This window comes from Eschrichtius robustus, chromosome 7, assembly GCF_028021215.1.
Source record: "Eschrichtius robustus isolate mEscRob2 chromosome 7, mEscRob2.pri, whole genome shotgun sequence".
NCBI lineage: Eukaryota > Metazoa > Chordata > Mammalia > Artiodactyla > Eschrichtiidae > Eschrichtius > Eschrichtius robustus.
This window is the reverse complement of record NC_090830.1, coordinates 111,366,824-111,500,824: the sequence shown is the minus strand read 5'-3', so window position 1 is coordinate 111,500,824 and position 134,001 is coordinate 111,366,824. Positions and strand designations below refer to the sequence as shown.

The following is a 134,001-nucleotide window of genomic DNA, read 5'->3' as shown; positions in this document are numbered from 1 at the left end:
ACTAAGTGTTCCATCCTCTTCCCTTCCACTGTCCTTGAGGCTTTATTATTGTGTGACATCATCACCATTCTGACGTCACTATATTAGTACACTGTTACTGAGTTAACATGATTACACTGTAAGTTTGTCGTTTCATTGCTTGGTTGCATGGTTTTTACAGTCATTTCAGCCCTACGGTGTCCCTGATTACAGGGTTACCGCATTACCACAATATAGTCCCATTTGTTAACCAGTAAATCGACCCATCATTTCCTGGTTGATATTAGTAAATTATTGTATGGTTATCTTGTTTCTGGATTACACCATTACAGCCCTACCCTATCACTTATACCTGGTGACACATCTTTACTGCATTATATTATTGTAGAACCACTTTGTTTCAGTATTATACTATTACTTTGCCACAAAATTACACTGGCTCATCCAAACTAAAATACAAATTTGGAGGATAGGAGAGTGGGAGCAGGAAAGTATATCTCCCAATTCTACATCCCAAAGCCGATTCGCTCCCTATAATTCTGTCTATTGGACATGATGCACACGTATGTTGCTCAGACGTGTACACTCAGCATACAAAGTCATGCTCATTGTTTCTAGTCCCAAGGTGGTCTCTCTTCTTACCTCTGCTGATAGCCCAATCAGCCACCCAGCTTCTTGGAAGCAGTCATCTTTGCCCTATCCCTCTTCCTCACCTTCAGATCCAACTGGCAGCCAGGTCCAGATATGCCATCCCAGTGAGGCTGTCATTAGACCTTCTTGGGCTGCTTGATGGAGCCCACTCAGTCCACCTCATCCCCCTCTGTCCCTCATGGGAGACTTCTCCATCACAAACCTTCCTTCCATAGGTCAGTCTCTCTCCCTCATTTCTCATAACTGCACCAGCCTCCTAAAGTTCTCCTTGCCTTAACCTTTCCCTTCAACCACTCTGTCTGGCATCCAGAATTACCTTTGCAAACAAAACTTTGCATCTGGCCATCTTAAGAAGCAACCAGTAACCCCCTTCCTCATCAAGGGCAGGAGAAAGGCCAAACTTAGCCTGGCATTCATTGCCCTTCACAAACTGGTCTTGCTTTCCTTCATCCTTTTCATCCAATCAGTATCCTCGTCCTGTCAGTTCAAACTTAGGTAAATATATCAAAATCAGTTTTGGAAAGTTCGCTTTCCAACCATTTCTCCCTCTCCTCCACTGATCAGCCCCATGTTTCGCATGCACCCAACTCGCTGCACAGAGCATGCTTCTTCCAGATCCTGGGCTTTGCTCTTCTAGCAAGTCCTTCAGGTCATTCTCTCTACCATTCTAACCTCCAACTGTCTGCAGCCTCATCTGAACCCACCCAGCACAGCTGGTTTAAGTCAGTCTGATGGGCTTACAGGTTGACTGAGTGTTCTCTGAGGGTTTCTTATCTTCCCAGCCACCCCAGCATGCCTTGGGCTGCCAGGAGAGATCTGACTCTGGGGCTCTTGGCCTTTAGACAAGACAAGATTAGGCCTTTTTCATTCATTTATTTATTCACCAAGTATTTTCTGGTATCCATTAAGTGCCAGACTCGAAGGATAAAGACACGGACTCCATTCTTGTGAAACTTAACGTTTGGTGGAAAGAGAGACAATGCACAAGTAGGGTGACATGTTGATGAATGGGGAAGTTTGGGAGCTGTAAAAGCACCTCATGGGTTCAGGGAAGGCTTCCTGAAGGGAGTGACATTTAATCTGAAATCTCAAGGATGAATAGGAGTTAGTCAAGTGAGTGGTGGGGGTGGCAGGGTAGAATTTTTCAGGCTGCGAGAAGAACAGCGTGTGAAAAGGCAAGAGGGGAAGCTCAGTGGGACTGGAGCAGAGAGAGCAGGGGAAGCGTGCTGGAGGCAAGGCTGGGCTAGTGGCAGCGTTCGGGGCTTTGTGGCTTGTGAATCAGGAGTTTGGACTTGACCCCCTGCAGGCCCATGGGGGTCCATCAAAGAGTGTTAAACTGGAAGTTAGTGTGTATGTGTATGAGTGTGGTGGGGTACATCAGGACATTATCTGCATTTTAAAAGATAACATTAGCTACAAGAAAGAGCCTAAATCAGGAGAGCAGGCAGAGTTGCTGATGGTGGTGAGGGGGAGCTAGAAGCAGGTGGCCCAGATTTGCTATGTTTCCGGGAGGTTGAACTGACAGGACTTGGATTCTGATTGGCTGAGTGGGATGAAGGAGAAGGAGGGGTCAAGGACGACTTGTAGGATTCTGACTTAAGTAGTTGAGTGGGAAATGGTGCCAGTCCCTCAGATTAGGATCAACGGTTGGACAATCATACCTTGGACTCTGCACAAAGAGTCACCCAAGATGGTTGAGGGTAATGATGGGGGGCACAGGGAGTTATGGGGCCTAACACAGTCAAGGGGCCAAAGAAGCCTTCCTGATTAAGACAGCTGATGGCAAGGCCTTGACTAAATGCGGCTGAGGGTCTAAGACATGAGGTTGGGCCTAGGGTTGGGATCTGGGGGCACCTGGAAGCTGAGGGAGCAGGACGCCTGGAGACTTGAAAGTGGATGTAGAGTGGCCAAGTCCTAGGTGACTCTAGCCTTGGTTGGTGACAGACGGCTGGGCTGGGCTGGGCTGCCCTCTCCTCCTCCGATAATTAATCCTGCACGGGGGCCGCGGGCGATGACAGGGCTGTCTAGCGTGCACTTAAGCATTAAATGACCAATTTCTGTCAGACTAACTTCCCCAGCCTCCCCGTCCCCTCCTCTGCCGCCCACCCCCCGCCTGCACCCCCTCCCTCTGCTCCCTGCACTGAGTTTTTCAGCAACTGATGGCTCCTGGTTCATTTCTGTGGAATTAATTGGTCCCTGAATGAATTCTGTTGACAGGGCAATTTATCATGTGTTTGGGCTGACAGTGCGGGTGTCGGGGGGTAGGGGGGTGGAGAGATGAATGGGGGGGCTGAGATGAAGGGGAGGAGGGGGTCTGGGTTGGGGTGAGTATTGACCATAGATAGGGACCTGAGAAGTGCCAGCCCAAGGGTTTGGGGTGCCATAGAGCACCCCCAATCATGGCTGCATGCTTTGATACACATCTTTGATCCCACAAGTTTGAGAGAAAACACTAAATTGGAGAGGACCCTCCAAACTTTGTCTGACTTCTTCCCGATCCTTCAATCATCTCAAATAGGGTATCTTCATTGGGGGAATTCAGCACCACCCTACATTAACCTTCTGAAGGCTGGAATGGGGCCTGGGGCTCTGGGAGAGAATAAGGGAGTGTGTGTGTGTGTGTGTGTGTGTGTGTGTGTGTGTACGTATGCATGTGTGTGCATGCTCGTGCACTCAAGGAGCAAAGGGACTGATTAGTCTGGGGGGTAAGGGGGCTGGTCCCCAGGGAGTTGGGCGCTCAGCCGGCCTGGCTAACAGGGGCCTAAGGGACTGGCTAATTAGGGTATTGGAATGGTTTGGGCAGGCAGGGGTGTTGGGAGGAGGCAGGAAATGTAGTTGGCCCCAAATAGCTGCTTCCTTTGTCTCCCTCCCATAGTCCCCTACCCTGCACCCTCAATGGTCCCCACCATTCTCCTAGAGATCTCTGGGCAGATACGGGGAAGAGAGAGCAAAAGGAAGTACTGACTCCCAGGTGGGAGAGATGGCAACAAATTAATAAATCCATGCCTCCTTTTCTAGCTTAAAAAGTCCCCCGTCCCCTTCCCCATCTGAATGTGTCCACCCCACTTCCACAGAGCTTTCTTGAACTTCTCCTGGCCACAGAGATTGCCAGGTCACCTACAATATACAACTGCAGAAGCTTAGAATGTCAAAGTGGGAAGGCATCCTAGAGGCTGGTTTTACACTCAAGGAAACTGAGGCATGGATAGAGGGAGGGGCTTGTTGAAGGTCACACAGTGATCTTGTGAGCCAACTTCTGGGTCCCCTCTGCTTTCGGCTTGGAGATGCCTCCATACACACATGCTTTTTGCTCTGCTTCTAGGTTGCATCTGGGGGCTGAGAATTCCTTAGGGAGGGGGTGGCTCTTCTACAGGCCTCTTCTACCAGGAAATTGAGGCTGAGCCTGGGCACTGGGGGATGGACAGTCACAAAGATCAGACCGTGGAAATGGGCCCAAGGTGCTGCTGGGGTTCAATCAGGTAGGGAAGCCACATGGAGGAGGGGGATGGGAGAGGGGAGAGCAGTGTAATCTCGGGCCCTGAACCCTGAGTCCTGAGAGATGGAGCCAGCCAGGGCAAGGGGAGCCCTGGCTCAAGGCAGGGGTCTACCACCCATGTGTGCTCTCCCTGCTGCAGCCTGGCAACGTGCTCCTTCTGCTCTCACAGACCACCTTCTAAATCTCCCAGAAAGATTCTTCCAAAACTTTTTTTTTTTTTTTAAATTTTATTTATTTATTTATTTATGGCTGTGTTGGGTCTTCGTTTCTGTGCGAGGGCTCTCTCCAGTTGCGGCAAGCGGGGGCCACTCTTCATCGCGGTGCGCGGGCCTCTCACTGTCGCGGCCTCTCTTGTTGCGGAGCACAGGCTCCAGACGCGCAGGCTCAGTAATTGTGGCTCACGGGGCCCAGCCGCTCCGCGGCATGTGGGATCTTCCCAAACAAGGGCTCGAACCTGTGTCCCCTGCATTGGCAGGCGGACTCTCAACCACTGCGCCACCAGGGAAGCCCCTTCCAAAACTCTTTACCCTCCACAAGGCAGGGCCCAGCCCTGCTCCCCCTACTCTCAGCAGATAGCAACTGTGTCTCCTGCACTCTCTCTGAGCAGCAATAGGAGCTCCTAACCCCTCATGATCTGCCTCTCTCCGCAGAATTCTCGGTTCCTCCCCACCCCTCACCCCTATGCCTCCACCCCATTCTTTCAGGCCTCTTTCCATAAGCCCCTCAGTCCATCTCTGAACAGCCCCTCTTCCCCCCCCCCTCAGTCTCCACCCTCTGCTCAGCCCGCAGGCCCGGGCACATAGCCCTTAGCCTGAAAGGACCCTCCCTTGAGCTCACTGACTGCGGCATCTCCTGACCCTTCTTGTGTTCCCTTCCCTTCCAAACTTTTCTAAAGAACTGTTTACACTCTGCCTCCAACTACTTCCCCAGTTCTCAGCCACCCCTCCCCCGGCAGCTCTCCCTCCACCTTCAGAAAGCACTAGCTTTCTGGTCACCGGGTGGCCCCTATTCACCACATCCAATGGTCTTTCCCTCAGTCATGCAACAAAAAAAGCAAAATCTAGCTTAATCATCAAACAATCATGCTTATATGTGTCAAGGAGCTGGTTGTCTCTTTACTTTCTTTTTAATTTAAACTTTTTTAAACTCAAAACTACATTAAGAAAAGTGTACTCACAGAAATCTCACCCTTACCTAGTCCCCATCCACACTGTTCCCTGTTCAGAGAAAACCATTTTTTATTAGATTATTAATCTTTTCAATGTTTATGTATATATAAGCAAATGTGTTAAAATCCTTATTTTCCCTCTTTCTCACACAATGTGTCCACTGTTCTGTACTTTTCTTCTTTTACTTAAAATTCTAACCTTGTTGTGTCTCTAAGTCAGTGTCCTCCCTGAGCTAATCCTTAGCATGGACCCCATCATCTCTTGCCTGGACCATTGTAGTGGGCTCGTACAGGTCTCCCCATACCCACTGTCTCTCTTCGCATCCCACTCCTCACATTACGGACAGAGAGCTCCTCCAGAAATGCTGGTCTATTACGCCACTCTCTCTTGGTCAAAAACTTTCCATGTCTCTCCTTGCCTACAGAAAAAAATTCAAAGTTCTTAACAGGGCATCCATGCCCCCCAGAACTGTTTAAGTCAGAACTTTTGGGTTACAATTGGTAGACACCCAACACATTTGCTTAAGTGAAAAAAAAGGAGAAGGTACTGGCTTACGACCCTGGAAGTCCCAAAGTGGCCTTGCTTTAGGCCTAGCTGTCTCCAGAGGCTCGAATGATACCGCCAGAGCTCTCCTTCTGTCTCCCTCTCCGCTCTGCATGTCCCTGCTTGACTCTGAATGTGACTGCACTGAGCTCTCAGGCAGAGACTCTCCACATGGTGGGGAGCTGTCCCTGGGGGGTCCAAAGCCCTCATCGTTGCAGCTCACAAGCCAAAGGAAGAAGAGACCCTCTCTCTTCAGTCCCCAATAAAAAGCCTTCTAAGAGGACTCTTCCTAGCTTGAAATCTATGTGCTTTGAACCGGGATATGGGGTCCCCATTGGCCAGACATAGGTCTCAGGCCCACATCTATGGTCAGGAGCTGATGGGGCGTTCTGATTGACAGTCCCATGAGAACTACACAGGATGGGGGAGGGACAGTTTCAAGTGGAAGGGGTGTGCAGAGATCTTAAGGAAGTGGGGGAGCCAGTCATGGGGCTGCTAGGGGGAAAAGGCACATCAAGAGCAAATGTCTTGGGCATCCCTGGTGGTGCAGTTGTTAAGAATCCGCCTGCCAATGGAGGGGACGCGTGTTTGAGCCCTGGTCCAGGAAGATCCTACATGCTGTGGAGCAGCTAAGCCCGTGCGCCACGACTATTGAGCCCGCGCACCACAGCTACTGAAGCCCACGTGCCTAGAGCCCATGCTGCGCAACAAGAGAAGCCACTGCAATGAGAAGTCCGTGCACCACAATGAAGAGTAGCCCCTGCTCGCCACAAGTAGAGAAAGCCCGTGCACAGCAATGAAGACCCAACGCAGCCAAAAATAAATAAATAAAATAAATTTATTAAAAAAATAAAAATATTGGATGCTCTTTCTTTTTTCTTTTTAAAGACACCAATTGTACTTGAACATTTGTTACTTTTTTTAAAAAATTAATTAATTAATTAATTAATTTTTGGCTGTATTGGGTCTTTGTTTCTGTGCGAGGGCTTTCTCTAGTTGTGGCAAGCGGGGGCCACTCTTCATCGCAGTGCGCGGCCTCTCACTATCACGGCCTCTCTTGTTGCGGAGCACAGGCTCCAGACACGCAGGCTCAGTAGTTGTGGCTCACGGGCCTAGTTGCTCCGCAGCATGTGGGATCTTCCCAGACCAGGGCTCGAACCCGTGTCCCCTGCATTAGCAGGCAGATTCTCAACCACTGCGCCACCAGGGAAGCCCCCTGGATGGTCTTTCTTAAAAAAAAAAAAAAAAGAGCAAATGTCTTGGGACTTCCCTGGTGGTGCAGTGGTTAAGACTCTGCGCTCCCAATGCAAGGGGTCCGGGTTCAATCCCTGGTCAGGGAACTAGATCCCATATGCGTGCTGCAACTAAGAGTTCACATGCCACAACTAAGGAGCTGGCGCAACCAAATAAGTTAAAAAAAAAAAAAAAAAACCTCAAAAAAAAAAAGAGCAAATGTCTTGAGAATTCCTTGGTGGTCCAGTGGTTGGGACTCCGCGCTTCCACTGCAGGGGGCACGGGTTTGATCCCTGGTCAGGGAACTAAGATCCCGCATGCCACATGGTGCAGCCAAAAAAAAAAAAAGGCAAATGTCTTGATGTCTTGAGAAGGCTCATGCTTGGTGTAGGCAAAGCGTGGCACAGAGGGCAACAGGCTCAGAGCACAGTGAGCTGGGGGTGGTTGTAGGGGTGGAGGTGGGGCGACAGGGTGGACACAGAACATACAGGACCTTATAGATCAGTTTTAGGATTCTGACTTTGACTCTGAGGGAGAAGGGGAGCCTGTGGGGGGCTCTAAGCAGAGGAGCATGCTCTGCTTTAAGTTTTGGAGGATCACTCTGCTGATGGGGAGAGAGTAGGCTGGGGTAGGTGGGGCAAAGATGGAAACAGGAAGGCCAATTAGAACTTTTTTTGCAAATCGAGGTGAAGGATTATACTGGCTTGAACTAGGATGGTAGAGTGCAGATCATCAGAAGTGGTCAAATTCTGGATCTTTTAAAGGTAGAACTGTCTGGTTTTGCTGGTGGATCAGATATGTGATGGGAGAGACAGGAGGAGTCAGGGAAGATTTGGGGTTTTGGCTTGAGTGACTGGTAGAATGGAGTTGTCCTTGACTGAGATGAAGAAGACTGGGGAATCCCCTCAGGGCCTCCATTGGGCTTTGACTTTCATGGTAAATGGCCTCTTTCTCTCTGTACTTCCTAGCTCTGTGTCCTGAGAGAGGGGGGACTAATTGGCTTAGCTTGGATTTGTGCATGAGTCCAATTCTAGTAACAGAGTTATTGGTGGATACATGGGCAGGAAGGGATGTGAGCGGGGCAGCTTCCTTAAAGTAGCTGTCAAGTGATGGACACCATTTGGACATTTCTAGTGTCTTGGCTCTCAACTACCTTTAAGCTTCATCTCCTGTCACCTCTCTCAACCCCCTCTGTCCTTCCCCAGGCAGCTGATACTCCAGCCACGTTTTGTCTGGTATAATTCCATGCCTCCATGTCTTTGCTCCTGCTGTTCCCTCAACCCAGGACAGTTTCTAACTGTCATACTTGGTGAACCTCAGCTGGGAACTCTATGGGAGTAAGGTGGGGGGACAGGGCTAGCAGAGTCAGAATTAGGTGAGTTCTGAGGAAAAACGAAGCTGGAGAATAGGCCCCGTTTGTGTTTGGGGTGGGTAAATGGGACTGCAGTTAGAACAGGCAACTGGTCAAAGATTGTAGAACATGTTTTGGGGGCCCTCAGGCTGATTCCAAGCAGAAATCAGCACCCCAGGAGTGACACAGCATGAAAGCCGGGCAGTGGTGGTTACTGTTGACAGCGGATCCTGCTGTCCAATTTGGTATGAAGGAGACCAGAAATAGAACAGAAGGTAAGAAGTTCTGGTGGGACCCCGGTAAGAGGCCCTGGCTCCCAATCTGATGAATTGAGCAGGCCAGGGCTCCCATTCTGGGGGCACCTGGAGGCAAAGCCAGGCAGTGGGGGCCAGATAGCCTGCTCCACGTGATGAGCGCAGCATTGACTGGGCCAACCCAGTGCCCTGACAACCTCCAGGAATTCACTCGCTGGGCACCAGGCAATAATCAAGAGTTCTGCCATGCTGGATTTTCATGGGTTCTGAGCAGGCTCTCTGAAGTGGGGTGCACATCTTCCAAGGGGAGCAAGATTATTTATGCATGAGAAGAGAACACTGGAATTTCTATGTATTCCAATCTCATCCGTTTTCTATTTTATGTCTTATAAGATTCATAATATGTTAGTCTAGTAGTACATTTATGGAATTTGTAAACAAGTAAATATACTTATATTGCAAGTACACATTGACTTCTTTTTACTGATAGGGTGTATGATCAAAGAAGTTTGAAGACCACTCTTCTAAGAGACTGGTGATTAAAAGGAGCAGCACTGGGCGGGATGGAAGGTGGGACTGTCATTTGCTAAGATGGGAACAGGGAGGAGACACAAGTGGGGAGGGAGAAGGAAGGGGATGGACTTGATTAGGGGCTTGCTGATTTGTTGGGGGTCCCTCAGTGTCATGATGTGGGTACGCTGGGCAAATAGGCTTGGGGAAAGACAGGCCTGTTGGAATCATGGTGGAAAGGAGGTGCCTGGGAGACACTGCCCGCAGCCAGTGGGAAAGGTTACTCTTAGGTCTGCCTCTAGGCTCTGCTTGCAGCTGCCCAGCCACCCCTGGCAGCTCAGAACTTCAAGAGGCTTTCAAGTGGGAGGAGACAGAGATGGAAGCTGAGCTGGGAAGGTTTCCCAGGGGCAGAGAAGGAAAGTATCCAAGGGCGGAGAACAGGTGGAGGCCGTGGCCTTTGTGGGAGGGCTGGAACTGGGAGGTTGCTGAAGGGACGGAGAGCAAACCCCTTCCAAGTATCTCAGAAGCAGCCGGGACAATCCTGGACAATCACTCTACTTCTCCCCCAAACAGGAACAGAGAGACCCAGGGACAGACACTCATCCTTCACTGGACACCCGGGCACAAGAACAGTAAGGGTGCCTGAAAAAACCGACAGTTCTCCCACTTCCCCACCCCCAGACTCACACAGGGACATGTAGACCCACGCAGACCAACAGAAATGGGAGCCGGCGACCGACCAACCGACCCACAATATAGGTGCCTGTGCGCCCTCAAGGTACACCCAGACCGCACCAATCCCAGCGGCTGCTCGCCCAGGCCGGGACTCCGCCAGAAACAGGGAGTGCGCGAGGTCGCTTGAGCCCTCTGGTTCTTCTCCGGTCTCTGCGGGGCTGGACGCTGTCCCCGCCCGGAAATAAATGAGCAGCGAGGAAACTGGTTGCAATCGTCTGTGGTATCTGTGCGGCCTGGGGGATAAAAATTGAGGCGCGGAGGAAGGAGACAGGACAGCAGACAACCCCCCACCCATGCGGAGAGGGCCTCCGACGTCGCGTTCTGAGAGCCTGCACCCTAAGTTTGGGTGTGGGTGGAGAGGTAGGGCGACCAAATCACTCACTCGAAGGTAGTCTCAAGTTTTGCGAAGCGAAAACTCGCCCCGAAGGCGGGGTGGGGGGGCAGGCAGACTCGTCTGGGCCATTGCCGGCTTTCGGTTGCCGATGAGAGGGTCCGCAAAGGGGTGGGAGGAGGGTCCCAGCAAAGGGGTGGGAGGAGGGTCCCAGCAAAGGGGTGGCAGGGGGGTCGCAATGGAAGTGCCCTTGGAAGGATTATTGAGGGTTTATTTGAGATCGACCAGTGTGAGGGAAGGCCTGTCCCAGAGGCAGGTAGAGACAAACCTGGAGCCATGGGGAGTGACATACAAAATTTTTTATTATTATTATTTATTATTATTATTTATTTGTCATGTGCAAAAAAAAAAAAAAAAAAGGAAAAGAATCAAAACGAACCGACGCGCTGAAAGTGGCCAAGTAGACCAGAGCCATCGGGGGATCTTTCAAGGGTTCGGCTGGGTCCTGGGTCTGGGTCCCCTGTCGCACCAGCCCCACAGGGACTGGAATGGGACGGGCCTCGGAGTTTGAACCTCGGCTCCCTCGCTGCCCGGCTCGGGCCACTGGAGCCTGGCTGGGCACCGGCAGTTCCCTTAACTATTCTCTTCTCTCGTTTTCCTTTTCAAATAAAAAGGCTCGAAGGGGAGAGAGATCTGGGCGAGGACTCCAAGCCTTTTCGGATTTGTTCAAGGATTTTTATTTATTTATTATTTTTTCACTTTTATTGACTTTGTTTCTGTTATTTCGAGTCGTCACGATCCACGGGTGAGGAGACATGCAGGGCGCATCGCCGCTACCGAGAGAGCAACTATGGGGCAGGGCGGCCCGGCCGCCGGCGCCCCAGGGTGCGCGGGGCACGGCCGCGAGGGGCGAGCCTGGGGGCTGGAGCTGCCACCACTGATCTAGTCTCAGGGGGCAAGGCAGCCAGGGCAGGGCTGGGGAAAGAGGCCAAGGGAGAGAGAGAGACAAGAGAGACGAAGACTGAGAGAGACAGAGACAGGGAGAGAGAAGCAGAGAAGAGAGATGGAGAGGGGAGAGATGCAGAGGAGAGAGATGAGGAGAGAGCGAAAACAGGGAATTACAGAGAAATAGCCAACAAAACGGAGGCGAGAGGAGTCCACAGGACCATGTTCGTCATTTTGCATAGAGATTTCTTTTCTTTCGTAATTTTTTGTAACAGAAAAAAAAAAAGCCCCCCTCCCCCAGGACGTGCTGTGCTTTAGTGGGCGTGTAGCTGTGTCCCCCCCTCCCCCCCAGCGAGCGGCGACTCTCACAGCACAGACAAGGGGGCGTATCTACAGGCAGGACGGGCGGGCAACTGGGACTCTACCCGGCGGGACGGGGCAGGGCGGGGCGGACGGGGCGGGGTTATATACACAGGGGTTCGCCTTCACACGACACACACCGTCTTTCTACAAAGCAGCAGCCTGTTGGGTTTTTGTTTTCGTTTTCCTCTTTTGCAAAGATCATCATATTAAATAAATGTAGACTTTTTGCGGCCCTGTTCATTTTCTGCCAGAGGAGGAGGCTGGAGGTGGGTGGGAGGGGGTGGAGTGGGCAGCCCCCCACCTTCCACCCCGCGCAGCTCACACGCCAGCTCAGACCCTGCTCCCACCACCTGCAGATTGAGAGTCTGTGTCGGGGGAGTGGGGGAGCATCAAGCAACCGCTCGGGGAAGACCAGTGCCGCGGCCTGCGGAAACTGGTCCTGAGGCAGGCACGGAAGAGCCTCCGGCGGGACATCGAGTTAGGGAGGAGAGATGCAGAGCGTCGTGGGCTGGGAAAAGGACGGGCAGGAGGGGGAAGTGCGAGGTCGGCAGATGGAAGAGACGCTGAGGTAGGGGCAAGGCGGGGCTGAGAGTCTGGTCACTAGTAGGAGATGCCTGGGCCCTGGGGAACTGGGCAGTTCAGGTGGAGTAGGGGAGAGCCAAGAGTCGGGCTCCGTGGGTGCCGGCTGCTGGGGCCTGCGTGCCTTGGGTCACAACCTTGGAAACACCTGACAACCCCGCCCCCCCCGCCCCTGTCCCTAGAGCCCGGCCCTCACACCCCCATTCCATTCCACCTTCTGGGCAGGGCACAGGTGGGGCCAGTCCGGTTGGCGCCGGGGTGCGGACTCCTTCCCGAGGGCTTGGCAGGAGGCTCTTCCCCCTTCTGCAGAACATCGTTTTGTTCTTAATTTCCTTTGCCCAGCGAAGCCTCCCGGCGCCGGAGCGTCCGAGGCGGGCTGCTCCGGGGCTGGGCCGCGCTGCAGTCCGCGCTGATTGTGTGTCACAGAAACGTGTCCCCCGCGCAGCGGCGGGCCCGGCCAGAGTCCGGCGGTGTGGCTGGTCGGCTCCCGGGTCGGCTCGGGCGAGGCGGCGATGAGCTGGGTCGGGCCCTCCTCGCGACGCCGCGCAGTCCAGGCAGGCGGGGAGGGGCGGCGGGCGGGATTGGGGGCGGCGGGCCCGGGCCTGAGGGTCCCGCCCGCGGCTCCACCCGTCCTGTCCGGCCTTCGACGGGGTGAAGTGAAGGACTGTAGGGGTCCTGGGATGGGGTGGGTCTGGGGCGGTGGCCGGGAGGCTTCTTGTCGCGTCGATCCTCCCTCCCTCCGGGGTGGGCGGTCAGACGGGGACGATGTGGAGGCCAAAGCTGTCGGCCTGAAGCTTGATGTGGTCCCCGCGGTAACTAGTGGCGGTCATAGGCAGCGGCAGCAGCGGCAGGGGCGGAGCCCCGGGGGGCGGCACTATAATAATAAGGGGAACCTGGAAGTTAACACAGGAGAAGAATGGGCTGGGTGAGAGGACAAACAGGAGAACAAAAAAGGAAAGAAAAGCAAAGCAAAGACCTCCCCGGGCTGGGGTCTAGCAGGATCCGGGCAGGGAGGCATTGGCTGGGCTGCGGGGCTGGTTGCCCCCAGGAGAGCTGCGTTCACCGGGTGGGAGAGGAACCCGATCGGTGACCGCCGCCGCCCGACTGTGGACCTTCAGGGGGCCCGAGGGTGGGGGCGGCGCAGAGCCTTCCAGCGACGGGGAAGGGAGCGGAGGAGAGAGTTAGGAAGGGGTGGGAGGCGCGGGCGTCCTCTAGGGATCCCGGGGCCTCAGTGCTACGCTAACAAGCCTGCCCGGCTGGGCACCCAAAGGGCGGGTCGCGGGGAGTCGGACCCGCGTCCGGAAGCAGCACTGCCGAGCTGGCCGGCGGGCGGACGGAAGCGCTGAGCCGCCGGCCAGCCAGGTGGCGTACTCACTTAGTAAGGCGGGGTTGCTGAATCTCCAAGCCTCGTTGTAGGCCGTGTACTGGGGATGGCTGTACGGGTTGCCGGAGAACTCGCTCCCTGCGGGAGGGCGAGGGAGTGGGGATCAGACACGCGCAACGCCAGGGCGGACCCGACGTGCACGGCCAGCGGCCTCCCCCGGCTCGAGGTTCAGGTGCAGCGAGCCAGGGTAATGCCCACTGCGGGCAGACGGCAGGGTGGAAGCGGAACAATCCACCTGGTCCAAATGGGGGGAGCCCATGGGGTGTGTGTGTGTGTGTGCGCGCAAAAGCACCGACCCGCCTCGCACACCGGCGTGGAGGTAACTGCGGGGCGGTGCCAGCCTGGGGCTCCCCCCGCGGAGGCGCTCCGGGCCACCCAGGAAGGGATTGTTCCGGGTCCAGGAGCGCCTACGCCGCTGCGTTGGGGGCCAGGGCCTCTCTAGTGGAAACTCTGGTTCTAGGAGCCACAGCCCCACAGGGTGGAAGCGGGGGAGGGTGGCGAAGACAGGCCCTCGGGACACTTTGTCCCAGAAAGGCCTGAGAATGGCATCTCAGCATGGTGCCAGCACAAGGGTTGGGGGCTCTGTTGGGAAACATCCCCCTCCCTCCTTTCCCTCTAGAGATTTGATAGGTGGGCCACGCAGCAGGGGAAGGAGGCGGCGGGAGGCAGGTGGACTGCCCGCCGGTTTTCAAGCGGTGAGCCGAGGGCCCTGTGGCCTGGGAGCCGTCGGAAGCTGCTTCCCTCCCTTCGCGGGAGAAAGGCCAGGCCTCCGGGTTTCCCCCTCGCCCTTTCTCCTGTGTGATGACCCCAGACTGTTTACAGTGATCCCTAACCGCGGGTTAAGTAGAGGAGAAGGGACCCCTCTCGGAGAGGGAGCTGGGGTGGGGGTGGGGGATGCAGCCACTGGAAAGCCTGTTTATTGACGAGGAGGGAAAGCATGCGTGCAGCAGGATAATGAGCTTCTGAGCTCAACTGTGACCAAGAGGAACTGAGCTATCTCCTTCCCCATCGCTAATGAAACAAGTGTAATTTCCTCATCAGCACTAGATTCTGTTTAACGACTCCCCCCTTGCCACCATGAGCTCTCTGAGGCTCCCCTCATCCCCATCCCCTTGCAGACTCCCCCCTCCCTCACCCCCGCCTCTCTAAGACCTCCTCCAGCCTCCACCTGCTCACTGCTGGAACCTTCCCTGAAGAATCTCCTGGTACCTAACACTTCCATTCGCCCTACCCCAAATCTGGGCAGGGATACCCTCACCCACACCAGCAGCTCTCCTTACCCAGTTCCTCCAACTCCCTTCAGCCCCTATTCTACAACACCCAGCAGCAATCTCCCTCTTGGCCAGCCCCCTACATCCACCTCTGCTTACCCAGGGCTGTCCCTGAATGAACGGTCCAGGAATGGGGCCAGTCACCCTACTCTATCCTCCCCCCCCCATGAGAGCTGAGCTTCAGGGAAGGGGCACACGGAGGGCAGCCAGCAGGACAGGAAGCAGGCCCAGTGAGTCTCATCCTCTTTAAGACAAGAGTTTTTCTGGTGCTTCTGTGAATAGGAACTTCAACTCTCTTTGGCTTCAAGCCCAGCTCCCAATCTGGGGTGAGGGGTTGGGGAGAGCACAACCTCCAGCTGCAGTCACCAGACCCCAAATATGGCCTCTGTCTCTCTGATCCACACAGCCCACACCCAGCTCCTCTCAGATGGGGACGGGTCAGAGCCCCCAGGAGCAATGAGGGCCCAGGGCTCCTCTCAGGAGATGTGGAGGTGCTCCAGCTTGTCTCTCTCTGAAGCCAGTCTCTCTGGTTCCTGCCACAGTCTGTCTTCTGTTCCTCTTTCCTTAGGGAATAACTCCCTTCTCTCCCTGGGGGGAGGGGGGGGTCGGCTCTCGACACTGGTCTTCCCTGTGGGTTGGTGTGGACCAGGGTGGCTTTGTCTGAGTGACAGACATGCCCCTGGAAATGGTTCTTGGCTCCAAGTTTCCATGGAAACCAGGGCAGACCCTTCCAAGCAGTGTCAGCTGGCTGGGGGTAGGCGGGGGCACTGAGTGTGGAGCTGAGGCTGCGTGCTCCCGGGCACAGGCTGGGGTGGGTGGGCACTGCGGAGGGGCCAGGACGTACAGAAGGGTGCACACACTACTGCAAGCACTTCTGCAAGTTCCCTCCCTGGATTACTCATGAGGGAGGATGAGGGACCCCGGCTGCAGCCTCTAGGGAGAGAGAGGGATAGAACAGCAGTGGTTTGCAGGGGAGGAGATGTTGGGTCTCCCCCAGCCCCAGCCTCAGACTACAGACCACTCAGCAGCTCACCCACAGTTTAGCTACTCCCACCTAAATTAGGCAGCTGCAGCATTGTCACCTACCAGGCACCATTCCTGCCAGGGTGGAGGTGGGGTAGCTTCCCTGGCCAGTGGGGGGCACGTGAGGGGGGTAACCAGGCAGAGTGGTGCTCGCCATGTCACGACCTGGAAAAACACAAAGGGGAAGGGGTGAGGCCTGGAAGAGAGGGGCCTGCCTCTGCTCACACAAGGGTACTCCATGGAAAAGAAAGCGCTGCGTGCAGACATGTAGGGGCACACCTGAATGAGAAGGTCCAGGTGTGCCCTTACATATATCTAAGCTTGTTACCTAAATGTCCTATGATCAGCTGTGTGTATGCACCTCTGCTCTGTGTAGCTCTTTGTGTGTCTCTCTGTGCGTGTGTGTATGTGTGTTTGCCTTTGTTTGTGTCTCTTTGTAGCCCAAACCCAGATGGAGAAGGGAGGGAGATGACCTGGTTTTACTCCTCCTTCCCAGTGAGATATTCAGCTGTGGTCGATCCAGTAGCCAAATGGACCTCTATCATCTTGCTCACCTCTCCCCTCTTTAACACCCCATCTTTCCTTCAGGCTTGGAGGACACCCCACCAGCACCTGTACAGGAGCTGATGGGTATTCCTTGTTCTCTCCAAGTGAAGCTGCAGGTGCTGGGCCTGGCAGGTGTGAAGAGTAGGGGGCCAGCCAGTGGGCTATTTTGCTGTCAGTGTTCATGGCATTTAAATGATAGAAAACCATCCCTGAAGCAAATCAGGAGCTTTGAGCTAACAGTGCAAATGGATCAGATCAAGTTCCAATGAGCAAAGTCTGCTCTCCCCACTAGCTGCTAGACTTCTGTTCCTGGAGGTGTCTATTAGCTAGAGTCTGGAGAGTGGGAGGAAGGGCTTTCCTAGTGTCCTGGAGTGAAGGCAAAGCGAGCCAATCTTAGGGAGATACCCATGGTCCACAGATATCTCTGGAACACAGCTGTACCTGAACGGCCCCCCTTCCTTGCCTGCCCCCTCCATCGTCATGAAGCGGTCACTGCCTTCTTTGCAATTTAGCATGCTCCAATCTCTAATGACAATAAATTTGTCCTCTCCCATACTTCCATGCCCTAGAGACTACTTCATCCTCTCCTGGGTCCTGGGTCCCCTTTCTCCTCTCCATATTTCCTTTATACTCCTCTTCAGCCAGTGCCACTCTCCCACTCTAGTGCCTCTGTCCAACCCTGGGAAGAGGTGTGGCTGGAGGAAGGCACAGAACTAGGCATCTCTGACCCACTTTCTTTTCATCAGTTGCCCTAGACCTCATCCTCCCGATGGCTATTCCAAAGCGTTTCTCTCTCTCCTTGCCACTCTCCCCTTAAAGTCGACCTCACCTCCAACTTTCCTGAAACGTGTGAGTTTCCTCACCGCTACCTTAACACATCTGAATGATCCATCCTTCCCTAAGTAGAGAGAGATGCAGCTCAGGCTTTTGCATTCCCAACTGCCTGTGAACCTTTTCATTAGCTGTCCCACTGTCACCTCAACCCTGACAGGAATAAAAGAGATCACCTTCCCCCCAGTCAGTTCTACTGACCTACTTGAAGACCATCAGACCAAAACCTCTGGAGTCGTTCTTGACATAGCACGCCCAGCTTTGAAGTCAGTCGCTGGGTGTTGTCAATTCTCCTTAGCAATATCTATTACATCTGTCCCACCTTCATTTCTTCCACCACCTCCACAGCTCAGCGCCTAAGCACCTGCCCTTGGTCTGCCACAACAGTTTTTTTGTTTGTATTCCCTGCCTCCACATTCTTCTCCTTCAGTCTATCCCTCACATGGCTGCTTGGCTAGCCCTCATGAAACGCTGCTTCCATCACATCACTTCCCTTGTAAGAGCCATCATGGATTCTCTGTAGTCCACAGTTTAGGTGTCTCTCTGGCAGTCTACACTCTGCCAGGCTTTCAAAGCCTCCCAGGTACTCTTCCCCACCCAGTTTTCTCAGCTCTGATTCTCACCCCTTCTGGTTTAGTGTGACTGTTTTCACTGGCTTGGATGCTGTGAAATCTCTGCTTTTGCCACCTCATTTTCTTCTTCTTGCTATAGTTTCCCTTTCCTTCCCTTATAAGCTCAAGGCTTAAAACCCCTACTATTCTACCCATCGGAGAAGTTTCTCTCTTTTAAACTTCTGTAGTGTCTGTGCTCCATGGTTTACCACGTCACTACAGTTCATGAAACATCAGCCCTGTTGTTTTCTTCCTCAAACAGATCATAATCAAACGGAGGGCAGGCCCTGTCTTCTGCTCTGTCATACAGTTGAGAATATGGTAGATGCTCAATAAAAACTTATTGATTCTCTATCACTCTATTGGACTTAATAGCCAATTCCAGGTGGGTTATATTGTTTTCTGTTTCATATATGTTGGTGTCCTTTGAAGAGGTAAAAGCTGGGCAAAATGTAAATGTTTGAATCTGCTTTTTTTCTACAAATAATTTGAACAATGGATCATGAATTTTTATAAGATGATGAAAGATTTATACAGGATGATGAAAGTGAGGGACCCATACAATGTGACTCAGCTTTATCATGCAATAGAATGATTTTCTCTCTACTTACCTAATATAGCTAATATCTTACATTTTAAAACTCAAGAACAGACAACAGAGTAGAACTGTCAAACAAGAGATCATTTTGAACTCCCAGAGAGATAGCAGAGAGAATCTGTGTTTGCTCTGTGTGGGTTTTCTTTCATTGACTTCTATTGTCAACTAAATGTACAATCCTCCTGACCATCTCTCAGCGGAGAGGACCTCAAGTGGACAAGTCAGCAACATCTATCAATTCCTAGAGAGATTAATAATATGGCATTTCATTGTCAAAAAAGGCCCAAGACAGAGGAGAGTTAGTGAGGATGTAGAGGTTTTGAATTAGAAAAATACAGAAATCCAATTCTTGGTCTTGTGATCCTAATGTCCACAAAGCAGTCAGGAAGAAAAGGATGCTTCTTTCTCAATAAACAGGAATTTAAATGCATCTGAATTCTGATTTTCAGCTGCATAGTTCCCTCAGCTTTTCACACACAAATTCCTTGTACTCTAAGGTTGTGTCACACAATCCCTTACTTAGCTTCATGAGAGAAGAGGAAATGTGGGATGACTAGAAAGGTGTTTCCAGCTACCTGGAGGCACCCCTATTGCAGTGTTTATTTCCACTGGATCGCTCTCTTGCAAATGGTCCAACTTCCAGCATATAGAAACTTTGGCCTGCTGAAAGTCAGCCACAGAACTGTTGATTGAGAGACACATTTCCAAATTCTATTTTAAAAACTGAATCTGGGAAGTGATATTGAAGCATTTTTTTAAGTGTGAGAGAAGAGACCCATGATGAGGAAAAAGCATGCAAGCATATGGCTGTGATTCTGCTGCTGTGGATTCTGTAACATCATTACAGTATCACTGGATTCTGTAACATCAGTACAGCATCACTACCAAGAGATGCCCGTTCAGGACCCCTGAGCCAACAAAGGTATGAGCCACTGCATACAAAGCACCCTCAATGGCTTCATTAGCACACAGGTGACACCTGAAGAACAGGAACAAATTGACCAAACTCTTGCCAGAGCCATATATTCTTCTGGAACACCATTGTCAATAATGGAAAACACACACTGCAGGAAGTTTTCAAATTACTAAGACCGTCATACCATTTGCCCAGCAGCATTCTGCGAGCAAACTTCTTTTAGTGAGTGAATATGAATGGGTAATGGAATCTGTGCAAGGAAGAATCGACAGAGTACTGGGCCTTGCATACTGCCCATGGGTGGACAAAGGGGAGCGGAGACAGACTCTAAAACTGTATGACAGCACAGCCACCTCCTTCAAGCAAACAGGGAAAAGTGCAGAAAGAGGAGAAAATAGCTTCAGAGCAGAATACATCAGTTATAAAATATGTGTCATCCGACAGACGATAGGAAGCAGTAAAGCATTTGCTTTGCTCACTGGCAATGCCAGGAACATGAAAGCAGCACCAAGAATTACACACGGATAAAAACCCACATACTACAAGAGGATGGGCATTTCATGTTGGATAATTGCTTCCTAAGATTACAAAGTTTTAAAGATGGAAGAGCCTTCGAGATGATCAGTCTCACTTCCTTGTTTTAAAGTTGAGAAAATGGGGGCACAGAGAGGCATCATGACTTTCCTATGGCTACAGAGCTAGTAACTGACAGAGCCAAAGTGTGAAGCTAGGTCTGTACCACACTGCCTTTTAATGATAACACGAACTCAGATACTCCCCAAAAGAGCCAAAGAAAAGGAAAAAGAAGTCATCTGACAAGCAAAATCTCATATTGTCACTGCTGTCATTAGGATGAGGCAAGAAAAACAGGACACAAAGGATAAAATATTGACACTGAAAGTCTGTAGTAAAACCCCATGGGGTGGAGTATCAATCTCCTTGGAGAATTTTCTGAAAAACAAAGAGGCTCTTCAAGAAACAGGAGTAGTTGAGAATCTAAAGCACCCAGAAGTGTTAGAAGCGCTGTATTTGATGAGGATGTCTTCTCAGTTCAACTGCAGAAGTCCCTGAAGATTCTAAAGCCAATTTCTACAGCAATCACTACATCTGAATCAGACAGTGCACTTTTGTCAGACATTCCTTACCAAATGGGCCAGATCAAATCAACTGTTTTGGAGAATCTAAGTGCAGTTCCTCTTACAAGTACAGAGAAAAGCAAAGTGAAAGACTTTATTAAGAAAATTTCAGTCACCGGATAATTTATGCTATTTTGTCAGGTCTTAAGATCCAAGGGCAGAGTTGTGTTTCTACTTGCACCTAGACTAGCTAGCATTCACTGAGCACCTACTATCATGCTAGGCACTGTCCTAAATATTTTCTATATATTATCTCACTTAATCCCCATATCAACCTATGATGCTGATCTGTTTTTAATCCCCATTTTATAGATGAGAAACAAACTCAGAGGGGTTAAGTATTATATCCAAGATTTCACAGCCAGTAGATGACAGGACCTGGACTACAGAATAAGCCGTATACTTGGGAATGGATTCTAGAATGACATTCTCAAATAATGTAGACCCAGAAAATAGGTATTTGGCCCAGGAAAGTAACCTGGGATTATGCTAAGTGAATCCTTCCTATAACAGAACATCTTGTCGCTTCTTGTTTCTTGCATGTTTCAGGTTCTTCCATTTTCTACAGCAAGGGTTTTAAACTGGGGTTCACCAAACTTGTAGGATGTCATGGATGTGCTTCAGGGAGTCCATATAAAGCTATACATATGATATTATAGATACATATATGTAATATCTAGATGGCTTTTATCATGTTCTCAAAAGTATTCATGACTCAAAGATTAATAAGCAGTGTTTATAAAAGACCAAAGAACCTTTGTTTTTTGGTGTAAGAAAGACACTGATTTGTTTGAAACTATTTGAATTCGACCAATAAACCAGATCATACAAAGAATAGTAAAATAATATGTGAAGGAGTAGGGAGGCTTATCTCAAGTAAGGCAAATGTCAGCATCCAGAAGACCAAGGAAATAATAAAAAGGAAGCTGCCAAAGCAGCAGAGATGCTTTAGCTCAGTGATGGCAAGACAACAGACTTATTAGACACAGATTTATACAGTAAAAGTTATATTCAATCAGTTTAGAGATGCTTTCCCTCAGTATCTTTCTCTGAAAATGAGCACTTTTGCTATCCACTTGACACTACGGAGGACCCTAAGGCCAAAAAACATAACTCTTGTTTTACTACCCTAAACTCAAGTTGTGTCTGCTTCTCATAAGGTCGTGAAAATGAAGACATTAGATTGCTTCAAGGTTGGCAGTCTGTGCCTGCATTTGACACAAGCATTTATAATACTTCCAAGAATACAATTATTAAATTTGTAATTACTGCCTAAATATACTGTACATTTACATTTACTACACCAATTATGATCACTTTATGACCAAGCCAAGTTATACAGAATACACCAAAGTAACAAACTTTAAATCTGTAAAAGATGCTTTAAAAGGAGAGGGGAAGAGCTTTCTACATATTTCATTTTATTCCTTATTTCCCGGGTTTCCAAATTCTCTGGAAGTTTTCTCCTGGGGGGCAGAGGTGCCTGTATGAGGGTCCCCAGCCCCAGGCTCTGTCTTGGTCCCATAGCTCTGCATCCCAAGGCTGGCCTGCCCTGGGCTCCGGCAGACAGGGCTGTGCTTGCAGCTCAGGGCGGCTGCACTCCCAGCCGATCTCACTTCCCACCCACAGCTGGACCTTTAGTCCCTGGTGTATCCTAGGCAGGGATGCTGCCCAGATCTATGTGGGCTCAGTAAGGTCTACACCGTGACAGCCAACCAACTGGACACAACCAGTCATGCAGTTCCTACCCCTTCTCCCAGCACGCAGCCCCTCATGGGCCATGGTAGCCTGCTGGCCTAGGGCCCCACAAGAGGCGCTCCTTCTAACTCAGCTGGACCATGGATGGAGCTGCAGCCTCGGGATTGTGGGATAAGGATAGGGAGTGTTGGGGAGAATCACATTCTCAGGGCTGAAAGGGAATTTGACTATCCTCTAGTCTACTCCCTCATTTTACAGAGGAGGAAACAGGCTCAGAGAGAGAGGAAGACATCCCAGCCCTCTCCATGGTTCACTTCCCCAGGCTACCCTCTCTGGCTCCACTAGAAAGTGGCAGAGGAAGACTGGAGTTGGGCAGGTGCTGGCACTCTGGAGGCTGAGCCCAGGCTCACTGATGGGCTCAGAGCCCCTTCTTGCTGGGTGGGCAGAGGTTAAGCCTGTTTGCACAGTCTCCCGATACTCCAAGGTCTCCCAGTTCCTCTCCGGCTTTATTTTGTTCTCTGAGAGCACTGAATTGTCAGCTCTAATCCTTCCGAAAGCGCAGCGTTTTTCAGACGCTCTGTGTAAGTGAAACCCTAATCCCAAGGAAAACGGCCACTTAAGCTGCGGGAGCATCAGGCTGCTCTCCGAGCCTGCCGCAGGATTTCCTCCGCCCTGCCCGCCAGCCCAGCCACCCCCGAGAAGGAGAGGGGAGCATTCCAGGCTGAAGGCGTGCAAAGCCCTCTCTGAAGTAACAATAGTGGCAGGGCTTGCCCCCCAAAGCTCAGGGTTGAAAAAGTGCTGGCTTGTTTGTCCTGAGCAGGGGAAGGAAGGATTCTGATCACCCTGAGGAGGGTGGGAGGTCTTCCTGTCACCTTGCGGATGGCTGGCTCTCCGGGGGAAACAGGCTTTTAGGTCTTACCTAGGTGACTCTGAGGCCACCAGGACATTTCTGAGCCCTTGGTCCCAATACATACCTGTAACATTCACTGGGACACCCCTCTTTAGGGTTTCTGGTCATCCAGAAAAGGTTGGGTTGGCTGACTTCACTTTTACTTAGCCAACCTTTTCTTCTTAGAAAGTGCCGAATAATGGAGTAAACAGGCTTAGTACTGGGGGACCCCCCCCTTTGGAGAACTCTCCTTTGGGACACCCCAAGCATCTCTAAATATCTACAGCAGCAGAAAGGTTCCCTATAACCCAGCTATCCATGAAAACAGTGCCCAGTGTTTTCTACTAGGCAACACTTTTTTGTAGTTGGCTACTACATGCATTTGAAATAAAGCTCGTTGATTTCTCAAAAATATTTTGATTCAAATTCAAACTGTCCTCTCTCCTTGATCTCTAAATGAATTAGTGAGACCATGCCGTGGGGGGCCAAGCACAGTCCATTTGGCGTGCTCAGCCTTTGGGTCTCTTGGACAGAGGGAGGAGATGAAGGAAGGAGTCAAGAAGCAAGGCCCAAGGTAATGGGCCAAAGCTGAGCTCAGCGTAGAAGACCATAGAACTACATCTTTGCTAAGATGCCCGGGAACCCTTCATACCTTCCTCCTGCTCATGCCTCTCCTTCCCTCTGTAGCTCCATTAGCAGCCTCACGTGCTTCTGCCCAAGGCACCCTGCTGGGGAGGGAAGCCCGTCACTGCTGGGATGGCTGGTGGGCACAGACATGGGTGTGGAACTGGGGCTGGAGATTGTGGTGGCACAGCTTTTATTCTATTCAAATTTGACCTGACTCTCCCAGTCCTAGAGTAAATTAATGTCATTTCTTTGCAATATCTTTTCCCTCTAGGGTGGACTGGATAAAGAAGTAAGGGAAAGAGCCCTGATCCAGTGACTCTCTAGGCTGCAGACCCAGGGCACCCACATTATCTGTCAATGTCTCATTGCTATGGAAATGCCCCTGTAATTAAATCAGAGCTGAGGTCTGGGAGCTGGAGGTCCTTGGGGATGTGGCTGGAGGCCTCAGGGATGTTTGGAGGAGGATAGCCTCTTCCCCGTGGGCCTTCTCAGCTGAGGAGAAGCCCTCTGGCTTGGTTTGGCCTCCACAGCGACAGGCTCTCCGACTTGCCGTGTGTCTGAAGTTGCCCTAGCCCTCTCCTTTCAAGGTTGGCGAGGAACTCTGATGTCTGTGCCCTAAATTCCTCAGCTAATCAGGGGCTTTGAGCTGACAGACAAGGCTAGGAGACTCCCAGCCTCCTTCAGAAACATTTCTCAGCCTTTATTGCCCTCTCCTCCCCCCAGGGGTTTGGCCAAGGGCTAAGCTGTTTGTTTTATGGAGGGAAATGCAGTCGCATTGGAAGGGGGTTGTTAACTACAGGAAAGAGGCACTTCCTAGAGGTCCTCAGGACTCCTGGAGCAGGAGGAGGAGGGTTTCCCAGGGTCCACACCTCTATCTGCTAAAAGGCCACTTCACTAACCATCCTAGATGTGGGTAAGGAGTCTGAACTTCTAAGAGTCTGCAACCCTTTCTCAGAAGCCGAGCCCATACTACTCTCTCTAGGCCCCGGGGGCCAGCCCCTGCTTTTCTTTGAACTTTGCCTTACTGGCTTCCTCCACCTCTGCTCAAATTTGCCAGCTTCCAGGAGACCCCCATCTTCTACTCTCTCTCCCCACCGTGGGCACTTCCCTCTTAGGATGCATCCACATCTCCTCCCGGATCTTAGCTACAGATTCCGGCAGAGCTGCAGTCTCCGGGCATCAAGAGAAGTTTCTCCCAAGCTCTTGAATAAAATTACCTTCTCCGCACCAGGATGGGGAAGCTGACAAGGCTTTTTTTTTTCCCCCACGAGGGAGGAATGGACTGTCCCTGTTACAGTGCTCCAATGTTCAGACATTTTTCCAAAGAAAAGGGAAGACTCTCTGCTGAGACTTAGCAGTCCGGGAACCTGGATAAGCAGGGGGCAGGCTCTACTTTCAGGGCTGCCTGGGGCTCCTCTCTTTCCATGCCTCTGAGTCCCAAAACAATGCGCTATAGGTGCCTTCTTTGCCCTTTAAGATCTCCATTATCTGACAATTTGCTGAGCAGTGGTGGGGAAGGGGATGTGGGATCAAGATCTGTGATTAACACAAAACATACTTCTTTTTTATCTTTTTTAGAATGTTAAACATGCTTACATTATAGTTGTTTTTGGATTGTTCTATTATCTCTAGTTCTTAGGGGTATTAACTGTCCTGTATATTGCTTCTGCTAACTCTCCCTCATGATAGTTTGTATTCATATGAGGTGTGTAATTTTTTATAGTGAGCTCATCTTTAGTGATGGATTTTTTTTTTTTTTCTGTGGGAGTCCCATGTGCCCTGGATTGTAGAATGTCTCTGCAAGGAAGGTTTGCCCTTGTTCCTGCTGGGGTTTCCGAGTGGGTTACTATCCTAGACAAATTTTTATGTAAGTTCTTAGCTGGGGGTTCCTGCCACATCCTCATGGTATAAATTTGGACTCAGGGTCAGGCTTGGGGTCTCCATTTCTCATGGAGACGTTATTTTCCCTCCCTTGCTTTCCTGAGCCCCTGGGATGAGTTTGTGTGTTTCCCGTGCATAGATAGCGTTGTCCTGCTCCGTCTCTGGCTTTACTCAGGGGAATGCTGACTTCTAGTTTCCTGCTTCTTTGGGGCCCAAGGTCATCTTTTCTGTCTGGTGTGTTACAACCCCAGCCTCCCCCAATTAGGGTCTGCCTCCAGTGTGATGCCAGCAGCCTCTCACGCTGCTCTGGCTTTGGGTCTCCCTCTGTTTCTTGCACCAGAGGGTGAGGTTTGGTTGTGTGGTAGCAATTCTCATTGTTACATTTATTCAGCTGTGTTTTGGTGAGTTTAGCCTGCCTTGTTTCTAGATATCAATCTCATTCCTCTATAACCCCTCCGGGACTAAAATGAGGATGGCGAGGACTACGCTTGCACAAAGCTCTCCCAGTGCTCGGCAGTGAGCCTCACCAGAGGCCAGTGAAACCTGCTCACTTGGTGCAGCAGCTCTGGGGCCTGATGCATCCCTCGGCTTCTAGAGTGAGCATGGAGAACCACTGTACAATCCCCGACTTCCTCCAGCACTGTCTCGTTCCATTTGGGCTCCAGGGCAGGGAACCCGCTCTCATTATCAGGGTGGATTTTCGCCAGGCGAAGGGACTCTCAGAATTCTCAGAAGCATCTCCAAGTGACTTTGGGACTCCTAGTATTCATCTTATTCTCCCAGATCAACATCACTGCCAAGGTCCCCTCTATGGCTGCAGAGCTGGCCAGGCACAGGAAGGGAGGAGTCAAGGTGAGGAGGCTATGAGGAAGGGGGGCTCTTTTCTACCAGTGACAGGCGACTTGAAGGCACCAGCACACAGCTGGAGTCAGAGTCCTCAGTGAAGAGGCCCTGACCCAGAGGCCTGCGGGACCACTGAGGGGTTGATGGCAGCCCACTGTGGGGTCCTTTGGAAGGGTAAGAAGGAGACAGAAGGTACCAGCCACAGCCAGATAACCTGAGGAAGCCTGGGGCCAGAGTGCCCCCCACCCACTCTCTCATCTAGTTGGTCCCTTTTTCCTTATCACTTAGGAGAGACTCGGCTCCGTTCCAGACCAGCAGCCTAGAGCAGTGGGCTGGAGAGAAGAGATGTTGCTGAGCTAGAGCAGCCCAGCGGTGGAAGGGAAAGTGGGTGATAAATTTAAATAACCAGCTTGACTTGGCAGCTTGCTGAGTTGTGATGCAGTGAAATTAAAATCTCGGCACAACTTGCAAACACTACTCAGAAAAATCAGTCTCTCTCCTTGGTTCCAGGAGAGGAGGTGGGGAGGGGAGGCTTTGGGGCCGAGCCCCGGCCTCTGGCAGCCACCCTTGCCTGCAAAGTGATTAGCTGTGTCCTGGCCCACTGGGCCCCACTCTCCCCTCTACACAATAGTCCAGGCTCCTCTCTCCTCTCAGTCCTGACCTTGTGGAACAGCTGCATCAAGTGGCTGGTGAAGTTTGAAATCAGCCTCCAGTGCCAGGAGGTGGCAGGAATATCAATAAGGTCGGCTCTTCAGGTTGGGCTAGGGCTTCCTGGGCTGGTTTCCTCAGGACTCATTCCCAAAGGTTTGCAGCCTCAGCTGCCTGTCCCTGGGGAAGAAGATGAGCTGGGGGTTTAGGATGTGGGGGATGAAGAGGGCTCCTTGAACATCTTGGCATACTCAAGCCAGGCTGTGGCCACAGGATGCCCTCCTGCTCTCCCACCTGTACCACATACCTGGCCAGAATCACCTGCTGGAAAATGCCTCCCCTTTTCCTCCTCCACCAAAGCCCTTCATACTCTCCAACCAAATAAGCTCTTAAAGAATCTTGGAGGACAATTTTTACAAATACACCAAAAGCCCCTCCCGTATCTCAGCTGTTCTTGGAGCCCAGTTCTAGATGCCAACATCTTTCTAGAAAATCTCACCCGAAATCCACCTCTCTGGTCTGCTCTCTACATCACTGCTCACCGCTACCCGCAAACTCCTGGCCCGAAGGCTAACGTGCTGGACCCATTCCTGAGATGATCCATGAAGCCTCTGGGCACTGCCCTGTTTCTCACCTTGACAGTACCTCCAGCAAATTCTGTTCATCCCCATAATAAACACATCATGAATCATTCATCTTTAATAGATTATGCAAATTAGGAGGACATAAAATCAACAAAGATCAATAACTGCAGCCATTTAATTGCCAGCAAAAACATTTTAAGAATGAGCATAATCTGTAGCCCTTTCTCGGGTAATGGCACCATTAATCCAAACATTGGATCTTGGCCTAAGTGTAGAAAAATCATTCCCTGCCCCTCCCCCCGCCCACCACCCCTCCCCCACTTCTCCACACACTTCTCTCTTTTTGGTAATTTCCAGTTTCTGAGCGAGTTTCCCTGTCATTACCACTGGTGAACAGCTCCGAATGTTAATGGTTCTGCTTTTGTTACTCCTGGCTTGATTGAAATGTCGCATACAGATTGAGATGTTAGTGCTAACTTGCCACCTGGGAATGTCAAGCTGGGTCTGAAATGAACTTTTCTCACACTTGGATCCAGATGGATCAGCCGGAGATGTTCCCAGGCTGAGCTGGGACCGTTCCAGGGCCATGGGGGGGAGGCGGGTGGGGGATGCTCAAGGTGGAGGCACTTTTCTGCACCAGCCTGAGTTCTCCTGCTGCAGGAACCCTACCCCAAAGATCCTTCTCTCCACCCCAGGAAGCCTCTGCCTTCTAGACTGTGGCCCTGGGCCCAGGGAAGCACAGCTGGGGTTAGAGAAAAGTCTCCTGGGCTCTGTTTTGCTGCTGCCTGGGGTGGGCCACTTTTGGGAAGTGACCACTGTAACTCTCAGCAGATCAGGAGAAACATGGCCTGGGCTGGACCATCACTCTTTCTTGGGTCAGAATACCCACAGCTCAGAGAGCTTCCGAACTGGGCTATGGAGGGTTCTTGCCGAGGGCCAGTTGATCATAGGCTGTATCCTGACCCAGCTTATGTTGTCACTCCCAAAAGCCCATCTAGGTCTCCGACACTTCCAGAACTCAACCTCTGATTGCCTAGCCAAAGAGCTCGACTCTGTCCAGGCCGGAAACAGCTGTACCAGGACACCCCTTAGGGAGAATCTGGGAAAGCTAACAACAGGGCTCTCCCAAGCCCCCCAGGTGGAGGCCAGGTGGCCACTCGCAGCCCATCTCAGACCTGAGCCGTGCTCAGAACAGCTCCAAGTCAGAACCAGTGCGCTGTCTTCCAGTGGGGCCATGCCCGCTCCCTGTCTTTGGTGACGCTGGCTGCTGCCAGGTCCCCAGGCCACCTCCGCTCGCCTTGTCAGCAGGTAACGCCTCAGTGTCTCCCAATCGCCACCAAGACCCTTCTCAATCATTCTGTCTCCCAAGTAACAAACGGCACATTGGCTTTAGTGTCTCCAGAATAATTAGGTGAATTTTAATAACACCTCAATGTGTGTCTCTCCCACTTGGGCACTTTCCTGGCCCGGAAACCCTTCTGCAGTGCCAGGCGCCTTCCACAGCCCTCAGCTCTGTGGCCTAGAGCTTCATCAGCTGGGCTCTACACTGCGCTGCACCTCAGCCTTCTTCCCCTCTAGCTGCCTCTGCTACTCCTCCCTCATCCATGCCAGCACCTGGATTGGGTGCCCCCTCCCCCTGCATTTTGACTGAGGGACGGGCCGGACCCTGCCTGGCCTTGAAATCAAGCCTTGGTCTTAGTGATTTCTCTGGGAAGCTGGAGAAGGGTTGAAATAATTGAGCTTACCTATAACCACATAGCCAGATGCCACGCTCTGAAGCCCAAAGCCACAGCTTTGGCACACCAGGCTGCCCAGAGGAGAGGAAAGCAGGTCCCCAGGAGCCTTGGGGACACAGGAGTGTGGAGACTCGACACTGGGCACTCATGCTCCACTCTTGCCAGCCCGGCCTATTTGCCCTCATTCTCCTGCACACATCCTAACAAGAGGCTCATAATTCCGGCCACCTTGGTGGAGGCAAGAAAAAAGGCAAAGAAAGAGGCAACAGGATGGGCAGAAAGAACCAGCCCTAGCTCCTCCTGGCTTTGACCTTTCCAGGCTGAAGTGTACAGAGACCCTGACCACGGTTTTTTCTCCCACATCTGCACACATCTGTTCAGGAAGCACCCTGGTTTTTGGAGACTCACTCTCTCTACAGAGATCACGGCAGGGAGCCCACTTGTCACGCTGGGCCCCAGATGGCATGGGCTGAGGCGCCCCCCACTGAAAGCAGTTTCCCACCCTCCTGGAAGCCCCCTTACCGGTCACAACGGGGTATGTCTGCGTGCCCGACACGTTGCTGCCCAGCTCCGGGTTGGTGGATGCAGATAGACTCGACTTGACTTCATCAAGCCCAGGGGTCAGGGCTGGGAGGGAGTACTCGTTCCCCTGGGAGGAGAGAGAAAAGAGACAGCTCACTATTGACGTAGACATGCAGAAAGAGGGCTTGGTGTGCAGATGGGGAGGAGGAACGGGGAGCCCTCCCAGATGGGGTGGAAGGAGATGGCCAGGCAGAGGGCGGGGAGTGTGGGAGGGGCGGGCTCGATGGATGATGGAGAGTTGTGTGTGGGTGGGGGCAGACCTGACTCTGGCAAGCTGAGGTGCAGCCTGTACATTCTCGGCGGGTATCCCAGCACCCTTTACATCTCTGTAGCATCTCTCTTGTCTAAGAAGCCCCAAGGGCGGGGTTTAGCAGTGGGAATCCCCCTGCTGAGAGGCAAGCGGTGTTTTAAGGTCCTCCGGGGTAGGGAATCTTGGGGAGGAGGGGCGAACCCTGACATGATGGCAGAGGCAGGAGCTGGGGGAAGGGCCTAGTGGGGCCTCGAGCCTGGCACTGCTGGGCTGGCTGACCGGGTGCTGGCGCCCCTTTTTAAAAAACAAACAAAGACTGCCTCACGGGCCCCTCGCTCTCTGCCTGTGCACTGGGGTATGAAATTGGGGAGGGGGAGAGCCCACATGGCTAACAGAAGGGTGGGAGGGGGCCAGTCATTGACTCTGAAAGGGTGTCCTGCCTGAAACACTCGGGTAATTGCCTTTTTATTGCAGCCACCGCCAAGCCAGACCCCAGAGCTGGGCTGACCAGGAGCCCGCACGAAGCAGGAAAAGTTGCTCTGATTAATATTACGTTAAATTAAAACTGATTTTCTGCTCTTTCGGGTCCGTTTTTTTTCCCTTCCGCTTCCTGGCCCCCCCAGAGGGGCCCCTCCCCTCCCTGGCTGGACAGGATTGCCTCGTCATTTCCAATTCCTTCTCGTATTGATCTTCCTGTAGAAATCAGTTTTGTAATTAGCTGCAAATTAGGCCTTCTACTGGGGGTGAAGCTGCCCCCTGATTTATCACCAGAGTAATTCGCTGTGATCGGAGAGAAATTAAAATGAACTCAATTAGGCTTCGGATTTGCTTTATGGGCCCTGCTCCGAGTTTCAGGGGGAAAAATGACTGTGCTGGTGTTTAATAGTCTAATGAAAGTAAATAAAGGTTATTCATTGTAATACAGCCGGGGACTCGGGGAGGGTGCACCAAGCCGCCCGCCTCGGCCGGCTCCTCCTTTGTTGGTTTATGGCTCAGGGCACCTTAAAAAGACTTTTGATTTTTGTTTTATGAAGACAAACAGCTTACGGGATAAAAGGACGGGCGGGGAGAAAGGCGAATGGCTGGGAGCTGTTGGAGTCCTAGAGTGGAACTGTGCTGTGCAGTCTGTGCGGCTGCGCTGGTGCGTGTGCGTGCGGGTGTGTGCCCGAGTGTGCACACATGGCAGGCTGTGCTGTGCTGAGGCCGTGGGCCTGGCCTGGGCTGTAGTGGGAGGGGAATGGGTGTGTGCACAGTGGGCTGTCCTGATGTGTGGGTGGAGGCGGGCGTGGAAGTGCGTTGAGCTGGTGGTCTGTGGGGCGTGCACACCTACTGGCTGATGGGCTGTGCTATGAGTCCTGTGGGCTGGGCGGCGGGTGGGCAGCAAGCAGGTGGGTGGCGGTGGTCTGTGAACACGTGTACACAGGTGAATGGGAGCAGTTAGGAGATGTGTTTCTACGCTGTGTAATGTGCTGGTGTGTTGTGGGCTGCATCCCACGCTGTGTGTTCCGGGTTGCTCTTCATCTGTGGGAAGTATTGGGTCTGAGGCGTAGGCTGTCAGGAGGCAGGCACAGCGGGCTCACCTCCTGACGCCCCAGGCTTACTCAGACTGTCTGTAGGACCCTAGGGGCATTTAGGCAAGGGACGTTCCTGAGTACTCTATGCCAGAAGCACAGAATGGCAGGGCTGGAAACGACCTGTCAGATCATCTGTCCAAGCCCTTCATTCTACAGACGGGGAAACAGGATAGAACTGAAACTGAAAGGGGATAAGATTTACCTACGGCCATACTCGCTCCCAGAACTCACCCTTTCTAACTACCATATACTACCACAATTTTCTTAGCTCTGCTATAATGTCCCTGTGTGACCGTGTTCACACGGCGCACCCAAAGGCAGCACACACGATGCTGGGTGTGCGTGTGGCTGACCCACGTGTGCACGTCCTCCAGAGGCCTTGCTCTGCCCAGTCCCCTTCCACTTCTGCAGGCAGAAAGCTCCTTCCTCACCTGCTCTGATTTGATGTGCTCTGATGCCTGGAAGACGTCAGGGTAGGAAGGACGCTCAAAGACCCGATCCAAAGCTTCCAGCTGCTGCTGGGTGAAGGTGTCGGCTCGCAAGTGCTTCCGCAAACTGTCCACGCCACTCTGGGAATCTCCATTGGGGACTGAGCCCTCAGACACATCTGGAGGACACAGGGACACTCGGGGCATGAGTGCAGGTCAACAGAGGCACATAGTGGGCAAAGGGGATGGGCACCTGGCTCGGCCCCCCAGGGCTTTGCACCCCTGCTGGGACCCCTTACTCCCAGTTTTCAGGCTGGAGGAGCTGGCCCAGGGGCTGGCCATGCCTCAGAGACCTGGCTGAGAGAGCCAGAGCCCCTGAATGTCCTGGGAAGAGAAAGGGAAGCTGTCACAACTCGGGGGCGTGGGAAGGGCTAGGCAGAGGTGGTGGAGCCAGAGGGATTCCCAGGGGCCATCTCCCCAGGGCATGTCTCCCCTGAACCCCTTCTGTCCCCCGGCCCGGATCGGCCTGGGGGAGGAGCTGGGTGTCTCGGGCCAGCATTACTGAGCCTGTGGAGAATTGAACTCGGCTCTGAGATGAATTTCAGTTCCACTGACTCCAAGGGTGGAAAATCATCAAATCTCCGAGGCTGAGTGTAACATGGAGACTGGGTGAAGTAATTAACTTCACCACCGAGGGAGGAGGGACTCAGGGCCCAGCTGAGGCACTCTGCTTGCGTTGGGCCAGGCCTGAGACTGGAGCAGGAGGACAGCAGGTGGCACGTGAGTCATGAAATGCAACTTGGGCAGAAACTGAAGACAGGGTCCCTGTAGATGCTGCTGTGCCCGGGACACCCTCCTCAGCTCGTCCCTGACCTGGACTTTGGCTAGGCTCCGCCAGAGGCCAGCTCCTTGGCCGCCTGGTTCCTCCTGCAGTCTCTACAGGGAGCTGAGACTTGCCCCATGTATGAAAAGCCACGGTGGTGCCACAAAGTGCCCGCTCCCTGGGGCTGCAGGCCAGTCCTGTCTGTGTACTGCTCTCCCCAGGCCTCCCACCACTCTGCTACCCCTCCCTCCCTGGACCTGCCCTCTATCCCGGTCCACTGGGGGTTTTCAGAGTTCACAGCGGGCCAAGTACCTGCTGTGCCCACACTCCCTGACCCTCCACCCTGCAACTCCCCAGGCCCAAAGCTGGGTCCTCCCAGCCACAGCTTGGCCACTCCTTGGCTTCCCTAGCCCAAGACCAGCTGGGGAGCCTTGGGCCTGGGGCCAGCCCATGCTGTAGGCCCCAGGGTGTTCCTCTGGGACTGTTATATGTATCAGTTTATAGGTGATTATACGATATGATATAATCAATATTGCATTATATACAGTAACACCGTACAGTATCATTCAGGAGAGCATAGAAAATATTACATATTGATTAACCTCAACCTGCAGCCATCCTCTCTTGCTGGCCTCCCAGATGGAGCAAGGGGGTCTGCTTTCCTAATGGGACTTCCTGTCTTCACTCGATCCTGGAGGGGGTGGGAGAGCAAAGAAAGGGTGTGTGTGTGGGGGGGTGTGTGTGTGTGTGAGAGAGAGAGAGAGAGAATGGAGACCAGGATCATGTCTGAGGTGGACAGACAGACACAAGGACAGCCTTGATGATATTTCTATGTTCCCTATGTTCCTAAGGCCACAAAACTTGATTGTTGTGTTTTTTTCTGTGTAAGATTCTGGAATGATTTTCTGTCTTAGAGGCAGTGTATGCATCTCTCTATATGAGTTAGGGTGTGACATATTTATTTTTCCCTTTTGTGTATTTTCTGTATACATGCATTTCTACACGAATAAACATCCAGATAAATAAATGTCTGGGTATGTGTAAGTGACAGTCCAAGAGCCTTTCTGAAAAGGCGCATGTGTACGTGTGTGACTGCATGGGGAGTGTGAGCCCACGTCCCCCCATGTTTCTTCTGTGCCTGCTTCTCTTTCAAGGGTGTGCCATCATCTTAATGCTACCCCTTGGAGCTATTTACATGTTTTATTGTGTCTAATTCTCTCTTGCTGGAGTCCTCCTACTTTTTTGGGAAGCACTTCTGTCAGAGCAGAGGGAGACAGCAAGTGTCTTTGTGTGTGGTTACTGCAGTGTCACCAATGAGTCCTGGGAAGTAAAGTGCATTTGTCTGTGAACATGGGCTCACATGTTATGTGCATGGGTGTGTGCATATGTGTGGTGAGACTCATACTATGCCTCTGTGTAAATCTGTGTATGTGCCTGTGTGTGGCTTGGCCCAGCCCGTGTGTGTGTGTGTGTGTGTGTGTGTGTGTGTGTGTGTGTGTAGGGGCTGAACTGAAGCTTTGTCCTCAGGTCACTGGCTGGAGGAGTCTCTTTTCCTTCATTTATTCAGGGGCCCTTCAGATCTTGACAAATCTGTCACTCTAAATTTGCGAGAGATTATGGTGCTCTCTCCCCAGCCCGCAGAGAGGTGATATATGATATCTGCTGCCCCTATTGATTGCCTGATCTGGTGGCAGAGGCCGGTGAAATGAACTTGAAATGAACATCATGCCTCAACTCATTGTGCGTATAATACACTACTTAATCCCACATTTTTCAGCCGCTATGGAATTCAATTGATCAATCATGTTCCACTGATAGTACTGTTTTAGGGGTTATTGCTGCTCCCTCCACTCACTGACCTTTTTATTTATTTATTTATTTTTTGTATACTCAGGCCCTGGTGATAAAACAGGTTACAGAGGCAGCGATGGAAAGGGGGAGGGAGGACGGAAAGGCAAAAGGATGGCTGCTACTGGAATAGGTGGCCGAGGGTCTGGGGAAAGGGAGGAAGAGGAGAGGGAAGAGGGTGGGGCAAGGAAGAGACAGAAGGTGCTAGAGGAGCAGAAAAGCAAACTAGTCTGATGCAAGCAGGAGAGAACCGCCAAGGGAGGCTGCAGGAGGCTTGAGGAAACTCCTCAAAGGAGAAGGAAGGTGATAGGGAGGTGGGAAAGGCAGCAGTCATGATGAATGGCGAAGGAGCACAAAGAAAGTTCTGGGGAACAGGGAGGACAGCCACAGGGGCAGGGAGAGGGCAGTGGCATTACTGGTGGGGGACAGGGAGGCAGTGTCCTCCAAATCAGCCAGAGGGCCCACAGGCTCTCCCAGGCTCTCCCCAGAGGCCAGGGTGGTGCCCTTCCCTCAGCTAGAGAAGGAAGGGAGGAGTGAAGGCAAGGAGGAAGGGCGGGAAGGGAGTGAGGGAAGGAGGCCGGGAGAAGCCTGGGCTCAGAGGTCCAAGGAGGAGAAGCTCAGGGAAGAAGGAAGCCCAGAGGCAGAGGCAGGGCAGAAAGAGAGAGAGGAAGAAAGGGAAGAAGCTTCCTACACCAGACGCCTCAGGAAGCACAGGCTGGGCTGAGAGCCCTTGCTAAAGGAATAACCCAGCTGGTTCTGCTTTCCAGGAAGCCTGTGTATCCAGTGAGGAGGGTAGCCCGGGGCGTGGATGGAGGTGGGGTTGGAGGGTAGAGGGTGGAGGAGGAAAGAAGAAGAGAGTAGAGGAAGAGCAGAAAAGAAAAAAGAACATTGAAAAAAGAAGAGAATTGAAAAGGGAGAGAAAACAAAGCTGTTGTCAGTACCACCCACTTGCAGGGACCTCCTCAGAATATGGAGAGAGAGGGCTCGGGTGGGGCTTCCTAAGGTAGAGTCTCAGAGGTGGCAGCAAGGGAGAGGGATGGAGCTGGGCTATGAGACACTGCCAGGCCCAGGCACTGAAGGGCTCTCTGGCAGAGCTGGGCTAACATGGAGGAAGAGGCAGAAGCAACTCCTGATCTGGGCTTCAGAGTGAGCAGCAAGGAAAGTAATGAGATAGCACCCACCCCCTTGTGCCAAGGAGCCAGGCTGGGAGTCCCCTGTGGGCAGGAACCATGACCGGTGCATCTCTGTAGATCCAGTGCCAGGCATGGAGCTAGGCACAGAGTTGATACTCAATGGATGAATGAGTGAATGAATGAATGAATGAACGAGGCTCTCCTGGGTAGCATTCAAAGCCAGACCCCTGGCAGAAGGCCTCTGGACCAGCCACCTGGCTGGCTTAGCATCCCAGGACACCCAGTTACTTGTCAGGCAAGTCCCACACATCCTTAGCTGTCAGAGGATATGGGAAGACCCACAACAGGACCCTGGGTAGACTCATGCCCCTTCTTCACCTGCCCCGCTGCTTGCTAGCTTCCAGCAGCATTGACTCTGGTCCACAGAGGCCCTTCCCACTCTCACTAACACCTTCCTGCCCACCAGAGCACACCGTGTTCCAAGTTAAGAGTGAAACTTAACCTTGGAGCTGCAGAACTGCCATCCAAGGCAGCTGGCAGAGGCTGCTTGAGAACTGGGCCCAGAGATGGCCCCTATGTTGGACTCACCACACCACGGCCCTGGTCGCAAACAGTAGGATAAAGTGGGTCTATCTGCTCATTTTTGGTTCCAGGGAAGGCCTTTTCTAAATGACAGAGCAGGCCCTCAGCCTTCACCTTGACGGGAAAACCAGCCCATCCCCTGTCAGGGCTCTGAGAGGAGGGCTGGAGTATGATGCCGCATGTCCTGGACTTTCCGGAGCAGTTCTGATTTCCAATATTCTTTCCCACTCTCAGGCCACATTTTCAGATTGAGGTTGGAAAATGTGGTTGCGAAGGTTTAGTAAGACCTCCCAGAGCAAGGAAGATACCCTGTGCTCGTTGGTCCCATATGTGGAGGATTCAGTCCTGTTCTGCTGTCCCCTGCCCAGCCACCATCCATTAGCAGCTCACAGTACTGTGAGCTTGTTACATGCCATTTAATCCTCCCAACAACCCTGCGAGGTAGGTGCTGTGATAATACCTATTTTAAAGATAAGGAAACTGAGGCAAAGAGAGGTTAAGCAGCTTATCCAAGGCCATGCAGCTGGTAAATGACAGTTGGGATTTGAATTCAGGTCTGTGTGACTCCAGAGCCTGCTCTCCACATCATTTCACTCTGCTGCCCGGGTGCCAAACCCAGGGGACCCAGTTGAGGGCCACTTGGCCCCATCCAGGACACTGCATCCCTCCCAGCATCCCCCCTTTTCTACTTTGCACCCTCCCTACACTGAGGCTACCGCCTATGGCCCCTGAGCTGGCCGAGCCCAGACTGCCCAGAATGATGAGGGGACACCTGGTCCAAACTCCTCATTTTAAGGTAATGAAAACTAGCAGGGTGGGTGGTGAGGTGGGGGAGGGGAGGTGACCAGTCCAAGGTCACACAACTGAGTAGTAGGACCCTCAGAACTGGAGCCCATTCCAGGTGCTTTGTCCACTATGGCATGAGCCGTAGCGTCTCTGAAGGAGAGTGAGCTACCATAAGTCCTTTTCGGAATGAAGCAGGATATAAATACATTAATTAAATTAAACAAACTGCTGAGTTAAAACTTTGACGTAGATTATTCTTTCAAAGGGAACAAAGGTTCATATTGTCTTCTCCTCTGACCACTTCATATTTGCTTACAGTTAACAAAAGCTTTCATAGACCTTATGTTATTTGGGCTTCCTAACTACTCTCCAAGGTAGGTAGGGATTATAATCCCCTTTTTACTGGTGAGGAAACTGAGGCTCAGAGTAAATGAAGTGCAGCATAAATGAGGGTAAGTGGCTAGGTCAAGGGCATATCTACCAGGGAGCCTGGCACAGGGAAGATGCCCGTGGACAGTTGCGGCCTGAGCAGCAATGAGGAGCCGCAGCTGCCTGCCCAGCCCATGTGCAGAGCCTGGGATCCAGCAGTGGGGCCCTGATCTCCGTGCAAAAGAAGAGAACTGTAAAACCAAAGATCACCTTGACTGGAAGGAGAGCCACCCACAGGGTAACAGTGATTACTCCCTGATCATGAGCAAATTCTTTTCTTCTCATCTAAGTTTTTCTATATGATCCAGGCTTTGTACAAGAAGCACATACCACTTCTAGAATCATTAATAAAAATGGCTTTTACTCCTCAACAAAAAGATGTGATTTCCTCATTCACTTAACCTTGTCACTCCCCATCCGTTCCTGGGCCACCCTGGAGCAGAGCCCTACCTCCCACCCCTCTGACCCCAGGCCAGAACCCTCTTGCCAGCCAATCATGAATAGGGCTGGCCGGTGAGGTCTCAGCAGCTTGGGGAGGAGAACAGGCACTGAACACCACATATTAGGGATGAGGGCTAGAGACAAGGGACAAAACAGAAGTGTTCTGTCTTCCTTGTGTGTTGACACTGTACCTGAATCTCCAAAACAGTCCCTGCAAGGGACAAGAGAAATTCTTGTGTGCTGACCAAAAGGTAGGTGGGGGTGATGGTAACAGAGAGAATGAAATAGTGCCATTTCCTTGGTCAGAAAGCACCAAGGCTCATCAAAATCAAAGTGGAAGGAATAGGGGCTGCCCACCAAACCCCAAGAAGTAGGAATTAGGCATTTGAGAGGAATTCTTTTAAAATATAGCAAAGAACTATATTAACTTCAGTTTTCCAAGCCCAAATACACACATCTACCCATCTATGGGGAAACTGACAATATTAGGGCTTCCACATACACTCATTAAATCCATTCACTTTTACGAGGTATTTACTATCATTCTTATCTTTCAAATGAGAGGCAAAATTATTTGTTGAACATCATCCAACTAGAAAGTAGCCAAAGGCTGGATTTGAACTCAGGAATGTCTGACTCCAAAGCCCTCTCCACTCTATCAAATTTGCCTTCCCTGTCAAAGATCATCATCACTGTCATGTACTGAGCACTAACTATGTACTAGGCAGGCTCCAGGTGCTTTATTACACATTATCTCTAATTCCCACATAACACTTGCAGAAGAGCTACCATTAATCCAATGTTACAAACGAAGAAACAAGCTGAGGGAGAGTGAAAAACATGTGCGTGCTTCACACAGCTAACAAGAAGCAATCTCAGGGAAAGTCAGTCTCATTTCCCCTGTAGACCAAAAACGACCTGGAAAAGTGATACAGGAAGAAAAGAGAAATGTGTGGAGGAAGTGGGGACAGTAGGTGATGGACCTCAGCCTCTAGGGGGCTTCAGGGAGCAGGAGGGGTTGGGGCGCTGATCCGGGTGGGAGCTCTTTGCTGCATCCCAGTCTGACCAGTGGCCTCTGCCCCCTCTCCCTGTCTTAGCTCCCCTAACGCCACCTTCCTCCTCTAAGGGGTTCACTCCCAGGCCGCCCCTAGTCTCCCCAGCTGCCAGTTGTTGCAGTTTCAAACTCAATTGTTCTCCTTGGTGCTGAGGCAAATGGAGTCATTAATTACCTTCTATCGGCTGGGCTGAGTTCAGAATGCGATCAATATCCCCGCTTGTCATTCAGGGCAGCCCGCCTGTGTCGCTCCGGCCCCACCCCCACAGTGGCGCAGGACCGCGAGGTCTGGGCTGCCACCCTGGCCTCCCATCTGAGTGAGAACGGGGAGAGAGGTAGGGATGCTGAGGAATGGGGCTGCTTTCCAGGCTGGGAGAAGAGCGAGGATTAACAAAACAGGGAGGGGAGGCGGCAGAGGGGAGTGGGAAGGAGAACGGAAAAGGAAGGAGCATGAGGGGGTGAGGAGAGAAGGGCAGGAGACAGGAGAAGGAGGAGAGAGGAGGAAATGGGGGAGCCATGAGCTGGGAAGAAGCTGATGCAAACACTGTCTGTCTAAGGAGGTGGGATGACATTCCCCATGGTCTCCTGTCCTTATACTGGACGATCCGTGGGACTGCCCTGGCCAGTCACCCCAAGCCACACTCAAGAGGAGGGCATGAAGACGTCCTTGGAAACCTGCCCCAAAGCTTTGGCTCTGAGCAAGACCAGCTTCTGCCCAGCCTTCCAGCCCTGGAGAACCTGCTAACCTTGACCAAGCCCTGCTTCTAAACACTCCATGAGTTCACGATAGGGTGGAAGGCAGGGGCGTGGCTACCTGCCTGCCTGACCTCCGTCTTACTGGGCCCATTTACACCCATGTGCCTCTGGGGACACTAACTACATTAGTGGCCCTAATGTAATACTGAACTAGGAGTATCATCTGCTGGGTTGAAATCCTAGTTTTGTCCCTCACTTGCTATGTGACCTTGGCCAAGTCCCTCGAGCTTTTCTGGACTGACTTTCCTCTGATGAACACCAGAGGGTTGCTAGCTCCTACCTCAGCAGTATTCACTTCTCTTTTCTCTGTGTTCCAGCAGACATCTATCCAAACTGCTATTGTAGAAATAATAATAATAACTAAAATCGATCCAGCTCCTATTATGGTACCAGACACTATGCCTAACATAATCCACTGATTCAATCCTTACAATAACAGCAGCTAACATTAAGTGCTTACTATATATTGGGCACTCACCTAAGAATTTTACATATATTAACTCGTTTAATTTTCACCAGAACTTAAGCAGGAAGCTCCTATTATTATCCCCATTTTGTAGGTGAGGAAATGGAAGTGAAGAGGTTCAGGAACTTTCCTGAGGTTACAGAGCTAACACGTGATGGAGCGGTCAGGTGCAAACCCAGGCAATGTGCCTCAGGCAGTTGAGCTCATAATCTGGAGAAACCAAGGGCTAGACAGGCTAGGTAACTCGCCCCGAAGTACTTATTCCAGCCAGTAAGTGGCAAAGCCAAGTTTAGAATCTATATGTATCGTAGTTATTATTATCACTATTTTTTTGGCCACATGGCACGGCTTGTGAGAGCACAGGGTCCTAACCACTGGACCGCCAAGGAATTCCCACGTCGTTATTTTTAATGTTTGTTTTCTTCACTAAACTGTGACTATTTTAAAGGCAGGGACCCATCTTTTTCATTTATGTAAACTCAGCCCAGGGTCTGACACATAGTAGGTGGTAAAAACTGTTGGCTGATTTGTTGCATAGAATTCCAAAAGCAAAGATCGATCCATTCTTTACTTGCCTTGCAGTTTACCTTTTAGAAGGAAACAGAAGCAGTGTAGGACATTGCCACTCTGGATTCAGTGTTATCACATTTTATAGCTAGAAAGTATCATGGAGATAATTTAATCCGTTCCCTCTTAGAGATTTAAAAAGAAAAAAGAGGCTCAGAAAGGTTGAGTAATTTCCCCATGTCACACAGCTAGTCATCGTTAGGATACAAACAGAGGTTCTCAGACTCGTGCCCTTTTCTGCTACTCCAGGCTGCTTAATTCTGACCAAGAAAGAAAAAACTGATAAAAGGGAAGTGTTGGGGATCTGGGGAGAAAGCACCCATGTCTAGAGGTGACAGTAGCAAAAGAAGGGGGCATTGCACAGAATCTGACTTGAGAAAAGCAAACTGCTATGTGTTGAGGGAAAGAATGGTTGTGTGATCCCATGGCAAGAGATTCTAGAAGGGAATATAATTCCATGAGGACAGGATGCTCTAAAAATGAAATTCTGCTGCTACAAGCTCAAATAATCAACCTGACAAAGTAAAGGGAGTGGGAGTGGGGGAAGGGTGGAAAGAGAGGGCATTTAAGGGAAATCATTGTTATTGCACATGAATAAGCTTTAAAATATGATGAGCCTAGATTTTAAAAGGACATGTACATGGAACAGTGGAAGATTATGCAGCCATTAAAAAATCATGTTTTCAAAGAATATTTAATGATATGTGAAAATGGTCCTATATAATGTTAAGTGAAAAAAGCGAGACACAAGCTGTATATACAGTATCATTCCAATTTTGATAAAAATTATATATATATATATATATATATAATTATGTATACACAGGGGGGAAAAAAGACTGTAAAGAATATGCCAAAATTCTAAATCTCATCACCAAAATTCTCTTGGTGATGAGATTATGGGTGATTTTTTAAAAAATTTACTGTATCTTCCAAATATTTTTACAATGAGCATACATTACACTTATTATCAGACAAAAGTTATTTTTTTTCCTCTTATAAAGGACACACACAACAGATGGAAGGAGGGGACCATAACCAGGGATGGATATGAGAGTAGCAGGAGCCTGTCAGGAAGACAAAAGCTCAGAACAAGCTGAAACAACAAAAAAGGGCCTTGGTAGCTACGTCTGGAGAAAGAACAAAAAGGAAGGCAAGTTTAAGCTCAGTGCTCAGGAAAGGATGCATTACTGAGAGAGAAGGCAGAACTTCTCAACCCCTGGCTTGACTTGGTCTTCTCCATCAAAGAAAAGAATCTTCAAAATGGGACCAGGGGCTTCCCTAGTGGCGCAGTGGTTGGGAGTCTGCCTGCCGGTGCAGGGGACACGGGTTCGAGCCCTGGTCTGGGGGGATCCCGCGTGCCGCGGAGCGACTGGGCCCGTGAGCCACATGAGCCTGCGCGTCTGGAGCCTGTGCTCCGCAGCGGGAGAGGCCGCGACGGTGAGGGGTCTGCACGCCGCGGTGAAGGGTGGCCCCCGCTCGCCGCAACTGGGGGGAGCCCTGGCACACAAACGAGGACCCAACACAGCCAAAAATAGATAAATAATTAAAAAAAAAAAAATGGGACCAGGAGGAGTTGCCCAGGTCAGGAGGAGGCCAGGCAGGTAACTCTTAACCATTTCAATTGAGTTACCTCTCCCAGGCCCAGATAATTCGTATATCAGAACTCAGGTGAGGTGGGGTGGTGGTTGGGGGGAGGTAGATAGCATCCTAAAGTTTTTGTTGATAATCCTTGAGTGGTCACAATGAAAGGGCAACACAGTGACAAAACCAGTGCCATCGTGAAAAGCGGAGAAAGGTAAGCTTATGCAAACAACAGTCTAATACATTTAATATTAGGGTCTGGAAATCTTTTAGAAGAAATTATCATGCAGTTAATTTGTGGGTATTAGAAAAGAAAATGGTAATACTGTGGAGTCTGCACGCACGCCCCAAGAATAAGTGGTAGCACATTAACTAGTTATCAGTGCTTAGATCAAATGCCATCCCTACAAAGACTTCCTCAATTGCCCTGATGGGAAGCAACTGCCCCCCCCTTCTTTACATTTATCATAGCACTTTATACCTTGATCATAGTTCTATCACATTCTGCTTGTGTAATGGTGTGCACATCTATCTCCCTACTAGATTAGAAGCTTCTTGAGGTCAAGGACTGTGTCCTTCCTATTTACCTTTGTAAATCAGTCCTGCTATGCTTTATCCATAGCAGACATTCAATTTTCTCATCAACTTATATTGGATTTTTAAAATTGATTGATTAAGGAAACACTGTGGGTGTAGTGAATTGGTAACAGAGAATTTCACAGAGTGTCTTCCTAACTTTATGGACAAGATGAAGAACAGTGAAATGGCTGATGGCTGTTGGGCTCAATGGTCCCTAAAGCAACCAGGAGGGACGTCTCCACTGGTGGGCCATGTGGCTTTCCTTTATTTTAAAGGAAAATAACTCTTAACAAAAACTACTTGGGGGACTTCCCTGGTGGTCTGGTGGTAAAGAATCCGCCTTCTAATGCAGGGGACATGGGTTCGATCCCTAGTTGGGGAATTAAGATCCCTCATGCCGCAGGGCAACTAAGCCCGCGGGCCCCAACTACTGAGCCCGCGTGCCTCAACTACAGAGCCCACATGCTCTGGAGCCTGTGTGCCACAACTAGAGAGAAGCCCACGCACCGCAATGAAGAGCCCGCGCATGGAAATGAAAGATCCCCCACGCAGCAACGAAGATCCTGCGTGCTGCAACTAAGACCTGATGCAGCCAAATATTAAAAAAATAAAATAAAAAATAAAGTAAAATAAATAAAAATAAATTAAAAAAACGAGTAGGAGATGTCGGACAAACAAGAAAAAAAAACTACTTGGATGATGACATAGAAGACATCCTTATGATCTTAATTGGGTGGAATTAAGAGCCCAAACCAACAAGATGAAATTCAACAGGGATAAATGGAATGCCCTATGCTTAAGTTTTAAAAAAATCAATTGCACAAGTGCAGAATGGGGTAGACCTGGCTTGATAGCAATTGATGTGAAAAAGATCTCAAGGTTTTAGTTGACCACGAACTCAATATGAGTTTGAGTCTGACACGGCTGCTAAAAAATCGAATGTAATCTTAGGCTACATTATGGATGTAGAATCTCCAGGTGGAGAATGGCAAGCGTTCTACTGTCCTTGGCTTTGGCTAGACTGTCTCTAGAGTTTACTGTTCATTTAAGAAGGACTTTAACTGTCAAGAATGAATTCAGAGATGGGTAACCAGGATGGTGAAGGGCCTTCCACAAGCATAGGGACCACACCATGTGAGAAACTGAAATCCACCCAGGGCTCAGCCCGGTGTTAGGTGCTCAGTAAATCAGGTGGAATGAATGGAAGGGAGGGAGGGAGGGAGAAAAGAGGGGCTATTGCGTGAAGATCTTTACCACCACTCTATGTGGCAAATGTTGTTATCTTATTTTAAAGATGAGGAAACAGATTCGGAGAGATTATGTAATCAGCCAAAGGTCCCAGAGCAAGCAAGGAGAGGAGATGGAGCCCAATCCAGACATCGGGATTCCAAGTCCCATCCTCTTCCCTCAACACCACACTGACTCAGTATAAAGGCAGTGCTGCTGACAGTGACAACTGTCCATCTATGTCCTGTGTCCAGGCAGGGGCTGTGACCCGTCAAACAGAACTGCTAGAGGGGAGAGTTCCATGTGAGTGGCAGACAAAACCAGATGACCTTTAAGAATCTGACTCTGTCTTGTCACCACTCTTAGTCCAGCCACTGGCCTCCCTCCATAGGGGAGATAGCCCTGGAGACAGCCTCTCCAAATCTCAGCCATTTCCAGCTTCAAGTCCCATTTCCTGCCTGCTCGTCTAGCCACTTCCCTGGATTCCCACTGAACACTCAGCCACCTGGTTCAGCATTCAATTAAAAGCTTATTGTCGGGCTTCCCTGGTGGTGCAGGGGTTGAGAATCCGCCTGCCAATGCAGGGGACACGGGTTCGAGCCCTGGTCTGGGAAGATCCCACATGCCGCGGAGCAACTGGGCCTGTGAGCCACAACGACTGAGCCTGCGCGTCTGGAGCCCGTGCTCCGCAACGAGAGAGGCCGCGGTAGTGAGAGGCCCGCGCACCGCGATGAAGAGTGGCCCCCGCTCGCCGCAACTAGAGAAAGCCCTCGCACAGAAACGAAGACCCAACACAGCCAAAAATAAATAAATTAAAAAAAAAAAAAAAAAAAGCTTATTGTCTGATTTGGGATAGCCCTGCCTCTCCATAGACTGTAAGTTCCGTGAGATCCACAACCTGGTTATTTGCTCCTCTTACACATCCTAACACAGGGGGAACTTGGGCCCACAAAGATCCCCAGAGAGGTCAGTGTTAAGTTTTCTCAGTATCCCACCTGTTTACACACTGAAGCAAAACCACAGACTCTCAGCTCTCTGAAATGGTTTATGGGAAATCAGCCCAAGGACAGAGAGATGGCCTGAATGATCATTTAGGGCCCTCGTATGTTCTAACCAACCAGGGGAGAAGAGGGATATATGGGAGACCTAGAACCCCAGAGAATTATGTCCATACTGGCACTACACCCGTTTTGAATAAGTTAGCCCCCAGTTACCTGTAGAAAAGTGGGTCATGGGCACCCACTGCCAACGTGCTGCCAGCGTGGTGGTGGTGACCCCTATGTGAAGAAGTAGAAGGACGGTGAGCAGGGACAGATGGGGGAAGGGGAACAAACAGGTAGTGGGAGAGAGAGGCCGCCGCACAGAGGAAGGGGAGGGGTGAGCATTGGGTGGGTGTGGGTGAACTCCCCAGGGTGATCAACCTTCCTGGCTGAGAGCATACGCTGAGCCTTCCTGCTGGCCTGCAGGCAGACTCTGGGGCTCTGGGCGCACTGGCCGCTGGCGGGGAAGGAGGGCTAGCCGAGGGTCTGTCTGAATGGGACCTGAGTCCTCCTTCAGCCCTGTCTGGGCTCTCAGGAGGGGCTGGGGCCTTCTGCCTGGGGCCGGGCTCCAGCTGGGGCCAGAACGAGTTAGAAACCTCTCTGGAGCCAGAAGGGAAGGGGCCTTTGTTAGCTCAAAGGACACAAGCAAGGCGAAAAATTACACACCAGGCCGCTCTAAGTATGCTTGTTTAGAGAAACTGCTTGCATTTATGAAGTCTTTGGTGCGGAAAGCAGGGTTGCAAATGACTGCATCAGAGCGACAGTAAAGGCCATTAATTTCCTGTTATGTTTTCCTGTGTTGGGGGCTTTATTAATTTAATTTTACACTGTCGAACAACAGCGAGAGCTGACACTGCCACACCGCCACGGCTGAGGTTTTCTTTTTGTGTGTGTAGCAAAGCTTTGCCTGACATGCAAATCAACACTATTACTGGAACCAATAAAGATGTGTGGAGGGAAGAGGGGAGGGATGAGGAGGGGGAGGGAGGGAAGGAGGGAGGGAGGAAGAGAGAAAAGAGGAGAGAAAGGGCAAAAGCCATCCCTGGGCAGTCTCTGCCTCCCTCCAGGCCTTGTGTCTCCTGGCTTCCCAGAGCATCCTCCACAATCAATTTCCAGCCATCCTTCCCCTTCCCTTGCACCCTCTCCTGCTTGACTCTCTGCCTTCAGATGACTCTACCTCTGTTTTCCTCCTCTGTCCCAGCTCCTGGAAGAACCTGCATAGGGACACGGAGTTCTCAGGAAAAGGTGGGAGGTAGGCTTCTCCCTACTGCCCGTCCCCAGCTCAGGCTTGTCATGGAAGCACCGGGGCAGGAGACTGGATGTTGCCACCTTGCCCTGGGCACAGAGAAGGCTTTGCTACATACTTCCCTTTCCAGTCATCTTTCTTCACACTCTCCTTTTGTCTGAAGTCAAGGATTCTGGCCCACTTACATATTATTAGTGAACACACACATGAACCCATGTGCTTGTGCACATGCAGAAGAGTCTAGAAAGGCAGTTACTCCGCCTTGCTTATAAGTCCTTCTGAGAGCTCCCATATCCTAACCTGGTCAACTATTTATTTCCTCTGAATTCCCAGAAAAAATACTGTCTCTGATTGTTTTTCCTTAAGAGACTCCTTAAGTTTCTTCTTAAGGGCTGTCTTCAGTAGCTGTGGGGTACCTGATTGGTCTAGACCAAGGTGCCAGAGAAAAATGGATCCCCAGCATCAGAAAAAAGGCAGGTTCTTGGGAGACCACATTCTGGTCCCTTTTCCTACCTAGACCTCAAGACCACCTGCACTGCCCTTTTCCCAGAGCAGCTTCCACAAGCTGGTTGCCCCAGTGGTCCACACTGCAAAGGAGATGGAGATGGGGGTGGGGAGGGAAGAGGGAAGGGAAGCTCCCAGGGTCCCTTCTACCAAACACTCATCTGCATCCCTCCATCCCAGGCTTTGCAGTCTGTTGGGGCCTAGGGAGATCTGTGTGAGCTAGTGACAGAGAGAGAAAGACAGAGAGACAGAGAGACTGTGTGTGTGTGTGTGTGTGTGTGTGTGTCCGTGCATCTCCCCCTCTGCCACCGGCTTGCTCGCACTCCTGCCTGCACTTTCTGCTTCGGGAGCTGTCTGGCGGGCTCCGAGAGGCTGTTGGATGGACTCCAGCTCTCCCCAGGAGAGCATAAACTTCATAAACTGCATTTACTTTAATGCAGGTTCCTGGGGCTGCTTTCCTACTGATTTTCACACACACACACACACACACACACACACACACACACACACACACACGCGCTATAGCCAGTGCTCTTGAAAAAGATGAAGCCTGGGCAGGAGGAGGACGGGTGGGCAAGGTGTAAAAGCTCTGTCTGAAGGAGGAAGCCTCAGCCCAGCCCTGGAAAGACCCCCGTGAGATGTCCACACGCTTGTCTGCAGCGGAGATGAGCACAAAGGGTGCTTTGAGGCAGGCCGGCGGGCACCTCAGGGAGGGAGGGATGCTGACATTTCGCTCGGATGGCCAAATGAGGAGCCACCTGGAGGCTGGGATACAGGCACCAAGGAAGGGAGGGAGAGAAGGCGAGGCCTCCGTGCAGGTTGAGGTCTGTGAGGCCTCCCTTGTCTGGTGCTGTCAAGGTCAGCAGGTTTGAGTTCACCGAAGGGTCAGGATGGTTTGAATTACTGGCTGTGCTGCAACTACTCGGCTCTGAGGCTCGTGATCCGTCTCCCAGCCCTCCCCCAACCCTCCTGGCCTTTCCACCCCCACGGGGGAGAATGGGGAGGGTCCCAGAGAGCCCTACTGGCCACCGGGGCCCTGAGGAAGGCAAGCAAGGGAGGGGCCCTTCCCTGGGCTCTGGGGCCCCTCTTGTGCAGCCAGCAATGGTCGGGAGGCTGCTGGGACCCATTCCTCTGGCAGGCGGCACTCCTGGGTCTCCCCAGCTTACCTTCTCCCCAACCCTTTTTCTGAGGGGTCCTCCAGGCCCCTGCCCGGATTTCTCTCTTGGTGCCCTTGCCTGCGGGGGAAGGAGGACGATACCTACCTGCAGGGCTGGAAGGTAGTTGCCAAGTGGAAGACAAGGGGTTGAAGATGTATTCTGACACGGTGGGTGTGCATACACGTGCACAGGAGTGCACAGATGTGGGGGTGGGGAGGACCCGAGGCCTCTGCTGAGAAAGTTATTGCCATTCCCACCCCGATTTCCAGTGGTGGAGGGTCACACACAGCCCCTCCACTGCAAGTCTGTACCTCCTCTCCTGGGGAGCGGGGTCAACCCATCCATTCTGACTTTTTGGCACTTTTCGAAAAAAATATACTCTTTTGTGCTAAATCTCAACATCCTTCCTCAGACAACCAAGTATAACTCTTTATCCACAACAGCATGAACTGGCTGGGAAACTAAGGCGGTTAATGACTTGGCTGCAGTCTCTGACATAAACGCAGGGATTTAGGTACAAATTCACACACCTATGTCAGCTACACACAGCCATGGCTAAACCCTGCTATCTCTCTACAGAAAAAAGTAAGTCCGAGTGTGCACAGGGCCCAAGGTAAAGGTCTCAATAAAACCTTTAAACCTCACTATGTGTAATGACGTGGTTGGTGTCCAACAGGCTCGTAGCCAACATTACCCTGAGAGTCAGGCTCAAGTATGCGATCCAACTAAGATAGAAAAATCCCCCCCTCAGCTATGAACGGTCTAATTTCCCATGTTACTAGGAAGATATACTCATAACAATGAATGTGTGTTCAGCAGTGGATTTTGGGTGTGTGTGTGTCTTAGCAAATGCTGACCTTTGAACCTTAGTTCACTCTTGGGCTGGAGCGGACAGTAGCCAGGGTTTGAATATTTGTCGGAAAATGAACATAGGTTGAGCTTTGTTAATACAGTTAAAGTTGGGTGCTTGTCTAGACAGATGACTACCTCCATGCAGATTTTGTTTCTGGACCTTCATAGAACCTGCCTCCTTAGGTTCAGAGTCTGTGACCTGTGCTTGGTAGTACGTAGTGTGTGTGAAATCATATAATTCTAGCAATAACCCACAGAGGTACTTTCCTTACAGAAACTCAAACTCTGCTTGGCTTCCCTCTGCCAATATGCTGTCTTCATGCAGTGCCTGGCCGGGGCCTAGAGGAGAGTAAAAGCAAAAAAGGCTCTGCGACATCCTGCCCACGATGTAAGCTCACTCCAGAGGTCTGAGAGCACAGCACCCCGGGCCCACGTTCCTGGATGGGTCTTCTCTAAGAAAGGAGTTGGATGGCTGGGAGTGTGTGTGTAGGGACTGAGTGACAAACAGACATAACTGTGCCCAAGTGCTGGGTTTAGGTTAAGGAATCAGTGCAACCTCCTTTTGTTTACCCAACATAGCGCAACCTCACCTTGCCTTCTGGGCCCTCCTCTGTACCCCTCCCAGCTCCTTCAGGCTGCATCCTGTCCCACTAAAATGATGTGGACTCAGCGAAACTTCCCTAAGCTCTTCCCATGCAGGGAGCGCTCAGATCCCTCTCTGCTTCTGCCAGCCCCCGGCTCCTGGACCAAAAGGCCACAGAGAACAGGCGCTGTGGGCCCCAGAGAGTCAGGCTCTGGCTCCTGCCTCTGCCTCTAAATGTCCACGCGTGCAAACCTGCCAAGGAGCGCTCACCTGCAGACTCCCCCCCAGCAGCCTCCTCCAGGACCACCGAAGGCCTGGGCCTTGAGCACCCAGAGTCCCAGGGCCTGGCAGTTGGCCAGCGGCGGCCTCTCCTCTTTCCCAGGGTCCTCCCTGCCTGCCTTTTCTGACACCAGCACTCCTTCCGCTGCCCCTCCAGAAGGAGAGCAGGGAAGAGAGCCTGGTGACCAGGGCATGCCTGGTTTACATTAATGAGATACACCGAGTGTAATCCAGCCATGGAGGCAGCCTACAAAAGGAGGTGATCGCGGGCGGCCAGGAGCAGAGCTGCTCAGGTAATTGGTTTATCTATCTGGAAGCAGGGGGAGCAATCTCAGCACAGACAGACTAGCAGTAAAGTCTCTTCCTTAAGGCTATTTCCTTTGTCTTTTCAATTGCTTGCACATCCATGTGAGAGAGGGAGAGAGTGTTAAAGAGAGAGGGAGAGGGAGAAATGTTAATTTGCGAATTAATGGCTTTTCTCAGCGGAATTGTAAATTCAAATGTCACCTCACACGGTGACACCACGGCTGGTCTGCTGAAGAAGCAATGATAAGATCCCCCACCTCCCTCGGTGCCCCTCCCTCCCCAAAGATAGCTGCGGAGTGGAACATGCTACTTTTAATTTGCAATAACAACACAACAGAGGTATGCAGTAATGACTGCCTTCTTCTCCCCTCCTCCTGGCTTCCTTCCCCCCAGTCCAGTTGGCTCCCCACTTCCTCCCTCCCACCCCTCTGCTATTCTGAAGCAACACCTCACCTCACCCTGGCTGCCCCCCACCCCACCCCAACCAGGGCCTGATCACATGGGGGGGGTGCCTTTGGAACTGATGCTGCAACCCTCTCTTCTCCTTCAATAATCAGGGAATTAATGACCCTGAAGTTAAAGTGAGGCTGATACCGAGGCCCTGCCCAGCGTTGGGAAAAAGCCTTCATTGTTTTCAAGCAGGAGGCGGGCAGCAGTGAGGGAGACTCATGGATGGAGATTGAATATGCAATTTTCTTTCACCTTGCCAAGAGCTGCCCCTGGGCTGTGCCTGGCCTAAATTTTTCCTTTTACCATCTCTGCCTTATCCGGCCCTCCCACCTCCCTTCCATTCTTTCCAGAAAATTACCTTCAAAATTGATTTCCACTTTTACAAACAAATATAATGGGAACACAGGAAAAAACTTGGGCCGTGATGAATTAGGGCTGTCAGGTGTTTCCAGGTCTCCTTTGCTTTTGTTTTACTACCCGATCTGCTCTTTGTTTTTCCAATGGCTGGAAAAAGTGTCCCCCATCCACTGAGGGCCTGATCCTCCAGGCCACAGGGCCTCAGCCCCCAAATCCAGCAGTAGCCCAAGGCGGAAGTGAGCCAGGCCCTGAGACTCTGTTAGCCTCTTGGTTTCCCAGTGGAATCCTGGGCCACCTCCTTCTATTCTGCTCTCTGGCCCTTAGGAACCCACTCTCTGAAGACTCTCTAACGGCCACCCCCGGCTCTTTCCCCTGGTCCCCGCACCATGTTCCCTCTGGCCCCCATACCTCTTAAAGTCCAGACCAGATGCAAACCTCCACCTCCTCTAATGTGGGCAGGATCAGTGTATACCTCGACTAGAGCAAATAAGAGACAGACACTGAGAGATCGCGAAAGACAGGCAGGTCGAAGACCGGGGTGGGGGGTGGGGGGTGGAAACCCTGAGGTTGGGAGACCAGGTTCCTCTGTAAGGGTTCCCAGTCTCAGTCTCCCTTGCCTTGGGGGCCAGTGCACCCCTAGAGGCAGGATCAGGACAGCCCATCCTTTTGCCAACAGAATGCAGGGTGATGCCTACAGGGCCCTTTGGGCAAAATTCCATACGCGAACCTATACCTCAAGACCATGCAGCCTTAGCACACCCAGGCCTGGCTTAGAGCTCTCCCAGCTCCCTGGCGCTGCTGACAGGGACACGGACATGCACCTGCTCACATCTGATCACCTCTTCGAGTGCATACACTACCCAGAAAACTGCATGCCTGCCCAATGCAGTTCTGCATCCCCTTTCACCCAACGATCTCAGAAAGGTAGAGAACACACAATACCCACATTTGCATAACCCATGTAAAAAAGCACACGTGTCCACAAAACAAACCCACATTTCCGAAGGTAAATAAATAAATTTGTATGTGGGAGCAGAAATACACAGCAATGGATAGAGGGAGGGATGCCTCCATGTTAGAGAAGAAGGGGTCCCGTATTTATTTACCCACATCTAAAATGCCCGTGGAGGCTAATAGGAGATGACATGCGGCCCAAGTGGATAACCGCAGAGCAGATGAGCAAGCAGAGATGGACAGAGGTCCTCCCAGTCACACAGGGGAGGCTCATATCTTTCCCCCACTGCCCTGGTCCCATCTAGGTGGGTTTATCCCAGCATCAGCTTCCCTAGGCTGCCCTACTTAAAAGGAGCTGCACCAAGATGAGAGAGCCTGTACCCAAAAAAGTTTCTTTCTGACACAACTTCATTTCCCCTTGAAACATAAACCTGCCAATTATGCCTTCCTCCCCAGACACACAGCGAGCCACCTTCCGAGATGGAGTCGGCTCAACTCCACATCCATGATCTCGCGTAGTGCTCCCCACGGTCCCTGTGAAGTAAGTACCGTCACCATCTCCATTTCACAGAGGAGAAGACTGAGCTGATGAAGGTTACGTGACTTGCCCAAGGCACTAGGACTCCAACCCGGCTGCGCCTCCCTCCAGACCCCTTCCCACTGAGCCACACTGCCCATCCCTGCTGTGCTCCCCGGACTGCCTGCTGGCCTCCACCCCGAATCCTTCTTCTGCGTGGGGGTCTTTGCCGCCTTCTCTTGCCTGAAGCCCAGGCTCCCAGGCAGAGCAGATGCTGCTCCTTCCCACAGCCTAATCCCCTCGTTTGCTCCAAGTCAAACCTGAGCAACACACTGGGGGACTTTTGCGGGGGAAACCAACTAAGGAAATAAACCACTTCTTGAAGTTACGGCTTCATCCAAAGCAGAAGGGAGCTATTAAAGGCAGTGACAGGTCTCGGCCGTTTGCAGCCACGCAGCCTGCCCTGCCTGCAAACGTACAACTGCACCGGCCTGGCACCACTCGACTGCACAGTTCATTGTGCACCTAATTAATGGAAGGCAGAATCACGGCCCCCCGCAATCCCACACATCAAAGGATGATACCAACACACCTCCCCTCACACAGATCAAAAGACTCATACATATGACTTCGTTCAGATTTTTGGACAAGTTATGTAACTGCTCTGGCCTTCAACAACACTGATGGACGGCAATGCTTTAGGCCACAGCCAAAAGCAACTGGGTGAAGGTAAAGGACTTAGGTCTTTCAGCCTAAAAAAATACCAGAGTCCCTATCCTGCACCCACATAAGCCAGGGCATGCAACATTCGGGGAAGCAGTGTTCCTTCAAAGGACCCTAATATACCCACCCATAATTGTAGCCAAGAAGAGGGAAAGATTTTAGCAGGGTACTGAACGGGGATCTACCTTCTCAGAAGGATGGACAGCCTGTCTGCCAGGTGCTTTGTGACATAACTTCCTCATCTATCCCTGGTCTGTCTACCTGTCTCATTCTGGGACCTCCTGGACTCTTGGGGAGGGGAGGTCAAAGCTTCTTGACTAGCATATTTCTTAAAGGCAAGTCTCGGGATTTTTCCATTCTTCCAAAGGCCAAAGCATGAGAGGGCGTCTCAAGCAGGTTCACAGTCACTGTCAGTTTCCTTTTTCCCCAGAGTCACAGCTGATCGGCCCTTCACTAATGTCCCCACAGATCTGATTGCTGCAGATACTAATAACGCTGTCCATATTCTGAGTACCAATGCCAGTAATGCTCTGGGTATTATCACTGTGAACACCAATAACTACTGCTGAGATTGTCTCCAATAATGCCAGCACACGCTGCAGTGATTCTCCTCGCTAATGCCCACCACCGTTACATTGTTAGTGCTGAAGAACAGGCCGAATTGTACCCACAGGCAGGAGCGGGAGTGGCTTCCTTGAGGACAGAGAGGCTCACAGCTCACCCCTGGGCTATGACACTTCTAGGGAGATGCCCCAGTGGGTGGGGCCGAAATCGAGCCAGCCTGGCAGGGGTACAGGGTCCACCTGGAAAGAGACCTGCCCCTCCACTCCCTCGAGGTCTAGTCCCTTGACATGTATCCCCATTCCCATCCCAGCGTCCCTCATTGCCCAAGTCAGCTCTCTCTTTTGCCTGTGGTGCTGGCCCAGTAGCTGAAGGATACACCTGGGTGTCTGTGCGGCCCATGCCCGAGGCTGCCTCCTGCGACCGGCCTGCCAGCTGCTCTGCTACCTTGGCCTGACTGCAGAGTTGGGCTACATCATCTTGACACATAGTTATCTCCCCTATTCTTAATCATCTGAGCTGCTCCCTAATGCAAACTGGGCCTGGCTGCTTGGAGGCACCCAGAGTGGGGGAAGGGGGGAATGGGCTGTGAAAGGTCTGCCTTTGCTCTAGCCTTTCCTTTCCCCTCCCTTTCCACCTGGGTCCGATGGATCAAGTGTGTGTGTGGTGGTGTGTGTGTTTGGGGTAGGGGGGTGGTCAGGGAATACCGGCCTCCCTAATAGGCTCTGGCCTCCACCAGGGGAAGGACAGCTCCATCTGGCCTGGGGTTGGTCAGGAGGGGTGAGTCAAGGCAAAAGAACCCCCTCCCAAAAAAAAGAAGCAGGGTCTCTGATCCTTCTTGCCAACTGGCTAGGCCTGTGGGTAAGTATTTAAGCAGCAAGAGTAAACTTAGAGGCTACCATTGTCCCTCACCCAGAATTCAACTGCTTCCTGAGATGTCTCCCCACTGCCATCACCACCACCCTCCTGGAGGAGGGTCTTCCCCAGCCCAGCCCTGCTCTTGTCCCTTCCTGCCCAGACACTTGCAGTGGCTTCTCATGTCTGCAGGAAAAAAGTCCAAACTCCTTATAGGGTCCCGTCTTGGCCTGCTCTCCTGTGACCCTAACCCCTCCGCTCAGCCTTACTGCCACGACTTCCCCTCAGGCCCTTTCATCCCAGCCAAAGCACCCCTGTGTTTTCAACACAGTGTCTTCTGGTCACAAGGCTCAGTCTGTCCGATAGAATTTCATCTACCATTGTCTTTGAACCGTGCCCCTTGTCCATCCCTCAGGCCCCTCCTCAAAGAGCAGCCCTTCCTGGAGGTTCACTCCCTCCCCACTTTGAGTTCCCATGGCCTGCAGCCCAGGCCTCCTTCACAACACACATATCTAGATCTCTGATGGGCCTTTCTGCTCTCTGGGCTCACGTGTTTTACACGCCCCACTAGACTGTAAGCTCCTTAAGGACAAGAATCATATCTTGTTCTGCTCTGGGATCCTACAGCACCAAGCCTGTCTTGCGATGGATGCCCAGGAAAGGTTGACTGAATTGAATTGACTTGAAACAATGAACGTAATCAATTGCTCAGAGAGGAGAGCACTCTGTTCTGGGCCAGCCGGGCCCGACCTGCAGTGGCCGCAGCCCCAGGCCAGTGCCTCTCTAACCCCAGCTCCTTTCGTGGCCCGTAGGAGCCCAGGAAGCAGGGGACATGCTTGGCCCCAACCGCAGACCAATAGGGGAGAGGACAAAGGGGGTCCTGTGGCCTCTCCCGGCCCCCTGGTCATCTCACAGGTGCTGGTGGTTAAAGGAGAAATCCTCAGGTTCTGAGGCAGAATCTTCCAGATCACTCAGAGTGCCAGGGAGCTTGGCAAAGGCCTGAATGTGGGAAACCCCCAGAGAGAACTGAGACTTAGGCCCTTCATGCAGCCATCCCCCTGCCCATCAGTGGCTGCCGCCAAAACAACCACAATGAAATTTAGTGAGTGGCAAAGGCCGTGGCAGCCAAATGGGTTTGGATGTTTTGGAAGAAGGAGAAATAGAGCCAGAGAAGCTGTTTTCCTGTGAAACGAGGCCATTAGGGCTTCTGGAAGGAGGCCAGCCCCAGGTCATCACTGTCTTGCCAGGCCCAGGCCTCTCCTACATGCTGTCCTTTCTGCTGGAGGCCGGGGCTCTCACACTCTCTTTTCCCTCAGCCTGGGTCTAGGGAATCTCAGCTTTGTCTCTTTTCTCTGTTCCTTACCCTCTAGAGCTGCCCCAATCAAGGGCTTGTCTGCGCTTGGGATGACCACATGATTTACTGTCCAAACAGGACATTTTTGAGAGAAAAAGGAGATGCTGACTGGCCAAGACGCAGAGACAAAGGCATAAATTGGGACTGTCTGGACTAATGGGATATATGGTCACCTGTCTATGTTCATATTTAGAGGGTTCTGTCTATTTCATGGGAGATACCCTTAAAATCATATGCCCTTCCTAGACCAGGAAGTTACTGCCTCCCCAGCAGGGACCATAAGATCAGGGCAGGAAGCAGGCTCAACACTGGTGTCTCCCTTTGTCTGGGCCTGCCAGCCCTGCGGCCTGGCCTCATGCATCAAAAGAGAACCAGATGGTCACCAAGGGACCCTTAATGTCACAATATTTGAAAAACACCTTCTTCCAAGTTCATCTCCACCACTCTCTCCTCTGATTTCCTTTCCCTGCTCCTCCTCTTCATCTCCTCACCCTTTAACTCCCTGCCTAATAGCTAGCTGCACCTGAGGAATTACAGGGAATGAGGGGAAGGGCCAGAGAGGAGCTTGGGGGGTGTCTCCTCCCATAGAGAAGAGCAGAGAGGGCCCACGCCCAGCTCCCCAAGTGGTCTGAATGGGCGCAGGGTCCACGTGTTACAGAGAAAGGACACCAGGGTCAGCTGCGCGTGACATCACTCCCCCATCTCCTGATGGGTTGAGATCAGAGGAGGACAAGTCAGGTTGGCTTTTCATCCCCAGGTCAGAGACCAGCTGTCCCCAACCTCCAAAACCTTCCCATGGTCCATGGCTCATGCTTTCCCTCCTGGCATCCCACCGGGATGTTCGGGATGAATCCCAGCGGAAGGTGAGGCAGTCGGGGCTGCTGAGCAGATGGTGAAGCTGATGGCCCCACCAGCAGCCTGCCTCCCTCTCTCCAGGAGCCAGCAGGGTAGTGGGGGGACCCGGGCTTTGCTACTAAAACTGATCTCACAGCAGAGCAGCTGCGAGGCTAGGCCGAAACCGGAGCTCTGAGTCCAAGGACAAAGCATGCACAGGGGAAGCCAAGCCTCTTCCCTCCTCCCTACCTTCATCACGTTTCCTCTTCTCGCCATTGGAGCGAGGGATCCCCAGGATCCCATTGATAGAGTAGGATCCCACTGGATCATTGGAGGTGCTGGAAACAGGAGGGGAGGCCGTACTGGGAACTGGACGAGAGTAAGGAGGAAATGCCGTCAGGACAGCAGTTGTGATCGCAGGCCAAAGCCCCAAGGCTGGGGGCAGAGAGAAGCAGAGGAAATGAGGAGGGATGGGGAGCCCATAGTCCCCTCCTTCCTCTGAGGTTTAAGGGGGAACGCATTGCTACATACAATTTAGGCTATTCACTGCTGTCCACCCTGGGTTGAGTGGGGACCAGTCAACCCCAGGCCTTCTCTGCAGACCTAGAGATCTCACTCACTATAGATTGAACCCACTCCGAGTGCGTGGGTTCAGCAAACAGCAAAAGCTGACTCAACCTAGAAAGCGACTCAGCGGTCGTGCAGAGAGCACAGCTCCTAGGATGCCTCCTTGCACAGCTCATCCTATCTGATCCCCAGCCAACAAATCCTTCTAAACAAACCCCAGCCCATTGTTTCTAGTCTCCTGGGCGGAGTCTTTCTCAGTCCTGATTTAGAGTGTGGCTTTCTAAGGTCTATCTGAGTCTCTTAGAGACACAAGAATGGTCCTGATATTCCCCGGGAGTGTGAAGCTCCTCTCCCCCAGTTGTTTCTGGTCTTGAAATCACTTGAGAAGTTCCTAATTTCCCCTTCAGGGCACAAAGTAGTGAACACATTCACTCCGCGGTGATCAGCTCAGGTACAGCCTGGCCCAACCCTCCCTCCCAGCACATGCTGTAACACAGGCCTAGTAAACAGCACTCCTGCCAACTCCAGGGGGGCTGGGACCAGCGCTTTCTACTTCCTGCTGGTCAAGAGAGAGGGGACAGCTGCCAAGAGGGGCAGCAGGAGAAGTTTAACCACATCCGAGCCCCTAAAGCCCAAGATCTCATCTATGGCTTCAGCAGCACCAAGCACCCTTGGGCCAAAGGGAAGATAGTGTGTGTGGGGGGTGGGTGGGGGCTGTTAGCAGGTGTTCTGGTGGACCTGGGTCAGGTCTCTGTGAGGCTGTGAGCGAGGGTCAATAAACGAGGAGGTTGGAGAGGGGCAGACAGTTACTGAGCGGATGAGAGAGACAAACAGATCAAGAGAGACAGGTCAAGAGGAGAGAAGCCATGAGGAGGGAGGGAGAGAGACAGAGGAAGAGGTCCAGGGCCATATGGACAGAGAGGAGAGGCAGGAAGAGGAGAGAAGAAGGCAGAGGAGGGGAGAAGAGAGGAGGAGAATCTTAAAAATTAAAAAAACAAAAAATGGAGTAAGCAAGTAGATATGACAGAGGGACAGGGAACAAAAGAGAAGAAGAAGGATGGGAAAGAGAAGGAAAGTTAGAGGGAATAGAGGGAGAGAGACAGACACACAGACTGATAAAGGCAAGGCAGCTCTGAGGAGATGCTCACAGGAGGCAGAGAGCAGTCCTCGTGAGCTAGTCTCCCAGGAAGATCCCGAGCCTCTAGGAGCCCAGGGAGAGCACGGGCCTTGGACCTCAGACAGGTGGGCATTTCCCACGGGCAGAGCTGCTTTTCCCAGCTCTCAGGGGGCTCAGCTTCCCCCCTTCCCTGAGCCCTCTTACCGATGGTGTGGCCAGGGGCAGTCACTCCGGTCCCGGCTCCATCCGGCGTTGGGTGGAAAGGCTGCTGAACTTTGGTCCGGATGATCCTGCAACAGCATCACAACAGCATCACACATCACACGCCCTCTCCTGCCCTGGTCACCTGCAGCCCAGTCCTGCAGAGGTGCTCCCCCGAGCTCCTCAGCTCCCTCCTCACCCATCTGCTCCCTGCACCCTTGCCCTCTCTGACTGCTGCAAGGCAGGAGCTTGCCCTCCTGTTGGCTCTGCGATCCAGCCTAGCACAGCCCTGGGCAGAGACAGTCTGCATTCTGTCTTGCTGTGTGCTTCGTGAATTGCAGCTTGATGTTTGGTAGCAAGGATCGGGCAGCAGAGCGAGTGGAGCACAGCATCCTTCCCGTTTCTGGGAGTGGGGGCTGCCCTGGTGACTTGCTGTCCATCCCTCCCTCCTCAACCACACACATCTCCTCCCAAGAGGAGTCTGGAGATCATTTTGGAGCTGGCTTTCCTATTGGGACTGTATCACAGTCCTCCAGAGTCAAGGGAGGGGGTGAGATTTCCCCATTTCCTGAGCTAAAGAGAAGTAGCCAGGGAAGGGGCTGGGTCACAGGTAATCCTTTCATCTCCAGGATTCCAACACAGTACCTGGTCCCTCTGCCAGGTGTCAGGCCCTGAGCAGCTCCTTGAGCCCACTTAAGGCTCTCAAACCTGTCTAAGCCCTGTCCCTGCCCAGCTCGCTGGCCCACTGGCCTCCTTCTCAGAGGCCTTACTTGGATCACACCTTCTTTACCAGACTAGGTGAAAAGCCTAGTACCTTCCCTATGCACTCCGTTGGGGTGGAGGGGGGCGGAATCCAGATCAAACATCCCAGGGCTGGGGATTGTTAGTGATCCAAGGACGCAGGGCTCAGCGACACAGAAGACCAACCCTAGGGCCAGGACCAAGGGACACTCTCCTCCACCCACTGGTCAGTCAGGTGCCCTTGGAAGCCACTTTTCTGAAGGCGCTGCTCTCCCTGCAGAGAGGAGTGTGAGACAAGTTCATCTCAACCAGCCAGGTGAGTCACAAGCCGTGCGTGGACTGGAACACTTACTTGCAGGCAACCGAGACGAGGCCCCTGCCTCCCAGGGCCGGGAATGAAGTTGGGCAGGGAGGACACACACCCCGAGAAAGCTAAGTAACCCCGAGGGGGCCAGGCAGTAAGTGCCAGGAGGATGCGGGGGAGAAGTCATCCCCCTTGCAGGTGTGGGAAATGGGAAAGAAGTCACTGAGGAGGTGGAACTTGATGTAGATCCTCAAAGCAGAGTAAGGCTGAATATATATACACACACATGTACAGGAGCCAGAGGCACAGAGGATAGTGGAAAAGTCACTGAGCTTCGTGGCTGAGGCCCCGAGTCTTCCATTAAGTGGCCACATAGCCTTGGCCTCATCGTTCTCCTTTTCTGGGCCTCAGTTTCTTCAGCTATAAAGTAAAGAGGTTAGACTACAGAATCTCTAAGGTCTCTTTCCCCAGTGAAAAAAAACCAATATGATTCTAAGATGAACAAAGAAGTGGAGAGGAGGGCATCAGAAGCAGATGCTGGAGGAGGGTAGAAGCAAAGCACAGGAGCCGAGTGGTCACGCTGGGTTAGGGGCTAATGCCTAGGCCAGGAACGGTGTAAGGGAGTAAGAGGAAATAAGGCTGAAAACTTGGAAGCAATGATGATACTAGCGATTTTCCACTTATCAAGCATCTATTATATGCCAACATTATATGCAATTTATATTACTGTATATATACTACTGTTAATTCTCACAACAACCTCCAAAGCAATACTGTTATCCTTGTTTTGCAGACTGAAAACCAAAGCTGACAGAGGTTAGAGAGCTTACTCAAGATCACATTGCCAGCTAGGGCAGAGTTGGAATTCAGTATTTAAAATGTGTGCTTTTTGTTACTTTGTCAGACTTCCCCCAGTATACAGGAACCAGGTTTACAGAGTCTCAAGCCATGAGTGATTTTTAAACTAAAGGAGACATGTACAAACCGATGCAGGTAAAGCAATAGACAGGAACAAGGCCATAAGTAGCTGGCCTCAGAAAAGAGAAGGAAGGAAAAAAAACGGGAATTCCCTGACAGTCCAGTGGTTAGGACTCCATGCTTTCACTGCCAAGGGCCCAGGTTTGATCCCTGCTCGGGGAACTAATGTCCAACAAGCCTCGCGTCGCGGCCAAAAGAAAAAAAAAAAAGAGAGAAGGCTGCAGTGAAGCATAGGCTTTTTTCAAGGATTTAAATACTAAAAAGTCAAATAAATGTGGTTTCTTTCCTACTTAGACTCAAACTCACTTGAATGAGAAATTTTACTTATTTTAAGTGGTACCTGTTATTTTTATTAGTTTAAAATCTTTTTCTTTTGTGATTAAAAAAAGTAAAATTTATAATGCTAAAATCTAAGAAGTGAAAGTATCTTCTTTTAAAATGATATTCTTTTAATGTAACTGTCTCCCCATCTTTTAAAATCATATGATATGACAAATATTTCTTAAAAGCTTATTAGGAGATGTCATCATGATATCTATGGGCATAAGTAAGCTTTATTCTACAACATCTCTACTAAAGCAGCTCAGGTTATTACTATGTATTGTGTTTATGGTATCATATAGCTTTTAATAAGCACAGATTCTAGATCTGATCATAAAAAAATTGATAATGACTTTAATGACACTGCAAACTGTAGTTGGAAAGTAAAAGGTATAAAAATGGCATATCTGCTAACTTTTATCTATAAAATAAACTCTTGCTCATGTGACTATATCTTGGAACAAAAATATCCCCTTGAAAATTACTCTGTGTACTTTGTATTGATGATAATAAAGGAAGTTTAAAACTTAAAAAAAAAAAAAAAAAAGAGAGAAGGAAGAATTTGTAAGATGGATTTGACAACTAAATGGAGTCAACCATGGCTCTAAAACCCCAGTTCTGTGTAACTGGAAGGCTGGTGGTTTGTCCCACTGTCAGAAAGGGGGATGCAGGGAGGTGACTGGTTGGTCCTCGACATGAGCATTTGAGGAGGTAGGTGAGTGTCCAGGTGGATGGCCGTGCACCAGCCGGCAGAGCAGACGTGGATTTAGGAGACTGTCAAGGAAGGAAGTGTTGGTTGGGATGAGAGGACTGAAGAGTAGACCCGGGAGGACATCTACTATCAGAGGCTGAGGAAAAGAACCTGACCTTACACAGGGGTCAGAGTTGGTCACACAGGAAATGGCAGAACCAGGATCAGGCAGTTTTAGCTAAGTCAACAGAGAAGAACATTTCCAGAAGGAGAACGTAATCCACAGCATCCATGGTGACATAAAGACTGAAGGGAATTGGGAATAAGAAGATGCACAGATTTGGGAATTTTGGTGACCACTAGTGACCTTGGGAGAGCGGCCTCAACAAAGCAACTGAGGCAGGAGCCAGATAAAAAGAGGTTAGGGAGTGGACAGCAGGAGAGGGGGGCAGTGAACGTAGACTATTGCTTCAGAAGTGTGTAGAAAAGGAGAGAAAAGTGTGGAAGCTGAGGACGGAAGTGGCAGCTAAGCGGAGGGAAGGCTGTTTAGGGGAGGAAGGATCTGGAGAATTCTGTAGGCTGAGGAGAAAGAACTGGTGAAGAGGGAGAGGCTGGAGTTGCCTGAGAGAACGTGGATGATCGCCAGACAAGGCAGAACAAGGGGAGAACGGAGTGGTGGCCACGGGGACGAGGCAGCAAGAGATGGCACGTGGTGAGGTGGCCCAAAGCTTCTGGGTCTGGAGCACGATCACCATGGGAAAGACCCGACAGTCGCTGGGGGCAGTGTAGACTGGTCTACACGAAAAGTCTAGAAGGAGGCTGAGCAGCTCAGAGCAGCTGCTCCTAATTCACTGCAGCAAAAGGCTTCTGGGGTCTCAGTGGGCCTGTGGGTGGCTCTGACTTGAGGGCTGGTGGACTCTGGGCTCCGGACTGAGGGAACCCCAAGACTGAGGCTGGGTGAGACAGACAACTGGATGGCCTTGTGGAGCTGCTGTCTTTGTTACCCAGAGCCTATGACCCCTGGGGCGCTGGTGCAGTTTTAGCTGAGGCAGCAAGTGATGGAAAATCACTACTCCCTGACAGCGGCTTGGTGGTGCATGCGAGAGGAGCTGGGCAGGGCGCCTGCTGTGAGTTACTAATGCTCTTGGTGTCCATCCACGCCCCCCAGGAGGTGGACACTCACCAGTCCCCAAAGCTGATTTCAGGGAATTTAAGAACCGGGATTGTGGAAACCTTATGGTCATCCATTGCCCTCCTGCATCCCATACACAAACCCAATGACTAATAGGAATATCACTAAGGGTTAAAAGGATAAAGAGGTTGCTTTGTGTGACTGCCTGATCCTATTGCCCCCTGCTCCTCCTCCTCTTTCTCTAATTCTTTTTCATTCTTGGCCGCACAAGACAGCCAGACACATCTGTGGCCACCGTGGGCCCCGCCAGGTTTGGCCTGGAGAGTCAAGTTCCCGCACATGCATCCTTGCGGGGCTACAGTCAGGAGCCCTGGGCCCATTTACCGGGGGGGTTGGGAGGTGCCATATCCCATTTCCACAGAAAGACTGCCCTGCGAGGGTGCTTGCTCCCCACTTCTCCTTCCAGCATGCTTTCCTTGACAGGGATGCTCTTTCTCCCCCCACCTTTCCAGAGAACCTCCTAGGCTTTGCCTTGCAGGCACTTAGCATCTCACACTCACAGGAGTATGAGCAGAGCAAAGGGAAGAAGGGGATGGGCTCTGGGCTCAGTCTGCCTGAGTCTGAGTCCCAGCTCTGATCCTTTTTTTTTTTTTTTTTTTTTAAGCATCTTTATTGGAGTATAATTGCTTTACAATGGTGTGTTAGTTTCTGCTTCATAACAAAGTGAATCAGTTATACGTATACATATATCCCCGTATCTCTTCCCTCTTGCGTCTCCCTCCCTCCCACCCTGCCTATCCCACCCCTCTAGGTGGTCACAAAGCACCTAGCTGATCTCCCTGTGCTATGCGGCTGCTTCCCACTAGCTATGTATTTTACATTTGGTAGTGTGTATGTGTCCATGCCACTCTCTCACTTTGTCTCAGTTTACCCTTCCCCCTCCCCCTATCCTCAAGTCCATTCTCTAGTAGGTCTGCGTCTTTATTCCCGTCTTGCCCCTAGGTTCTTCATGACCAAAAAAATTTTTTTTTTTTAGATTCCATATATATGTGTTAGCATACGGTATTTGTTTTTCTCTGTCTCATCTGATACTTATTGCCTGTGGAATCCCTGGCAGTTTCTTATTCCCTCATCTGTAAAATAAGATAATAATACTATCTACTTTGTAGGACTGTTGTGAGGATTAAATAGGATAATTCATGTAAAATGATTAGTATGATGCTTGGCTCAATAAATGCTAGCTATAATAATAACTACTAGTATTATTATTCCTATGGGTGATCCCCAGGACTGGCTGCATCCTATGGAGGGGCTGAGACAGGTGCAGACAAGGAGGCCTCTCAGGCCAGTATGCCCCAGCCTGGTCAATGCAGCTGCTTCAGGGACCCTGGGAAGAGCACTGAGAGGACAGGAAACAGCAGCAGCAGGTGTCATAACCTGACCCCAAAAGAGATGCATCAGAGACTCTCGGGAAGACAGACTGGGGACCCCTGCCTGCGGGCACTGGGAAGGATCCATAGACAGTATGAACAGCAGCTCCCTCAGGACCCAAGAGATGCCAGGGGGCTGTGGCAGAGCTTTAGAGTAAAGGATGACAAAGCAGGTGAAGTCATTCCCTCTTTGGTTAAATTCCCCGGAGGTCTCCACTCCTCACCATGCTGGAGATCAAAATAGTCTCATCAGCTCTGTGAGTTAGCATGAAAGCATGTAATGAGTCTCCTATTAACAATTTGTTAAACTCATGAACAAACTGAGACACTCTCAATTCTAAGAAAGCGCTGGGGTGAGTCTTCACTCCTCTTCTGGTTCCCCCCCACCTCCTCCCCCCCCCTCCTCCTCTCCTTCCTCCTCCTCCTCCTCTCATCCTTCCTCTGTGTTTCATTCTCTCTCTCCCCTTCTTGTCTGTCTCTGCCCCTCTCTCTGTCTCCCTTCCCTTTGTCTGTCTGTCTGTCTCTTTGCACCCTGAAGTCCCACTGTGGCTGTGTGAGCTTATTGATTCCTGGGAGCTGGGGGAAAGTGGGAGGCAGGGCTGGGGTGCAGGCTCAGGGATGGAAATAGAAGGCCATAAATTATTTGTGACAGGAAAGCAATAGTGGCAGAGTGCTGAGCACAAGTCCTGTGTCACTATTAGATTCCTTTTAGCCTGATGACACTGTAAAAAAGGTTAAGTGTCTGCTGGAATCGTACACCTGGGGGGCCGGGGCAGCCTGGGAGCAGAACAAGCCACTGAGAGCAGGTATATCAATTCTCCAGGCCAATAATATTCCTCTCATTGATCGCCACGCAAAGTTCAAAAATCTCATTACAGCCAGGCAGACCGGGAACTTTTTACAAATCAATAGAATGATATAATGTATGTATACTTAGTACAAATGTATCTATTCATCTATCCATCCATCCACTGTCCGCCTCAGGGTTTCCAGGTTAACCTACCCATCATATTATGTTACGTTATGTATGATATTATATTGCATTATATTATATGATAATAAATGGTGTGCAAAAACTCCCCCTGAGGTGGAGACAAGAAGAGGTCTTATGAGCACTGAGGTGACCTCAGACAGCTCACCTTGGAGGGAGTCAGGTGGCAGCATTTCCAGACCTAGGCTGGTCAGGATTTCTAGAAGCAGTGCTTCCTTAGCGGAGGCTCCAGTAATAACAAACTATTATCTACTGAGTACTTACTCTGAGCTAGGCAATGTCCTAAGCGCTTCAAACAAATAGTTCATTTAATCCTCCCAATGACACATTTTGCAGATAAAACATATGATAAATTGCCTAAAGTCACCCATCTAAGAAACGGACAATCTGGGGTTTGAATTCAGGCAGACTAATCCTAGGGCCCATACCCTTAACCAGGAAACCACACTGCCTCCAGGAGAGAGATACCCAAAAGCCCAGAATCCAAACTCCAGGATTCTATGGTTCTATTCTCTTGCTCTATTGTGTTCTGAGAAACAAAGGATAAGAGGCTCCCTGAGCTTCAGCATTCCCCTCTATAAAATGGGAGTATACCACCTGCTGGAACCAGCTGCTGACAGCGTGATATCCACATGGGATCTCCAAGCATGTCCCCATGAAATCCTGTCCAGCTGCCTAGAACAGACTATCTTCTCCACTTTGGAATTACTTCCTAGCAGGTTGGCCTCAGGCCCAGTCATATCACTGGTTTGCTCAAAGAGTCTTTGGGGCAAGAAGTCAAGTATTAACATACATGTGTTGTATACATGTATAAATCAGTTTAAATTGCCTACTTCTAGAGTTTTTGCAGAAAATACTTAATCTCTGGTATGGGGAAAGACTTTTTTTTTAAAATTTATTTACTTTTGGCTGCATTGGGTCTTCACTGCTGCGCAAGGGCTTTCTCTAGTTGAGGCGAGCGGGGGGGGGCTACTCTTCATTGCGGTGCTTGGGCTTCTCATTGCGGTGGCTTCTTGTTGTGGACGGGAGCAGGGGCTCTAGGGACACGGCCTTCAGTAGTCGTGGTGCACAGGCTTAGTTGCTCCGAGGCATGTGGGATCTTCCCGGGCCAGGGCTCAAACCCGTGTCCCCTGCATTGGCAGGCGGATTCTTAACCACTGTGCCACCGGGGAAGTCCAGGAAAGTCTTTCTTGATTGAGTAAATCAAAGGAACTCCAAGGTGGAGAATGTTTCAGACTAGCTGGCCCCACTGCCCATTAAACAAGATGATGGTGGGAGGGGCCTCTGCCAGTGACTTCAGGCTGCCTGGGTATTATAGGCTGGATCATTCAAGAGGACAAAATGATATTTGCCTCAGCAAAGGATATTTTACACAAGAATGCAGGTAATTGCTTTAACTCAGGCCTTTGAGAGCTGCCTAGTCAGGCACGTGTCCCTGGCTCTGCCCTGAGGCAAATCAGAGCTACAAAAACAGCTGGAGACTTTTCATGGCAGAACCTCAAGTGAGATCTCATAGATTATTCAGGAAAATTTTCCTTCTTCCCAAAATGGTTGCTACCTCTCCCTACTCCTGAGAACTCTGAGGAACTGAAATCTCCCCTCTGTACATCCCAAGGACTGAAGGACTGAAATTTACCACCTCCTCCTCACAGGCACCAAAAGGAAGCAGCAGCCACCCAGCCTTCCCCGCTGGCAGCCCGGAAGTGATTCACATGCACTCTGTTTTCCTAGGTCCCGGCTCTATGTTTTGTGCAGAGTTTAGAGTTGTTTGCCCACGCCCACTCACGGGTTTCAGTTTGGACAACTGACCATATGGCAGGCAGGGTTCTGTGCGTGAGAATGGCTGCTGATGAGGGGAGGCTATGGGCAGGACCTTCCATTCTGGCTGCAGCAGTATATAACTGGAATACACAGGTTCTGAGGTTACCAGGGTTCCCCCCAGACATGTCAGGAGTTTCTGTCTCTTTTGTTGCTTCTCAGAGGTCATAACTGAGCTCTAAGAGATGACAGTCCTACCTAAAAGCTTACAGAAAGGTGTCCTCAAACTACTGTCCTTGAGCCACTTGCATTAGAATCCCCTGGGGTGCATGCTAACATGCAAAGCCCTGGAGCCCCCTTCAGACTTTCTCTGCATTAGAATTTTTAATGGTGGTGGGGCCCAGGAATCTGTAGTTAAGCAAACTCTACAGATTACTCTTAAACTCTCTTAATATTTGAGAAAACTAGCTTAAGCCAGGGGGTAAGAAAACCATCCTTGAGAGAGTTGGGAGAATGCCTTAGTGAGTTACAGAAGGTTCCTTCCTCATAGTCTATCAACCCACATCCCCCCCTCTGCTAATCCTGACTCCATCTGACACAGTTACCAAAATTCAAGAGGCTCTCAGTTCCTCTGTGTAAACTAAACTATAAGCCACAAATAAAAATAATTTCAAAATAGTTTTTGGTACCTTCCAGGCTGACAGATTTCCAGTGGGTTCCTTAGATACCAGGAATACTTTCTGCATCAATTTAGCTTTCTAAGACTGGCACTGAGGATGATAATCCTTCTACCACGTGTCCCTGGGAGCCCAGGCCAGATACAATTTACCAGGCTAGATGGGCCATGGGGCTGGCCCAAGGGGGCAATAGCGATGGTTTATATGATGAATGGTAAGCATATGGATTGATTTAACTTCAAGATATGCATAGGTTTAAAAATTAAGGGGCAATGTGTTTAACTAACCATTTGGAAACCAGTCTGCGGTGCATGCCAAGCCCAGAGCGTGACCGGACTAGCTCCTCTCGCCACCAGCCCTGCCCTCATCTGTCAGGGCTTCTGGGCTAGAGCTGGGCTCTACCAGCTGTCCACCCCATGGTCCAGAGGCTAGAAGACTGCCTAATATGATGGGGAAAGGGGTGCTGCTATAGACTCATTGCTGGGACAAGTCCTCCCTGTCCATTCTCCCCTTCCCTCCACAGGCACATCTCCCTCTGCAAGCAGAAGGGAGCCCGGAGGGAAGGGGTCCTCAGCAGCAGCCGAGCTGGGGCCTGCTAGCGGCTGCCTGGCCTCCCTGCCTCTGGCCCCTCCCACCTCCCACCTTCTTGCTCCAGTATTCAAAAACAATCCATCCCTCTCTCTGTGTCTGTTCCTGAAAGAATGTGACGTGGTTAAAGCCTACAATTGCTTCCTATTACCTACAGGATAAATTCAAAATTCCTCAGCCTGGCCTTCAGAATCTTTCCCAATCTGGCTCCGCCCTGGTTTTCCGATCTATTTCTCTCTGTTTCCCTCTTCCACTTACGGTCCAGCACAGAGCTGAAACCTGTTTTCTTGCTTACTCAATTCACAGTGAGTCCTCCCCTGGACTCTGAGCTCTGCAAGTGCACATGTCACGGTTATTTTTCTCACCATTGTATTTCCTGCACCTAGCAACAGTGCCTGGCATAATATAAGTACTTAAAAACTAATTGTTGAATAGCAAATCAATGTTATTACTATTAATAATAACAATAACAATCTTAAGGGACATAGTGAACTAATATATGTTCACTATGTGCCAAGGCACTCTGCAAAGTACTTTACATGGATTATTTATTTTTCACAACTTCTTATGAAGACTATTATCCCTGTTCTACAGAAGTGGAAGCTGAGGCTCAGAGAAGTTGAGTAACTTGCCCAAGGTCACAGAGCTGTTAAGTATCAGAACCAGGATTTAAACCTGGGAGCCTGACTCCAGAACCCATGTTGCTAACCACCGGGTAGAATAAGTCAGTCGTAACAAGAACAGATGGTAGAATCTATGAGAAACTGGGTCTGAATAGAAGAGCTGCATGTAAAAATAGTAAAAGTAATAACTATCATTTATTTCATATTCATTCTATGACAGGCGTTATAACAAATGCATTTTCTCATCCACATCCTAACGACAACTCTATCAGATGGGGGTGTTCTCTATTTTACTAAGGAGACAACAGACAGGCTAAGCAACTTGTCCAAGGTCATGTGCTTAATAGCAGTGGAGCCAGACTTTGGGTCTGTGACTCCAATGTCTGTAGGCTGAACCATGTTACCTCTTCTGGAAATTTCTATATTAATATTTCTTTGTGTTTATTAACTATTTGGGCATAAACAATTTTTTTCTTTCAGTCTTTTCACATCCATGATCTGGACAACTGTGCAAATGTATATGTAGACAATGAACAGAGATTGCATGTAGCTGTGATTCTAAACATGCCTACCCTCTCCTGTGCACGTGCCGTAGCTGTATTTGATAAGCATCACGTCTGTGTTAACCTCAATTTTAGGTTAAGTGGCTATGGTTTCACTGTATTTTATATACATTGGTAGGTTTGGGGGATAGATTTTCTAAATTCTCTATATCTATCTATCTGTCTATCTACTTTCCAAATCGTGTACACGATTGTGTGGCAATACTGAATACAGACGTGTTTCTCAGTTTCTAGAAACTATTTCTATGATTAGTGTATCTTTATACTCATGTCTGCTCTAATGCATTGATTCAAGATTTATAATACTGGATATATTTATCAAAAGTCCCCTCATGAATTTCTGCCCAGTTATGCCTTTCAAATCTGTAAGCCACAGTCATACATGACTCCACACTCATCACTGTTCCCTTCCCAAGGTGTTTCAGACGCTCACATCACAACTGCATTTCTATATTGGTCCGTGCACCAATACTGATGTACATAAATGTGCATTTGTATACCTGTGTATCTTTCTGTCTATGGCCAGGATGGGGTGGAGGTGGGGGACTGTGGAAATGAGAGAATTATTAAATGCCAAGTAGATGTGCGATAAATTCCATTGATTTTATAAACTCCAACTTGTCTTCAGTCTCCTTCCATTCTTTATCCTGGGGGCATTGCAACAAAAACCTATTTTAAATACCTTTACTCCCCCTCCCCAAAAAAGTGTCAATATTTTATTTGGATTTTTAACTTCGCTCCATAACAGTTGTTTGACCTCCTGACTCGTGCGAGTCACATAAATTCTGGGACTTTATTCAGGAGCCATGTTCCTGCTATTGAATAAGCAATTTGGGAGGGTGAATTAATGACTTGTGCTGTTGCTGGAAAGTCCCTGAAGAAATATTAAAATTGCTTGCAGACTGAATCGATACTCAGTGAACACCCAGCAAGAGGGCTTCAGCTCTGGAATGGCCACAGAAGGCAGTGCTTGGTGGAGGAAGGGGAGTTCCTGCACCCAGCTTGGTGAGCCCCCTCCCAGGCCACCCCCGCCTTGCCCTCTATCCCTGGAGCGCTGTCATTTTCAGTAATGGCGAAGTCTTACTAAACCCCAAGCAGGAAAGGGCTGATTTGTCCTGTCTCAGGAAGCAGGCTCAGGGGACAGTTTACTCTCTTACTAGCAACGAGAGCCCAGAGGCTTTACTGGAGGTGATGGTCTGGACACATCCACCTGCTGGAGAGATGGGATGGCGCTGCTGCTTTCTGGCAGGCTGCACTGTGCTGGGGACCAGGAGAGTGCTGGGTTTGGGGAGGCTGTGGCAGTGATCCTTTTCTGCTGGGTATGCAGGAGGGCTGGGTGTTGCACTGCTGGCTCCATCTCTGTGGATGTCTGACCAGTGTTTACTATCGCTCAGGTGGCCACATGATTTCAGCCTTTGGGCATGGGTGTGCCTGTGGGATGGAACACTTGAATTGTGTTGCGTGGTACCATGTATTGCTAACACATTCCGGCAGCTGGCTTAAGGTCTGTTACCTGATGTTTTGTGGCATTGTATCAAGGTGACTGCACTTTGTGTAACACTGAGTTGGAGGAATTTGAGTATTGTTTGGTGGCAATGTCTGTGTTTCTGCTTTGAATTATTGTGTTCGTTGATCATATCAGCATCTTTTTTTTTTTCGTAATGCATGTCTCAGAGATTAGGTTAATGGGTGTCTCCTTGGCGATGTGGGTTGAGTAATGATGTTGGATCTGGGTGATGGTGTATGATTCGGTAATTGCTTTCTTGATGTGGCTGTGTGTGAGAAGACCCATCCTTTAGCTTTTTTAGCTTACTCTGGCTTGGTCGTTTGCACTGCTTCTTTCCAGAAGGAGGATTCTAGAGATGGAGGACAAATCTCTCCTTGATGACCATTCGCACAGTTCTATTGTTCTTGGAAGCAAGCTGCCCCTGCTCTACGGAACAGATCTGACCTTACCACAGTGACACAGGTTCTGGTGCCACCCTCCCTATATCTGCCTAATTTGGAGAGTTAAGCCCCAGGGCCAAACCCAGTGCCTGTCAAAAGTCTAGCTCCCTGGTGGGTCTACGGGAGAATGGATGGGACTAAACTCCCCCATCCCAATGGGAATAACATGAACTCTAGTTCTGAGAATCCCCAGTTCACTCTACTCTGTGACTCTGGCCATCAGCATCTTCTCCCTTCCCAGCATCCCCAGATGATGTGGCTCAGCTGTGCCTTGTACTCACAGGGCCACACACACACACCAGGAAGAGTACAGAACCTCGTACTAGGCATGACTTTCTACTAGGTGCAATGTCTCTGTTCTGAGCTTGTAAGTACACGTATAAATACATGTACTCCCTGGCATGAGACTTCAAAATATACAAAGTTGCTCAAGAGATCACACATGCCTGCACTTCCTTTGATCCAAAGTTGATATGAAGTATGGAGTAGTGGAAAAGCACATGGGTTTTAGAGCCAGTACTGCAGGAGTTCAAATACTAGTTGTGCTACTTAGCCTGTGACCTGAATGAGTTATTCAGCTTCTCTGTACTCCAGTTACCTTATCTATAAACAATCCTATAAAGCCCTATGGGGTTGTTTATGAGGCTTAAATCAATTAATACACTTAACATGCTTATAACAGTTCCTACTGCAGTAAGCACTTGTTAGCTATTATTGTTATGAACATAAGGACTTACCAATTAAAGTGGCCATAAGATTGGCCTATGTGTGTGTATAACCACATGTGTTAATGTGAATAAAATCTACGATAAATCAAGTTGTGTGTGTGTATGTGTGTGATTTAAGCAGAGAAGTGCAAAAATTGCAGTCAGGTAGCATGAAGGCAGGGGGTAGTTTTCTCCTTGGGCTTCTGTCCATGTGGACAGTGCAGGGGGGTTGGGGGTTGATAAGAATCCACCACTACCCATCTCCATACAGAGGGCTATACCCAGCACTGTGGTAATGAATAGGCAGAAAGAAAGATGGTGGCCCTTATACTTCTGCAATTATAAAAAAAAAATATTTAAGGATGATTGAGCTCTCAGGATTCAAATTTAACTCATTAAAAACATTTACTTTCTAATTTTAAAAATCAGGACCTTTACCAGCTAATAGGTGTCAATGAGGAGTAACAGAATCTAGGCATTAAATTGAGAACTAAGGAAGAGATAAGAAAGGAATAGGAGTGAATGTTAAGGCATTTGGTGTGGACCTTACAGAAGTCCCTTGGGCTGGACTTGGTTACCTAACTAGGCCCAAGGGGGAGGGAGAACTTGGGGCCTCAGCCTTAGTCCACAGGCTTTCCCATAAAGATGGTGAACCAGAATATATTGTCAGTTTAGGAAACGTCCATTTTCATCTTTGCTCATGGGCACAGATTAAATAGGAGAATTCACAGAGCCCAGTTACTTTGAGTCATTACACTGAAGAAGTGAGTTTTTCTCCTGAATTTTTAAAAAATCTTTTATCCTTTAGCAATGGAATAACTGCAATGATGATCAATCTCGCATGCTTCCCTGGAATATCCAGATATGCGGGGCCACGGTAGACAGATTTAGTTTGAATCTGTCAAATATTTGCTCACTTCCTCCTCTCCTCTTTCTTCATCCTTTATCCTATCTCCATTTTCTCTCCTCTTTTCCCTTCCTCTTTCTGTTTACCTCCCTGTCCCCTCCCTTCTATGACATTTAAGCATCAGAAGAACCCTTCAAACCCATCAAATAAGGATTTTTTTCCCATTACCATTTCATTTTATCTTTTAAGAAACTACAAAATGCAAAGCACCACAACCCATGAAAATGCCATGAAGCCCAGACAGTGCCAACCTTCAACTCCTCAAGCAATCCTAGCCTTATCCCAGAGAAGGAGTGTGCGGTCATAAGAAGTATACACGCACACACGCACACACACACACACACACACACACACAGGCTGGGCTCTCAAAAAAAGTGGACAAAGGGGGCAATTATCTAATTCTGTTCAATGGTCATATAACTGAGTCATAAAGGCTCCTTTTTTTTTTCTCTGGAAGTACAAAGAGCAGGCCCCCTTCCTAAATCCAGCTGGGCTCACAGTGGACCATAATTCTCACTGGCATTCATGATACACAGTTCTGTTCACAGAGTATCCTTTTGGCTCCTCGAGCTTTTCTGTTTAAAAGATTTCAGTGTTTATGCACGCACAAGCCAGAACTCACGTACACTGGCAGACACATAACTTGATTATTACTACCGCCATAATAATAACTAACATTTATTGAGCACTTGATATCTGCCAGGTTTATGCGGAATAACTCATTCAACCTTCATGAGAACCTATGACAGAGCTCTAGCTACATGATTATCCCCATATTAGATTAGAGTAAGGAAACGGAGGTCCAGAGAAGATATGAGATTTACCCACAACCACATAGCCAGTGGGTGGGGAAGCTAGATTCAAACTCTGGCAATCACTTCCCAGAGTCCACTTTCTTATGTTTTCTATGCCACACAGGTTTATGTCTGGCACATAGTAGGTGCTCAGCAAAGGTTTTCTGAATGGATGAATGAAAGAATAAATGAAGGACAGACCATATCTATTAAGAACACTGATATTTCCTTAAGATAGCAAAGTGTGTTCCCTTATGAAGCCAGGCCTATGGGATAGCTTACGCTTTCTTTGGACAAAGTGATTTGCCCTCCCAACCGTCTGGGGAAAGAGTCTATCAGCCATGCTTGCTCAGATACTAAGTGCTCCCAACCACCAGCTCTCCACTTGACTTTCAGGCCAAGCCCAGCCACCCTTCAAACCAGAAATGAGACCCAAATACATCAAAGAAGCTTTCTAACCACAACATTTTGTTGCCTAGAATATTTCCCTCTGAAAACGGGTGTCTCCCAATGAAATAAAACACCAATGAAATGAAAACAGGAGTTGGTTTTGTGCCTGGATAAAAACTAAGAAATTCAATCAATAATGTGGACATCTCTAAATCCCCAGATATTTGGCATCATATTGATAATCTTTAAAGATGACTGACTGAAGGTTTGGGTTTTCATCCAGATGTTTGGGAGTTGCCACAGTCACTAACCTGTTTGTCAGCAAGTGCTCATGCATCTCCAGGAGACCTAAGTGAACGCTAAAGAGGAAAAGAATAACCCAGAATAAAACAGACTAAAGAGGACAGGGGTAGCAGCTATTCGACAAAACTAGTCAAGCAGACTCTGTTCTGGGAATGGGTTGCTGCCTTGGAGATTCATTAGAACGTGGATCCAGCTCACAAGAGACTCATGTGCTCAAAGACCTTTAAAAACCGCATAAGGCTGTATCCTTGGCTGTCTACAGAACACTACCCCATCAGATAGCAGTGTGGCAGAGCTGTTGGATCAGTCCCAGCACCCGGCACAGACAGCTCACATTGTGGTCAATCCACCTTCATACCCACATGGCCTTACCCACTCTCCGGATGCCTCATGCCTGTGTGCGTAGTATGTCTATGCATTGTCAGTCCAAGCCGTAGATTTTGCAAAGCTTGGCATAAATCTGGTTTGTGCCTTTGTCCACGTACCCCTGTTTGTGATTTAGTGCTCTGCCTTTTATCATCTCTCCTACCTCCATTTTCTTTCCCTCTCTACTTTTTAACGCTATTTACAACTTCCCTAGCCATAGTGCAGCACAGCGATCTTTCAGTGTCTCTACTGATAAACCCAAATGATTTTTCTTGCCCAGGTTTTCTCTCCACTCAGCTTAATTTACGTTTTGGTAAATAGGAACTTTAGATCGTTCCATTCAATAGCATTTAGAGTTACCACTTTTATCAGAGGGATCACGGCACTAAAGGACTCCCTGCAAGGGACATTTGTTTATTCTCATGAGCGATCGGCGCTCTCTACGTTCGAGAAGGCTGCGTGCGTGCGGGCGTGCATGCACAGCGTCCTCAGTTTGAGCATCTATGCTCCACTGCCCTGTGTCAATGCTGCTTGGCACTGGCAGGAAGAGCCCAGTGAAACCATTATGTGGCCAGCAGCCGACCCTCAAACTGCTGGAGATAAATCCAGGCCCTGGGTCCTCTGTGCTGATGACCACTCGGTTCTTTGAGGAGCAAGCCCACATATGCCTGGCAGGGCTGCTTCTCCAAACTCTCCCTCCCACATCCACTCTTCTTCCCTGAACTGCAGGGGAGGCTTGTGATGACATTACTCACAAGCAAGGTCTGGGGTCCCTTCTCCTAGAGGTGGGAGTTGGAGGAGGAGGGTAGGAAGCCAGAACAATGTCTCTCTCTCTATTTCTGGGCCATCTATTGTCTTTTTCTACTTCTTTTCAATTCTTTCCACACCTTCTCCTCTATTTCTAACTCTATTTGACCTTGAACTCTGGCCTCTCCTTTCACACCAGAATGTGTCCCAAGGGGGACAGAACCGCCAAAGAAGCAGTTACCTGGTCTGACAGGCCTGGAGACCAGTAGCCAGGGGGCCAGCCCATCACTCCACTCCTGGAAATAAATCCCATTGTATTTGCATTTTAATTTTCCACATAAACAAAGGCCCAGAGTACTCGCTTGGGCAGCATCACTGGACGAATTTAATTAGAAATGAAAAGTTTATAGGGCCCTCTTTAATGCGATTAATGCTCAGTTAACATTTATCACATTCGTATGCTGGAATCGCCTTTTTAAAGCAGCCACTGGCCATGAAATGAATTTCTCTCAACTTTTTTTGTACCCAACCTGGGAGGTCATCTCCTGAGGAGTCTGCACTGCCCTCCCAGCTGTCTTCCTGGGGCCTCTTCCCCCACCCTCACTTCCCTTTAACTTGGCTTTGAAGAGACAAATGTGTGCTGGGATGGGAGGTCAGAGGGTGTGAGAGTGAGGGCGAACACGATTTCTAGGAGGGCTGTACCCTCTGCAAAGAGCTGAGTGGTGAGCCCAGCAGACTGGCTAAAAGACTTCAGAGCCTCTTCCCTAAAGAAAAAAAAAAAAAGACACCCCTCCCCCCACCTTCCCAACACACACAGCCAGTCCATTTCTGTGGCCAAAACCCAGGCTTCAGGGCTTCCCTGGTGGCACAGTGGTTGAGAGTCTGCCTGCCAATGCAGGGGACATGGGTTCGAGCCCTGGTCTGGGAAGATCCCACATGCCGCGGAGCAACCAAGCCCGTGAGCCACAACTACTGAGCCTGCGCGTCTGGAGCCTGTGCACCGCGACAGTGAGAGGCCCGTGCACCGCGATGAAGGGTGGCCCCCCCCTCGCCACAACTAGAGAAGGCCCTCGCACAGAAACGAAGACCCAACACAGCCAAAAGTAAATAAAATAAATTTTAAAAAAAACAAAAAAAACAAAAAAAAAAACAGGCTTTAGCTGGGGCTGGTCGGTGTCAACCACAGCTGGCTCTTGCTTCTCACCTTCTGTCTTTGGCCATCTCTTTTCTACTCTATTTTCTCCCTCATTCTGGGCTCTCTTAGACTTTCCTTCTCAGGCCCGTGGTGACCAGGGAAAGCAGCCCAAGTCCCAAGTCTGGAGATACCTCCTTTTCTCTGGCTCTCCCAGTCCCAGCCCGTGGGAAGGCTGCCTGTCCTGGTGTCAGCTCCTCAGGGAAGCAGAGAGGAGTGGGGGGAACACAATACCTCTTTTGGTCCCTAGAGGAAGGATGGCCTTCCTTATCTTAAATTCTCTTCACTCTTCCTTAATTGGCCTCCTAACCCAAACCAGCTAACCTGAGTAATGATGAGGAGGAGAGAGAGAAAAGAAAGAATAAGGGATGTGGGGAGGGAGGGGAGGTATGCACTCTGCAGATGATAAGAGGAGATAAATAGCTTGACATTTGTCCCTACCTAAATGCACACTCCCTATGAGGACCTCAGCAGACACAAGCCAAGCAGCTGCTGCCAGTTTTCCTAGCAGCATGTCACACACGCACCACCGCGGCATCGCACACAGCTCTACACCCTCGCCTCTAGCAGAGCAAGCGCACACGTGCCTGCACACAGACTGAACGAATTGGGACCCTCTGTGCACCTGACAGGACCCCCACTCACCCACCCATTGGGACACTGACCATCCATTCAACCTCAGGCTTTCCAGATAACATTTGCTAGCACCCCAAACAGGCGGGCCATCCCAGTGATGGCAGAGGCTTTCATCCTGGGACCAAAAGATGCCTTCAGCCCTCTGAATGGCAAACTACCAGTTTGCCGTTGTTCGCTGGACAAGACGGACGACTTTTAAGAGCTCCCTGTAACGCCAGGGCCATTTAGACAGCTTCCTAGGGCCTGAATGCCAGGCTCAGCCAAATACCACGAGCCCACACACTCTTCCCAAAACAGAGCCACACGGAGGCTCCACACACAGAGGCACCAACCCCTCTCGGTACCACACATGAGGGGCGGGCACCACCTTGTCCTCTAGAATTAGAACAAAAGGTCACAGAATCAAGGGCAGAATGAGGGCCTCCTCCCTGACCATCTCTGTGGCCTGTCAGGCTAGATGCCGTCCACGAGGCTCCTGGTTGCCTTTGGCTTCCTTCACCAGCCCAGCAAATACCCCGGGGCCACAAGGGAGCATGTGGACCAGTGGGAGCTGCCCCAGTGCTCACTCCCATTTGTTCAAGCTCCAGGGCCCCTGCTGCTCTCCCTTCTCGCCCTCCTGCCCTCTCCAAGTCCTGAGTCCATCTATTTCCTGACCTGACTGTGTCTACAAAGTGGGTACAATTCCTCTTGCAGCCTGCTGCCCTCATAGCCCTTTCTCCTCCTCCTGCCAGGAGCTGCCAGGAGCCACCCGGCACGTCCTCTGGCTTCCTCTGTTTCTGGATGGCTGCAGAGGGAGCTCACTGCAGAGGAGTGCATGGCAGGCTGAAAGCAGGCAGAGGAGGAAGTCCAGAGCAAAGTGGCCAGAGCCTCCTGGGTGGAGGGGGCTCTAACCTGGAACACCCAGGAAGCGGGGCCCTCCCTCCCTTCCTCTTGGCCTCTCTCCCACTCTCCCTTCTGCCAGGCACCAGGCTTGAGCGACTGCACTGCAGCAGCGCCACATCCACTGCCGGCCTGCCTTGCGGTGCGCTGCCTGGTACGGGTGACCGTGAGCTCCAGGTCTTGCGACTAGACCTCCCATGCCACTTCCTTTGCTCTGCCACCTTTCTCCTCCCTGGCTGGCCTCCCCTTTTCTCCTTAATAACCTTCCGAGAGGCAGTCCCACCAGCCTGCTCTACCAGCCGCCCAGAGCTCTGGCTCCCTGCAACCTTTTCACATGCTCCGTTCCCAGGCAAGCCCATCCCAGCTCCCAGGCCTCTGCCCTTCACCTCTCAGCCTCATCACCTCCTTCCCCACTCTTCCTCCTCATCCTTACTTTTGTCCTTCCCTTTCCATGTGCATCTCCCCCTCCCCTCCTCTAGCTGTGGGGAGTTACACCTCACCCCCACTTCCCTTCCTCGGGGGCTTCTGGACTCAGGGCCTCTGGAAATGTCACATCCCCTGTACCTGCACTGAGATTACTGCTTTGGTCTGAAGCAGAGAGATAAGTTATGGGCAGTTACACAGACCAGGGGCTGCAGACCGCTGGCCCATGAACTGAATCAGGCCCGGAGATGTGTTTTATTTAACCAGCACAGAGTTTTAAAAAACGAAATCTCAGTGCCTCTAGGCTGGGCCTGCGCACTCCAGCTCCTGTTTGTTCAGTTCTCACCACCTGTCTCAGCACCGTAGGTTCTCCTGCTGACCTTCCCTGCCGGGGTCCTGGAGGCCTCTGTGCTCACGACCCCTGCAGCCACACGGCAGCTCCACTAACACATTCTCGCCAGTCTGGACTTTGGGGCACTACTTTCCTCCCCCTACAGCCTACAACAAACCCGAACCTCTCTAGAATGCCAACGACGCTGCCTCTCTCTCTCTCACATGAAAAACACAAAATATCTTCTTATCATATTATCTCTCAAAAACTGAAAGAAAGAGTCCAGTTATTTTTGTGGTTGGTGAGGATGAGCTACAAGAGGAGCCTGGCTCCATGGCCTCTCCCATCTCCCTCCTACATGACTTCCCCTCCTACCTGAGAGTTCCCAGGTCTACACAGGGCCTTGCTTCTTCTTTTCCAGTCCCAGGTCATCCTCTTCTGGTTTCCTACACCCTCAACAGCTCCCCTATGCCCAGCCCTCCCCAGGAGACTGCAGGCATCTGCCTCTGCCATCATGCTCTACTTGGTCTGGTGTCCAAGCCTTCTCTAGTTCCCAGTTATGCGTTCCTTGCACCCAGCTTCTTCCTTATTTCCCTGGCACCTGGATTACTGGGGAAGGATTTGGAGGCTGGGCCTGGGGCCGTTGGGAGAGCTCTGACAATGACCGTGTCCCAGTGCTGCTGACATGCCTCCTGCTGGGCGACCCGCAGGTCCCTTGGTGGGCCACTGCACCGTAACTCTGCAGGAAGGGGGTGCACCAGGAAGGGCATCTTCTTGGCTGCTTATGCAGTTGGTCCCTAACTAGTTCTGCCAACGGGGCTGGGACTCAAGTGTCGAACTGAAGATGGACAGTGGATCACACAGCTCTCTATCACAAAGGCAGCATCGCTGCAGCAAAGCCCCTCTTATTGGGGCCTAACTAGACTATGGAGTGTTACAGTGCAAATAAAAATTGAAGAAAAATTTGGCCCCAATTTTCCCAAATTATGAAATGAGAAATCTTCAACCCAGCCCTATTATTGCTGCCCAAGGGTCCAATGACTGCCTCACTGATTGACCTGATGGTCCCAAGGACAAGGTGTCCAGCCTTTGTCTGTGACTGCAGGTCTTCCTCTTTTTCCTCCTCTTGGCCTCAGAGCCCATTTACCTAAGAGCAGACACAGGTAGGCACAAACACACACAAATCCACACACCCTGAAGATATCAATCTCTGTGCCCACAAACCATCATGAATACATTCAAGCTGCACCTTTAGAGCACCAAAACAAATAACTTGCTCAACAGGAGAAAAACATTTCAACCCAGTAGTTTAGTGGTAGACAGATAAACCCACAGCGATTTAATTTTCCACCCGTTTAATATTTTACTTGTCATTAGGGCATTGGTTGTGAGACACTGTTTCCCACTCCTCAGATTTATCAGGAGCCCTTCTCTCTTCTCTAGGCTCACCCACATGGCTGGGTGAGCAGCACTGGGCATAGCTTCCCCTGCCTGAACCTGAACTCTGAATGCAAGAAACTTGCCCTGCGAGAATCTGACCTGGGGGTGGGGGGACTGAGATGAAACAGCAGGGATTCAGAGAAGTGGCAGGCCACGTTCACACCCTTTACTGCATTCTTTTAAAGAACAGGAAGTGAGAAAGGAATTCTTTCCAGCATACAGTTTCCTCTTAATATAAGAATTCCAACTCCAGGCAGCAACAAGGAAGGGCCAAGGACGGACCTGAACTTTAAGAGGCAAAGTTGCAGAGTAGCTGGAGCTGAAGATCTAGGGAGCTGGGGGCAGACAATGGAGCCCCTGGTTTAAGGCGCTCCTTTGTGGGCTCAGAGGGAGCCCCCTTTTCAGCGTGCAGGCTCTGGTGTAGGGGGGTTTGGTTCATCTTCTGCACCAGTTACTACTATCGCTATTCTTTCTATGGAAGCATAATATTCTTGTCCACAACACACACCATCACATATACAACCACACTACCCCGTGGGTACTGGAACAAGCCCACTTCCCAACTGCTCCCTACCACCCCAACTTCCAACGGTGCCTCTGGTCCCCTGGATCCACTTTGCACAATAATTCCCACCTTGTGCCAATATGCACACAAAGCCATTGTCCCATCTCCCCCCCTCCCCAATATTCTCTTCTCCAGGTACCCCATTTCCCTTCACTAGGGGCTGCTCCTGCCTGGCCCCATCTCCACTTGGTTAATTCCCCCCGTGGCCCCTGTATTGAACTGTTGTGTTGTCCATTTCCCTGTGACAAGGGCTCTGGTTACAGAGTTATTGATTGGTTTTCATGCAGACAAATGGGCCCTTCCCGAGCTCCCATCGAAATCCCTGGCTGTATGGGCTGATTGTTGCCTCTCGGGGTGTAGGATTGCACTGGAGACCACCCTCCACGCAACCTCCTTTGCCCAGACTGTGGACGGTAATAAATGGAGGCAGCCTGAGCGATAATAAAAGCAATTGAGTAGGTTACCTGTGCAGATACAAGATTTATGCCTCTTCATATTTGATGTGATTGTTTTATTGAGTTCTCAGAATAGTTGGACACTATTTATTTATTTAGGGTTTTCCCCTCTCGTTTCCTCTTTGCAACACCCTCCAAAACCCACCTGGAGCTTTCGTTAGGGACAACCCCTCCTGCCTTCCTCTTTCCTAGAGTTGCCAGTGGAGGTAGAACTCAGGGCAACCAGCCATTGCTCTCACCTGAAAGCCATTTTGTGGCCTGCCCACCCACTCGGAGCCTGCCCGCAGGGAAACAGACCAATACAATTGTTGGCCAAGAAGTCTAAAATAACTAAGGGAACAAAAATGGCTTTTCAGGGGGACAACTCCAGCTCATTTTAAGAAATAAGAAGGCCAGCAGTCATGACTATTTCACACATTATTCTAACAATGGGTGGCCTCAGCAGCAGGAGATGCTCTCTGGGGAAGGACAGGTGAGCAAGGCTTTTCAGACAGAAACTGGCATGTCTGTCCACGATAGGTGGTCCGATCCAGTAGGCCCAGGGCCACAGAAAGCAAGCTCTCTATCCTTACTTTTCCCTTTCCTCTATGGGGAGAAGTCTTCTTCTTAACCCAACAACTTGCCTTGGCTCTTTGCCACTAGACCAACAGCCCTGACCACCAAACAACTGCAAGGGTATGGAGATGGGCAGGCAATGCTGCCTCTCTGGCCCAGCTTTGTGCCAAGCCAGGTCCAAGAGTCAAATGTGCAATGTTCTAGAAACTGTGTCTGAGAAAGAGACACAGACCCCCGCCCTGAACATGTCTTCAGCATTCCCTTGGCTGGGATGAGTGGCTCCCAGCTTACTTGGAAAGGCCTTTGAATGAACAGCTAGGCCACTGTCACCCCAGTGCCAGATTTCCAACGAAGACCTGCAGATGACACGAGACGGAACTGTTTAACAGCCCTGGGGCTGGCGCCTTCTTGAAGCCAGTGCTGCCACTGCTAGGAGAGTAAATATGCTCACTTAGAGCCCAACAGGCTAAGAGAGTGTGGGTAGCAGGTGATCGGGGGGGAAATTGACTCTGGGAGGGTCCACTCCAAGGATCTAGGAGCTGAGAGTGCCTTGATCCCAAAGAGTATAGCGCAGGCTGAAAAAGTTAAGAGAGCGAGGGCCTCCTTGTCAGCTCAGTCCAAGACAGTGCCCTCAGGGGATCTTCAGTAACCCGAGACTCTATCTGGAGTTTGCGCCTGTGCCTTCAAAGGAGCTATATTCCCTACTCAGAGCAACAACCAAACCTGAAGACTCTGGCATATAATCAGGAAAATCCTTCCTGCCCAGCCAATTGCTCAGCAACGTAACTAGGTGGCTGTTTCCCTTTCAGCAGCTTGGATCTCCCTCCATCTCCTCCCCCCTCCGGGCCATTTCCCACACCAGGTTTCAATCTCAAGTCACCTGTTTATAAACACCCGCCCTCTACAGCAGTGGTGTACAAGCTGAAGAGCTGGCAACTCCACGCTCAGCGATCGGTAACCCAATATTGAGAGTTATTCAAATAAATTCCACATGCTAAGCAATCTAGTCAACCCTCCGGATTTTTGACGGTGGTCTCTGGGGGTGAGGGTGAGGTTGGGAGGCCTCTCTGACCTACTCCATTGGCTCAGAGAGGTATTTCTATGAGGATTTGCCAATGGAGAATGGGGGCTGGATGTCCAAGCCTTTATCGCGACAGGATCAGAAAAGGCCCAAACCATTTTTAAAGCACGAAAAGCAATTTAGTTTATAACCATAACAGTATATTTCAAGTGTGGCAACAGCATCTGTTTTGGGGAGGAGAAAATGAAAACCCTCATGATTTGGCTCAGGTGGATAAGCATGTGTGGATTTCCTTTCTTGCCAACAGCCAGCACAGGCACATTCTTACCATGAGGGCTATAAAGTACCCAACACAAGTGGGCACCTCACCAACAGTAAAGCGCTAAACTCAAGAACCACCCGGTCCCCAATGCGTCACACTTTCTACACAGAGGAAAATCTGTAGGCTCTTCCTACAGCAAGTGAGATTTCACAAAGTTCCTGGCGTCAGCAGCGCCAGCAGAAATCCCGCTTTTAGCAGGTTTTAGGGTTGAAGTAACGCATCTCAGATAAACCCTCCCCTGCAGAGCAAAGCACCTAGAGGGATGACGCTACGGGCATGGGCCCAGATGCACCCCTCCAGTCCTGACTCGGCAGCACACTGGGAAGCCCCCAGAATTCTTTCCAAAGTATGAGTCACGGTAGGATTCTGTCCCAAAGCAAAATCAAGAATACCCTGACTGTGCCTTGTTGACAAAGCAAGCCAGGAAGCCTAGCTGCAGACCCAGGGCTGGCTGCCCATGCTGCCGGTGGCTTCCCCGTTCTTCTCCTCCCACTCCCTTGCCATCTCCAGCAACACCTGTCCACAGATGGCTATTTTCCCACACCCAGAGGTAGCCTCCGTGCCCCTCAGGTGATAGGGCTCCGTGTTGAGAAAATTCTGCTGCTGTCAGAGCTGTCAAGCTGAAGCCGTTCTTTCTCCCACTCTCATCCCCCTAGCAGCTCACTCTTCTACTTTCTCCCAGTTCTGGTGAGTGCACCTCAAGGCCTCTGGAGCTTGATCCTGGGGTCACATGTCCCCTGCTCTCCGTGGCTTTTCAGGATGAGAGTATTCCCAAATTTTGTATAAGCCAGCTTCCCAAAACATCTCGGCCAGTGAGGGGGTATATGTTGGGGGGAGTGGGGAGAAGGGGTGCTAGACAGGGTGCTAGGCAAGGGGTGCTGCCACCACACCTGCCTTGATTGCTCCAATCCTCCACACATCAAGAGAAGCACATTGCCTTGATCGAACATATCTGGGGTTCCTCCCCCGGCTTGCAAATCCTATCACAACAACAAGATTTCTACCAAATGTTCTCCAGAACACCAGCACCCAGTCCCAGCAACACTGCTCCTCAGCAGGGCTGCTCTCCTCCCAAGACCTCGGTTCCAACTCACTCCCAAGACCAGTAGCCAGCCTAGAGGCTGCGACAATGTTTTGTCCCCTTCCCATCCCTCACCGGCACTCCTGCCCCAGCCCCAAAGCTTCCCCAGCCTCCTCCTCTGGCTTTTAAATGCAAAAGACTCATTCCTCTCCCAAACCACCAGGAGAATTTCTCCAGCTCCTTTGGAAGGTATCTGAATGTCAAACCGCTAAGCTCTCAATACCTAGCTGAGCCAGGCCCAGGGAGCTGGAGAATTTTCGGAGGGTGTATAATTAGCTGATCAGTATTATGTTACCCTGTTCATAACTGAATAACCATTTTAATACAGATGGCACACACTGGGATAATTTCTGGGGTCGCCTCGCAGTACGTTACAGCACGAGTGTGGCAGAGGGAATCTTCTTTGGCCAAGGTACATTCTACCAGCTAATTTTACCTGCTGTTTTCAGGATGATTTGGGATAATTCCATTTCATTTGCAAAATATCAAAAAAAAAAAAAAAACCCTTGATACGTAATGCCAGTTTCAGAAAAAGGCACCAGCTGAATTATTAGTTGTCCTGATAATGAGCCTATGAAGAGTGTAAAGAAAAACAAGGGTATGAAACCCTCAGCCTTCTTCTCGTTTGGGGTGTTGCCCTACAATGTGCGGGGCGGGGGTAGAAAAGCTGGCCAAGGCTGTCTGGAATTGCACAGGGTCTCCGCTGACATCAGGTTGTACAGTTCTGTGATGGGAAAGCCATCTTGGGTTCCCATGTCCAAGTGCTCTTGTTATGTGCTGTACCTGCCACATGTGTACACTGGCCGGGGGTGGGGGGTACATACGTGGAGTGTGCACGGGTCGCAGAGAGCACACTGGAGTGGCTCGGAGATTGGGAGACTATCTTGTGCTACTATATGTGGAACTGAATCCAGCCTGAGTTGTCCCCCTGTGCCTGAGCCTGTCATCAGTGCAGGCTTAGGCCTGGACACAGGTACTCCAGGTGGTTGGAGGCATCTCCTAAGGTTCAGTCTCAGGGTCCAGAGTTCTCCCTCCTGACCTGGCATCCCACTCCTGGTCTAGCTCTCTACTCCCTGCCAATGGCTGGCTGGTGGTTGGCGTTTGCTCTGCAGGCCTGGATACTGGTGGTAATAGGCCGGAAATTTGTGAGGAGCTGGCTAGCAAGGCCTGGGCTCCCGGGAGGCCAGCTTTGTGGGAGTCAGCAGGGATGGCGGGGGAGCCAGGACAGGCGGCTGCCCCTGCCGAAGGGAGCATGCCTTTAGAAAGGGAAGTCTGTTTGGAGGCGATGAATACACACTGGTCATTTTAAAGGCTTCCGTTGTGGGCTGTGATTGCCTCTAGATACCGAGGCGCGTAATCTTGGAGTCTTAATTACCACAAACACTTGGATTCATTTCCAGGACGCCAGCGGGAGAAGCCTGGCAGGGAATACCCAGCCCTGAGCTGGAGACAGCCTTGTCTGTCTGTCTATCTCTCTGCCTCCCAGGTCCCCTCTCCCTGCCCAAAGGACCTGGGAGCTGGGAGCAGGAGCAAGGGCAGGCAGAGGCCGAAGAAAGAACCGAGACCGGTGCTGGGGGAAGCCCTGGTTGGCAGGAGCTGGGAGCTGGAGCCCCACCCTGCAGCCCAGCGTGGCTTGCTCACCTGTTGATGGAAGAGACGCTGGGCACTGTGTCGTTGTCACAGATGCCCTCCGCCAGGAGCCGGTCCCGGATCTCCCAGGCGAACATAGTCGGATTCTGTCGCTTGTATTCAGCAATCTTGTCCACAACTTTGGGTGTTGCCACTTTGGGCTTGGAGCCGCCGATCACTCCGGGCTTGATGCTGCCGGTCTCGTAGTACCTGCGCCGGGAAGACCGGTGGGGTCAGCGAGAAGCGGGTGGTGGCAGGGACAGGGGGCTGCAGGCGCCGGAGCCGCTGAGCCACTCTCCTGCCTGAGGCAGTGGCACGGAGGGAAAAGGCCCAGAGTGTCTGAACCGGCTTCCAGAGTCCACTTGGCTAGGGCAGGGACACAGTGGAGGATGAGGGGAGGGACACCAGGGACGCTCCCTCCCTGGAGGTGGCCATACCAAAGGCTGCACGCACAGCAGCTGGAATCCATGCCCCTGGGAGTGGAAGCCCGGCCCCTCATTTGGGAAGAGCAGGAGGAACAGCACTTGGAGGCCTCCAGACTTTTCCCACAGAGCACAGGGACCCTATGGGAACCAGGACCAACCTTCTACCTCCTCAAGCTGATTTTTCTCTTCTCGGGGACCCATTTTTACCTTCTACCCTATTCCTCCAACCCTCCCTTCCAAAGGGAAGAGCTGTCCTTCCGTTTCTGAAGACTGGAATCAGGCTATCTCCCAGGAGCGGGGCAGGTGCTGGATGGCCCTGCTCCACCCTCGCTTCTGGGGCCACAGTCACCACCTGAGTGCCCTCTCCAAAAGGAGCAGCTCTCCAGATAGCCCCAGTCAGGGACCTCCCTCTCCCACTGGCGACCTCGACTTTTAGCCAAGCCCTCAGCTGGAGACCCAGGGCTATCCAAACGGGGAAGGAGACAGGGCATCTCCCAGGGGCAGCTCCGAGGCTCTCACCTGCCCAGGATTTTGCTGACACAGCCGTGGCTGACCCGCAGCTGCCGGGAGATGTCGCAGGGCCGCACACCCTGGTGGGCCAGCTCCACGATGCGCTGCCTCACCACGTCGGGCAGGGGCCTGCCATTCACAAACACCCCCCCAAGCTGGTTCACACCCCCGTGCCCTGCTGGGGAGAGACAAGAAAAAAAAACAACACCCCACACACAGCAGGGACCGGCCATTAGTCAGGGTCCGCGACCCAGGATGTGCAAAGGGAGCAGGCAGGGCGGAAGGGCATGTTCCCGGACTCGCGGGAGAACGAAGGCCGCCGACCACAATGCAGAGGATTAGGGACTGGAATCTGCGGAGCTGCAGAAACGCGGAAGCGCAGATGCTGGGCGGAGGGCAGGGAAAGAACGCGGCTCTAAGACCGGTGCGACGCCAGGGAGAAAGTGAGGGAAGGAATGGGGAAGCGGGGCGAGAGGGAAAAAAAGGGAAGAGGGGGAGAAAAACAGCACAGTGGGAATTAATGCCAGCAGGAAAGAATGTAGAGAAGAGAGGACAGGAAGGGCCGGGCGGAGGACGGAACCCGGAGCGGTGCGGAATCCCGCCTGAGCCGCAGGCAAGAGGGAGTTGTAGGAGCCTGCTTGGAGGCGGATGATTCTGGGGTGTTTGGGTCCGGTTGACTCTGTACATAAGGACTCCAAGCACAGAGAGGGCCTAAGTCCCTGATATCCCCCCCTTTTGCTCCCTACCTCTTTCCTTGTATTTATTTTTAATTGGAGTTAGAGTTTTCCTGCCTCTTTCCCTGTGTTTTTGTTTTGTTTTGTTTTCTGATGGGGAGCTTTTCTTTCCTTTATGTTTTCTATCTTTAGATATTTGGGGAGCCATATTTCCCCTTCGCCTCTGTAGTGTTTAAAGTTCAAAGAAAGCCAAGTGGAGGAGGAAAGGCTGAAGAGGCAGGGGCCCAGAACCTGCTGCGCTCGGAGATGGGGAGGCAGTGGACAGCGGCAAGGTGCCGGGGTAGCAGCCACAGAACGCAGACTGCTTGGGTTCGTTCGCCTGCCGCGCTGCGCTAGGCTTCTGGCCCACGGCCTCGCTCAGGACGCACGGTACAGGTCGCCCAGGCAGGCTGAAGGCGCACGGGGCACCCTGTGCAGCCAACCCGAGCCAGCCAGTGTCCATCTGACCTTTTAGACCTCCGCAGCCACTCAGGAAAACGGGCAGCAACGGCGTTTGGTCTCCTGGCCAAGAGGAGGGTGCTGGGTCTCCAACCTGACTCCAGCGCAGGCTCCCAACCTCGGAGCCGAGGTGGTCGCCGGATGCCAGGCCTGAGGACACTGCCTGGCGCCCCATTCTCCCTGGCTGACAGCAGTCTAGAAATCCTGCACCCAAAGCTATCAACCCGCAGCCGCAGTTACTGAGCAATCCAACCGCAGAGAGTTCTAGCGGCAGAGTCCGACCTGACCGGGCCAGCAACCTGCAGTCCCTGTCCTGCTAGCCTCAGGCGACTTTCGGAGAAAGCGGGGACATCTGCACCCGACTCGCTTCTCTCCGGTTCCCTTCTGGGGGACCGAGAATAGGGGCCGGCGAAACCCCTGGGGAGAGGCCTCTGATCTAGAGGCTGGGGGAGGCCGGAGCCTCTTATTCTACCCCTCATCCATGCTAGGCTCCCTACCTCTAGCCCCGCTCCTCACCCCTCCCCTCCCTCCAAACCCGACCATCAATAATTTAGGCCCCGGGAGAACTCGCGTTACCGGTATGAAAAGGCGGCAGCTGCGGGCAGATTAAAGATGAATAATTCAGCCTCCCCGGGCTCCGGGCCCGGCCCCTCGACCCCAATCTAAGGGGTGGGTAAGGGAAGGGGGCACGGCGGGAGTCCAGGGCTGGGGCCGAGAACCTGCGCTGAGTCGGGCCTGGAATGCGCCACTGCCGCCGGCGCCGACTCGGGCTGCCGCTGCAGGCCGGCCGGCCAGCCCGCCCGCCCGCCCGTGCCGCGGTCTCTCCCTTCCTCCGACCACCTTCGGCTAGCCTTGCTACCGTTTCGGTTTCAAAGTGGCACCCAGTGGGCGGCCAGGACTCGGCAGATACCCCCGCGGAATCGGCAAGAGAGGAGAGGCAGCGAGGCCAGGAGGCCGGCGGGCTGGGCGAAGACGGCGTGGTACCCCGTTCCACTCCCTCCGAAAAGGAGTCAGGATTTCAGGCTCGGCTCCCAGAAACCCGCGGCAGCCGGAGGCCCCTGGCTCGGATTTCCTGTGCTTGGAAATTATTTAGGGAAATATATTTTGTCACAGGAGTATTTTTTAAAGCTCCCTTATATGTATATGCGCTAAATATATGCTTAGAGAAAAATACAGCTCTCCCTCCTAGGCTCTCTTGTCCGAAGCACAGATCCAAGCCAGGTCTAAAAAGTTTCCCTGTGAAAAGTTACAAATCATCCTTGATTATTAATCTACAGAGGAGGGGAAGTTTTCTATTTAGAATCTATTTATCTTAAAAAACAAAAAAAGAAGCCGGCAAAACAAAACAAAACAAACAAAAATTACCTCTGAATTGTTTTCCAAGCTAAAGACATATGACAAGAATTAGATAAATTCAAATTTCATTAAAATAATTCTCTTTTCCTAGTTTCAAATTTCTTTTCTCCCCTTCTCCTTTTTCCTGTAACATTTTTTTCTGTTTTCTTGCTCTTCTTTCCTCCCCCTTGTTTTGATTTCTCTCTCCTTTCTCCCCAGCTTTGGCATTTGCCTTCCTTTTGTTCTTCCCTCCTCCTTTTCTCCCTCTTTTCCTATCCCCTGGCCAGGTTACTGGCTGGCCCATCCTTACCACGGAGTGGGAGCCCAGCAAGGAGCCTCCAGAGCTAGAAGCCGAGCTTTGCTCTACCCAGGGATCGCCTGGAAGGCTCTTCTACGTGATCTCTCACAGACTTCGATTTCTCCTTGGAATCCCTCTTTGTTTTTAGAGCATCTCCCAGGGAGAGGCAGAGAAAGATGACCACCACGTCCTGCCAATCTCAGACTCCCAACTCCAGGACAAGAGGGGAAGGAGTAGGATGGAAGGTAGGAAAAAAAAGAAGAGGAAGGAAGTATTTCAAACCAGCCCACAAGAAGCCTTGGCTGGGCTGGCAGGGCCAGGAGGTGCTGGGAGCTGAGGGTCAGAAGGGGGCACCCCACCCCCACACTCTTCAGCCTGACTGTCCTGACACTGAGGCTGCCCTTGCTGGGAGTCTCCTCCTGGACCACCACACTCTAAGTTCCAGAAAGGTAGAGATGAGGGTAGGGAGGAAGGGGAGGCAGAGAAAGAGAGAAGATAAAGAAAACACAACACAACACAAAACCCTGAAAACTGCCTGTCCATTAGTCCCCCAGCTCCAGTCAAGAGGGTGGCCAGGGAGTAGGGTGGTTGGAGCCAGGGTCAGGTGCTGTGGATCCACTACCTAAGAAAAAGCAGGTGAAAGGAAGGAAGGTGATGGGCACCAGGAAGGTAGGAAGACAGGTAGAAGTATGAATGACATAAGGCAGAAGGGAGAGAAACTGGGGGCTTTAGAAACACCGGGAAATGAGGAAGAACGAAAGGGGTGACCAGGAGAAGCCAGGGTGGCCTCCAAGATGGGACCCGAGCGCGCAGGGAGCCAGGGCCGCGCCAGGACGGGACAGGGTGGGACGGGGTGCCCCGAGCTGGGGCAGGAGCAGGGCGCCGGTACTCACGGTGCATCGCGGAGAAGGGGTCTGCTTTGCAGTGCATATCCATGGGGAGACAGAGGAGCGGGAGCAGCGCGGCCGCCGCCGCCGTGTCGCCTCTCAAACTCAACTTCAGGACTTGAGGAAAAAAGGGAGGGACGGTGGGGGGGGGGTGGAGTGAGCGGGCTCCCGGCTGCGGCGGAGCGCTCGGGGGCGGGGGGCGCCGCGCTGCACTCCCCGCGGGGACTCCTCCCGGGCCTGCCGGAGCTTGCAACCGCAGCGCCCGGAACTTCCCACCGTCGGGGCGCGGGGCTGGGCGGTCAGCAGAACGGCCCCGGGGCGGAAGGCCGGGCCGGGGGGACCTGGGGGCGCATGGCGCGCGCGGCAGCTGCGGCCAGGGCTGAGGCTGGGCGGGGGAGACGGCTCGCTCAGCTCCCCTGGAACCCGTTCATCCAGAGGCGGCAGTCGGAGTAGCCGTGGAGCAGGGGCGGCCCGAGGGCGCCGGGCGGGGAGCCGGGCCGCTCCAAGTGCCGGTGAGTTGGCGAAGTTGGCAAAGAAGTAGCAATCCTCGGGATGTCCGAGCGGGCGCCTTCGGGAGGGGAGAGCGCGAGCCGGGCCCCCGCCCCCGGAAAAGGCTGGCGCGCTCCGCCGCGGCCGAAGGGCCGGGAGGGAGGGAAGAAGGGAGGGAGCCGAGGGACGCCGGCAGCACTGGACTGGCCCCAGGTGGGTTGCGTTTGCGAGAAGACTCGGCCGGAGACTGGAGCCTCGGCTCCCGGTGTGTGTCTCTCTAAAAGCTGCAAAGCCCCCTCCAGACCCCCTCCCTCTCCCCGCGCTGGGAGATGGATGACTTGTCAGACAAAGGCAATAGATTCCACCACTCTGTGATTCGCCAGCGCCGGAGCCCCGAGCTTCGGCGAGGAGGGCCCCGCGCCTGTCACTCCGGTGCCGGCGAGGGGAGGGCAGGGGAGGGGGAAACGGGAGGGAGGGAGAGAGGGAGGGAGGGAGGAGCGGGTGAAGGGGGAGGGGGGAGGGGGAGGGAGGGGAGGGGAGCGGGCCAGGGGGAGGGGGGAGAGGAGCCTGGGATTAAAACTACATTGAGAAACGAAACTCGCAGATAAGATAAACGTTAGATAAGGATAAAGAGCGGCCAGTTTAATGAATATTCAGGCCACAACAGAGGGTCGCAGAACGCGCCACGTTTGGAAGCCGGCTCGAAGTCCCAACTCACCCAGCCCTGCCATCCACTGGCCAGTGCCCGCATGAGACACGGGGCCCCGAGCTCGTCTGCAACCCTACTCCTATCTCCCCTACTCTCAGCTCTCGGTTCCCTTCCGTTCCTCCTGGTTCTTCCTTCCTCTCTCTGGTCCTTCCCTTTCGCCTGTCCCTCCTGAGGTAACTCCCCACCCACATACCCCCAATTCTCATTCCGGGGCAAAGTGTCCGGCAGTTTTTCCTCTCTCGTCCCACGCACGGCTGCGCGCAGGGCTTCTCTCGTCCCCTTGCCTAACGGGGTCTGGACAGCCCAGAACGCTCGGTTTAGAATCGAGCTGGAGACCTCCGGCGGGGACCCACCTGCCTCAGTGGGACCCAACGGACGGTGCGAGAGCCCGGGGACTTGGCTCCTGGACCCTCGGGTGGCCGGGGAGGGGGCTTGGGGAGACAGTGCAGAACGACTGGTCGCTGGCGGCAGAGGACGCGGGAGACCGAGGCTCGGCTCGCTCTCCCCGGCTGGGGAGAAGAGGCTGCGAACGAGGCTGAGCGCCGCCCGCTGCCAGCTCGGCGGATCCAGAGCAAGCGCAGGAGGCGCAGCGCGCTCGGCCAGGACCCGCTCCTGCCGGAGCCGCTGGTCCAGCCTCCGCGGCCCTCCAACGCACTCGCTCCCTCGCTCGCTCAGGTCCGCTCGCACGCACCAGACAGGAGAAGCCCTTTGTCTCCTAACTGGTTAAGTACAGAATATCCGGGAGATCTTTATGAAATATTTTCCCTCGTCTCATAAATCATCTTGGCACTTCAGCTGATGTTTTAACTCTCCCTCCTTCGCTCCCTCCCCCTCCCCTTTCTGGGTCTGCGAAAGGGCGGCTCAGGGAAGCCGGCGCTGCGCTCTAGCAGCCGGTACTCGAGGCGACTCTAGCCCCTGCCTGCCGACCCTGGCGCCCGCAGAAGCGCCGCGGACTCGCGCCGCTGTCCCTCTGGCCGGCGCCCAGGCGGCAGCTAGGTTGGGGGGCGGAACCTGCCCAACTCAGGCAGGAGGAAACTCCTACAGGGCCTCTTGCACCTGGGTTTTCAGAGCGCCCTTCATTCTCGGGCGGGGTTCGGGCCAGGTTCAGCCCGACAGGGTTGCGAGCTTCCCACCCTTTAGGAGGCCGGATCCGCTGGGATCCTGTCATTTGCTCTCCTTCCTGGATCCTCCGGAGCCCAATCCGCTTAATCCACCTGCGAAGTAATTTCTGGGAGGAAAAATCCCCTCCCCCCGCCCCCTCCCTCCCAGCCCTCACCCCCACTTCCTTTGGGCGGCCAACCTGGTTCCCTCGGGCTGGAAGTGGAAGGCGCAGGGTCCAGCCCCAAAGGTCAGTCTCTTCCCCCCGAGACCTGCAGATGGCGCTCCCGGGTTTGCTTTGGCCTCACAACCCCACGAACACGCACTAACTTGGTGTGGGGAGCGAAAAAGGAAAACAGTTCCGGGCAGCCTAAAGGAAAAGGCTCCTGGGCCTGGGAGCAAAGGGCTCTCAGGTGTTATTAGCTGGTTCAGCCTTGGGCTTCTTTCAGGGAGGTAATTAACCCAGAATTGGGATGAGGGGGCCTCATCGAGGAAGGGTCCTTACTGAGAGGAGCTCAGAACCGAAGGAGCCCTTTGCCCCAGGTCTCCCTATGTTGGTCTAGGAAGTTGTCTTAGGGAGTCTGAACTCTTGAAAAAACTGGACTGTGGGCAGGACCCCTCTCCACACACAGACTCAGATTTTTCTAGAATCAGCTAGACATGTCCCTAGGTTACACATACTACGAAGAAGTGTGGGTGCATACAACAGGCGTTTTTTACATACTAAGCAAGAGGGATTTTCATGTTTCGTAAAGAAGAGGACTTAGTGCACAAAGTGTGCTGGAAGTTGCACTCACACACCTATACTACACATGTACCCCCTGAGGAGTGAAGACACTTCTATTGATAGTCCAATTCCCAGGTAGCCCCTGAGATTCCAGAACCCCACCCCCCCTGCTCCTGGGACACTTTCCTCAGAGCTGCATTAGCTGGACATCCACCCTCCCACAAAGCCAGTCCCTGGCAGCTTCCTCCTTGGCTCCAGCCTGTTCAAGTGTCTAGAAAATCATAAGCGCAATACTCCCCGATGATTAGAAGCCCTTTTAGCCAAGACTCAGCCTTCTCCCAGGGCTCCAGGCTGAAGGGCTGGCCTACAGATTTCTCTCCAGAGGTGTTGGCCTCTCCCTCTGATGCTCCCTTTCCTGTTCTTCCCTTTTTTCTCCTATAGTCTTAGTAGAGGAGAAAAAAGCCAGAAAGGAAAAAAGGAAAGAAAAAAGAAGAGGAAAGAGGAAAAGAAAGAGAAAGAAAGAAAACAACCCAACCCCAAACACAACCCGGGCTCCGACCTGTCAGGGTTGGTTGCTTTTCCCGTCTGCCTCTAAATGAACCTTTTCTCTCTGGTGTTTTCAAAGCAGCCCTTCCACCCCCCAACCTAGGGGCATTTACACTTCAAACAAGGCGCCCGCCTCGCTGCGGAAATTTAAAGGCAAATAAACTTTTGGGGAGTTGCTCTGATACCCATCTCGGGATTTGCTTCATTAGCCGCCTCTGTGCATCTGATCTGCCCAATAAATCTTTCTTGTGGATCTCCGCTCCTTCACCTTCTCCGCTCCCTTCCCTGCCAGGCTTGCCTGGCGCCGGGCACCCCCGCCCTTGCCTCCTTCCTCTCTGACGAGCTCCGGCCGCCAGGCTCTCCAGTTGTCTCCCGTCTGCTTTGTCGGGTGTAGGTGTCCGGGAGGCCTTGGTCGCCATTGAGCTTCTCTCTCCTCCCCCACAGTACACACACGCAAAGGCACCCCAAGCCAAGCCAAGAGCGACTAGCACCCTGAGCTCCCAAATGCATTTCTGGGCAGACTGTGCATGAAGTGCTCGGTAAACCCTTTCCGGTGCCCCCGATTGCACCCTCTCCCTGCCCGACCCTTCTGCTCCTTTTCCGTTTTCCCATTCCCTGGCCCAGTGCTTTCTACCCTGGGAGGAAAAGCTGAGGCTTGGCTGCCTACCCTCTGCAGGCAGGGCCCTGACCTGGGGCCCCAGGCGCCTGACCTGGAGCAGTTGAGGAAGGCGGCTGGGCTGCGAGGGGGCGGGGGACTGGGGCGCCTGGTGGGGGCCCGGGGAGCATCCCAGCCAAGACCCTCCCTGGTGGCCTGGGCCAGCCTTCCTCCTTCCACTCCTTCCACCTCCCGGGGAGTGGCAAGGGGAGCCAGGGCCAGGGCTCTGAGGGAGGGGATTAGAAATTCCGAAATTAAATGTATCTCCCTAGGAAATGCTCCCCACTGCGCGGACCAAATTAAACGCATTAAAGTTCAGGGCGGGGAAAGCTGTTTAGAACCAAGGGGGGAAAAACAAGTCCAAAGGGAAGAACAGCAGAAACGGAGGAGGGAAGAGCAGAGGGTAGAGCAGAGCAGCAGCTCCACAGCCAAGCTTTTTTTCAGAATTATTCCCAGTTTTGGAAGTCACCACCACCAGAAAAAAAGAAAAAGAAAAAAAAGTTTGTCTGACAATCCAAGTCCGGGACAGCTGCAGCCCACTCGCCCCAGGGTCCCGGTGTGCACCCCGGGGCGCATTCTCTCAGCGACCAGGTCCCAAGCAGCCGGCGCACGCATGCTGGCCCCTCTCCAGCTCGCCCTGACCGGCTCCAGCCCGGCCGGCCCTTTCCCCTCCTCCTCCCCATTCTCTCCCCGCCCCTCCCCCTTCCTAGCCCTCTGGTCACGTTGGAGGATGGTTTTTTTTTTTTTTTTGGAAGAGCTTCTGGTACAATATGGAGCACCATGGGCTGCAATTTCACACTCCACGGCACATTCCCCCTAAAGCTACTTTCTTTTTTTTCATCTAAGACCCCCTAATTTCTGCTTCCTCGCTCCCTCCCTCGCTCCCTCCCGCTCTCACTCTTCTTTTCCCGCTTTTGTTCCCAATATTTGGGCTCCCTGCGTGAAGCCCGGGGGGCCTAACTCCCGGCTGGCCCCGCCCGCTCTGTCTGTTGGTCCTGAGGAGGCCGGGCGCACGTGCTGCGCCTTCATCTTCCCCGGCCCCCTCCTCCTTTAACGCGGCTTCTCCTCACATGAGGTCCTAGCGACCTGCCGGCCCTTCACAGCTCCTTTGAGGGGAAACGACAATGCAAGCCACTTGGCCACCAAAGCGGCCTCTTAGCCGCACGGGCCTGCCAGGTGGCTGCCACCGGTGGGCCACCCGACTGGGGAGCAGAAAAAAATGGTCAAGTCAGGAGAAACTGGGCCAGCAATCTATAGGGTAGGAGTGGAGGGCTCTGTCCAACAGAGAAAAAGCTAGAAGGAGGTGAGGGGGGCGCAAGAGGCCCAGTGAGGCTCTGGTACTCCTGGACACAGCCTCCCCCCACACACACTTATGGACCTCTGCACAGCTAAAGGGGCCACTCACTCCAAAGCCCAGGGAAGGAGCAATAGCCTCCACATGCACAGTCCCTTTGCCTCTTTGAGCTTCAATTTTCTTACCTGTAAAATAGTGATAATTACACCTGTCTTGCCTCTCCGTGGAGCTAGCCAATAGGAAAGCATTTAAAAAACCAAATATTTCTATAGTAGATAAAGGAATAAGTGCCTAACTTTCTGAACCCTTAACCATCCACAAAGAGGGAAGGGAGGGATTTGGGCACTTAGGCAGGGCAGGGGGTGGTTTTTTCCATCCAACTTCTACCCTATAAAGGTAACTAGAGGATTCCTCACTGCCTTCCTTTCTGTGTTCCTCCCTTTCGGACTTCTTTTCTTTCCATTGTCGATACCACACCCTGTCCATGTTCATCACTCTGCTCTCTGTCTCTTTCCTGCCACTCTTCCACTCCCACTTCTTGCGCCCCTCGTCCCACTGCACCACCGCAACTGCTAGAGAATCAGTTAAATACCACCCCGCCCCCCGCGACACCCGGGTTAATTGTGGCCTTAGGCGCGGTCGCCTTTGGGCCAGTAGGCCAAAACCGTTGGGAGGAGCTGGCCCGTTGGTGGAGACTTGGGGAAGGAAATCCCGTCCAGTTCGGTTCCAAACAAAGAAAGTTGGTCCTCCCAGGACCTGCAGTCAACCTGCCAAAGCCAGAGCGCAGATGAGATGGTGGGGAGAGGCCTGACCAAGGGGAGGTGTGGAAGAGGGGAGAGAGGAGGAAAAGAAAGGGATGCGAAAGGCACTGCGGGACCGGAGAAGGCACTTGTCTCTGGAAGGACCGAAGAGGCTGGTTTAGGCCAAGCCGAGGTCCCCACCTGGCTAACTGCCCCCTCCCTTCCTCCCCAAGGGTGAGAGAGTCCCAGTGAGGCTGAGGGTCCGTGCGAGTAATGATTAACCCTCTTCTCAGCCAGGCCCTGAGCCCTGAGCCTGACCTGGCCGATGAAGGGAGACAGTGCCGGCGGGCCTCCAACGTCCCCAGCGCTACCCTCCACCGCCACCGCGAAGAAGGGGGCTGCGGAGGAAGGGGGCAGACGGTAGCATGGGGCAGCTGAAACGGGACGGAGTGCAGGGCAGGGGGAGCGCAACTTCAGATGCTGGGCAGACCAGGGGAAGCGAAATAGCCACCGCCAATGTACAAGGAAAGGAAAGGGCCAAACGCGGGAGAGGGCGCGCGGCTCTGCGTCGCTGAGGAATAGTTGTAGGGGGCGGGCTGAGTTTTCCCGGAGTTGCGAGCAAGCACCAAATCTACTCTCTCGGATCCGTCCGCGGCGCGCCCGCCCTCCCTGCCTCCTCTCCCAGCTGCTGTGCGGACGTGAGGAGCAGGCGGAGAACGCGCCAGAGCCGGGAGCGGGTAAGGAAGGCAGGGGGAGCCCCGCCAGCCAAACAGGGAAGCGAGGGGCAGGGCCGCCCAGGCGGGGGCCAGGCTGTTCGGCGCCGAGAATTGGCCGGAGACAAAGGACCGGAGCGGAGGGGAGAGGGGATCACGGGGGGGGGGGGGGGGCGGGTAGGGGAGAGGGCATCACGGGGGGGTAGGGGAGAGGGGATCACGGGGGGGTAGGGGAGACGGGATCACGGGGGGGTGTCGAGAGGGGCTGATTAGACAGGGAGAGAACCAAAGAAAAGGGGTCTCTCTGGGGAGCAGCCGAGGTTCGTCTCCTCCTCCCGCCTCCGCCCACCTCGGCCTGGAGCCGGGACGTCCCAGGGGCTCACTATCGCTTGGGTTGCTGGCCGGAGGGCCTGTGGCCTGAGATCCGGGCAGAGGGGTGTTGCTGTGGCTCTGGGGCCATGTGTGTGTCTGTGTGTGCGCGCGCGCGACAAGGTTTAGGGAAGAGGGGGAGGGGAGGGGAGGGGAGGGCCTTTGCTTTTGGGTTAGACCCCTGCCCCACGCTGCTGCAAGCCTCCACACTCCACTTTCTGCAGTCCAGAGCCGTCCATCCCCCGAACTTGAAACAAAAGGGCTTAACCGAATCTCTCATGAGTCAGGGCACGGGCTCTTTCTGGAAAAAGTGCTTTGGTTTGAGACTTTAAGGGTTACTCGAATCCAGGATTATTTCTTAACTTTCTGCAACTGTTCCTGGCGGGGGGGGGGGAGATGCAAAGTCAATCTCGGACAGAAAAAAACCTCAGGTCCCAGTAGTTCGCTCTGCTCTCTCTGAACAGGCCGGTCGTGAAGTCTAGACCCGCGGATAACGAATATAGTGAAGAGAATGAATGATGGAGGGAGGAAGCCTCTTTCAATTTCTAAATCGATTAAGGAGAATTTCTGATGTGTCTCCTTGGGGGCTGAATGCCTCTTGAAGGGATCATGTGAGTGTGTGAGTGTTGTGAGGGTGTGTAAAGGTGTGTGTGAGCGGGGTGGAGTGAGTGTCTAGGCAAACAGCTGTGTCCCAGGCGGGGCTGAGATAGGAGTTCAGGACCCATATCCACACCTCCCCCTCCCCTCTCTGCCCTCAGCCGAGGCTGCACCGAGGCCAAGGCCTCTGCAGCCTCTTCCAGCGGGGCCGCCAATCAATCCTGCAGGTCAACACAGCAATTAATAACGGGGTGAGGAGGCCTGGCAAAAGAGGGCGGGGAGGCGTAGGGCTGTGTCTCCCCCAGGCCCTGAGGACCCGGCGGCAGGACAAGGGAATAGGGAGGGGTCTCCGAGGGCATAAAGATCCCTGGGAACTCAGTGTGGGCCCAGGGCCCCAGGAGGGAGAGGCAGGGGACCAGCGACAGGGAAGCAGAGAGCCAGCTGGGACAGGCCAGTGGAGTAAAAGGAAGGTCATCAAATAAAGGGCTTATTTTTATGGTGCTGGGAGTAGAGGCGTCGATGGCCAAAGACCACAACTGACCTGGTAGCCAATTCTCTTCTCTTACCCTTTCCCTCGCTTTTTCCTGGTCTTCGCTGTTCCCGAACGGGCTCAGCGAGACTAAATAAAACCCGCATCCTTCGCAAACCCGGCTGCGGAGGTTGCACCAGGGCGTCCGCGAGGCACGCACGCTCGCTCGAGCGCGCATGTCATTGTCATTTTGAACCAGCTGGATGGGTATAAAAGGGGCACGGGGGCCCTCTGGGGCACGCAGGGTCCCCGGGGGAGCTGTGCCCCGGCCAGAAGTGTATACGAAAGAGCTGAGGGCCGAGGGGCCGGAGGGGGGCCGTGAAAAAACGATAGAAGGCGGCTTGGAAGGGAACGGAGGTTTCCTTCTCTCAGACCCAGCCCTGCCCAGTTCCACAGCTCCTCCCCACAGTTCCCCAAGCCCCGGCTGGGCTGGCGGGAGTTTGATCCCCGCAAAAGCGGGGAAAGGAGGGAAGGGAAACAGAGTGCGGTGCGCAGCTGCTCTTCCCGGCCGCCCGGCCAAGCGCGCCGGGAGAGCAGCTCCCCGGGCAGACGCAGGTAGGCGCAGGCGCCCCTGGGTAAGCGCCCTCGTCCCTTGTGGAGTATCCTGAGAGCCAGGAAACTTGGAATGAGAGCCCGGACAGGTGCTCAAGGATGCCCCCACCGCTCTTCCGTCTCTTTCCGAGGCGCTGGGGAGAGGGCCTGGCTGCGTCTTCCGGGAGATTTGCAGGGACTGGGAACAAGGTTCACACACCTCAGGCCTGCGAAGCAGTGAGAGCCGCTTTCCAAGAGGGAAAATGGCAAAGTGGGAGTGTCAGGAGCCTGAGCAGACAGGACGGGGAAGAAAGGAGGGGTGGGGTCAGGAGGCGGCAGGAGTCAAAATAGATTCAGGCAGAGTGAGGGAGAGAGAAACCCTGTGCAGGAGAGGAAGAAAGGGTGAAAGAGGTTCCCAGGAAGGCCCAGCCATTAGGTCTGTCCTTGGGCTGCATATTTATACGGTCGAGGGGGTGCACAGATGGGCTCTCAATTGAATTCCATCTTCAACACCATCAGAGATTGATTTTGTACTCGCTTTTAATTTTGCCATAATTAATTAGATCATTACAACTGTTTGCTATTGATCTCCCTACTTAAACCTCTGATGTGGAGGGGTGGCCCAGATCCCTAAAAGCCCAGGAGGTAACAGTTGACACTCCTGGAGGCCCAGATTCCCCAGTGAGGACAAGGCCCCCAAGGGGGAATGGAGGCAGCCAAGGGACTAGGCCAAGAAGCTACAGGAAGGGCAGTGCTGAGGGTGGAAACTGGATTATCTGTTGAAAGAACTAGAGCCTGAGCTGGTAGGGGATGGGGGGAGGAGGGAGAGGAGGAAGGCTATTTGGAGAAGGAGAGGAGTGAGGCAAAAGGGGCCTGGAGTTAGTCCTTGACCTCTGTGGTATTATTTGAAAAACTCTGGGAAACCTGATCCAACCCTCTCCCTCCCCAGCAATCCAAAACTAAACTTGGGTCCCTGGCTTCCCACCCCGGAGCTACACCAGGACACCTAGTGGGCAGATGGAGTGGAGTTGGCAGGCCTGAGGGAGGGGTGGAGGGGAAAAAAAGAGAGAGAGCAGCCCTCCACTCCCTTAGCAGCTTCAGATTCTCCTCCCCACTCGGGTCCCCTGGGGCCTGCCATCCCTCCTCTTGCCCCAGGCCTCCCTTGAGTCGTTTATTTGGGGAGCAGCCTTCTCTCCACTTGCATTATCTACACCAGTGCTTACACTTTGGTTCATACTCAAATACACAAGGCCCTCACACATGTGCACACAGACTTGTGCACAGAGCCTGTCCCCACCCACTAGCACACATGCACAGGCAACCACACTCCATCCCCACTAGAAACTAAGGCCTTCCCAGTGCTCCCAACTTGGAGGAAGTCAGGGAAAATATTTTTACACTGAAGGAAAGTGGAAAGATAAAATCCTAAATGCACAAAAGAGAGCAAAGCCCAGGTTCTGCAAAGTGACCAACAGAAGTTGTAAAACTCACGTTTTCTGGGTGGAAAGTTTTTAGTTGATTCAGAGGACACTGGGCTGGAAGGCCCGGAGGCCTCAGCGGTGGGAAGAGGCCATAGAGCCCCAGTCCCCAGCCCCGCCGCCAGGCAAGCACAGAAAGAAAGAGGAGTGGGGTCCCTCGACTTGGCCGCTCCCATGCCTCTCGGTCACCCGCACCCCCCTTGCCTGTGGCGCCGACGGGTCCTCCTCGCTCTTACCTGCCCGGCCCGCGAGCTGTTCCATGCTTTACTCCCCGCCTCTGCCGTCTGGGCCTGGGTTTCGCTTCTCGGCTCCTCCGCGGCCCGCCAGCGCGTCTCGCCTTTGCCGCCGCCGCCTCGAGATCTGGGCGCAGTCACCCAAGACCGAGCGGCTCAGATAACCCGGGCTGCCCGCCGCCTCGGCTGTGCGTTCCGCTCGCGCCCGCGCTCACCCAGCCGGCAGCGCTGAGGCACAGCCACGCGTCCAGGAGCCCCGGGCTCTCCGCCCCGCGCACACGCGCGCACACGCACCCCGGCTCCGAGCCCGCCGCAGGCAAGCCGCCGCCGCGCTGCCGCAGGCACCCAGAGACCGAATCCCCAGCCTAGACGCCCGCGCACCCTCTCACCCCACCCCCTCTTCCTCGCTGTCACTCGCTCCCATCAGTCGACAGCTTCACAAGCAGGGGCGTCTTCACTCTCATGCTCTCCCCAACTTTGTGCGCTCCCCTTCCCCACGACTCTCAGCGCTCGCCCCCTGCTACTTTCTCCACCAGCACTTGCTCCACAGCTTGACACACACGCCCGGATCTCAGCCCATGTTTCCAAGATTGCTACAGACGCACCCCAACTTTCTTGGGCAACATAGTCATTCCCTGTCGCCAGTACACTGTGGAACTGCTCAATAAATCCCTCACAAGCCTCTCCTGCTCCAAATTCTTTCCTTTTCTTTTCTCTTCTTTCCCTCCCTCCCTCCCTTCCTTCCTTCCTTTTTTAAAAATTCAGAATAAAAGGAAAAAATCCTGGCTTCCTTGCCTTAAGGAGATGACACAGGCCCTGAGGAAAGGGAGAATTACCAGACCCCTCCCCGGCTTGGCCATGCTGAGAGGCCCACCCATTTGAACCACACCATTCCACAATATTCTGGTCCTCTCACTCCAAGTCTCTTGGACCCTTAGATTCACACCTCCTCCAAGCACACTCATGCTTTCATCCCTGATCAAAGGCTCACTTGAGCTTTGTCCCACATCGTGCTCTCCCAATCTGGAATTTACACCTCTCACACCTTTGTCACAATTTCTCCCTCAAACCTCTCACACACCACTTTGCTCATACCCACCTTCTTGTACTCCTCCTTCTTACACACTCACACACCTCTCAAGCACAACTGCTCCCACTTCTACCACCCCACGTACCCCTTTCTCAGCCGCCCCACTTTACACTCGCACTCACTTGCTCTGGGCCTCCCACTCTCATGCAGCCTTGCTCCCACATGCTGAGTAACACTGGGAGGCCGTCAAGGAAAGTGCTGGGTAAGCCCCAGTGTGCAGGCAGGGGTCTGTGGCTGGCCCCATCTCCTGCACATACACCTCCAGGCCTCAGGCAGAAAGGCACCAAAGCAAGGGTCAACGCCCAGGTCCACAGGACCTACTGAGCCAGCTTAGGTTAGGAATGGAAGCTCTTCCCTGGGAGTCTCAGACATTTCAGCTGAAGTTCCTTCAGATAAATTGTGCAGCTCGGGACTGGAGAGGCACAGGCACCCAGAGGCAAAACCCTTATCATGGTTCCCCAACTTAAATTATTTCTTTTTGGCCACGTGCATCTTGCAGGATATTAGTTCCCTGACCAGGGATTGAACCGGGGCCCTCAGCAGTGAAAGCTTGGAGTCCTAACCACTGGACTGCCAGGAAATTCCCTTCCCCAACTTAAATTTTTAAAATCTTCCCACAGGAACATGAATCTCTACTCTTTCAGGGAAATCATGACCAAATTACTGTCTTACCAATATGTGATTTAAAACATCAGACTTCGCTCGTGTTTCTTTGCTTTTTTACTTCTTTTTAAAAATCAAACAATGATTTTCCAATGTAAGAGTATGGAAACCTAAAAGTAAAAAAAAAAAAAGTTTTTGCTTTTTGTTATACACAGAACACCATTCCCAAGGACAAGGATGGGAGAGCAATGTGCATAAATGAAACTCTAGTCACACACACACATACACACACCACATTCTCATGTGGTTATTCCATTACACACACCACGTGAGATGTTCACACACATAGTTAGCCTCTCTGTCACCTCCTCAGAACCACACACGTGGGCCATGACCTGCTGAGTCACACCTCCACTGCAGGGCTCTTTGTGCCTTTGTTACCACTGCTTTAAAATAGTGGTTATAATCCTTGCCCTTCTCACAGTTTTCTCTTGAGAAACTTGGGTGGAAGTGATTGATAAAATGTGAAGTGCGACCACAGACATATTCATTGCTCTTGTTCCTGTGTTTTCAGAAACAGGAGTTGAGACCCAGCATTCCACACACACACATAGCAGGGAGGCACCCACTGGGGAACCAGGTGTTTTGAACGGGGGACACTCACAGACTCAGCTCAGTGTCCCTGCTGCTCCTGAGCCAGCTTGTCACAGTTACCTGAACACAGGGCCCAGGGTTGGGGCAGTGCCAGGGCTGGGGCCTAGGCCCAGGGGAAGGCAGCTGAGGCCATTGTGCTAAGCAGCCTGTCGAATACCAGTGGGACCAAGAGGAGGAAGGAGCTTTCTTAGCTCTTGGCTCTGATACTTTTGGAGCCTTGGGGACTCTGGAAACCTGCAAAGTGATGCCAGTCAAAGGGCAGGCCCTGCACCTCAGCCTCCCTCACAGCCTCCTCCCTTAGGTTGTGCTTCTCTTTGTCTCCCAGCCCTCACCCTTGTCCCACACTGCCTCTCAGGGCCCTTCTGCTCATTGCCCGCCCCATTGATTGAAAGTCTCTCTCAGGTTCTCCAAGGAGTCCCAGGAAAAATGATCCGCCAGCCTATTGATTCTTCATTAGAATTACATTTTCACGTGTGCTAAATTGGTTTTAAAAGCTTTTTCTGTTGTTATTGTCTTGTCAGACACTGCGGTCCAGGGCAAACCAAGTTAAAACGTTGTGGCTTCCTAGGGAAAAAAAAAATCACCGGGGCCAGGTCTGTGATTACTCGCTTTCCTGCCTTATTGTTGTCATGATGACAATTGTGATTTGGTTTAAGTATCTTTAGGAAAAGGGCCCTGCAGGAGGCCACTCAGGTCAGGCTGGGGCTGGCTGGCGAGGTGGATGTGTGTGAAGAGGGCTCTGAAGCCCCTGGAGGAAAGACACCAGAGTAGTTTTTCTTTCCTTGAAAATTAAATTTAGCACTCGAACCTGTATTAACTGCTTCTGGGACAAGAGGAGAGGTGAAAGTTTTAAAAATCACTTTTATTTTCTCCACCCCCTTCCAGATTGAATACAGGAGAAATAGAAAACACAGCCTCACTTATTCTAGCTCACTCCCTTTTCCCCTAAATAACTGGGGAGGGGGTGTCAGTCTTTCACAAAGTGCTGAGGGAGAGGTTGCAGCCTCCTGCTTTGTAGCAGGTCAGAAGCCCAGTCACAAGGATGCTTTTAGTCATTACACTTTGTGCTACGGGAGGAATGAATGCAAATGAGGGTGGAGAAGTGGGAAGAGAGAGGTAGGGACTCCCATAGAGAAAGGGGGGTTGGGGGGCCAGACTATCAGAGAGAGAGACAGACACACACACACACACACAACGCGGAGTCAGTCTGATGGGCTGTTCTTTGCAGAGGACAGAGAAGAATGCAAGGGAGAAAGGAAGAAGAAAGAAAGAAGGGGAAAAAGAAATGTACAGAGGAAGGGAAAGAGAAAGAGAGAAAGAGCGCAAGGTAGGCAGAGGAGCAAGCCCCCGGGAGCTGGCAGCCCCTCCAGCCCCCGCCCTCCTCCTGGCCTGGCAGCTGGCGGGCAGTGCTGGGGAGTGGGCACAGGGCAGCTGCGGAGCCCAGGCAGGAGAGCTGAATGTCTCCGTGATGTGTTTATCCCCTAATCAGTTCATTAGTTATAAACAACATGACATTAGAAGTTAGGAGGCAGTTGATATTAATTTTTATTTAACTAGTTGATGTTTAATCCGTCACGCCAGGCTGGGTAGCAGCGAGAAAGATCTTCCTGACACAAAACCAGTTAGAACTTCATAAGGCGCAATCAGTGTCCCCGCGATGAAACAAACAAGAGAGACAGAGACAGAGAGACAGGGAGAGACAGAGGCAGCCTGGCCAGAGATGGAGCCGGCGAGGCGGGCGGGGGAGAGAGCTAACCCGGGGCGAGGGCTGGAGGGAAGTAAGCTAGAAAGGCTGAGAGTGTAGAGGACGGCTCGGCGAGCGGCAGGCAGCCCTGAACTGGGGCCTCCAAGCCCAGCGCGGCCCGACGCAGTAGTGAAGGGCCGGGCCCGGCGCCCCAGAAGGCCCGGCCCGGGCAGCGGCGGGGCTATCCGCCAGGGCCCTGCCAAGCCTCGCGAAGCCTGGCCGCGGCAATCACCAGCCTTCCGCCGTGGAGCGCGTTGGGTGTCCGGCGGCCTGGCGGGCGGTCAGGGGCTAACGTCCCATCCAGGCGAGGCCTGGACTTTCCCAAACTGTCCTCGCCCGAGTCCGGAGGCCCAGAAACCCCTCCTGTCCTGCTTCAAGAAGAGCCGGACGGGCAAGAGGAAAGGAGGAAAAGGCGAGGAGTCTGTGCCCAGCGGCTCAAGTTTGACAAAGTTTGCAGCGATCACAAGCCACAGCAGGGTGTTGTGTGTGTTGGGGGTGCTCGGCAGTGGCAAAGGGGGAGGAATTGAGGGACAGTCTGGAAGTTCTGCAGGCGGGAAAGGGCTTTCCCCCGAGTTTGCCAACCCCTCCAAGGGCGTGCCCGCGTGCTGGGCTCCGAGCAGGGACCAGGCTGTGTTGGTCGCGGGATCCTCGGGTGGCCGTGCCCGATTAAGCTCCCCCCTCAACCCCGCCCCCAAGCACGAGCCGCTCGGCTTTTTCCACCTTCACCCCGGGCACCGGCCGGGCAGTGCCTCGGTCACGGCTTCGTGCCCAGGCACGGGCGGGGGACTGGGGTGGCTCCGCTGTAGTTTTCCGCCGTCGCGAAGGACACTGCTTGGAGGCATCCTCACCCGCGCGCAGACTCAAGCCGAGCATCTCACCATTTGCATGTTAATCTGCCTCCACCGCGAAAAGGAAATCGCTGACATTCCGAAGAAAATTGCCTCTCGCCGGCGGTTAATAGTTAACTCAGACGGGAAAGTTCCCAGGGAAAGGCGAATGCTGGGACAAGAGGCGCAGGGGAGGCGGCCTGGGAGGGCTGCGGCCGGGCCCCGGCCTCTCCCCTCGCCCGGGGCGCTGGGCCCTGAGCGCCTCCCCTCCTCGGGCGGCGCGTCCCCCACCCCGTAATTAGCGTCGTTTAGTTCACAAAACCCTTCCTGGGAGAAATCTGTTCCCTCGTTCCGGGGCGCAGTTCAGCACCTGATTCCGCCGGGTGAGGCGAATAAATCACTGCGGCGGCGGCGGCGGGGGAGCCGGACCCGAGCCCGCCAGACTGGGGCCGCCGGGAGAAAGAAAAAGTGAGAAAGAGGCGGCCGAGTCAGGAAAAATGATGCAGGAAGATGGCGCAACCCTAGCGCAGGGACAGCGAAGGGTCCGGGAAGGGAGACCCAAAGAAAGACAGGGACTCAGAGGCAGAGAGGGGGCCAGAATAGAAGCGGGAGATACAGAAAAAGACGGAGAGAAGCGGGTCAGAGACAGTGAGAAAGAAAAGCGAACGAAAAGAAAGGGAAAAGGGAAGTTAGGGAAGAAAGAAGAGCAGGGAGGGAGACTAAGAAGGAGGGGACAAAAGAATAAAGAAAATAAAAGAAACTCAAAAGAGCAAACTCTTCTGTTGATCTACAAAAACTCCCCTGCGAGGCTCAGCAGTGGAAGCGCGCCCCGCGGCGGCCAGGGCTCACGCTCAAGGGCGGAAGACCCGGGAGGCCCGGGCGAGGAGCGCAGTCTGCGCACTCCGCGCTCTAGGCCGTGTCGGCGCAGAACCAGACTCCAAGTTGAAGTTCCAGGGCGCGAAGCGCACAGGAGTATCTGCCCCGGGAAGCAATGGACTTTTTGTGTGGGATGTCATCCTGGATCCATGGCGGGGAGGGGATGGGTAAATAAAAGGCGCACGGCTCTTTCTTGGGCGCGCACTGGGCCCCTGGAACTTCCGGCCCCAGCGCGAAGGGAGGCAAGAACCCGGGGAGGACAGGCTTTGGCTGATTAGCGCAGAGCCCCCAGCTTTCCGGTAGCTAGAACCACCACCCCCCCCGCCCCCCCTTCAGCAGGGTCTCGGAGAACATCCCTCGCTTACAGATTCCTAGCGCCCAGGCGGGCGCGCTGGGGCACAGCTGCGAGAAAAAAGTAACTCAGCGAGAACCGCGACCCGACGCCAGCGGAGGGCGCATTTCCTGAACCGCTCCCCCGCGGCGACTGAGAGGCGCGGCGCAGGTTCGGCTCGCTCTAGGGGCCCGGCGCGGCACTGGACTGCGCAGGCCAGAGGGTGGGGAGGAGGAAAGGGAAGAAGATGAAGAAGCGGGGGAGGGGACAGGAGCCGTGCAGAAGAGAAGCAGAGAGAAATGAAAAGTGGAAATGCGGACTGGAGGGAAAGGCAGAGCAAGGGTGTTAAGGAGCATCACCCCTTGGGTCTGACGAGGTCTCTGCGTGGACAAAGGTGGGAGCGCTCCCTCCCAGGTCTCACTCATTTCAAGCCACCGTGCTCTGGCGCACCCAGGATGCTGGGCTGGAGACTGAGGCCCCAAAAGGCCTCTGTGCCCGTGGGACCAAGGTTGAGGAGAGGAAGGCTTTCCTGCCCGCCAGGAAGACCCTGGGATGACAAGCGCCTGGAAAATTTCCAATCTTTGGAACTTCTGGGTCAATGTGGTCCAACCCACTTTGCTCTTCCTCCCGGCTTCTACCGCTCCCTCCTGCCTTGTTTGTCTGGCCCGGTCAGCCACAGAGCTGGACTAGAGGAGTGGGGGGTAAAATACCTCCAGGAAGAAAAGGGGCAACTCAGGCAATTCCTACTTTTGCACAGAGACAGGAGAAACTGATACCTAGACCAGAATCCTTTGGGCTGCGGAAGGCAGGGAGGCAGTGACCAAGCTGGCTCAGGTGGGAGGGCACTGGTCAGTCAGTCAGTACGCCTGGGCCTGCTCTGTGACGGACACTGGGGTTATGTTACCTAACCAAAGTTCATGGGCCCAACACACAGCGAGGCCAAACAATACCGAAACGTTGGAGTTTGGAGCAGAGAAAGGTTTATTGCAGGGCCATGCCAGGAGAAAGGGTGACTCATACCCCCGCCCCAAACCCCAAACTCCCCAAAGGGTTTCAGCAAAGCATTTTTAAAGGCCAGGTGAGGGAGGGGCGTGGCTGGTGGTTGCAAATTTCTTGGTGTTGGAATCCTTTGTTCTTGCAGCTCTCCATGTAGGTCAATTCCCTGTAAGCCTCCAACAAGAAAGGCGTTATTCTCTGTTCTGCACCTTTTAAAATCTCCATATGAATGGAAAAGTGTTATACTCTTAAAGAGCAGAGCCTTGACAATAGGCTATCCTGTATATTTCAGGCTATAGGCAACATTCTTAACTCAAAGCAAAAGCAGTAGAATACAAAGGTTGAAGTAAAAGAAACAGATCTAATATGGAGTCAGATTCGTTCTTCCCTATTACAGTTATAGAGGTAAATCAGACACTGGCCCCGCTTTTAAGGAGGATATTACCTGGTGACAAAGAGAAAGCTTTGCCAAGAAGCTCCAGAAAGTGTCAAGGTATGGACTGGAAGGGTGATTGAGACCCAGGGAGTGTCAGAGAATGCTTCATAAAGAGGATGAGGTCTTGAAAGATGATGAAACACTAGATGCAGGGATACCTGGGTGAAATATTCCCAGGCAGAAGGAGATCAGGAGAAAAGGCATGGGGAGGGGGCAGCAACCCACCTAGTTGGGAAACTGCAAAGGATTCTGTGAGGCCAATATGGATGTGAGAGTTGAGGCAAGGGGAATAATGTTGGGAGGTAGGCAGGGCCTAGATCAAGGACCACTTTTGCTAAGGAGTTTTGATTTTCTCCTTTAGGCCATGGGATGTCATTGGAGGATTTTAAGCAAGGAAGAGAAAAGATCTGATTTGGAGGGGAAAGATCACTCTGCAAGTGTAGACAGTGAGCTGGAGGTAGAGAGAGCAGCAGAAACTGGGAAAACAGTCTCAGCAAGAGAAGAGAAGAGGTCTTGGAAGAGAAACGTCTAGGAGAGATAGAGAAGAGAGGGTAGATGTGAGAGATGGAGGCAGGATGGTCAGGATTCAGGCACAGACTGGAGGTGTGTGTGTGTGTGCTGTGGGGTGAGATCATAAATTAAGGCCTGTTTAGATCTCTGGGTAACTTCAGTCTCAACTCTGACCCCTCCCCTCCCCTTGCAAACTCTTCCCCATTAGTGATTACAGAAGTGGAAACCCCATGTATCATGTCTGGAGGCAACTTTTTTCTCCTCATCTCATGCACCCTTACCAGGCAGCCTCCTGTACACTACAGAAGAGGAAAATTTCTCACTAATCCCAAGACAAAGAAGGCAGCACCCAAGAGTGAAAAATGGAGCCAGGTGGTCCTGAGGTAGACCCACCCCCCTTTCTCAGTTCCAAAACATACCAGTTTTGTGATCTTGGGCACATCCCTTGAAGTCCCTGTGCCTAAGTGTCCACGTGTATAAAACAAGGATAAGAATTTTGCCTTATGGAATTATTGGGTGGTATTAAATATGGGGTATAGTAACCACTGATACATAGATGCCCACCCCAGGCCCAGATGTCTCTGCATGCACTGATTGAGCATTGTCTCCTGCAGAGTCACAGGGTGTCAGGGGTAGAAAGAGCAGTAATATAAAGATACTCTGGGGAAGTTGTTGATCTAGAGGGAAGGCCAGGTGCCCCATTGGAGCAAGGTTAATAATAAAAACAACTAACATGTCTGAGGGCTTACTGCATGTCAGGCATTGTTTTACATGCTTCACATATATTAATTTCATTCATTCTGCCTACTATTTATTACTAACCCCATTTTAAAGATGAGGAAACTGAGGCACAGAGAGTTTTAGTCACGTGTCCACAATCACACAGCGAGTAGGTGGCAAAGGTAGGATCTGTACCCAGATACTGCCTCCGTAACCTACACTCCTAAGCACGTGCTATGCTAAATATTCCTAGTGCCCAGAGGGGAGTCAGAGGGAAAAGTGACACTAGTTGTGGCTCAGAGGTTGAATGGGTCTGAGAGGATTCCTTCAGGGCAGCCAGTTGGTGAAACCCAGAAGCCTTTCTCCCCTTTCTCTTCCAGATCCTCACACCAGTCCCCTTTCACCATCTCTATGCTCTTCCTTCTTCTCTGCTCAGGGCCTCTGAATCTGGAAACTCACAGTTGGCTTCTGTGACCAGGCCAGCCAATTCTGTGAGGCTGCAAGTCCACTAACCCTCAACCAGCCTTGCAGAAAGCTGGGAGCCCCACCTTAAGAGTTTTCCAACCAGGCCTTGTCCCTTCCCATGGGCCCTCAGGCTTTTCCAGCTTTTAGGCCTGCAGCCTCAATACAGGGTGCAGGGCTCCCCTCCATGCCTCACCCCAGCTGGGCTCAGCCTCTGATTGGGCCTCTGTGGATCCTGATCCTCAACACCAGCTACAGACAAGAATTCCCTGGACTGAACCTGATGCCCTCCCCACACAGGCCTGACTTGGGTTGTCCCATATGGCTCCCCATCAAGGTGCCCTGAGAACTGCAGAGGAGTATGGAGGGTCCTACTCATGAGCCCATCCTCTCTACTGGCTCCTCTGGGTCCACACAGCAGGCCCTGTGACAGGCACCTTAGAATTGACCTCACTGTGGTCAGAGAACCGCCCTCTCCTATATGCTGGAACCACCCTACAGTCTCTCCTTTCCCTAGGCCCACAGAGGTCTGTCTTTTCCCTCTTAGGGCAGGAGTTATCTTTGCCAAAAGACAAAAGTTGAAGAAGCTCTGGAATGATTCAGGTACGTGGAAACTATCTTTAACCCACCTAGGAAGAGTGAGGCAGAAATGAATGTTGTGTGTATGGGGAGGAGGGGTCTGGCCTTTTGTTTGGAGGGGGGTCTCATTTTTTACTGGAATTTAACCAATTCCCACCTAATACACCAAATGGCCTCTTCTAAATGACCTGTGAGTTCTTTAAAATAGTCACGGTGGCCAGGCAGATATTATTCCCAAAGTGCCAGCACCCGTGGAGCAAAACCACTTCTAGACTTCTTTTAGGTGTCTGCCTTCCCCGTTTGCAGCCTAGTCTTTTGAACATCTTCCTCCAAGATGGACAACGTATTAGGCAATATGCCAAATCACTTAGAGCAGACACTAGGGATGAAGGTGACTGGACGGATGTGAATTAGAGAGAGGAACTTTCTCTCTTGCTGCCCCCTTCCTCCCCGCCACCCCCCCACCGCTTGGTCTAGGGAAGTTGTCTGGGGAGGGGAGGGGTGCAAGGACAAATTACTCTCTAAGTCTTAGTTTCCTCCTCTGAGAAGTGGGGAGACTCATCCATTCTGCACGGGGAAATTAAAGCATTAAAGCACCCAGCACAGCTCCTGGCACACGTAGGGTCTCCCATAAATGCTATTGTTATTATCGTATGTCTTTAAAGGAGCCCTCACTGCGTCAGTCACAGGCTTGGGGTTCACGGGCACTCCTCGACACCTGTGGGAGCTGGGAGCCGGGAGGGTGCGCTTCCTGCGGCAGAGCCGCGCCTTGTGGGCCTGGGGCGGCGGACCCACTTGTCTCCCCGGCGGAGAGCCGGACGCTCGGCTGCGCAGGCGCACGGGCCAGGGCTAGAGGTTGGACCGCTGGTCGGATTAGGGGTGGAGATGAGCGGTGCGGACTACGCCCAGAGTCCTCTGAAGCCCCAGCCGGTGTGCGAGGTGGGCCTGGCCGCCGCCGCCGCCGCCGCCGCCGCGGAGCCCTCCGGGCTTGGAGCTGCCCCGGGACCGGGCCGTCCTCCGCTCTCAGAGCGCGCTCGCCCGCGGCCCGCCCCGCCCGCCGAGAGCCGGCACTCGATTAATAATCATAAACCCCCTGCTCACCCTCCTCTTAAAATTAATAACTCTGTAATTAGAGTCATTTCAGAAGCCTCCTGAGCCGCCGAGGCCGGCCGGGCCGCCGGCCGCCCCGCGCCTGAGCAGGAGGGAGGAGGAGGCCGAGCGCGGCGGCCGCGGCATCTGCAGGTAGAGAATGAGAATTAAAATCGCTCTCAACAATCCAATACACTTTTTATCAGCCATCTATCTGAGAGCCGGACCCATTCATCATCCGAGGCATTCTCCCTGAAAACAAGACCCATTCAGATTTTATACAAATTATCATATTTATCATCGTCTCCAACTCCGGAGTAACATCTCCGCCAAGTGTCTGCTGTCTCCCCGGGGAGCCATGCGGCTCAGAGCGCCCGAGCGCCGCCCGGCAGTTCCCCCGCCGGGCCCCCTCCCCTCGCCCCTTCTTCCCCCTCCCCCCCACAAAGCGGGCCCGGTCTCTGGCCTTTGATCCACTGTCTCTGCTTTCCCCCACCGCTCTTTTCTCCCCACTCCGCATCAATCTCTCTTTCTCTCATCGCTCTCTCGCTCTCTTCTCCCTCTCATCTCTCCCTCTGGCCTTTGACCACTGTCTCTCTGCTTTTCCCCTCCCCCCAGCTCACTTAACGCTCTCCCCGCCCCCCCATCCACCCCATGTCTCCCACCTGGTCTCCGGGGCCTGGTCAGGTCTTCCGTCTCTTCCTGTCTTTCTCTCTGTCTCCACTTCTGTCTGTCTCTCTGGGTCTTTTCTTCCTCCCCACCCAGCATCCCCATTGTCCTGCCAGAACTGAGAGGCAGGAAAGGCCGTTTGTGACAACAGCTGGAGCCTCCCCTCATGGAGGGAGGAGGTGTTTCACAGTGGGGCTCCCCAGGTTGATTCCAGGGGTCAACTTGGGCCCACATCCAGGAGCGTGAGGAAGCAGGGCTACAGGAGAGACATGCCCATTCCCATCACACAGTACAAATACCCACACAACCCACAACACATACACAGCCACACACACTACACACACCACACACACGCACACACACAGCCCTCCCAATACACACAGCCCCCTCACACCACACACGCGGCCCCCAATACACTCATCCCCCCACCACATACACAGCACACATACACCCCCTAATACACACAAGGCCCCTACCACACACCACAAACAGCCCCCAACACATAGCCCTCAATACGCACTCCACACACAGCCTCCTAACCATACTCATGTAGCCGATCTCTCTATACATAAAGCCCCCTCATACCACACACAGCCCCCCAATACATACACAGTTCCCTACCACACACATGGCTCCCAATACATACAGACACACATAAGTGCAGGAATTCACACACATTCTAAACACACAGGTGTACACATTGTCCTCTCCTGTCCTCTTACCCAGGTTCTCAGCCCCTGTGTTCTCCCTCCTCTCTCTCAGCACATGTGTACACTTGAGGTTTAGGCAGGAACAGATCAGGCACCACAGCCTCTGGAACACCTTCTGGCTTGGGTGGGGGAGGACTCAGCTGCCCCATCTAGCTACTGGAAGTGCTCTGCATTGACCCCCAGGCGTTAATGAGATCTCCCCAGTTCAGGCCCACAGACACTGGGGCATTTCAGAAGGGGCTTTTATTTAGATTTTAAGGAGGGAGACCTCACCAAAAGTGACAGCAGGAATGTTTAGAACACAGGTTTCTGACTCAAATAACCATCCATGGGTGACTGCTCCCTTTCTAGGCCTCAGTCCTGGGGGTGACCCTGCTGGCCTACCTGGGAACAGCCAGGCTCCAGCATTACATTGAGGTCCCCTGTGACCTAGAGCATCCTCAGTTTCCCCTCAGAAACCTGCCTCAGTGGGGTGCTGTGTAGGAGCCTGTGGCTGTATCCCCTGTGGGCCATTGGTTGGTTGATTCATTCATTCCTCAGTCATTAATTCAACAACCATGACTGAGTGCCTTCTCTGTGTCAGCTCTGAGCTTGACATGGGATCACAGTTGTGGAAAAGAGATACTCAGCCCCTGCCTCCATGGAGATTACAGTCTAGAGCAGTGCTGTCCAACAGAACTTTCTGTGATGGTGCAAGTGTTCTATATCTGCACTTCAAGATGGTGGCCACTAGCCACATGTGGCAGTTGAACATTTGAAGTGTGGCAAATGTGACTGAGGAGCTGATTTTAAATTTCATTTATTTATTTAGGAAATTCCCTGGTGGTCCAGTAGTTAGGACTCTGCACTTTCACGGCAGAGGGCCCCAGTTCGATCCCTGGTTGGGGAACTAAGATCCCACAAGCCACAAGGTGCAGCCAAAAAAAAAATTAACTTTCATTTTATTTAATTATTTAATTTAAATGTGGCGAATGGCTGCTGTACTGGCCAGCACAGCTCTCACAGGCAGGTTAGTCTTCATTTCGTTAAATGGAACAGGATATATGTGAAGGAACTTCCTCCCTCCTTCCAGAGCTGTGGAAGGCCGGTGAGTGTGAGCAAGGAGCCTCTGAGCATGGCTCTTCTTCCTGTTTGGACCACCAGTTCCCCACATGCAACAAGAAGGCCACCCACCCACACATGTGTGAATGTAAGAACCTGTGCTCCTAAGACAGGCCCATTCAAAAAAACTATAGAGGAGTAATTCCCCATGAAAGAGTAACAATAGCATTTCTCGGCTACCAGACACTATTTCCATACGCCGTATCATGAGTCTTACCAGGGGTTCCTAAACACAGATGCCTGTGGGGCAGAAATGGCTGGGAAGACAGCAGGGAGAGGGGTTCTGGGGCAACTGGAGAGGGCAAAGTTCTCTCTAAAGGATAGGATTGTCATGCAAAAGTGGGGGCCAGTGATGGCTAGTTGTCTGAGTTTTTAAGAGTAATGAGGACTCTTGTTTTTTCTTTGAAATTCATTGGAAACTATCTAAAATTAAAAAAAAAAAAAGCATGTGACCAGGCAGATGACCAAATGATGGATGTGTAAGGATAGTCATTGCAGTTTTGTTTGCAGATTAGAAGTAATCTAAATGTCCACTATTAGGAGCCTGGTTAAATGACATATGGACATCTGTTCAATGGAATACTAGGCAGCCTTAACCAAGAATGAAGTGAGTCTTCATACATAGATAAGGAGAGATCTCCAAGGTGAACCAAGTAAAGAAGTAAGGCATGGAACAATGTATAAGTTACCATTTATTGAAAGAAAAAGAGGTACACATATATACATGCAAACATTGTACCTGTACAGACTAGCTCTGGAAAGATATGCAAAAACTGGAAAGAGTAGTTGCCTCAAGGAAGAGGGCAGGGATGGAAGGAAGACTTATTTTTCCCTGTATACCCTTTGGCATGTTTTCACTTTTTCATTAACTGCATGAGCTATGTATTTACAGTGTAGGCCGAGCAAACCTAACTAAAGGCCAGCTATGGCTTTTGGGCCACATATTTATAAACTCTGATCCTCATGGGGTGTCCCTTTGAGGTAGGTATTACTGACCCTATTATACAGATGAAGAAGCTGAGGCTTAAAGTTGCGCAGCTGGTGAAGTTTATGTAACTAGTTACCAGTGGAGTTTCGATTCTAACCAGGTCCCTCTGGCTCACAGGCCACAGCACCACACCACCTCCTCCAAGAAGAGGGGAGGAATGATGATGCCAATAACATCATCGCTGTCAACAACAGTGTTTATTGGGAACTTGTTATATGCCAGGCACTGTGATAAATATTTCATGTCTCATTTAATCCTCACAACAACCTTATGAATTAGACATCATTATTATTCCATTTTGTAGATGAGGAAGCTGAGGCAGCGAGGTTAACTAAGCTCCCAGAGTTATACTGGCCAGAAGTGGTGGAGCTGAGCTCCCTGCCTGGGTATTCTAACTCCAGAGTTCCGTGCTTAACCATCTCAGTGCACAAAGAGAACTCCCCATCCTATTTTTGTACCCCGGGTGGGCTCATCCCCAGAAAGCTCTGTCACACCTCCCTGGGGCCTGCCATGAGTGTACACTGACCCCTACAGTGTGGACCTGTGGACACATTTGTTTGCTCAAACACATCTGCACAGCCCTGAAGCAGGTGTCCTCGGGGGACAGACTTCCTCTGTTACCTTCTGTGGTGAGAAGAAATGGATATCTAACTGCTAGCAATGGTCCTTCAGATTCCTTGTGACTTGCCCTTCCCACTTATACCTTGGCACTGCCCCATGCCCAAGAGTGGCTGGAGTTGCCTCTTTTCTCCAGGTAAATGTGTGTTTGGCTCCAGGGCCCAGGCGCTGACAATACCAAGTGACTGTAGAGCACGTTCTCTTTCAAGTCTCTTAACATCCAGTGAGGAAGGCAGGAAACGATTACTATTCCCTTTGTGTGGATGAGGAAACTGAGGGTCACACATCACACATACACACACACATGCACATACTTGTAAGAATGAAAAATATATTGTGGTACAAATTAATCCACTTATTCCATTATCTCATGGCAATGTCTCAAAAGTCCCTGTGCCCATCTGGGAACCATGGGAGGATCATTCCCCAGGGCCCCAAGCTGGAGGTGGAGGAAGACAGCAAAAGAAGCAGAGAGCTAAGGGAAGAGCCATGTTCTTTGAGCAAGAACTCCCCCCATTGGTGGCTTGAGTTGTATGGCTAAAATTGTGGCCAAGTGTGACCAGCGATCTAGTGTAGCTCTCTGTGCACAAGACCATGTATATATTCCACTGGCTCTTCAGGCACCGACTTCCCACACAAGTTTCCCTTCCCCCACAACAACCCTGTCCTACCGAGACTGGTCCAAAGAGCAAGTGAATGGGAAGGTCTGAAGATTCTCAACCTGTCCCCTGAATCCCCTCAGCCACAAGCCTAAATGCATGTGCTAGCTCCACCCACAGCGCATGATTAAGGAAGAAGAAGCAGGCAGGTACTGAAGGAGCGTTCCCTCCACCCCCCAAGTTGTGTCCATGGTTATGATGGCAAAACACAGGCTCTGGCAGGATCCAGAATCTTGGAGGGTCCAGGATAGCCAGAGGCAGCCTTAGATGTGGATGGCAAATCTGGCGACTGAGAAACTAGGCCTTGCCTAGGGCCTCAAGCATTGCCTCCACGGAATTTATTTAACAGATACTTATAAATGCTATGTACTTGGCACTTTTGTACATACTTTTACAAGCGTGTTAGTTTCCTATTGCTGCTGTAACAAATTACCACAGATTTAGTGGCTTAACACAACACATTTATTAGCTTACATTTCTTGAGTTCAAAGTCTAAAATGGATCAGCAGGCTGTGTTCCTTCTGGAGGCTCTAGGGGAGAATTAGTTTCCCTACCTTTTCCAGTTTCTAGAAGTCACCCACATTCCTTAGCTCATGGCCACATCACTCTGATCTCGCCTTCTGTCCTCACATCTTCTTTGACTGATATTCCTGCTTCCCTCTTATAAGGACCCTTGTGATGACATTGGGCATACTCCAATAATTCAGGATAATCTTCTCATGTCAAGATCCTTAACATGATCACATCTTCAAAATCTCTTTTGTCATGTAAGGTAACATAATCATAGGTTTGGGGGATTAGAATTGGGGGGGCAGTCATTATTCTGCCTACCACAGCGAGTATTAACTCATCTAATCCCAATAACAACTCTGTGAAGTAGGTGATATCACTATTACCATTTTGCAGATGGGGAAGCTAAGGCAACCGGGAGTTAAGTTTGCCCAAGATCGTACACTTAGTACATGACAAAGCCATAATTCAATCCCAAACAGCCTGTCTCTAAAACCTGTGTTCTTAACCACCACACTAGAAGTATTTGGGGGCCGAATAGAAGCAGATGCTCTGTGACATCCACAGACACTTCACATACTCAGACATCTCACATAATGTCTATGTATTTTTCACACACATGTAACATACACATGCACATGCCCTTCACATATATGTACTCTGCTCACATACATACACTCTATAGATACTTGAATATACAAAAAATACCTGGACACACACATTCACAGACATCCCCTCTGCTCACATGCACTCATACTGCACACATATACACATGCCCTAAACACATACATGCACATTTATGCATACTATCCCATACAGCGCCTACTTTCTATGCTATTTGCACACACAAACATCCTGTGTTCACAACCACATAATGCCCTGTGATATATACACCTTGCACATGCATGCCCACCGAACCAAGCAAACATATATCTTCTTTAAAACACATCTTGAAAAAAGACACATTATGTGCCTGTGATAGCATACATATCCCATACATGAATACACCATGCACTCACGTATACTCAGCAAATACCTATCCTGTCTAGACACATATCTTACCTGCACATAGATTCTATGCATACAAACCCTACATAGAGTCTCGCTAGGCATATACACGTATTATGAACACACACACTCTGAACCCCAAAGCTCTATGCTCTGCATACCCTACCTACATACACATTTACATACCATGCATAGATTATCTACAGAGGCCCTGGGTACACACATCCTGCACATGCACACATAGCCCACCCGGAATGTATCCATTCACGCACACGTACAATCCTTTCTTAATACATTTTGTATGCACATCTTGCAGTTACAGAAATGTATGTCCTATTCAGCATGACTAAATCCACGGTGAATTGTCTGCTTTAATTAGCACTTCACACACAAAAATAACCTCACAAGTGTACAGCCCCATCAGACGTTTTGAGGTGCTTCCTTAGGCACTCCCCAGCACTTGATGGGGGCTGTTATCCCCATTTTCCTGGGGAGGAGGCTGAGGCTGGGAAAGGGCGGGGCTATCCCAAGGCCGCCCCGCCCCCTCCCGCGGCTGCCGAGGTGTGATCAGCCCCCGGCTGGTATGCATCAGCCCCAACAGAAAAGTAGTTCCAATACCATGTTTGTTAACTAGGTTATCTAGGCTGTGGAAGATTTTAATGTTGAATTTTATAGCTTTACCACGCTCTGCCGTCCTTGTGAATATTGTAATATTGCATTTTTTACAAGTTACTCTTCTGTTAATGTTCCAGCTAGTAACTTTTATAATCCTCCTCAATGAAATTTTTTTGTATTCTTCCGCACCGTTAACCCCAATGGCGGCGCCTCGGCCCCTGGCAGGAGGCAGATACGCGATGAATTCCTCTTTAATCAGAAATAATAATAATAAAAACACACATGCGGCTCGGCTGCCTCTCACTCCGGCTTCCCTCGCCGCCGCCTCTCAGGGCCGCCCGCCTGTGGGCCCTGCGGCCTAGGCCCGGGGCGGCTCCGACAGGCGGCGCCCGGCTAGGGCAGGACCGGGCTCGCGGCGGTTCGCCCCATCCCGGACCCTCGCCCCTTGGTGTCTCCCTCCCCGACGCTGCTGCTCCGGCTCCCGGCTCCCGGAGTCCCAGTCTCCACTCTTCAGGCCCCAGAGCACCCTCCCTCTTTTCTATCCCTCTTTCTGTCTGTCCGTCTGGGCCTCTTTGGCTGCTTCTGCCAATCACTGTTTCTGCCTCTTCTGTCTTCACGTCTGCCTCTGTCCTCTATTTCTAAGGCGCTCTTCTTCCGTTCTCTGTGCCCTTCTCTGCCCGTCTTCTTCCGGTCGTCTAGGTTTCCTCACAGGCTTTTCTCTTTTCCACCTCTTTATCCTCTGCATTTCCAGTCTCCACATCCTTCCCTTTACTTTTTTCCTCTCAGAAGACCAGAAGCCATTTGGGATGGAGAGTGGGGAGATTCGGTGATGGGATGGACCGTGCTTAGTGAAACGGGGCTTTGGACTAGGTTGGGGCTCTGTTGGGATTGGGAGTATGTTTGGAACCACGAGGGAACAGGAATATCAGAGAGGGTTACGGTGTCTGTGGTCATGCAGACGGAAGGGGTCAGCTGGGGGCAGGGAGAGGATGTCCAAGAGTCATGGGAAGGCTAAGTCAGAGGGTCCTCCTAGCTTCTGGGGCCTGGGGAGAGAAGGCAGCTGGCCAAAGAAGCCCTAGCTTAGTGTCAGACATATCTTGCCCTGGGGTCCTCTTCTATCTAATGGGAAAGACCCGCCATGGAGGCAGGGGAAAAAATGGGCTGTTTTCTAGAAAGACAAGGCCTGCAGTTTGGGAGGAGTCTCCACAGAGGGGGATTGTGTGTGCATGCTTAGGAGCATGGGGTGAAGGGCCTGTCTTCAATGATACGGACACAAGAAAATATTATCCAAGACTACAGCAGACCACATGAATGCCTTCGTTCAGTCAGCAAATATTTATTGAGCATCCACTGTGAGCACCTACTGAGGCCCAGTGCTAGACCCAGGGAACACAATAAGTAAAAACACAGTCCTTGGCCTCATGGAACTTATGGGCTACTGGAAGTCACAGATATTAATCAAATAATCGCACAACTTGCAAACTGGGATCACTGCTAAGGATTTCTGAGCTGGAGGCAGAGTAACATTCCTGTGGCTTTAGGTGATCCTTTAGAAGCTGGCGGGAGCAAATTGGCCTCAGGGCTTGATAAGGACTCCAGAGCTTCTCATCTTCCTCCTCCTGCTCAAGCTCCCAAGAAGCGGGAGAGACTCCTACTTCCATTTGACAGAGGGCACTACTCCCCCAACTGATGTGAGGTTTTTTCAGCTGGTCTTCAAGAAGCCACCCCGTCAGATTTCCCTAGGGACTCCCAGATCGGACCACGAGGTACTCTCCTTCCTCATCATGCAGAGGGGAGCATGGTCCCACACGTGAAAACAGAGATGTCCAACATCTGGAAATAGCCCCAGCGCAGCCGAACATCCGGAGCGCTAATCGCAGGAGCCGCGAGCGGCCCCGGAGGTGGGGTCGGGGAATGGGACTGGAGGTGGGACAGCTCAGCCAGCAGGGCACTCGATGCCCCGCTCCTCGCGCCCCCAATTTGGACCTGGCGGGGAATTCGCCTCAACGCAATATTGAAGGCCGCCCCCTCCCCGCCAGTGCCCCTGCGTCACCAGCGGAGGCCCAGCTCCGCTAGCAAGGGTTAACGGCCTTGCACCCCATTCCCAGCTCCACCTCGGACCAGGAGCATGCAGGTGAGGGAAGATCTTTAAACCACGACCTGGGGGGTAGGGGGAGGGGAAGAGGGACCGGAGGGGGAGGGGTGTGAGCTGGCAAGGCGAAGAGGGGCGGGGGCGCCCCGCGCGCCTGTGCGGAGCGCGGAAGCTGAGAGCGCCAGCGACAGTAAAACATCTGTAATGTGCCATTCGCCGCTGCTCGCTGATTGCTCATGGATTAAAGATTAAAATCTCGGCTTTGGCAGATGGGGAGAGAGAGGAAACTCTTACGAGCACGTTTTGCATCTGCATTTCATTCTGCTCGGTTCCCTGCGCCACGCCTGGTGGCGCCCGCCCTACCCCGCCCACTCCGCTCCCGGGTCCCCAGGGGCGGACCGCCTGGGCCGGACCTATCGGACCTTCGGTCCTCTTCCCACCCTTCTTGTCGCTCCGAACCCTGGGCAGCTGGCCCCCCTCATTCTCATCTGGCGTTCTCGCCTCTGATCCAGCGTTGGTTCCCCGGCTCCCACCCAGACTCCAGGCAGGGCAGAATGAACCTCCCTGAAAAGGGGTACGCTCCCTACCACGGGCTGGGGGCACCGCCCACACTCCCACCGTACCTGGCTGCCTACCCTTGGGAGGTAGGCAGGCCGAGGAGGGCTGGGGCGCCGAAGGTGGATCCAGTGGTGGTACTCCTGGCCCTTGGAGACGGTGAAAAGTAATTATGAAGAGTAATTGCTCAGCTGGGTGGATGTGTCCTCTCTGTTTTTCACACTGAGCTGCTATGGAGGCTGGGAGTGAGACAGAAAAGACAGGGAGAGGAAGACTCTTAGGAGCTCTTAGGGTCAGGAGGGCTACTTCTGGAACAGGGTCTGTTTTGGCTTTTGGATAATCCCTGTAAATCAGCCTGGTCCAGGACCACCAAGGATTTGAAACGTGTGCTCATGTGCTGAGGCACCTGGGGCAAATCCACTGACTTCCTCATTTTCCTCTCTCTGGCTTCCTCATTTTCCTCTCTCTCCCAGAATGTGTCCCTGGCATTAAACTTTGTTGCGGAGGGAAATCCAGGCAGAGAGAACTAGAGACAAGGGGCTGTCAGAAAGACAGACAGGTATTAGAGAAATAGAAAAAGGAACAAAAGCTGCAGAGTAGGAGGGCAGATGTGAGCACCTGCATCTGGTGGTGGGGGGAGAAGGCTGGGGAGATGGTGGAAGGGGGCCCTGCCTGGGTTCTCAGGCCCCAGCTGGGAGGAGGAGGTTGGTTCAGGGTGAGCAGAAGAAAAGCTGAAGAAGGATGAACGAGAGGAGTGTCGGTGTGGCAGATGTAATTAATTACTGCATATTAAAATGTTTGTTTACAGAGATGAACAGCGGCCGGAGGTCTGATGGTAATTAATTCACAGCATTTTCCAGCCCTCTTTCAGCCCAAACCCCTCTGGGGGCCTGGGGGTGGACCAGGGTGGGTAAGATGCTGGCTGGTTCTTGCCCTCCTGTCCCCAGGGACTGGAGCCCAGATTGCAGACACTGCAGGGAACCTGAGACAGCACCTACACAAGCCCCATCCCACTCCACACACTCGGGGAAAACCAAGCCAGAGTAAATTTGTGACTAGTGCTTTGCTCAAGGCCACAAGCTAGTCGGTGATGGAACCAAGACTGTAGTCCTTGTTTTCTTGCTCCTGGAAATGTGTTCAAGGAACACTGAGGAGATGGTTATCTTGGGCAGAGATTATATAACAGAGAGGGCAGAAAGGGGAATTAGGACCGAAGAAAGGGCTTGGGAAGAAGGAGATAGACTCAGGGCCCATGGTGGAGAGGGGACCAGAGGCCCCCTCATTCTGGAGAGGTTGGGTGGGGCAGTATGGTTATCAGAAAGCAGCTCCACCCCCTGCCACTGCACTAGCCTGGGCCATGAGGAAGGAGGTAGGCGCAGCTAATATCCTTGGCCTTAGAGTCTGCCACTCCCAGCCTTGTGACCTTTCGGAAATAATGTAACCTCTCTGAGCCTCTGATTCTTTATAAAATGGACACCTCCCAGGTAGGGTAGTTGGGAGGAGTGCAGTGGTTGTTCGTACTTAAGCAGAGGGATCAGGCGGTGGTACTTACCCCATGTAGCTGCCTCTGCTCCCACCTCCTCTTCATTCACACACGGTCACACTCAACACCAAGACAAGCCATGTTCACAAACATCCTTTAACTCATTCATTCGTTCATCAAGGAATACGGCTGAGGGACTGCTAGGCAGGTGTGTGGGGTAAGGGAAATGCAAGACGAAGTCAGGATCTGCCCCTGTTTTGTAGGAGCTCACAGGATTCACAACCATGAAGAGAGAATCAAAGGTGAAGGCGCAGAAGGAATGTCACCTGAGTGAGGGCTAAAGTCAGGGGATAGGAGTCCCAGGGGGAGCCAGTCTTCAGGAGGGGAGGCTTCCGGGGAATCTGGGCCCCAGGCTAGGCCACAAAGGATGGGTAGGAGTGAGGTGGGAGGAGTAGGAGTGGAGGAGGAGGAAGGCTCTGTGGTGGGGCTGGGCAGGTCGTCATTTCATAGGTGGAAGGCAGGAGGGGCCTTGTAGCTCAGCACCAAGAAGTAAGAGCTTAGCGGAGAGGGAGAGGAGAGCCCGATGGTGGGGAGAAGGTTGGGCTGAGGTAAGCAGCAAAACAGCTGGAGAAGGATGAATGAGGGCGTTTGAAGTGAACGAGGCCTTCACTCCCTGAAGGGTCTGAGCCGGAGGAAGGATGTGAGCAGGAGGCCATGACTGGGTGGTGTTTGGCAGGGACTGTGAGGGGCAGGCTGAGTGTGTGAGTACAGCAGGGCCACAGGTGCTCCTGTGAGCGCCTGCCTGTGCGTGAGTGCGTTCTTGGGTGTGTGGCCATGACTGCAAGGATATGTTTATAGGTGTGTGAATGCATGTGTGAGTGTGTGTGGGTGTGTGCCAGCATGTCAGCGTACCCCTGAGTGTCCTTGAGTGTCCATGTGTGAGGAAATGCTGAGAGACTACTTTTGTACATCTGGGCCTGTCTCCCGAAGCCAGAGCCCCTCCCCACATACCCCCAGCCTCTGCAGGGAAAGTGGGAGGAGGGGCAGGACCCCCAGTGAGGGGTCATTCACCCACAGCCCTTCCAGAGTGCACTAGCCTCCCTCCCTGTGGCTGAATCAGTGCCAGGGCCTGGGGTCTGGGACAGAGCTTCCCTCCAACAACCCCTCTGCCCTGGTGTGGCTGTTATACCCCTGGGGGGAGTGTCACACATGATATATTTATTGCAAACACACACAAAGACAAAGACAAAGGAAGCTCAGGAGATAGAGATAAGGAAAAAGAAAGGAAAACCCACCTGTCAATTTACACCCAGGGAGACCCCCTCTACAAGTTGGTATATTTCTTTCCAGTCTTTACGTGAACATGGTGAAAGCAGAAGTGGGGTCGTGCAATGCAAACTGTTCGGCTGCCTGCTTGGCCCCTGCCATGTGCCTCTCCGGGGCCCCTCTGGTCCCCATTCCCCTCACCCCGGCTCTGAGGCCGCAGCGAGGGAGACGCTGCTCCTCCTCCCTTTTCCCCACCCCAGGACGCACGGGAGGGCTGGGTGACGACTTGTCTGGCTGGGGTGAGGGGGCGGGGGGCACCTGCTGGGCTCCCCGCCGGACAGTGCTGGGCCCGCAGCGGGCGGGTGAGCGAGGCGCAGGGGAGGAGCCGCGGGAGGGAAGGGAGCGGAGGGAGGCGGAGCCGGGCTGTCGCTTCCCATCAGGCGGAGGATTGTTCCCGACACGCGCAGGCCCCGAGGCGTTTCTGTGTCAGGGAGTTTTGCCGGCGCCGTGACCCATGCGAGGGGGGTCGGGCTGCGCGCGGGGAGCGGCCAAGAGTGACCAGCGCGGCCGGCCGCATCATCACCACCTGGCCGGGTCACTGCTTCCCTCCCCTGCCGGGAGCGCCGCAGAGCGGGGGCGGGGCTGGAGGATGGGGAGGGGAAGGGTTTCTCGAGTGTCACTGCCCCTCCCTCCCCCTTGGGGAAGGTCGAGTCGGGGAAGCATTTCCCACGTGGAGGGAGAAGCCAGAGAAGTCACCACCCAGGGCCTCGGTTTCTTCCCTTTGGAATGGAGGGAGGTCTTTCCTGGCGTTGAATTAAGGATGTCATGTACCCTGATGAGTGGATGAGGCCACCGGCTAGCGAATGTAGTGCCTGAGTGTGGGCGAGTCCCCCAGAGAGGATCGGGGAGGCTCAGCCAGGCCCAGGTTGGCCCCAGAGCCAGAGCTGCTCAAATAGGACTGGAACCTGGACTCTCAATGGAGTAAGACCAGGGACCTGGAAGGCTGGGGGTGGGGTGTCTATGCAAATAAGATGATAATAGGGGTGTGGGTGGCTGAGTTTCCAAAGCAGGGATGGACGGTGGAGGAGGGGCTGCAGGGAGGGAGGCGCAGGCTCCTGACCTCTTTCCCCCCACTCACTGGTCCCATCTGAAGTCTGGGGCTCCCATCTTCGGCACTTAATGATTTTGACGGGCCCCACCCGCGCACCATCGGGGCCTTTGTGTCTGCCAGACCAATGGCCCCTCTCCTGGGCCCAGCCATCAGTCACCCAGAGCTCCAGCTGTTCCCAGCCTTTGGAGCAACCTCGGCCGTCACCACTACAAATTGGCTCTCAACAGCGCTTGGAGACCCCTTCTCTGCCATTGTCTCAGGACAAATGGTCCTTCCCCTGCACACCGCCCCCCAGGCCCAGCCCAGGCTGCCTGCTGCTTCTGGGAAGGGGAGGGAGAGCCCACAGAGCTACTCCAGGAAGCCTTCCTCCTTCTCTAACCCCACCAGTCTAGCCAGGCTGGGCCAGCAGACAGTCCCCATTGCCCAGTTCTGGCCTATATGCCCTGTGGCCTTTCCTCAGTCGGATCTGGGCTTCATGAGGCCGGGGACTGAAACTCCTTCTGTTTCTCTCACAGCCCCGAGAGCTGAAGAAGTCTCATTAGGACTTGTTGACTGAGGCTGAAGGGAGGGGTGAAAGGGAAGGGAGGGAAGGACTGGCGGAGGAGGGCATGGGAACTGGGAGCCAGGGTTCCCAGGAGCTACCATAGCCAAACACAGAGCCAAGACAATTACATGCATAGTTTTGCTGATTGCATTAAAATCATTAGAATGAGGGATCTGAAAACTGTACATTAAGGAGTAGAATTAGAAAAGGCTTTAGAGACTGGCGCAGGCATCCCCAAAGTGAATCTGGTACCATTAGCTCAAATTGTGTTACACAAACCACATACCATTTCAATGACCTTCTCATGACACCACCCCAAACTCCCTTCCCTTCTTCCTTTCTGTCCCACTTGCAGGATCTCTGCTCAAACTCTTTCTCCTCACTCCTCCCCTTTTGCTTTCTTCCTCTCTCATACTACACCTTGCTCCTCCAGCTGCCCAGGTTGTATTGCATTGTAATGAGTAGACTGAGATGATATAGTGGGTGGGGTCTTTGGCTTTGGGGGTGGGAGACAGACAGACCAAGACATCCTCTATGGAGCTTGCCCTTAGTCAAAATGCCCATCCTAGCATCTGTCCCAGCGTCTGTGCCAGGGTAGCAGGAGAGCTAAAATGGCCTGGGGTGGGGTGGGGAGGGGGTGGGCTTGTCTGCTGGTGTCTGTGTGAGAGGTGGCCTGAATGTCAGAGTCTGGATGAGATTGAGTCTATGGCTGCCTTTGTGAGGGTATCAGTGTGTGTGTGTGTGTGTGTGTGTGTGTGTGTGTGTGTGTGTGTGTGTGTGTGTGTGTGTGTCCTGGCTGTGCCTCAATCCGGTTGGTAGCTAGCCTTCCTCCAATGGAGGGGTGTCAGAGTTCTGGGGAAGGGAGCCAGAGTGCCTCTCTTCTGATCTCATGGAGCAGCCGGCTAGGGGCTGGGCTGCCACCGGCTGGGCTCAGGCCTGGCTAGACTGGGCTGCCATGGGGAGAGTCTGTTGTAGCCCTGGTGAATGGGCCTATATGGCTAGGGGAATGGTGGAGAAAGGATGGGGCGTGAGTGGGGGTGGAAAATGGAATTGCCAGCCTGGAATGAACGGATGGTGGAGTTTCTCTTTTGTAACCGGGAATAATTAAGATAGATGTGCGGATGGATTAGCTGTCCTGCAAGGTCAGGAGCGCATTGCCGGATCACTCTATTATTTCGCTACGCCACAGCTAGCCGACTAACGCCTTTTTCATGATATTTCGAACATCCGCACAGAAAAAAAACCAAGTGAGTGCACGAGAGATACAAATGGATCGTTTGGTGGAGAAATCCGTCTTCGTCACCGCCGCCAGGCTGGGATTAATGCGATTGAAGGCTCCTCCAGGCTCCGCCAGGGAGACGGGCTCGGAAAAGCAAGAGAAATTGGTTTGTACCCGTGGGAGCACGATTGATGGGCCGGGCCCGCCAGGCTGGGCTGGGCCACCGCGTTCTCCGGCTGGGCTGGGGGCAGGGAATGGGTCTGGGCCCTTGCCTTGGCCTAGGTGGGGCCCTGCCCTGGAGGATAGGCCTAAACAGGCTGGACCCTACAGGAGTTTGCTCCTACAGGAGGCTGTGGATGTGCTGGTGGGGAAGAGCTCAGGCTCTGATGCCCTAGGTGGGCGGAGAGACTTTAGGGGAAGGGTGGCAATGGAGTGATCTGATCCCCATTGACACCCCTCTTCCTGGAGTGGCCGGGAAGGCTGCTAAAGTCTTATCAGGATGTAGGATCTGGGGGGGAGGGTCTGGACAAGGGCAATGTCCATTTACTCTCAGAGCAAATATTTCCTGAGCCCGAACCATGTGGCAGGCACTGGGCTTGGTGTGATAAGCACAGCATGGTTCCTGTCCTCAGGGAGCTTGTACTCTGAGAAGGGAAACACTGAACAAGTCATGCTGACCAAGTGTGATGGGGCTTGTGACAATGTTTAATCTCCTTGACTAAGAGATTAGGGAGGTTTTCCTCTAGGGTGATATGAAAGCTGTCTTGAAGGATGGGTAGGAGCTACCAAGACAGGGAAGGGAGCAGTATTTTATAGGCAGAAGGGACAGACTGTTTGAAAATCTGGAAGTTAGGGGGCTGATGGAGAACTCTTCACCTGGCTGATAGAGGAGACAGAACTTACCCTCGGAGAGGTCCAATGACTTGTCCAAGGTTACACAGTTAGTGAATGGCAGAGCCAGGGCTAGAATGAAAGTCCTTGGCCTTCAGGTGACTAAAGATTCCTGCTCTTCTGGTGGAAGAGACAAGGTCTTCCATCTCTGAAAATGGTCCATGTGTGAGCCTCATTTGGGAGGTCCCCATCAGAAGAGGGGAGCAGGGCACACCTGTGTCCCCAGGAGGTACACACACACCTTCACATAATAGAGTGAAGATGGGCTCGGGGGATGATCAGAAAAAGTCTGGAAAATTTTGTTTTTGTTTTTGTTTTTTTACTTACTAAAGGCATGGGTATGGTAAAAAGATAAACATTATACGTGGATATAAGGCGAAAATTATGTCCCTTCTTACCTTTCGATTCCTGTATTCTCCTTTCCAGAAGTAACTACTGGTGTCGTTTTTGTGTGTGGAAATATTGTACATACACATTGTAGAAATATTTTCTACATTCACAAATGATAGCAAACTATACACATTGTTCCACATCTTAGTTTTTTAATTTAACAAATTATTTTAGAGATTATTCCAGAGTAATACATGAGGATCTCCCCTGTTCTTTAGAACAACAGCATAGTGTCCCATTGTGAAGATGTACTGTTACTTGTTAAACCAGTATTGATGTACATTTAGTTTGTTACTGGTCTTCTACCACTGTACAAAGTGACTATCCTTCAAGTGGAATTGCTGGATTAAAGGGACGGTGTCAGAGGGAGTTTGGCTTTGGGTTTCAAGGGAGTAAGCTCTGATATAAGAGGAGTAGGAGGAGATGGAGAGGGAGACGGGCTGGGAGGGATGGTGAGAGCAAGGGGAGGCTGGAGGCTGGTCTCCTCATCTTGGTTCTGTTTTTACCATTTCTGTGTGATCTTGAGCAAGTTTTTGAACTTGTCTGAACTTTTTTTAAAAAATGAGATTTATTTGTGCGAGGTTTAAACATTTTCCATGATTATGTATGGGAAAAGAATGGACATACTCTATAATAAAAGTAGCAATTATCATGGGGAGTGGTATTTGAAATGTTTTTAGTTTTTTCTTTTATATTTTCTGCATTATCTACGTTAGCTAAAAGGTCTACAATGTGCATACATTATTTTCACAATCAGAAAGAAGTCATACAAACTTAGATGCTTGTGGTGGGGCAGGGGGAGGAATGAAGGTGGAAGCCACTGCGGGCTCACATGTTGGGCAAGATTACTTGGCAGAGTCTGCCAGGGGTGGGTTGGATTTACAGGAAACGGAGTTGGCCAGAAAGCATATCAAGTGTAGTGACATGAGTGAGCAGAGGCGTGGAGACGAGAAAGCATCTGTGGGAAAAGCAATCCAGTTGAGCAGATTGTACTCGTTTCTTTCATTCATTCCTTTAACATGCATTTACTGAGGCCAGATTCTGGACTGGGCACTCTGCTCTGCTCTTTTGACATGATGGTGATCAGAAACAGAAACAGCCCGAGTCCTTGTGGCGTGGAAATAAGTACAGTGAAGAGTTATGTTACCTCTTTTTTTTTTTTTGTTAATGAGAAGGTCTGCAAAAGAGCAGGCCTTTACAGCTTCTACTAGAGAGGTTTGGACTCACCAGAGAGGTCAGGGAAGGCTTTGTAGAGGAAGTTCCCACTGAATTATGGATTGGAAGGACAAATAGGTGTCAACTAGGCAAAGAGGGAAGAGAAGAGTGTTCCAAGAAGAGGGAACAGCAAGAGGTGGGTGGCCCAGGGTTAGCAGGAGCCTGGTGAGTATGAGGGACAGGTACAGAAAGCAAGGGAAGGGGCCTGGAGATGTTGGCAGGCCAGGCTGTCCAGGGCCTTCCCGGTCGTGGGAAGAATTTTAGACTTTATATTGAGAGCAATGAGGAGCCATGGAAGGATTTAAACCTACAAGTGAAATGGTCAGGCTTGTGTTTTCAGCAGTCCCTGCTGACTGCAGAGAATGGAGGTCTATGAATATGAGGAGACCACTCAGAATAGAAGGTGATAATGTGATGGAAGGGAGTGGTGATGAAGATGGAGGGAAAAGGATGGGACTAACAGAAGAGGAGTGGGAGAAAAGGCTGGAGAGATTGTGTGTGTGTGTGTGTGTAGCCTATGGGGTGTGAATGTAAGGCCAAGATGAAAAGTTTAATCAGTTGGCCACCTGGAGTCTTTGATAGTCTTTGATTCATAGAGTGGAGTGCCTACCTTTGCTGGGCCATGCATAACTATTTTTCGCATGCATATCTCATTTAATCCTTGCAACTACCCTGTGAGGATGGTGCCCTCACTCCCAAGTTATGGATGAAGTTAAGCAATTTGATCTTGGTTACCTGCTACTTAGAGTCAGAGCTGGGCTTTATACCCTACATTCTGGTTTTCAGAGTGTAACCAACAAGCTACACTGTCGTGGAAGCTTTTTGAGCAAAAGAAGGATGTGATCAGGGTTGTGACTTTGGAATCTGGTGGCAGTGAGTTGGATGGATGGGTTGGGGAGAGAGGCCCAGAGATTAATATTTCAGTCAGGCAGCAGTGAGGTCAGAGAGTCTGAGCCATAGTGGGACCAAAGTAATGGGAAGGAAGGGACGACAACAAAGCCTGCCGTGAACAGATGGGATTTAAGATAGGTATTAGTTCTCTATTGCTGCTGTAGCAATTTACTGCAAACTTAGTGGCTTAAAAAGACAACCATTTTAAGATCTCATAGTTCTATTGGTCAAAGTCTGAGTGGGCTGGATTGGTTTCTTTTTTGGGCTCTGACAAGGCTAGTCAGCTAGTCTGGGTTCTTATCTGGAGGCTCTGGGAAAGAATCTGCTTCCATGCTCATTCATGTTGGCAAAATTCAGTTCCTTGTGGTTGTAAGACTTAGGTTCCTATTTTCTTATTGGCTGTTAGCTGGGACTCACTCTTAGTTCCTAAAACACTCACCAGTCCTTGCATGTATCCCCTCCATCTTCAAAGGCAGCAACAGTGCATCGTTCTTGTGCTTTGAATAGCTCTGACTTCCTCTTCTGCCAGTAGCCAGAGAAAGTTCTCTGAGTTTAAAGAGCTCTGTGATTAGATTAGCATCCCCCACACACTTAATCTCCCTTTTGCCCTATAATGTAAACACAGGAGTAACACCAGTGGGTGAAAGTCATGGGGCCATCTTAAAATTCTGTATAACCACGGGACCACTTGTGTTTATGTGTCTTGGAAAGCTGGGTGAGGCAGGATAGATGAAGGGGTGGTGTGGGAACAAGATGGCTCTGAGGTTTGGAAACTAAATAATTGGGAGCATAGTGCTGACAACACTAGGAATGGGAATCAGGAGGAGAGCTGATTTGGGAGGCTGGGGAAGATCATGAGGTGGACATCTAGATGGACACACAAAGCAGTTAGAAATTAGGAATTCCCTCTCAGGAGAGTGGTAGTATTAACAAATTCTCACTTTTTATTGAGCTATACCACACATACAATAAAGAACATTAATCCTAAGCTTACAGCTCAGTGAGCTTTTACGTATGCAGATACATGTGCTACCACCACTCAGATCAAGATTTCTAGCCCCTACGAGTTCCCTTGTGCTCCTTCCCAGTCACTATCTCCCCACAGGCAACCACTATTCTGACATTAATCACCATAGATTCATTCTGCCTGCTCTTGAGCTTCATATTAAGAGAATCATACAGTATATACCCCCATCAAATAATTTTCTGGGTGCCTGCTGGGTGCCAGGCACTGTGCCAAGCCCTGCGGATGCAACAGTGACAGGACAGACAAAGTCCCAGCCCTCATGCAACTTAAATTCTGCTCAGAAGGAAGAGATCGATACTGTGGGAGGCACAGGCTGACCAAGGGGGAGAGTGTGGACAAAGAAGAAAGAGGATGAAGATGAAGCAGTGAGAAATGCTTAAAATGGGATGGTGGGAAGGTGGAGTGGTGAGAGGATTGAGAGAAGCCGGAGCATGCAGCAGCACAGAAGCCTGAGAACAAACACTTCAAGGGGGAGGGAATGATCCGCAGTGTCACATGCTGCTGAGAGGTTAATCAAGACATATTTATGGAGCACCTGCTTCGTACAAGGCTAGGCACGGAGTGGAATAGAGAGTGGCATAAAACTCCCTGTAATGATGATCTCTAACATGTCTATAGAGATAAGGGAAGGCCCTGGCAGGGGAAAAACACCATAAAATTCAAATATCACGTGAATTTGATCATGTCACTGCTCTGCTTAAAATCTTCCTATGGCTTCCCGTTGCCATTGGGATTAAGATCAAAACCTCACTGTGGCCTCTTGGGCCCTTATGGTCTGACCCTATGGACTCCTCTAGCCTCAGCTCTCTCTCCCTGTCACTCTTACTCTCCAGGCATCCTGGCCTTCTTTTCCCCCTTGTTCTGCTCCCTCCTGCCCCAGGGCCTTTGCACACACCATTTCTTCAGCCTAAAACACTTTTCTCCTTCCCTCTACCCCTAGAAAGACCTTAGTTAACCCTACTCACCATTATTCACATCCTTGCTCGATGGTTGCCTCTTCAGAGAAGCTTTCCCTGGTTTTCCAGTTTAAAATAGTTCCCTGTATTTTGCCCTTCCACAGCTCACTTTATGGAACTTTCTTTCCTAGCACTTATCGTGGTGAGTGATTATATATCTGTGTGATTATTGCATAAATGTTTATCTCTCTCACAAATTGGAGGCCCCTGTGAGAGCAGAGACCTTATCTGCTTATGACTGTCAGTGATTCCCAGCACCTAGCTCAGTGCTGGGCCCATAATGAGGGCTTGATAAGTACTTGCTGAATGAATGAGCTTATGAATTTGAAGTCAGAAGACTGTCTTTAAGCCCTGGCTATGTGACTTTGGATAAGTGACCTTCTTCCCTTCCTCGGGTCTCAGTTTCATCATCCGTAAAATGAAGGGATAGACTCTCTAAGGGCCTCTCCAGCCTTATGTCCTCAGACTCAATGACTCACACTCGTAAAACTGTCACTGGGCTGCTCGCCAACACATTAGCACTGATATTAGTGCTGAGTGAGAAGGTGCAAAACATCAAGTGCTATAGAGTTAGGACAGAGCAGTGTGATTCAGGATGGTCAAAGAAGACTTCCTGGAAGAAGTGGGTAGAAATGAATTAAATAGATGGGGAGAAAAGAGATATTCAAGAACCAGAGAAGAACAGAAGCATGAAACATGACAGGAGACCATAAGGAGACTGGTCTGGCTGGAGCCTATGGGAGGGATCCAACTCCCTTAAAATAGGAGAGGCCCCCTGTACTAGTTTCCTATGCTACTTAGTGGCTTAAAACAACACATT

The 134,001-nt window shown here is 51.9% G+C and overlaps 1 protein-coding gene across 6 annotated transcripts; it reads right to left on the bottom strand.

The window, feature by feature from the left end:
- Positions 1 to 12,343: 12,343 nt before the first annotated feature.
- Positions 12,344 to 101,831, bottom strand: PAX2 (paired box 2). Of its 6 annotated transcripts, none has more exons than XM_068549015.1 (12): positions 101,753 to 101,831; positions 91,048 to 91,158; positions 87,359 to 87,527; positions 86,427 to 86,624; positions 58,931 to 59,016; positions 57,292 to 57,411; positions 51,653 to 51,721; positions 32,199 to 32,374; positions 29,884 to 30,010; positions 15,881 to 15,982; positions 13,515 to 13,601; positions 12,344 to 13,032 (listed from the first exon to the last, which is right to left on the bottom strand). In XM_068549015.1, exons 1-12 carry the CDS (start codon positions 101,775 to 101,777, stop codon positions 12,956 to 12,958), a joined length of 1,347 nt encoding a protein of 448 aa, XP_068405116.1. In that variant the 5' UTR covers positions 101,778 to 101,831; the 3' UTR covers positions 12,344 to 12,955. The 6 variants fall into 6 exon arrangements, with proteins under 6 accessions (XP_068405116.1, XP_068405115.1, XP_068405117.1 ...); XM_068549014.1 differs by having other exon boundaries at positions 12,344 to 13,013; XM_068549016.1 differs by having other exon boundaries at positions 87,359 to 87,524.
- Positions 101,832 to 134,001: the final 32,170 nt, after the last annotated feature.

Coding starts and splice junctions, on each gene's coding strand:
- PAX2 (XM_068549014.1), bottom strand. CDS start 101,777: ATGGAACAGCTCGCGGGCCGGGCAG. Junction 91,159..101,752: donor ACAGCTCGCGGGCCGGGCAG/GTAAGAGCGAGG, acceptor TTTTTCCTCAAG/TCCTGAAGTTGAGTTTGAGA. Junction 32,375..51,652: donor TCTGGTCTGGACTTTAAGAG/GTATGGGGGCCA, acceptor TGTGTCCTCCAG/ATGTGTCTGAGGGCTCAGTC.